General features: G+C 43.9%; 1 protein-coding gene across 1 annotated transcript; it reads right to left on the minus strand.

Annotated features, from left to right (window-relative positions):
- Positions 1-71944: 71944 nt before the first annotated feature.
- On the minus strand, positions 71945-115649 carry LOC141100750 (uncharacterized). Its single transcript, XM_073589437.1, has 3 exons — positions 115420-115649; positions 111995-112666; positions 71945-71982 (listed from the first exon to the last, which is right to left on the minus strand). The coding sequence occupies exons 2-3, from the start codon at positions 112647-112649 to the stop codon at positions 71945-71947; spliced, it is 693 nt and encodes a 230-aa protein (XP_073445538.1). The 5' UTR covers positions 112650-112666; positions 115420-115649.
- Positions 115650-144179: the final 28530 nt, after the last annotated feature.

A 144179-nucleotide genomic window follows, 5' to 3' on the forward strand; every position in this document is an offset into this window, starting at 1 on the left:
GCATTTGGTCTTAAAGCACAGGTATAACATTTATTATTTTTTAATAGTATTGTATCTCCCTAGGTAGTTCTAGGTTTACTTGCAGCTGACCCTATGTGTTTACATTAGCGCTGCTACACATCCATTTTACATTCTTTTAGTAACAAAGGTAGTTGACTGATCAATTCACCACAGTAGGTGGAGAAGCTGTTTTTGGAGGAGGAGAGTTGAGTATTTATGAGGAGCGGCTGTGGGTACTTTTAGACAAAAGCTTTGCCTTATGTTGTCAATCTTCTGCTTGAAAAATTAGGTATTCTCCAGCTGAGATGAGTGGAGAAGGGAGGGAGAGCTGGGGGAAGAAGGATAAAATTGAAAGTACTGAATAGCTGTTTATGCTTGTGAGACAGGGATGATATGAGAGATGAAAAGTAGGTTTGTATTGTTGCAGTGAGTAATTGCGCAGCATTTTGACAACTTCTGGATGGGTTACTCAAATTCCTTTCTTTGGTAGACAAATAGCAGTATGCCTTGTAGATGAGGACCAGAAGGAGCATGTGCTCCAGTGGATGACAAGCTCTGCTTCAAGTGATCTCTCCTCCTCTTCCTTCATCCTAACATTAAGCTGGAGTCACACATAGCGATTCACCAGCAATCCCGACAATGATATCAACGTGTCAGGATCGCTGGTGAGTCACTACATGATCGCTGGTGAGCTGTCAAACAGACAGCTTCACCAGCGATCAGCACAGAGACGCTGAGCGCGCGGCGTCGCTGTGTACGTTAGTTACCAGCGCGCTGATGCAGGGAGCTGGTAACTAAAGTACACATCAGGTATCCAAGGGACGTGCATGCCTTAGATACCTGATGTGTACGTTAGTTACCAGCTCCCTGCATCAGCGCGCTGGTAACTAACGTACACATCTAGTATCCAAGGGACGCACGTCCCTTGGATACCTGATGTGTACGTTAGTTACCAGCTGATCGCTGGTCTCCCACCTGTCACATGCAGCGATGCGTGCTGGCCAGCGGGAGACCAGCGATGGAAGAAATGTCCAGCGGTTTCCAAGAGCGATCAGTGATACCGGCAGGGGGGCCGGTCGCTGATCGCTGTTACACACAGCGATCTCGCTGGTTAGATCGCTGTTGTGTCACAAAACTTGTGACTCAGCAGCGATCTCGCTAGCGAGATTGCTATGTGTGACAGGGCCCTTACATACAGGACAGTCTTCATATCTTTGGGTTTTTCTCAGAAGTGGCACTCAAATTACCCATCTTTACCACCACGTCACAACTCTCCAATCACCCAACCGACTGTGAGGAACCACATATGGGCAAGTCTGCAATGTTGTTTGCACATTCTATTCCATGGTTTAGAGGTATGCTCCAAAGATTCACCGACTCAAGAGGAGGAAAGCATCTGCACCGACGGTCAACATATTTTTCATTTGGATTTGGGGCCAGACGAAGTGGAGTCAAGCAGAATCCAGACCCTCATCACTAAACATTAACCATCAGGGGTGGAGGTGATCCTGATGAGACTCAGATACCTGAGGTGCACGTGGACTGTACTGTGCTGTCAGGGCAAGAAGAGGAGGAGGGTGATTCTCAGGGCGAGGAGTGGTAGAACAGAGAAAATGATGATGACGTTGTAGATCCCACTTGGTGAGAACCTATAGGCACCCAGCTGAGTAGCTCATCAGAGGAGGTGGAGGAGGAGGAAGACAAGTAGGTTACATTGTGGCTTCCCACACAGATACTGAGTGATTCAAATACGACAAGCACTGCATCCACAGCCACAACTCTGTCTGTGGCAAGCATCGGTTGCAAGTCTACAGTTCGCATGGGTGGCAAGAGTTGCCTAGCTTGGGCCGTTTTTGAGTCTGCAAAGGATGTCCTAAATCACGTTATCTGCCAAATTTGCAAGAAGAAAACTCACTAGAGGCAAAAATTGCAATAATTTGGCTACTACATGCATGAATCAGTACATGCGCAATCAACATACCTTAGTGTTGGAATCTCACTGCGCAAAAATGTGGACTAGCGGGCCTCGCCAACCACCGACCATCCCATCAGCTACCTTTGATGATTTATTCTCCAACTTTACATTGCAAAGTCTTCTCACACTGGTCTCCAGCCACAGAATCACTTGTTTACCCCGTAAAGTTGGGGTGAGTGAAAGCCCATCAGCTGTTAAGGAAGTGGATATGGCTGCTGTTTTTTTGTCACCTAGCACAACACATCTTTCTAAATCCACCATAACATCTCTTCCTGCACCTGCTAACAGTCCAGCAGTTTATCCTGTTCTCCTTACTCCACCCTCTCTCAGCACAGCAGTCAGCCCTCGGTCCCGCAATTGTGGTCACATAAAATAATGTTTTCTCCCATACATGCCAAAGCTTAAAGCTTGAACTGCACCATCTTCAATCTGTTAACCACAGAAATGCTGCCTTTCTGCCTGATGGATACAGACAGTTTTAGAAAGTTGATGGCCGTCTCAAACCCCCAGTACCAGTTGTCCAGTCACCATACTTCTTTAAGAAAGCTGTGCCTGCGTTACAACAGAATGTCACATACATTACCCGCACAATGAAAAAAAATCTATGTCTGCCAGGGTGCATTTCACCACTGACACCTGGATGAGCAAACATGGGCATGGGGCATTACATCTCACTGACTGAGTTATGGGTGACTCTGGTGGAAGGCGATCAAGGGGCTGCTCCACAAGTCTGTGAATCCCCAAGGCTTGAAGGACAGTTCCTTCACTGCTTCTGGCTCCTCCACCTCCTCTAGGGCTTCCACCTATGCCCTCAACCTCTCCTTTAATCAGACACGTACTGCACAGCCATGAGTCACTTCAATCAGGCAGTGTTCAAATTAATATGCCTTTGAGATAAGTCAAACAGCTCAAGAGTTGTGGACAGCTATCCAGGTTGAGCTAGAGCAATGGCTGTCTCTATTAAACCTGGAGCCATGGAAGGCCATGTGCAATAATAGTGCAAACCTGGTGGCAACCCTACGCCGAGGCAACCTGACACACATGCTTTGCATGGCTCATGTTCTCAACCTGGTGGTACAGCAATTTCTCTGCTAATATCCCGTCCTGGATGTACTACTGCACAAATCATGGTCGCTGTGTGCTCACTTAAGCTGATCGCACCGTGCGGGTTACCAACTTGCATTGCTACAGAGGTCTTTCAGCCTATCAGTTAACCATTTGATCTGAAATGTTCAGACATAGTGGAATTCCCTCTGCACATGTTGCAGCGACTGTGGCAGCAGCAACAAGGTTTTACCTCACCACCAACACACCATGGACTTGGACCTCTTGGAAGCGCCTGACACATGAGCGCCTTCTTGCACTATCTTGAACATGATACCCGTATTCTTAGGGTTAGAAATAGTGCAGACTACTGGGTTGCCACTCTGTTATATCCACCGCACAAGAGTAAATTTAGCCAGATTCTTTCTCCCCTGGAAAGAGACATGCTCATTCTGGAGTATCAAAACACACTTGAGAACAGTCTTAGGAGTGGTTTTCCCCTAGACAGCAGTGAGGCCCACAGTGTGCATCCCAGTTCTAGATGTCCAACCCGGAAATGTCATGGCGTCATCGCAAAAAAATTAGCAGCAGCAGCAGTGTAAGCGTCATAAGCAATTTCTGTGAATCGTTTCACACATTTTTTAGACCAACCCGTGCATCAGCAGAACACAGTACAAGTCTGAAACTTTGTGAACGACTGGAGAAGAAGGTGCAAGAGTATCTGAAGCTCAATATTAATGCCATCAGTGGGGTTTTGGACCCTTTTGCATTTTGGTCTTCCAAAATGAACAAGTGGCCTGAGCTCGACTGTCAGAAAAATTTACAAATTTTGCAGCGCTATGAGCTAAACAGAGGAAAAGATGTTGGAAAATGTTTAACTGCTTCTCATGCCACAGGTTTCTGAAGAAAGCCTGACACTGATAAAGTATTGGGCCAAATTAATGCTGGCTGTTGATCCATGCCCGGTTTGTCATGCCCGGCAGCCAGCATTCCCTCAGAACAGGTCTTCAGAGGCTGCTGGTGGTGTCCTGATGGATAAGCGCATGCAGCTGTCCTCTGAAAGTGTTGACTGACTAACGTTCAAAAAAATGAACAAGTCATGGAGCTATAATAATGATTTTTGCACCCCAGTTGCAGACTTGTCAGACTAAGCGATAGTGCAGTTTTTTGTGTCATGCACTGATCTTGCATTATTGCAGTCTGTACCACCTGTGTGGTGTCTTCTGTGCCTGCTATTGCTACTGCTGCTGATGTTACAAAGAATTTTTTTGAAATGTGGAGACTCCAAGCTTGGTCTCCATCTGGTTCATTGCCTGTGGTGGAAGGTGTGTCAGAGGTATATTTCCAGACCGGAAAATTTTACATACAGGATGAAGAATAAAAGAGGCAAATAGATCAGTATCAGGCAATATAATGATCAAGTATACAATATAGCAGCTAAATAAAGATTAAAAAATGGGTATAGATACGGAAGTCCTGCTAAAGCAATGTCTATATGTCTAAGGTTGCACCAATATTCAATAGGGCATGTAGTCAACAACAATATTAGTGCCCCAGGTTTAGAAGATAAATGGTAGGGACTAGAGTTGAGCGAAACGGGTCGAAAAATTTCAAAACTTTTGGCAAAGTCGGGTTTCATGAAACGAAACCCGACCCTAGGATGAGGTCGGCCACGAGGTTGGCGACTTACGCGCCAAAGTCGCGTTTCAAAAGTTTGTTTTGCGCTCTTTTTCAGCCAATCAGGATCCACGGACACTGTGGGCAACGTGATGACATAGGCAGGGGTCACCACCATCTTTCAGAAGGACATGCAAGTGATTGGCTTGCTTTGGTGGGCGTCACAGGGGGTATAAAAGGGCGTGCACGCCGACCGCCATCTTACTTCTGCCGATCTTAGTATAGGGAGAGGTTGCTGCTGATTCTGTAGGGAGAGCGTTAGGCAGGGAAGAAGACAAAAAAATTGCTTCTGCTGCTAGCGATTTGGCCTGCACAACACACCAGTCACTGTGTGTGCAGTGCAAGGGGAGGCTATATAGTGGTGTATCAGTGGTGTTGGTTGTTGGGCTGCCTTCTAAGGCTTCCTGACATTCCTGCATTGCTGTTTACCCACTGCTCCGCAAACTGCTTTTTTAAAAGCAATCCCAATTTTTTTTTTTGTCCTGCTGAGAAGACAAAAAAACTGCTTCTGCTGCTAGCAATTTGGCCTGCACAACACACCAGTCACTGTGTGTGCAGTGCAAGGGGAGGCTATATAGTGGTGTATCAGTGGTGTTGGTTGTTGGGCTGCTTTCTAAGGCTTCCTGACATTCCTGCATTGCTGTTTACCCACTGCTCCGCAAACTGCTTTTTTAAAAGCAATCCAATCTCCCTTATCCTCTAGTCACTTTTGTCACAGCTGTGCCATCGAGCCTGTCACATAGCGCTCAGATATTCATTGGGCCTCACACAATCCAGAAGTGTCCAGTGTCCAAAAGTGTGTGCAGAGATTCAAAATCTCCCTTATCCTCTAGTCACTTTGGTCACAGCTGTGCCATCGAGCCTGTCACATAGCGCTCAGATATCAGTGGGCCTCACACAATCCAAAAGTGTCCATCCAGTGTCCAAAAGTGTGTGCAGAGATTCAAAATCTCCCTTATCCTCTAGTCACTTTTGTCACAGCTGTGCCATCGAGCCTGTCACATAGCGCTCAGATATCAGTGGGCCTCACAAAATCCAAAAGTGTCCATCCAGTGTCCAAAAGTGTGTGCAGAGATTCAAAATCTCCCTTATCCTCTAGTCACTTTTGTCACAGCTGTGCCATCGAGCCTGTCACATAGCGCTCAGATATTCATTGGGCCTCACACAATCCAAAAGTGTCCAGTGTCCAAAAGTGTGTGCAGAGATTCAAAATCTCCCTTATCCTCTAGTCACTTTGGTCACAGCTGTGCCATCGAGCCTGTCACATAGCGCTCAGATATCAGTGGACCTCACACAATCCAAAAGTGTCCAGTGTCCAAAAGTGTGTGCAGAGATTCAAAATCTCCCTTATCCTCTAGTCACTTTTGTCACAGCTGTGCCATCGAGCCTGTCACATAGCGCTCAGATATTCATTGGGCCTCACACAATCCAAAAGTGTCCAGTGTCCAAAAGTGTGTGCAGAGATTCAAAATCTCCCTTATCCTCTAGTCACTTTGGTCACAGTTGTGCCATCGAGCCTGTCACATAGCGCTCAGATATCAGTGGGCCTCACACAATCCAAAAGTGTCCAGTGTCCAAAAGTGTGTGCAGAGATTCAAAATCTCCCTTATCCTCTAGTCACTTTTGTCACAGCTGTGCCATCGAGCCTGTCACATAGCGCTCAGATATTCATTGGGCCTCACACAATCCAAAAGTGTCCAGTGTCCAAAAGTGTGTGCAGAGATTCAAAATCTCCCTTATCCTCTAGTCACTTTGGTCACAGCTGTGCCATCGAGCCTGTCACATAGCGCTCAGATATCAGTGGGCCTCACACAATCCAAAAGTGTCCAGTGTCCACAAGTGTCTGCAGAAATTCAAAATCTCCCCTGTCCTATAGACACCTTGTACCTTGTCTTACATTACTATATAGTTTGTTGGATTTTGTCTACATTTCTACCAAAAATGAGGAAGGCTGGTGGAAGAGGCCGTGGAATTGGGCGGGGGTTGGCAGCTGGTAATGATGGTGTTGGTGGTGGATCTGATGGTAGTGGCAAGAGCAAAATAGGACCGAATGCAGGAGGTGCTGACCCTGCGTCATCGTCTGGCTACATAAGGCCTCGAACGCTTAGTTTTCTAGGAGTTGGCAAACCGCTTTTAAAGCCAGAGCATCAGGAAAAAGTTTTGTCTTACATTGCTGACTCAGCCTCCAGCTCTATCGCCTCCTCTTCTTCAGTTGTAAAAAGTAAAAGCACTGAGTCGTCATTGGAGGCTCATGTTCATGAACCACACCTATCCTTGTGTCCTTCACCCCAACCAAGATTGAAGGATGACGCAGGCCATACTACTGATTACTCCATGGAGCTGTTTTCACATACCATGCCTGGATTATCAAGTGAAATGGTGAATTACCCAGGCCAAGATGAATCTGACATGGAGTGCACTGATGCACAGCCGCTGATGGATGATTCTGCTGGTACATTCACTCAGAGCACTACATTGTCCTCGCAGTGTACAGAGCCAGATTCTGACCCTGATGAGACTCAGGTGCCCCTTCCCGCACACTATACCACCATACACGGTGACACAGAGGAAGGTGCACATGACATAGAAGAGGAGGTGATGGATGACCCAGTTGTTGACCCAGATTGGCATCCATTGGGGGAAGAGGGTGCTGCTTCCAATAGCTCAGATGAGGAGCATCCACAGCAGACATCGACATCACAACAGCTGTTATCTGGCAGGCCCGGAGCACTCCAAAGACAGGTTCCAAACATCAAAAGAGTTGCTGGACAGCTTGTCCAGAGGGTCAAAAGATCACAGCGTGCTAGGCCGCAAAATGTCTGCCAAAGTAGGAAGAGTGCAGTGTGGCACTTTTTTGAACAAAATCCTCATGATCAGGCCAAGGTTATCTGTAAGAAGTGCGCAAAGACCTTTAACCGAGGGAAAAATCTGAAAAATTTGAATACCAGTTGCATGCTTAGACATTTAACCAGCATGCACTTGCAAGCGTGGACACAACACCAAACCTCAAGTGCCACATGTGCAACTGATCAAAACGAAGGTAGTCAGCAACGCTACATTGTTTCCCCCACTGTAAGCCCACCGGTTAGCACAGCAGCAAATGTTGAGGTGTCGTTGCAAGACCACAGCAGTCAGGGAATCCCACTGTTATATCAACGAAAGACTGATTCTAGGCCATCAGAAAGAACACCAACTCCATCACCATCATCAACCCTCTCTCAGTCCGCCCTGTCCACCGCTACTTCCACCATATGCAGCTCTCAAGTCCAGTTCACCCTCCCAGACACTATGAGTAGGTCAAGAAAGTACTCAGTCTCTCATCCGCGTACACTGGGTTTGAACGCCCACATTGCCAAACTAATCTCGTTTGAGATGATGCCCTTTCGGTTGGTGGAAAGCACAGCTTTCCGCGAACTCATGGCCTATGCAGTACCACGCTATGACCTACCCAGTCGCCACTTCTTCTCTCGCAAAGCCATCCCAGCCCTCCACCATCATGTGAAAGACCGCATTGTCCATGCACTCAAGCAGTCAGTGAGCGGAAAGGTGCACCTCACAACTGATGCATGGTCCAGTCGGCATGGCCAGGGCCGTTACGTGTCCATCACTGCGCACTGGGTTAATGTGGTGGATGCAGGGTCCACAGGGGACAGTGGTGGTGGGACAGTGCTGCCTAGCCCACGGTATAGGAAACAGTTGGCTGTAGGCGTTCGACCCTCCTCCTCCTCCTCCAGAAGCAAAAGCTCGTCCACAGAGCGCAGTCGTACGAGCACTCCATCTGCAGCTGCCACTGTTGCACACGATGTGTCCCCCTATCGAGCAGCTAGTGGAAAGCGTCAGCAGGCTGTGTTGCAGATGATGTGTTTGGGCGACAGACACACCGCCGAGGTGCTGGCCGAGTACTTGAAGCGACAAACTGAGTCATGGCTGGGCAGTGTACATCTTGAGGCAGGCAAGGTAGTTAGTGATAACGGCCGTAATTTTGTGGCAGCCATAGCCCTTTCAAAACTCAGCCACATACCTTGCTTGGCTCACACCTTGAACCTGGTGGTGCAGTGCTTCCTCAAAAATTATCCGGAGTTAACAGCCCTGCTCCAGAAGGTGCGAAGACTGTGCGCGCACATCCGCCGGTCGCCTGTACACTCCGTTCGTATGCAGAAGCTGCAGCGATTGCTCCACCTTCCCAACCACCGCCTCATTATCGACATTGCAACAAGGTGGAACTCCACCCTGCACATGGTGGAGCGGCTGTGCGAGCAGAGGCAGGCCATAATGCATTTGTGGGAGGATACACGGCCAGGCACTTTGAGAGCAGACATGGAGTTGACAGTTGTGCAGTGGTCGAAGCTGAAAGACCTTTGTAAAGTCCTTCAGTGTTTTGAGGAATGCACACAGCTGGTAAGCGCAGACGACGCCATCCTAAGCATGAGCATCCCACTTATGCGTCTGCTCATGCAAACTTTGACGCACCTTAAGGAGCAGGTGTCTGCAGCCAATGTTGATGAGGAGGAAGAGGAGGAGGGAATCCTTGAAGACATTCAGCCATTGTCTGCTCAGGGACCTCTCCTGGACGAGGTGGAGGAAGAAGAGGAGGAGGAGGATGATGATGGGGATGATTACTTAGGGGAGGAGGATGCATCTCGTGGGGCAAGTGAAAATGTTGGCGTGGCAAGGTCTGGTACAGGGTTTGTGCGTGACTGGAGGGATGTGGATTTGCCAGAAAGTGCTCCTCCAACCAGCACTCGCAGTGCATCATTGACACCGGGAACATTGGCCCACATGTCAGATTATGCCTTGCGGATCCTAAAAAAGGGACCCCCGCATTGCCAAAATGATGAACGATGACAACTACTGGTTGGCCAGCATCCTGGATTCACGCTATAAAGGCAAATTACAAAACATCATGCCACAGGAGAACCTTGACCTAATATTGGCTAATAAACAAGCAAGTCTGGTAAATCGGTTGCTTGAGGCATTCCCAGCACACAGCAGCGGTGATGGTTCTCACACGAGCCGTACGGGCCGGGGGCAGCTTGGCAGAGGTGTTCGTGGTGCACACAGCAGAAGTGGCGTTGGAGACAGGGGTTTCATGACAATGTTGTGGACTGATTTTTCAAATACCGCTCACACAACTGGTAATACTGCATCGATGGAAAGTGACAGGAGACAGCAGTTGTCAACTATGGTTACAAACTACTTTTCCTCCGATATCGATGTTCTCCCACACAGGTCATTCCCCTTTGACTATTGGGCCGCTAAACTGGACACCTGGCCTGAATTGGCACAATATGCCTTACAGGAGCTCGCTTGCCCAGCTGCAAGTGTGCAAACGGAAAGAGTCTTCAGTGCAGCTGGATCAATCCTGACAGAAAAAAGGACCGTCTGTCAACCCAAAATGTGGATGATCTAACCTTCATTAAAATGAACCACGCATGGGTTTCCAAGGATTTTGTCCCACCTTCCCCTGATGACACATAGGGTGACAGAAAAATGGCTTGCTTTGGTCCACCTCTTCCTGGTACTTCACCTATTTCGCCTTTTGCATCAGCTGAATGTCCAACATCAACATATGCCACTTTCTAAAACTCCCTAACTGTGCTGCCTCCCCCCCCATGGCCGGGGTCACCACCTAGCGCACAACACCGTGCGAGTGCCGTTGCCCTGGACAGGTGGGTAGGCCGACTCTTGGGCGCGGGCACTGGCACAGGGTCCCTCATAGTGCAATCAAGTGTCTCTGATGGTGGTGGTGCACACCCGCTGTCAGACACACCGCTGTACTATGAGGGGCCCAGTGCCAGTACCGACGCCCACGAGTGGGCCCCCCTTGCTTGGGCAGGGCCCCAGCAATTGCAATCTTTACCTCTCCCTGCTCCTCCGCTGTGTAATCTGGGCCATCAAATCCATACTGTGCCTGACACCGTCTGAGCCTGCCTCCTGATGTATAGACATATATTTTGAATGTGTACGCTATCCATACATGTTATCCGGGGATACGGTACCCTTTCTAACCTTTGTGCAATCACGTGCAATCCATACTGGGCCTAACACCGTCTGAGCCTGCCTCCTGAGACATATATTTTGAATGTGTACGCTATCCATACATGTTATCTGGGGATACGGTACCCTTTCTAACCTTTGTGCAATCACGTGCAATCCATACTGAGCCTAACACCGTCTGAGCCTGCCTCCTGAGACATATATTTTGGATGTGTACGCTATCCATACATGTTATCTGGGGATACGGTACCCTTTCTAACCTTTGTGCAATCACGTGCAATCCATACTGGGCCTAACACCGTCTGAGCCTGCCTCCTGAGACATATATTTTGAATGTGTACGCTATCCATACATGTTATCTGGGGATACGGTACCCTTTCTAACCTTTGTGCAATCACGTGCAATCCATACTGGGCCTAACACCATCTGAGCCTGCCTCCTGAGACATATATTTTGAATGTGTACGCTATCCATACATGTTATCCGGGGATACGGTACCCTTTCTAACCTTTGTGCAATCACGTGCAATCCATACTGGGCCTAACACCATCTGAGCCTGCATCCTGAGACATATATTTTGAATGTGTACGCTATCCATACATGTTATCTGGGGATACGGTACCCTTTGTAACCTTTGTGCAATCACGTGCAATCCATACTGGGCCTAACACCGTCTGAGCCTGCCTCCTGAGACATATATTTTGAATGTGTATGCTATCCATACATGTTATCCGGGGATACGGTACCCTTTCTAACCTTTGTGCAATCACGTGCAATCCATACTGGGCCTAACACCGTTTGAGCCTGCCTCCTGAGACATATATTTTGAATGTGTACGCTATCCATACATGTTATCTGGGGATACGGTACCCTTTCTAACCTTTGTGCAATCACGTGCAATCCATACTGGGCCTAACACCGTCTGAGAATGATAGATGGGGCCCACCATACACTGGAACATTCCAAAGGTGGACATCAGACACTGGAGCAGCATTTACAGGGCCCATTATACACTAGAGCATTAGAAATGGGGCCCATTATGTTTGGAGCATTATTTGGGCCCATAAGACAGTAGAGCTTCATCCATGGGGACCAACATATACTGTAGCATTATGTGGAGCTCATCATATACTGTTTCAAACATTATATGGGACCAATGATTCTGTATGGAGAAATAGATGGGCCTCGTCATGAGATGTAAAAAGTGAGGTATTTTTCATTGTACTATACCGCTATTTCTCTGCCGTATCGGAGCATGATGAGTTGTGGTATGTGTTAAAGGGGCGCTCTTTCGCCCAGGGCACATGAAAACCTGCAGCCAGCCCTCCCCCCCACAGTCTGTAGCCAAATAACCCCCATTTTTCAGTGCGTAACTTGTATTATGAAGTTAATTAAGGTTGACAAGCTTAAGTAAGAAGAATTGTGCTTTTGGCATTCAAATGGGCACTGTTGGTGTGTTTCCTGTCCTCCTCTCACTGCCGACTTTTATTCCCCATTGACTTACATTGGGTTTCGTGTTTCGGGACGACCCCGACTTTTCCCTATAATCGGACGATCTTGCTCGACCCGACTTTTGGAAAAGTCGGGTTTCACGAAACGAAACGCGACCCTAAAAAACCAAAAGTCACTTAACTCTAGTAGGGACTGCTACCACAATAGGAAAAGACAGCCCAGTCTGAATACATGCAGACTGAACGGGAAACATAGCTGACCGTGGCCAAAATATATATTATACCTGTTCTGTCCAGCCATATAATTGCTGTCTAGAAGGTCTAGTCATTTTTTATGTCTTCGATTATTACAGACATTGTATTTTTGTGTGTATTAATCCTTCATATACTTCATACTGTAAGGTATCAGCACCACCTGCTGGCAATTTAATGCATAGATTCTAGTTTAATTTGCAATGTATTGTGGGATTGTTCCTGTTACTTCATAGTCTTGTTTATGACACTGTGAGGGGAACATCAGCCATTATTCCTCCATGTGTCTTAGGAGAAACTACATTATTCGTGTTCTTCATGCTTCTTAAACAGCCTGCTCTAAGCGTAGTTGGTAAGCACTATCTAGGTGTTATAATCCTGTGTTTATAACGTTTGTTGTATTAAATAGGTAATCATCAGCTATGTATTACCTTATGGTACCTATGTATTACCTCATGTTACCTATGTATTACCTCATGGTACCTATGTATTACCTCATGATACCTGTATTACCTCATATTACTGTGTATTGCAGACTATCTGTATTTTATGCTCTGTGCAGTTATATATTCTGAAATGCTCCTGTTATTGCATCCTATAGTTTCACCCTTCCCTGTCACATCTGCAATCAATAAAAGAAGGTTACAATTTTACAGCCTCTTTTCTTAAAGAAGACAGGGGGCTTAGCTACATGTCTCATTGCACACCCTGCTAACGTGTATGAGCACAGTATAGTGAAACAACTGCTGAGAACAAGCTCAGAAGATCTGACGTTACAGAGCCCGCCATTATCCAAGCATACGGTTATTGCATACGTATATTGCAACAACCTCCTAACAGTCGGACCGAATAATCGGACCATATGGAGTCCGCCATTATCCACGCAGAGCAGACAAAGGGATATCACAGCGGTCGCCTAACTGTTGAATCATGTCTCAAGGATGGGCATCCTCTTTCAAGACGAGGACACGAGTTGGTTCCTCCAAGACATCATCCGTCAGCAATGCCACCGCTATTGCCCACGCAAAAGCTGAAGCGGCAAAAGCAAGAAGCACCTTTGCTGAGCAAGAGATAGAATTGAAACTACAACAAGCATGCCTGGATGCAGAGAAAGCGCGCCAACAAGCATGCCTGGATGAAGAGAAAGCGTGCCTTGAAGCAACATTACAGAAACTTGCTATTGAAAAAGAAACAGCAGCTGCCATAGCAGAAGCAGAAGCCTTATTAGCTGCTGTATATTCTGACGACGAACGCAGCAGTGTGCTAGGCCTACAGCAAGTTACTCACGATCCATTGCAGCGTACTGCAGAGTACGTCCATCAGCATTCCAAATCAAATGACGATCCAGACCCACAGGCGAAGACAGAGCATTTTGTCAACAAGTCAAGCCAACCAGATAATTCAGACCCCTAGAAAGCCAACTATCAGTCTCCCTTTCAAAAGCAAGGAAATACACATTGGGATGATACTGACTACAATAATCTTTCTCCAGGACAGAAGATCCGGAATCTGTCCCAGCTTAAAGAGAATCCCATCGCTTCAGAAAGGTACTATAGCAGTTGGACCAAACCAGAGACATCTAACAGGTATGATCGCACAGCACACATGTACTCTGACAACACTCCATCAGCTGGCATCAGTGCCAATCAAGCCACGATGGACTTTGCCAAGTTCCTTGCTTGACATGAGTTGGTCACTAAGGGACTTGTAAAGTTCAGTGATCGCGCTGAAAACTACAGGGCTTGGTGAGCCTCCTTCAAAAATACCATAAGAGACATAGGTCTATCATGTAGTGAAGAAGTGGATCGCTTGGTAAAATTGCTAGGAAGTGAGTCTGCCGAACATGCAAAGAGAATCAGAGACATTAATGTAAATTATCCAGATGTCGGCCTCAAAAGAATTTGGAATAGACTTGATGAATGCTATGGCTCAGTAGAGGTTATAGAAAGTGCCTTGTTTAAAAGAATAGAGGACTTTCCTAGAATAGCGAACAAGGATTATTCAAAGCTCAGAGAATTAACTGACTTGTTAATGGAGTTGTGTGTAGCAAAAGCAGAAGGAGATCTTGTGGGGTTGACATATCTCAACACTGCTAGAGGTGTGAACCCCATAGTTCAAAAACTCCCATACAACCTGCAAGATAAATGGGTTACATATGGTTCTAGGTATAAACAGACTTACAATGTACCATTTCCTCCATTCAATGTGTTTGTAGATTTTGTCTCAGAACAAGCAAAAATTAGAAATGATCCTAGCTTTGATTTCATGCTGTCATGTGCCAATAACTCTGTTAGTAAACCTCGTAGAACAACTGGAGAGGTCCACAAAACTAACATTTCTTCCACAGGTTCAGTTCGCAAAGAGTTCAGCTCCGGTCAAGGAGAAGACAAATCCAAGGACCCAAACAGGCAGTGTCCCCTACACAAGAAGCCACATTCCTTACTTAAGTGCCGAGCTTTCAGAGAAAAGTCATTGGAAGAAAGGAAGGCCTTCCTTAAAGAGAACCGCATCTGCTGCAAATGCTGCTCTTTAACATCCCATTTCACCAGGGACTGTGAGGTTAGTGCAAGGTGTACCGAATGTGACAGCACCGAACATAACTCAATTCTACACCCTGGACCACCATTGGATGCTTTGCCCCAAGAGCATAGCGGGGAGCTGAATGACTCAAATACTGACACTCCAGCCATTATTTCTAAGTGTACAGAAGTTTGTGGAAATCTCATAGGAGGCAAGTCCTGCTCTAAAATTTCCCTAGTGAGAGTCTACCCGGCAAATGAAAGGGACAAAGCCATCAAAGTGTACTCGATTTTAGATGATCAGAGTAACAGGTCATTAGCCAGGTCTGCCTTTGATAGCTTTAACGTCAGAGGACCCAGTGCCCCCTACTCTTTGAAAACTTGTGCTGGTATAGTAGAGACAGCTGGTAGGAGAGCAACAGGCTATGTAGTCGAGTCTATAGATGGCCAAATGCGTCTGCCCTTACCAACCATATTGGAATGTAACCAGATTACTGACAACAGGTCAGAGATACCTATGCCTGAAGTGGTATCGTATCATCCTCATCTGAAGCGTATAGAATACCTGATTCCTAACCTTGACCCAGAGGCTCAAATAATCTTGCTCCTAGGGCAAGATATTCTACAAGTTCACAAGGTTAGACAACAGATCAATGGCTCGCACAATGCTCCATATGCTCAGAGACTTGACCTTGGGTGGGTCATTGTAGGAGAGGTCTGTTTAGGAGGTGCACACAAACCGACAGAGGTTAACAACATGTTTACCAGGACTCTCGAGAATGGACGTCCATCTCTCCTTCAACCATGTGAAAATCACTACTTCATAAAGGAGTTGCTACACAGCACTTCAGCACCAAGTATCTTAGCGAGTCGTGCCAATGATGATTGCATTCAGAATTGCGACCAAGATCACCTTGGGTGTACGGTCTTCCACAAGACCAAAGAAGATAATCGTATAGCAATGTCATTTGAAGATAGACTGTTCCTAGAGATGATGGAGCAAGGAATGGTGCAGGACAAAACGAAGAGCTGGATTGCACCTCTACCCTTCAAGCCTCAAAGACAACGCTTGCCTAACAACAGAGAACAAATTTACAAACGATTTGTCTCCCTCAGGCACAGCTTCCATAATAAGCCAGAGATGAAAGAGCATTTCTTTACCTTCATGGAGAAAATATTTAAAACCGGTCATGCAGCGTTAGCACCTACACTTCAAGACTCTGGAGAACGCTGGTACCTGCCTCTGTTTGGAGTGTATCACCCGAAAAAGCCAGGTCAAATCAGAGTAGTATTTGATGCGAGTGCTAAGTATGAAGGTGTTTCATTGAATGATGTCTTGTTATCAGGCCCGGATCTGAACAACAAACTTTTAGGAGTGCTTATCCGTTTTCGTAGAGACTCTATTGCATTCACAGCAGACATCCAACAGATGTTCCATTGCTTCTTTGTTAAAGAGGAACACAGAAACTTCTTGAGATTCTTGTGGTTCAAAGATAACGATCTTTCCAAAGAGACTACGGAGTATCGTATGAAGGTACATATTTTTGGTAATAGTCCTTCTCCTGCAGTAGCCATCTACGGGCTGAGATGCACGGCTCAAGAGGTTGAAGCAGAGTACAGAACAGATGCCAGACTGTTTATAGAGAAAGATTTCTATGTATATGACTGTTTGAAATTGATGCTAACAAATGAGACCGCGATTAGTTTTCTGAAAAGAGCCAAAGACATGCTCGCTGTATCTAACCTGAGGTTGCACAAGATCGCTTCTAACTGCAAGGAAGTGATGGAAGCCTTCCCTCCTGAGGATCATTCAAATGACTTGAAGAATTTAGATCTAGGCATAGACTCCCTACCGATGCAGCGGAGCCTCGGCCTACTATGGGACATAAAAGCTGATACCTTCACCTTCCAGGTTAACAGAGAAGATAAACCCTTTACTCACAGAGGAGTACTGTCTACCATAAGCAGTTTGTATGACCCACTGGGGTTTGTAGCTTCTGTAGTCATCGAGGGCAAGGCTATGTTAAGAGAGTTCACCAGAGAGGTGACGAACTGGGATACTCCTCTTCCCACAAATGAGAAAACCAAGTGGATGGCCTGGAGAAATTCCCTCACAGCCTTATCAAGTCTTCATATAACACGCTCGTATGTGTCTGTACCTAGTACCGAGATAGAGACACAAACCCTTTGTGTGTTCTCCGATGCTTCAATCAAAGCGATTGCTGCAGTAGCTTATTTGAAGACGATAGACACTAGTCAACAATGCCATGTAGGGTTTGTCATGAGCAGAGCAAAACTAACACCGCTCTGTGAACACACCGTAACACGCCTGGAAACTTTGTGCCGCTGTGTTAGCAGTCGAGTTGGCAGAACTCGTTGCTATGTAAATGAATCTAGAAATTAAAGACTTTGAGTTCTACACTGACAGCAGGATAGTACTTGGGTACATCCATAATGAAGTGAGACGCTTCTACGTCTATGTTAGCAACAGAGTGCTCAGAATTTGAAGGTCTACCTCACCTGAACAATGGAAATATGTGCCTACACATCTCAACCCTGTGGACCAGGCTACCAGATTTGTTGCTGCCAATTGCCTCAAAGACACGATTTGGTTTACAAGCCCTGAGTTTTTGAATAGACCATTGCCCGACATGACAGAAACGGCCTTGTTGGAACTAGTAAATCCACATGCTGACGTTGAAATTCGCCCTCAAGTGTCTGCGTTACATACGGAAACTTTGAAACGCCACCTGGGATCCCAGCGATTTTGCGCCATTGCCTGCCTGACCCACATAGCTCAGTCGTACAAGACAACCTCACCAACAAAAAAGGAGAGCTGCACAGGTTGACATCATTGTAAACATGTCCACACAGCTCTCGATCTACAGCAGTCAAAGAATATAATTATCCGAGCTGTACATCCGGAAAACTACGCCAAAGAAATCCACTGTGTAACCAATCAAAGACCAATACCAAAAGATAGTGTTCTGAGGAAATTCGACCCAGTCATGGATTGAGACGGTCTCTTAATAATAGGAGGACGCCTTAAAGAGGCAAAAATAGGTTCTGCAGAGAAACATCCCGTGATAGTTCCTGGACAACATCTCATAGCTACTCTGCTTGTTCAACATTATCACGAGCGGACAAAACACCAAGGTAGTCTGTTCACAGAGGGAGCCTTAAGAACATCTGGTCTGTGGATAGTTGGAGCTAAGAGATGTGTGTGCTAGAGTTGAGCGAAACGGGTCGAAAAATTTCAAAAGTCGCCGACTTTTGGCAAAGTCGGGTTTCATGAAACGAAACCCAACCCTAGGATGAGGTCGGCCACAAGGTCAGCGACTTACGCGCCAAAGTCGCGTTTCAAAAGTTTGTTTTGCGCTCTTTTTCAGCCAATCAGGATCCATGGACACTGTGGGCAACGTGATGACATAGACAGGGGTCACCACCATCTTTCAGAAGGGCATGCAAGTGATTGGCTTGCTTTGGTGGGCGTCACAGGGGTTATAAAAGGGCGTGCACGCCGACCGCCATCTTACTTCTGCCGATCTTAGCATAGGGAGAGGTTGCTGATTCTGTAGGGAGAGCGTTAGGCAGGGAAGAAGAAAAAAAACTGCTTCTGCTGCTAGCGATTTTGCCTGTACAACACACCATTCACTGTGTGTGCAGTGCAAGGGGAGGCTATATTGTGGTGGATCAGTGGTGTTGGTTGTTAGGCTGCCTTCTAAGGCTTCCTGACAGCTGCATTGCTGTTTACCCACTGCTCTGCAAACTGCTTTTTTAAAAGCAATCCCAATTTTTTTTTTTGTCCTGCTGAGGTACTGAGCATGCATTTTTTCACACCATACAGCGTCAGTGGGCCTCACACAATCCAAAAGTGTCCAGTGTCCACTAGTGTCTGCAGAAATTCAAAATCTCCCTTATCCTGAATTCACTTTTTTCACACCTGTGCCATCAAGTCTGTGACGTAGCGCTCTGATATTCAGTGGGCCTCACACAATCCAAAAGTGTCCAGTGTCCACTAGTGTCTGCAGAAATTCAAAATCTCCCTTATCCTGTAGTCACTTTTTTCACACCTGTGCCATCGAGCCTGTGACATAGCGCTCTGATATTCAGTGGGCCTCACACAATCCAAAAGTGTCCAGTGTCCACTAGTGTCTGCAGAAATTCAAAATCTCCCTTATCCTGTAGTCTCTTTTTTCACACCTGTGCCATCGAGCCTGTGACATAGCGCTCTGATATTCAGTGGTCCTCACACAATCCAAAAGTGTCCAGTGTCCACTAGTGTCTGCAGAACTTCAAAATCTCCCTTATCCTGTAGTCACTTTTTTCACACCTGTGCCATCGAGCCTGTGACATAGCGCTCTGATATTCAGTGGGCCTCACACAATCCAAAAGTGTCCAGTGTCCACTAGTGTCTGCAGAAATTCAAAATCTCCCTTATCCTGTAGTCACTTTTTTCACACCTGTGCCATCGAGCCTGTGACATAGCGCTCTGATATTCAGTGGGCCTCACACAATCCAAAAGTGTCCAGTGTCCACTAGTGTCTGCAGAAATTCAAAATCTCCCTTATCCTGTAGTCTCTTTTTTCACACCTGTGCCATCGAGCCTGTGACATAGCGCTCTGATATTCAGTGGTCCTCACACAATCCAAAAGTGTCCAGTGTCCACTAGTGTCTGCAGAAATTCAAAATCTCCCTTATCCTGTAGTCACTTTTTTCACACCTGTGCCATCGAGCCTGTGACATAGCGCTCTGACATTCAGTGGGCCTCACACAATCCAAAAGTGTCCAGTGTCCACTAGTGTCTGCAGAAATTCAAAATCTCCCTTATCCTGTAGTCACTTTTTTCATACCTGTGCAATCGAGCCTGTGACATAGCGCTCTGATATTCAGTGGGCCTCACACAATCCAAAAGTGTCCAGTGTCCACTAGTGTCTGCAGAAATTCAAAATCTCCCTTATCCTGTAGTCACTTTTTTCACACCTGTGCCATTGAGCCTGTGACATAGCGCTCTGAAATTAAGTGGGCCTCACACAATCCAAAAGTGTCCAGTGTCCACTAGTGTCTGCAGAAATTCAAAATCTCCCCTGTCCTATAGACACCTTGTATCTTGTTTTACATTACTATATAGTTTGTTGGATTTTGTCTACATTTCTACCAAAAATGAGGAAGGCTGGTGGAAGAGGCCGTGGAATTGGGCAGGGGTTGGCAGCTGGTAATGATGGTGTTGGTGGTGGATCTGATGGTAGTGGCAAAAGCAAAATAGGACCGAATGCAGGAGGTGTTGAGCCTGCGTCATCGTCTGGCTCCACAAGGCCTCGAAGGCTTAGTTTTCTAGGAGTTGGCAAACCGCTTTTAAAGCCAGAGCTTCAGGAAAAAGTTTTGTCTTACATTGCTGACTCAGCCTCCAGCTCTATCGCCTCCTCTTCTGAAGTTGTAAAAAATAAAAGCACTGAGTCGTCATTGGAGGCTCATGTTCATGAACCACACCTTTCCTTGTGTCCTTCACCCCAACCAAGATTGAAGGATGACGCAGGCCATACTAATGATTACTCCATGGAGCTGTTTTCACATACCATGCCTGGATTATCAAGTGAAATGGTGAATTACCCAGGCCAAGATGAATCTGACATGGAGTGCACTGATGCACAGCCGCTGATAGATGATTCTGCTGGTACATTCACTCAGAGCACTACATTGTCCTCGCAGTGTACAGAGCCAGATTCTGACCCTGATGAGACTCAGGTGCCCCTTCCCGCACACTATACCACCATACACGGTGACACAGAGGAAGGTGCACATGACATTGAAGAGGAGGTGATGGATGACCCAGTTGTTGACCCAGATTGGCATCCATTGGGGGAAGAGGGTGCTGCTTCCAATAGCTCAGATGAGGAGGAGCATCCACAGCATACATCGACATTGCAACAGCTGTTATCTGGCAGGCCCGGAGCACTCCAAAGACAGGTTCCAAAAATCAAAAGAGTTGCTGGACAGCTTGTCCAGACGGTCAAAAGATCACAACGTGCTAGGCCGCAAAATGTCTGCCAAAGTAGGAAGAGTGCAGTGTGGCACTTTGTTGAACAAAATCCTCATGATCAGGCCAAGGTTATCTGTAAGAAGTGCGCAAAGACCTTTAGCCGAGGGAAAAATCTGAAAAATTTGAATACCAGTTGCATGCTTAGACATTTAACCAGCATGCACTTGCAAGCGTGGACACAACACCAAACCTCAAGTGCCACATGTGCAACTGATCACAAAGAAGGTAGTCAACAACGCTACATTGTTTCCCCCACTGTAAGCCCACCGGTTAGCACAGCAGCAAATGTTGAGGTGTCGTTGCAAGGCCACAGCAGTCAGGGAATCCCACTGTTATATCAATGAAATACTGAATCTAGGCCATCAGAAAGAACACCAACTCCATCACCATCATCAACCCTCTCTCAGTCCACCCTGTCCACCGCTACTTCCACCAAATGCAGCTCTCAAGTCCAGCTCACCCTCCCAGACACGATGAGTAGGTCAAGAAAGTACTCAGTCTCTCATCCGCGTACACTGGGTTTGAATGCCCACATTGCCAAACTAATCTCGTTTGAGATGATGCCTTATCGGTTGGTGGAAAGCGCAGCTTTCCGCGAACTCATGGCCTATGCAGTACCACGCTATGACCTACCCAGTCGCCACTTCTTCTCTCGCAAAGCCATCCCAGCCCTCCACCATCATGTAAAAGACCGCATTGTCCATGCACTCAAGCAGTCAGTGAGTGGAAAGGTGCACCTCACAACTGATGCATGGTCCAGTCGGCATGGCCAGGGCCGTTACGTGTCCATCACTGCGCACTGGGTTAATGTGGTGGATGCAGGGTCCACAGGGGACAGCGGTGGTGGGACAGTGCTGCCTATCCCATGGTATAGGAAACAGTTGGCTGTAGGTGTTTGACCCTCCTCCTCCTCCAGAAGCGAAAGCTCGTCCACAGAGCGCAGTCGTACGAGCACTCCATCTGCAGCTGCCACTGTTGCACACGAGGTGTCCCCTATCGAGCAGCTAGTGGAAAGCGTCAGCAGGCTGTGTTGCAGATGATGTGTTTGGGCGACAGACACACCGCTGAGGTGCTGGCCGAGTACATGAAGCGACAAACTGAGTCATGGCTGGGCAGTGTACATCTTGAGGCAGGCAAGGTAGTTAGTGATAACGGCCGTAATTTTGTGGCAGCCATAGCCCTTTCAAAACTCAGCCACATACCTTGCTTGGCTCACACCTTGAACCTGGTGGTGCAGTGCTTCCTCAAAAATTATCCGGAGCTAACAGCCCTGCTCCATAAGGTGCGAAGACTGTGCGCGCACATCCGCTGGTCGCCTGTACACTCCGTTCGTATGCAGAAGCTGCAGCGATTGCTCCACCTTCCCAACCACCGCCTCATTATCGACATTGCAACAAGGTGGAACTCCACCCTGCACATGGTGGAGCGGCTGTGCGAGCAGAGGCAGGCCATAATGCATTTGTGGGAGGATACACGGCCAGGCACTTTGAGAGCAGACATGGAGTTGACAGGTGTGCAGTGGTCGAAGCTGAAAGACCTCTGTAAAGTCCTTCAGTGTTTTGAGGAATGCACACGGCTGGTAAGCGCAGACGACGCCATCCTAAGCATGAGCATCCCACTTATGCGTCTGCTCATGCAAACTTTGAGGCACCTTAAGGAGCAGGCATCTGCAGCCAATGTTGATGAAGAGGAAGAGGAGGAGGGAATCCTTGATGACATTCAGCCATTGTCTGCTCAGGGACCTCTCCTGGACGAGGTAGAGGAAGAAGAGGAGGAGGAGGATGATGATGGGGATGATTACTTAGGGGAGGAGGATGCATCTCGTGGGGCAAGTGAAAATGTTGGCGTGGCAAGGTCTGGTACAGGGTTTGTGCATGACTGGAGGGATGTGGATTTGCCAGAAAGTGCTCCTCCAACCAGCACTCGCAGTGCATCATTGACACCGGGAACATTGGCCCACATGTCAGATTATGCCTTGCAGATCCTAAAAAGGGACCCCTGCATTGCCAAAATGATGAACGATGACGACTACCGGTTGGCCAGCATCCTGGATCCACGCTATAAAGGCAAATTACATAGCATCATGCCACAGGAGAACCTTGACCTAATATTGGCTAATAAACAAGCAATTCTGGTAAATCGGTTGCTTGAGGCATTCCCAGCACACAGCAGCAGTGATGGTTCTCACACGAGCCGTATGGGCCGGGGGCAGCTTGGCAGAGGTGTTCATGGTGCACACAGAAAAAGTGGCGTTGGAGACAGGGGTTTCATGACAATGTTGTGGACTGATTTTTCACGGACCGCTCACACAACTGGTAATACTGCATCGATGGAAAGTGACAGGAGACAGCAGTTGTCAACTATGGTTACAAACTACTTTTCCTCCCATATCGATGTTCTCCCACACAGGTCATTCCCCTTTGACTATTGGGCCCCTAAACTGGACACCTGGCCTGAATTGGCACAATATGCCTTACAGGAGCTCGCTTGCCCAGCTGCAAGTGTGCTATCGGAAAGAGTCTTCAGTGCAGCTGGATCAATCCTGACAGAAAAAAGGACCCGTCTGTCAACCCAAAATGTGGATGATCTAACCTTCATTAAAATGAACCATGCATGGGTTTCCAAGGATTTTGTCCCACCTTCCCCTGATGACACATAGGGTGACAGAACAATGGCTTGCTTTGGTCCACCTCTTCCTGGGACTTGACCTATTTCGCCTTTTGCATCAGCTGAATGTCCAAAATCAACATATGCCACTTTCTAAAACTCCCTAACTGTGCTGCCCCCCCCCATGGCCGGGGTCACCACCTAGCGCACGACACCGTGCGAGTGCCGTTGCCCTGGACAGGTGGGTAGGCCGACTCTTGGGCTCGGGCACTGGCACAGGGTCCCTCATAGTGCAATCAAGTGTCTCTGACGGTGGTGGTGCACACCCGCCGTCAGACACACCGCCGTACTATGAGGAGCCCAGTGCCAGTACCGACGCCCACGAGTGGGCCCCCCTTGCTTGGGCAGGGCCCCAGCATTTGCAATCTTTACCTCTCCCTGCTCCTCCGCTGTGTAGTCTGGGCCGTCAAATCCATACTGTGCCTGCCTCCTGTGCCTACCGTCTGAGCCTGCCTCCTGATGTATAGACATATATTTTGAATGTGTACGCTATCCATACATGTTATCTGGGGATACGGTACCCTTTCTCACCTTTGTGCAATCACGTGCAAGCCATACTGGGCCTAACACCGTCTGAGCCTGCCTCCTGATGTATAGACATATATTTTGAATGTGTACGCTGTCCATACATGTTATCCGGGGATACCGTACCCTTTCTCACCTTTGTGCAATCACGTGCAAGCCATACTGGGCCTAACACCGTCTGAGCCTGCCTCCTGATGTATAGACATTTATTTTGAATGTGTACGCTATCCATACATGTTATCCGGGGATACGGTACCCTTTCTCACCTTTGTGCAATCACGTGCAAGCCATACTGGGCCTAACACCGTCTGAGCCTGCCTCCTGATGTATAGACATATATTTTGAATTTGTACGCTATCCATACATGTTATCCGGGGATACGGTACCCTTTCTCACCTTTGTGCAATCACGTGCAAGCCATACTGGGCCTAACACCGTCTGAGCCTGCCTCCTGATGTATAGACATATATAGTGGGGAATAAAAGTATTTAGTCAGTCAGCAATAGTGCAAGTTCCACCACTTAAAAAGATGAGAGGCGTCTGTAATTTACATCATAGGTAGACCTCAACTATGGGAGACAAACTGAGAAAAAAAAATCCAGAAAATCACATTGTCTTTTTTTTTTCATTTTATTTGCATATTATGGTGGAAAATAAGTATTTGGTCAGAAACAAAATTTCATCTCAATACTTTGTGATATATCCTTTGTTGGCAATGACAGAGGTCAAACGTTTTCTGTAAGTCTTCACAAGGTTGCCACACACTGTTGTTGGTATGTTGGCCCATTCCTCCATGCAGATCTCCTCTAAAGCAGTGATGTTTTTGGCTTTTCGCTTGGCAACACGGACTTTCAACTCCCTCCAAAGGTTTTCTATAGGGTTGAGATCTGGAGACTGGCTAGGCCACTCCAGGACCTTGAAATGCTTCTTACGAAGCCACTCCTTCGTTGCCCTGGTGGTGTGCTTTGGTTCATTGTCATGTTGAAAGACCCAGCCACGTTTCATCTTCAATGCCCTTGCTGATGGAAGGAGGTTTGCACTCAAAATCTCACGATACATGGCCCCATTCATTCTTTCATGTACCCGGATCAGTCGTCCTGGCCCCTTTGCAGAGAAACAGCCACAAAGCATGATGTTTCCACCACCATGCTTTACAGTAGGTATGGTGTTTGATGGATGCAACTCAGTATTCTTTTTCCTCCAAACACGACAAGTTGTGTTTCTACCAAACAGTTCCAGTTTGGTTTCATCAGACCATAGGACATTCTCCCAAAACTCCTCTGGATCATCCAAATGCTCTCTAGCAAACTTCAGATGGGCCCAGACATGTACAGGCTTAAGCAGTGGGACACGTCTGGCACTGCAGGATCTGAGTCCATGGTGGCGTAGTGTGTTACTTATGGTAGGCCTTGTTACATTGCTCCCAGCTCTCTGCAGTTCATTCACTAGGTCCCCCCGTGTGGTTTTGGGATTTTTGCTCACCGTTCTTGTGATCATTCTGACCCCACGGGGTGGGATTTTGTGTGGAGCACCAGATCGAGGGAGATTATCAGTGGTCTTGTATGTCTTCCATTTTCTAATTATTGCTCCCACAGTTGATTTCTTCACTCCAAGCTGGTTGGCTATTGCAGATTCAGCCTTCCCAGCCTGGTGCAGGGCTACAATTTTGTTTCTGGTGTCCTTTGACAGCTCTTTGGTCTTCACCATAGTGGAGTTTGGAGTCAGACTGTTTGAGGGTGTGCACAGGTGTCTTTTTATACTGATAACAAGTTTAAACAGGTGCCATTACTACAGGTAATGAGTGGAGGAAAGAGGAGACTCTTAAAGAAGAAGTTACAGGTCTGTGAGAGCCAGAAATCTTGATTGCTTGTTTCTGACCAAATACTTATTTTCCACCATAATATGCAAATAAAATGAAAAAAAAACAGACAATGTGATTTTCTGGATTTTTTTTTCTCAGTTTGTCTCCCATAGTTGAGGTCTACCTATGATGTAAATTACAGACGCCTCTCATCTTTTTAAGTGGTGGAGCTTGCACTATTGCTGGCTGACTAAATACTTTTTTTCCCCACTGTATTTTGAAAGTGTACGCTATCCATACATGTTATCCGGGGATACGGTACCCTTTCTCACCTTTGTGCAATCACGTGCAAGCCATACTGGGCCTAACACCGTCTGAGCCTGCCTCCTGATGTATAGACATATATTTTGAATGTGTACGCTATCCATACATGTTATCTGGGGATACGGTACCCTTTCTCACCTTTGTGCAATCACGTGCAAGCCATACTGGGCCTAACACCGTCTGAGCCTGCCTCCTGATGTATAGACATATATTTTGAATGTGTACGCCAACCATACATGTTATCCGGGGATACCGTACCCTTTCTCACCTTTGTGCAATCACGTGCAAGCCATACTGGGCCTAACACCATCTGAGCCTGCCTCCTGATGTATAGACATATATTTTGAATGTGTACGCTATCCATACATGTTATCCGGGGATACGGTACCCTTTCTCACCTTTGTGCAATCACGTGCAAGCCATACTGGGCCTAACACCGTCTGAGCCTGCCTCCTGATGTATAGACATATATTTTGAATGTGTACGCTATCCATACATGTTATCCTGGGATACGGTACCCTTTCTCACCTTTGTGCAATCACGTGTAATCCATACTGGGCGTGAGAACGGCTGGCGAGCTGTTAAGCAAGCTACAGCACCTGTGGTTTGCACACATAAGTTTTTCATTTTTTCAGGAATGACGTTTAGGCCTAATTCCGGAACTGCGGTTGACCTGCACTTACTGGGAAATCATCGTTCGCGGGTAATAATTGTAATCAGTGATCCCCATCACTAACGTTGTTCAGCGGGTTATCTGCACCTGTAAGCGACAAACGCTGGCCTTTTCAGTGTAGCGCACATGCAGCCACGGACATGTAAGGGCATGACACACCAGTTATTGGCCAATCTCATGTGCCAGAGCCTCACGTGTCCCTCTAGTAAGCCGGACTCGGACCGCGGGGCATGACGGAGTCTCGTTCGTTAACGGAATTAAGCTTGCAATGTGTGCATCTGTTCTGTAGCTGGCATGGTTGAGGTTTCCCAGGTGGAGTCGAATTTAACCGTAGGCTCCACTCCTGGTGGTGCCCTTCTGGACATTCCTTTAAGGTTCAGCTTTGCAACCATACTGCCCACGTAAAACAAACACTTTGCCTTCATGAACGCTGTTTGGATGGTCATGACTCGTGGGAATAACGCCGCCCAATCAGTTAACCTGCTAGAGAGATCCTTCGTTGCTCCCAAGCATGACATCACACTCCCTAGGAGGAAGGTAATGCCACTGTGGCGACCGTACTCCTGGGGCGACACAAGTGCACTGATGCCCAGCCACTGCTCGATGAATCTGCTGGTACATTGACCCAGACCACTACATTCCCCTCGCACGCTACACGACCTTAATCTGACCCTGATGAAACTCAGGTTACCCTTCCCATATACAGTTCCATCTTACACGGTGACAAAGAGGAAGCTGCAGATGAAAGTGCAGGTTCGGCCCACCCGCCATCAGACACACCACCGTACTATCAGGGGCCCTGTGCCAGTGCCGTCACCAACGAGTGGGCCCCCCCTGCTTGCTCAGGATCACAGCACTTGCAAAGTTGAAATACTGTGCAGTGAGATGGAAGATGGGAACGACGAGGAGACCAGACATGTACAGGGATTCCTTAGCGAGGAGACTTATTTGATTGTTTTCAATGTTGGGACAGCAATTTTTGGGGAGCACTATACTCTGGAGAATGATAGATGGGGCTCACCATACACTGGAACATTCCAAAGGTGGACATCAGACACTGGAGCAGCATTTACAGGGCCCATTATACACTAGAGCATTAGAAATGGGGCCCATTATGTTTGGAGCATTATTTGGGCTCATAAGACAGTGGAGCTTCATCCATGGGGACCAACATATACTGTAGCATTATGTGGAGCTCATCATATACTGTTTCAAACATTATATGGGACCAATGATTCTGTATGGAGAAATAGATGGGCCTCGTCATGAAATGTAAAAAGTGAAGTATTTTTCATTGTACTATACCGCTATTTCTCTGCCGTATCGGAGCATGATGAGTTGTGGTATGTGTTAAAGGGGCGCTCTTTTGTCCAGGGCACATGAAAACCTGGAGCCAGCCCTACCCCCCCACAACTTTAGCCAAATAACCCCCATTTTTCAGTGCGTAACTTGTATTATGAAGTTAATTAAGGTTGACAAGCTTAAGTAAGAAGAATTGATGCTTTTGGCATTCAAATGGGCACTGTTGGTGTGTTTCCTGTCCTCCTCTCACTGCCGACTTTTATTCCCCATTGATTTACATTGGGTTTCGTGTTTCGGGACGACCCCGACTTTTCCCTATAATCGGCCGATCTTGCTCGACCCGACTTTTGGAAAAGTCGGGTTTCACGAAACGAAACTCGACCCTAAAAAACCAAAAGTCGCTCAACTCTAGTGTGTGCAGATTCATCTTTAACTGTGTTACTTGCAAGAAACTTCGTGGTATGTCACAGATTCCGAAGATGGCAGATCTTCCATATGACCGATTTAGCACAGATCCACCTTTCACCATCATCGGTCTAGATGTGTTTGGTCCTTGGTCTGTGGTTGTCCAGCAAACCAGAGGAAGCCACGCAAACGGGAAACGATGGGCGATTATATTCACTTGTCTATCCATTAGAGCATTCCACATAGAGGTAATTGAATCTATGGACACTTCGTGCTTCATAAATGCTCTCCGGCGTTTCATTGCCATCAGAGGACCCGTCAAACACATTCGTTCAGACCGAGGCACGAACTTTGTCAGAGCAGCAAGAGAACTGCATCTCTCTTTCAACTTGGATATGAAGGACGTAGAAAAATACCTAAGTGTACATGGGTGTACTTGGACTTTTAACCCACCACATTCTTCACATATGGGAGGTGTATGGGAGAGAATGATAGGTGTCACAAGGAGAATCCTCGATTCAATCTTCTTACAGGAAGGATCTGCAAGACTGACACACAAAAGCTTGACAACATTCATGGCCGAAGTGTCAGCCATCATAAATGTCAGACCGTTGACTCCAATTTCCAGTGATCCTGATGACCCAACTGTTCTCACCCCAGCCCTGCTGCTTACGCAGAAGACCAACCCAAATTGCTCTCCACCTGGAGAATTTAATGTTAAAAACCGTTACAGGAGTCGATAGTGACAAGTACAGAGTCTCTCCAATGACTTTTGGGACAAGTGGAAAAAACAGTACCTGCCTACTCTGCAACAGAGGAGAAAGTGGCAAACCAGCAAGCCTAACCTCCAGCCTGGCGATATAGTACTAATGAAAGACTGTCAGTCTCGAAGAAATGAATGGCCATTACGTCTCATTACCCAGACATTCCCAAGTAAGGATGGAATCGTACGTAAGGTGGAAGTAAAAATAGGAAAACAAGGCGAGACCAAATTGTTCCTCAGGCCAGTAGGGGAACTCGTTCTGCTGTTCTCGTCCAATAAACACAATAGTGACATCGGCTGACGTCAAGCGGGGAGTGTTCTGTCCAGCCATATAATTGCTGTCTAGAAGGTCTAGTCATTTTTTATGTTTTTGATTATTACAGACATTGTATTTTTGCGTGTAGTAAATCTTCATATATTTCATACTGTAAGGTAACAGCACCACCTGCTGGACGTTTAACGCATAGATTCTAGTTTAATTTGCAATGTTTTGTGGGATTGTTCCTGTTACATCATAGTCTTGTTTATGACACTGTGAGGGGAACAGCAGCCATTATTCCTCCATGTGTCTTAGGAGAAACTACATCATTCGTGTTCTTCATGCTTCTTAAACAGCCTGCTCTAAGCATAGTTGGTAAGTACTATCTAGGATAGAGATGAGCGACTTTGCCTTTTTTCGGGTCGAGTCGGGTTTCATGAAGTCGGGTCGAACGAAATCGGCCGATTATCGTGAAATGTTGAAGGCCGACTGAAACACGAAACCCAATGCAAGTCAATAGGGAGAAAAAGTCGGCAGTGAGTGGAGGACAGGAACCCACCTACAGTGCCCATTTTAATGCCAAAAACATCAATTCTTATTACTTAGCTTGTCAATCTTAATTTACTTTATAATAATAGTTAGGCATTGAAAACTGGGGGTTATTTGGCTAAAGTTTTGGAGGGGTAGGGCTGGCTCCAAATTTTCGTGGGCCCAGGGCCAAAGAGTGTCAATGGGCTCCTTTAACACATGCCACAATTCGTGATCCTCTGATACGGCAGAGAAATAGCAGTATAGTACAATGAAAAATACTTCACTTGTTAAATCTCATGACTGATATCCATTTTAAATTCTCCAATAGCTCAAAAAACGAACAGTATCTTACTCCATACAGTATTATGGCCACCGCATAGTGCACTATACAGAGTAATGAGGCCCATATATTTCTCCATACAGAATCATTGGTCCCATATAATGTTTGAAACAGTATATGATGAGCTCCACATAATGCTACAGTATATGTTGGTCCCCATGGATGAAGCTCCACTGTGTTATGGGCCCAAGTAATGCTCCATATATAATGGGCCCCATTTCTAATGCTCCAGTGCATAATGGGCCCTGTAAATGCTGCTCCAGTGTCTGATGTCCACCTTTGGAATGCTCCAGTGTATGGTAGGCCCCATCTATCATTCTCCAGAGTATAGTGCTCCCCAAAAATAGCTGTCCCAACATTGAAAACAATTAAATAAGTCTCCTCGCTAGGGAATCCCTGTACTAGTCTGGACTCCTCGTCGTCCCCATCTTCCATCTCAATGCACTTGGACTGTTTACGCAGAGAGCGTACAGACGTGATGCCATCGCACTCTCTGACCAGAATGTCACTGTCAGGAAACGCGGAAGACGTCACGGCACACTGTTTGGCAACGGCACTGGCACAGGGCCCATCATAGTACGCCGAGTTGCCTGACGGTCGTCAGAGATACTTGATTCTACTATGAGGGGCCTTGTGCCAGTGCCGTTGCCAAACAGTGTGCCCACCCACCTGTCCAGGGCAACGGCACTCGCACGGGTGCATGCGCAAGGTGGTGACCCCGGCCCTGTGGGGGGAGGCAGCCCAGTTAGGGAGGTGGAACAATTGGCATATGTTGATATTGGACATTCAACAGCTGCAAATGGAGTAATTGGAGAAGTCCGTGGAAGAGGACAAAAGCAAGGCATTTTTCTGGCAACCTACGTGTCAGCAGGGGAGGGTGGGACAAAATCCTTTGAAACCCATGCATGGTTCATTTTAATGAAGGTTAGATCATCAACATTTTGGGTAGACAGATGGGTCCTTTTTTCTGTCAGAATTGATCCAGCAGCACTGAAGACTTGTTCAGATAACACACTAGCAGCAGGGCAAGCGAGCTCCTGTAAGGCATATTGTGCAAATTCAGGCCAGGTGTCAAGTTTAGTGGCCCAATAGTCAAAGGGGAATGACCGGTGAGGGAGAACATTGATATGGGAGGAGAAGTAGTTTGTTACCATAGTTGACAACTGTTGTCTCCTGTCACTTTCAATCGATGCAGTATTACCAGTCGTGTGAGTGGTACTTGAAAAATCAGTCCACAACATGGTCATGAAACCCCTGTGTCCAACACCACTTCGGCTGAGTGCACCATTAACACCTCTTTCATGTTGCCACCTACGGCTTGTTGGAAAAACATCACTGCCGCTGTGTGCTGGGAATGCCTCAAACAAACGGTTTACCAGAGTTGATTGTTTGTTAGCCAATATTAGCTCTAGGTTCTCCTGTGGCATAATGTTTTGGAATTAGCCTTTATAGCGTGGATCCAGGATGCTGGCCAACCAGTAGTCGTCATCGTTCATCATTTTGGCAATGCGGGGGTCCCTTTTTAGGATCTGCAAGGCATAATCAGACATGTGGGCCAATGTTCCAGGTGTCAATGATGCACTGCGAATGCTGGGTGGAGGAACGCTTTCTGGCAAATCCACATCCCTACAGTCACGCACAAACCCTGTACCTGACCTTGCCACGCCAACATTTTTTCTTGCCCCCTGAGAAGCATCCTTCTCCCCAAAATAATCATCCCCATCATCATCCTCCTCCTCCTCTTCCTCTTCTTCCTCCACCTCGTCCACAAGACTTCCCTGACCAGAAAATGGCTGACTGTCATCAAGGCTTCCCTCCTCCTCTTCCTCCTTGGCTGCAGATGCCTGCTCCTTAAAGTTTGCATGAGCAGACACATAAGTGGGATCCTCATGCTTATGATGGCGTCGTCTGCGCTTACCAGCCATGTGCATTCCTCAAAACACTGAAGGACTTTACAGAGGTCTTTCAGCTTCAACCACTGCACACCAGACAACTCCATGTCTGCATGCAAACTGTGTTATGAATGAATCACCGGAGGAGGAGAAAGCAAAAATACAAGCTAAGTCCAGAAAACCGGAGAGGTTGGTAGCTATCGGATTGCAGACCCCTGATCCTATACACCACAACTAACAGTAGCCGTGGGGGGTTCCTATGGTGCCCTAGACCCCTCGTCACAGCCGGAGAACTATATAAGCCTAAAGAAGGAAAGGGGAAATCTAAACTGCCCCAGAGCAGACCCCAAAGCAATAGACAGCCCCCAACATGTATTTTCGGTGAAATACAGATGAAAACACAAACACAGACAGAAAGACAGGCTGAGCAAACGATGGGGCCCAACTAACTAGATAGGACAGGACAGAAAAGATGCTGGCTGCAATCCGCAAAAAACCCTACCAAAAAAGTCCCAACCGTCTGATAGGGAAAAAGGCCCTGAAGTCGCTAGACTTCAAAATCACTATATCAGCACTCAGGTATATTCTGAAAACAGAGCAAAGAGATCGACTGATCAGAAGCAAAAATGGAATTCAGCCAGTCCCAACCAGGACTGGCTGAATACAGACACTAAGGAAACCAGACAAAATCTCATGGAATAATAGCTGGGCAAAAACTTAGCTTTTAGTAGACAGGAACTAAACTGGATGCAAGAGCTCAGAGCAGAAAGGATCACCAGCAGCCCTGCAGGGCGTCAGCTGCCTTATATCCACTCAGAAATTCCAGATGTCCAATCACACTCCGCCTGTTCAGATGACAGGTTCTTCCCATCCCAATCAATTTCACTACCTCTCTTCACCAGCAGAGGGAGTTCATCAGACATTAAAGCTGATGGGGAGAATGAACTCACAACAGTACCTCCCCCTTGAGGAGGTGTCACCGAACCCTCATCCACGCCACCAGGGCGATCAGGATGGGCCCGATGAAAAGCACGAACCAATCTTTTGGCATGAATATCGGATGCAGGGACCCAAGAATTATCCTCCTGGCCATAACCCTTCCATTTAACCAAATACTGGAGTCTCCGTCTAGCCAGACGAGAATCCAGTATCTTCTCAACCTCATATTCCACATTACATTCAACCAATACAGGGACAGGAGGTGCCACCACAGGAACTACTGGCTCAACAAACCTCTTTAACAGAGACTTCTGAAACACGTTATGGATCTTGAATGTAACAGGAAGAGCCAATCGAAAAGAGACCGGATTAAGAATCTCCAAAATCTTGTAAGGTCCAATAAATCTAGGTTTAAACTTTGGAGAAGCCACCTTCATAGAGATATTCTTTGATGACAACCAAACCATATCACCCATCTTAAACCGGGGGCCTATGGTCCTATGCCGGTTGGAAAACCGCTGGGCCTTTTCCTGGGAGAGAGACAACTTATCCACCACTTGGTCCCAGATCTGGTGCATTCTCTCCACCACAGTGTCAACACCTGAGCAGGCAGAAGACTCCACCTGCCCTGAAGAGAATCGAGGATGAAACCCAAGGTTACAAAAAAAGGTGACATCAAAGTGGCAGAACTAGCTCTATTATTTAAAGCAAATTCGGCCAAGGCCAAAAATGAAACCCAATCATCCTGATCAGCAGAAATAAAACATCTCAAATACGACTCCAAAGTCTGGTTTGTTCTCTCCATCTGCCCATTGGTCTGAGGGTGAAACACAGAGGAGAAGGACAACTGAATTCCCAGCTTGAAACAGAAAGTCCTCCAAAATCTAGAAACAAACTGAACTCCTCTGTCAGATACAATGTTCTCAGGAATCCCGTGCAAGGGCACCAACTCTGAGGAAGATGGCAACTTAGGGAGTGGTACAAGATGGACCATCTTAGAGAATCTATCACAAATCACCCAAATAACAGTCATTCTCTGAGAGACAGGCATGTCAGAGATAAAATCCATTGAAATATGGGTCCATGGCCTCCGGGGCACCGGCAAAGGCATCAACAACCCACTAGAGCAAGAACAAGGTTTAGACCGGGAGCAAGTCCCACAGGACTGCACAAAATTCCTGACATCACGAGACAAGGCGGGCCACCAAAAAGGCCGACTCACCAAATCTCTAGTACCAAAAATACCTGGATGACCAGCCAATGCAGAGCAATGAACCTCAGACATCACTCGCTTCCTCCACTGGTCAGGAACATACAATTTTCCAATGGGACAACGCTGAGGTTTGTCCTCCTGAAACTCTTCCAGAACACGTCTCAAATCGGGCGAGATGGCAGAAAGAACTACCCCCTCATCTAAGATGGTAGCAGGCTTGGTCACAATAGGAGAATCAGCAAAGAATCTCCTAGAGAGGGCGTCTGCCTTGACATTCTTAGTGCCCGGAAGAAAAGAGACCACAAAATGAAAACCTGTCTAGGATTCAAGCGTTTGGTCGACTCCAGGTAAATCAAATTCTTGTGGTCAGTAAGGACCACGACTTGATGTCTAGCTCCCTGCAACCAATGTCTCCACTCCTCAAATGCCCATTTCATAGCTAACAGTTCCTGATTCCCCACATCATAGTTACGTTCGGATGGGGAGAACTTTCGGGAAAAGAAAGCACAGGGATTCATTTTAGATGTTACAGGATCTTTTTGGGACAAAACAGCTCCTGCTCCAATCTCAGAAGCGTCCACATCTACCTGAAACGGGAGTGAGACATCAGGTTGCCGCAAAACCGGAGCAGAAGAGAACCTCCGCTTCAGCTCCTGAAAGGAAGAAACAGCCTCCGGAGACCAATTCAGCACATCAGTCCCCTTCTTAGTCAAATCAGTCAATGGTTTGGCAACGCCATAAAAATTAGCTATAAATTTACGATAAAAATTAGCAAAACCCAAAAACTTCTGGAGGGCTTCCAAAGAAGTGGGCTGAACCCAATCATAAATGGCCTGTACCTTGGCCGTGTCCATTTCAATAGTTGACGGAGACAAAATAAATCCCAAAAATTAAATCCTCTGTACACCAAAAAGGCATTTCGATCCCTTGACATACAGGGAATTCTCCCTCAAAATCCGTAACACAGTCCGAACATGTTCCACATGAGAGTCCCAATCCTTGGAAAAGATCAAAATATCATCCAGATAGATGATCAAAAATTTATCCACAAAGTCTCTAAAAATATCATTCATGAAGCACTGGAAGACAGAAGGGGCATTAGTGAGCCCAAAAGGCATCACCAGATACTCAAAATGTCCCTCCGGAGTATTAAATGCCATCTTCCATTCATCCCCCTGCTTAATGCAAATAAGATTATACGCCCCCCTGAGGTCAAGCTTGGTTAACCAGCAAGCACCTTTAACTCTGGAGAATAGATCAGAAATCAGGGGTAGCGGATACTGATATTTAACAGTAATTTTGTTGAAGGAACGATACTCAATACAAGGCCTTAATGAACCATCTTTCTTGGCCACAAAAAAAACCCAGCACCTAAGGGTGAAGAGGATGGTCTAATATAACCCTTCTCCAACGACTCCTTAATATAGGATCGCATAGCCTTGTGCTCGGGTACAGATAAATTGAAAAGTCGACCTTTGGGAAATTTACACCCAGGGCTCAGCTCAATTGCACAGTCATAACTCCTATGAGGAGGCAAAGACGCAGACTTATTCTCACTAAATACATCATAAAAATCAGCCAAATAGTCAGGAACATCATGCGACTGGGGAGAGGTGGAGAAAATAGGAGCGTCACTAAGGGCACACCGACAACCCCAACTCACCACAGACACAGATTTCCAATCCAAAACTGGATTATGGATTTGCAACCAGGGAAACCCCAGAACGATGGTATCATGCAAATTATGCAAAACCAAAAATCTGCAATTTTCTTGATGGTCTACTTATTCTTCGCCAAAGGAGTAGCATCAATACCCCTCAAAGGGATAGGCGTCCACAGAGGAGTCATAGGAAACCCACAACGTTTAGCAAAATCCAAGTCCATCAGGTTCAGAGCTGCTCCCGAATCCACAAAAGCCTTATCGGAAAATGTGGACAGGGAGCAGATCAGAGTAATTGCCAGAAGAAACTTAGGTTGAACACCACCCACAGCAAATGTGTGTGCAAAATGTTTCTCTCGTTTAGGGCAGACAGAAATAATATGAGAGGCATCTCCACAGAAAAAACACAGCTTATTACGCCTTCTGAACTCCTGACATTGCGCCCTAGACAAAACTCTATCACATTGCATAGGTTCAGACATTTGTTCAACAGGTGGCAACACCTCTCGTGCAGTTTTGCATTCACGCAAACGCCGATCAACCTGAATGGCTAATGACATAGAATTGTCAAGACCAGAGGGAACAGGAAATCCCACCATAGTATCTTTTACGGTTTCTGACAAACCCTTCCGAAAGAGAGCTGCCAAGGCACCATCATTCCAGGTAGTAAGGACCACCCACTTTCGGAATTTTTGACAGTACAACTCTGCAGAATCCTGACCCTGGCTCAATGCCAACAGGGCCTTTTCAGCCTGATCAATAGCATTAGGTTCATCATACAACAACCCAAAGGCCTGAAAAAATGTGTTCACATCAGTCAGAATAGGATCATCAGGTTTCAAAGAAAACGCCCAATCCTGGGGATCGCCGCTCAGCAAAGAGATGACAATTTTAACCTGCTGCGCGGAGCTCCCCGATGAGTTAGGCTTCAAGGCAAAAAATAATTTACAATTATTCTTAAAATTCAGAAATTTAGACCGATCCCCAAAAAACACATCAGGAGTAGGGATCTTTGGTTCAGCAGCATGTGAATGAGCAAGATAGGCGGAAATTCCCTGCACTTCAGCAATAAGCTGCTCCACACGATCAGACAATTGCTTAGTCTCCATTGAGAAAAAATTCCCCCTACGGCCTCAGCGAAATAGCTGAAAAAATATACACAAAAAAAAATTCTGACACTTTTTTTTTTTTTACAATTCTTTCCTGCTATTGAGTACCCTAGAATCTGCGGTATGGCTGGTGATTCTGTTATGAATGAGTCACCGGAGGAGGAGAAAGCAAAAATACAAGCTAAGTCCAGAAAACCGGAGAGGTTGGTAGCTATCGGATTGCAGACCCCTGATCCTATACACCACAACTAACAATAGCCGTGGGGGGTTCCTACAGTGCCCTAGACCCCTCGTCACAGCCAGAGAACTACATAAGCCTAAAGAAGGAAAGGGGAAATCTAAACTGCCCCAGAGCAGACCCCAAAGCAATAGACAGCCCCCAACATGTATTGTCGGTGAAATACAGATGAAAACACAAACACAGACAGAAAGACAGGCTGAGCAAACGATGGGGCCCAACTAACTAGATAGGACAGTACAGAAAAGATGCTGGCTGCAAAAAAAATATTTAGATCGCCAGTTGGCATCATTTATGGTCGGAACTACGACGGTATCTGATCGTCTTCGAAATCACTATATCAGCACTCAGGTATATTCTGAAAACAGAGCAAAGAGATCAACTGATCAGAGACAAAAATGGAATTCAGCCAGTCCCAACCAGGACTGGCTGAATACAAACACTAAGGAAACCAGACAAAATCTCATGGAATAATAGCAGGGCCAAAACTTAGCTTTTAGTAGACAGGAACTAAACTGGATGCAAGAGCTCAGAGCAGAAAGGATCACCAGCAGCCCTGCAGGCAGTCGGCTGCCTTATATCCACTCAGAAATTCCTGATGTCCAATCACACTCTGCCTGTTCAGCTGACAGGTTCTTCCCATCCCAATCAATTTCACTACCTCTCTTCACCAGCAGAGGGAGTTCATCAGACATTAAAGGTGAAGGGGAGAATGAACTCACAACAAAACTGCCTGCCTGTGTATCCTCCCACAAATGAATTACAGCCTGCCTCTGTTCGCACAGCCTCTGAACCATGTGCAGGGTGGAGTTCCACCTTATTGCAGCATCGATAATTAGGCGGTGCTTGGGAAGGTGGAGCAATCGCTGCAGCTTCTGCATACGACTGGAGTGTACGGGCGACCGGCGGATGTGCGAGCACAGTCTTCGCACCTTATGGAGCTGGGGTGATAACTCCGGATAATTATTGAGGAAGCACTGCACCACCAGGTTCAAGGTGTGAGCCAGGCAAGGTATGTGTCTGAATTTTGTAAGGGCTATGGCTGCCACAAAATTCCGGCCGTTATCACTAACTACCTTGCCTGCCTCAAGATGTAGACTGCCCAGCCATGACTCAGTTTGTCGCTGAAAGTATTCGGCCAGTACCTCTGCGGTTTGTCTGTTGTCACCCAAACACATCATCTTCAACACAGCCTGCTGACGCTTACCACTAGCTGTTCGATAGTGGGACACCTTGTGTGCAACACTGGCAGCTGCGGATGGAGTGCTCGTGCGACTGCGCTCTGTGGACGAGCTTTCGCTTCTGAAGGAGGAGGGTCGAACGCCTATAGCCCATTGTTTCCTATAACGTGGTCTAGGCAGCACTGTCCCACCGCCGCTATCCCCTGTGGACCCTGCATCCACCACATAAACCCAGTGCACAGTTATGGACACGTAACAGCCCTGGCCATGCTTACTGGACCATGCATCTTTTGTGAGGTGCACCTTTCCACTCACTGATTGCTTGAGTGCATGGACAATGCGGTCTTTCACATGCACGTGGAGGGCTGGGATGGCTTTTCGCAAAAAGAAGTGCCAACTGGGTAGGTCATAGCGTGGTACTGCGTAGGCCATGAGCTTGCGGAAAGCTTTGCTTTCAACCAACCGGTAGGGCATCATCCCTAACGAGATTAGTTAGGCAATGTGGGCATTCAGAGCCAGTGTACACGGATGAGAGGATGAGTACTTTCTTGTCCTACTCAGAGTCTCTGGTAGGGTGAGCTGGACTTGAGAGCTGCATATGGTGGAACTAGCGGTGGACATGGCGGACTGAGAGAGGATTGTGTCTGACAGGATATCAGGACTCTTCAGACCTACAGATGACTACCCATTCCTGCTAATACATGTGGGGACAAATGAAACCGCAAGAAACGACCTGGAAACCATCTGCAGAGACTCTGAAGACTTAGGCAAGAAAGAGAAAGAACTGGGAGCGCAGGTGGTCTTCTCTTCCATCCTCCCAGTGGATGGCCATGGAACAAGGAGGTGGAATAAGATTCTGCAGGTGAACAACTGGCTACGTAGATGGTGCCGTCAGCAACGATTTGGATTTATGGATCACGGAGTGAATTACCTTTACGATGGACTACTTGCTTACGAAGACTGGAAAACATGTATTTGGAAGTCGTCTTGCTACACTTGTAAGGAGAGATTTAAACTAGAACAACATGGGAAGGGAAGCAAGAGACCAGAAAAAGCTGTACACCTGACAAATGCTATTGAGAACTCTGCTATTAGAAGTGGAAAGGAAGAACAAAGACAAAAGAATCTAATTAATAAAAATATTGGAGAAAGAGAAACCAATCACAAACTAAAATGTTTCTATACTAATGCACAAAGCATGGGCAACAAACAAGGAGAATTGGAACTACTAACGCAAGAAAAGAAATATGATGTCATTGGAAGCACTGAAACTTGGTGGGACAATACACATGATTGGAATACAAGACTAGAAGGGTACAACTTATTTGCAAGAAACAGACTTGATAGACGAGGAGGAGGTGTCGCATTGTATGTTAGAAACGCGTATATCTGCACAGAGATTGAAGCTTCAGAGACTGGGAGTTCTGTGGAAACTGTTTGGGTAAGAATACAAGGACAGAACAATGGAAAGGACACCATTGTAGGCATTTACTACAGGCCGCCTGTGCAAGCTGAAGATATGGATTAACTCATTATGCATCAAATGGCCAAGTTCTCCAAAAAATATGGCATAGTTGTCATGGGAGATTTCAACTATCCAGACATTTGTTGGGAATCTCTCTCAGGCAAAACTAACAGATCAAGGAAATTCTTATCCTCTCTTGCTGACAACTTTATCTTCCAAAAGGTAGGGGAGAAAACAAGGAGAACTGCTACCTTGGATCTAATCCTTATAAACAGGGAGGAAATGGTTGAGGAGGTAAGAGTGGCTGGGACGCTAGGAGGTAGCGACCATGCTATTTTAGAATTTTGGATAACTAGAGGAGGAAGACCTGTGAAGACTCAGACGTCAAGGTTAGATTTCAGAAAGGCAGATTTTAAGGGATTCAGAAAGAGAATTGGAGGGATCCAATGGCTGGATATCCTTAAAGACAAAAATGTCCAGGAAGGATGGGAGATCTTGAAAAATGAAATTCTCAAAGCACAATTGTTAACAATTCCGAAAAGGGGGAAGAATAGGAAGCATTTAAGGAAACCAGGATGGATGAACACAGAACTTAAGCACATGCTAAAAAGGAAGAAAAAAATGTTTATAAAATGGAAAGAGGGAGGCATTTCTAAAGAAGAATATAATGCTGTTTGCAGAACCTGCAGGGCACAAATCAGATTATTAAAGCTGACAATGAATTGAGGCTTGCAAGAGATGTCAAAAGCAATAATAAAGGATTTTGGGGATATGTCAAAAATAAAAGAAAAGTCAAAGATGCTATAGGATTTTTACAGGATGAAAATGATGAAATGGTAAGACAGGATGTTGAGAAGGCTGAACTTTTAAATTCCTGTTTTGCATCTGTTTTCTCTCAGAAAGGAAATGTAACATCAACTGTTCTTCACTGTCCTATTAAGGGAATAGAAGAATCCAGGATATCTATAAACAGAAAGATAGTGAGGAAACACTTAGCTAACCTAAATGAATTCAAGTCTCCAGGTCCAGATGAATTACACCCCAGAGTACTGAAGGAGATAGCAGAAGAAATTTTTGATCCCCTCTCCATAATCTTTGAAAATTCTTGGAGAACAGAAGAAGTCCCAGAAGACTGGAGAAGAGCAAATGTTGTTCCTATCTTCAAAAAGGGGAAGAAGGTGGACCCAGGCAACTATAGGCCGGTGAGTCTGACTTCTATACCAGGAAAGATCTTTGAACAAATTATTAAACAACATGTATGTCAGTACCTGGATAAGAATGAAGTGATTAAACAGAGTCAGCATGGGTTTGTAACGAATAAGTCATGTCAGACTAACTTAATTTCCTTCTATGATGGAATCACTGATTGGGTGGATCAAGGAAATGCTGTAGATATACTATATCTTGACTTCAGCAAAGCATTTGACAAAGTATCTCATACAATCCTTATTGAAAAAATGACTAAGTATGGAATGGACAAGGCAACTGTTAGGTGGATTCATAACTGACTTAGTGATCGGACCCAAAGAGTGGTCGTAAATGGCTGCACATCCAGTTGGAAAATTGTCTCAAGTGGGGTACCGCAGGGCTCTGTCCTGGGCCCTGTATTGTTCAACATCTTTATCAATGATTTAGATGAAGGAATTGAGGGTAAACTGATTAAATTTGCTGATGACACAAAGCTAGGAGGGATAACTAATACTAGAGAAGAGAGAGAGGATTCAAAAAGATATAAATAAACTGGAGAAGTGGGCAGCAACTAACAGAATGGTTTTTAACAGGGAAAAATGCAAAGTACTACATCTGGGCAATAAAAATGAAAAAAGCATATACAGAATGGGAGGAATAGGGCTAAGCAACAGCACATGTGAAAAAGACTTGGGTATACTAATAGATCACAGACTGAATATGAGTCAACAGTGTGATGCAGCAGCAAAAAAGGCAAATGCAATTCTAGGATGTATTAACAGAAGCATACAGTCTAGATCATGTGAAGTCAATATTTCCCTCTACTCCTCTTTGGTCAGACCTTATCTGGAATATTGTGTCCAGTTTTGGGCACCACATTTTAAAAAAGACATCAACAAACTGGAGCAAGTTCAGAAAAGAGCGACCAGAATGTTGACCGGTCTGCAAACCCTGTCTTATGAGGAAAGGTTGCAGGATTTGGGAATGTTTAGTTTGCAAAAAAGAAGGCTGAGAGGAGACTTAATAGCTGTCTACAAATATCTAAAGGGCTGTCACATTGTAGAAGGATCAACTTTATTCTCATTTGCACAAGGAAAGACTAGAAGCAATGGGATAAAACTGAATGGGAGGAGACACAGATTAGATATTAGAAAAAACTTTTTGACAGAGTGATCAATGAGTGGAACAAACTGCCACGAGAAGTGGTGAGTTCTCCTTCAATGGAAGTCTTCAAACAGAGGCTGGACAGACATCTGACTGGGATGATTTAGCGAATACTGCTTTGAGCAGGGGGTTGGACCAGATGGCCCAGGAGGTCCCTTCCAACTCTACGATTCTATGATTCTATGATTCTATGATGGTGTTGGTGGTGTTGCTGATGGCCTAGATTCAGTCTTTCGTAGCAATAACATTGTCATTCCATGACTGCTTTACCCTTGCAACGACACCTCGACATTTGCTGCTGGTGGTGTGCAAACCTGTGGGCTTACAGTGGGGGAAGCGATGTAGCATTGCTGACTACCTTCATTCAGAGCAGGTGCACATGTGGTACGTGAGGTTTGGTAGTCCGTCCACGCTTGCAAGTGCATGGTGATTAAATGTCTAAGCATGCAACTGGTATTCAAATTTCTCAGATTTTTCCCTCGGCTAAAGGTCTTTGCACACTTCTTACAGATAACTTTTGCCTGATCATTAGGATTTTGTTCTAAAAAGTTCCACACTGCACTCTTCCTACTATGGAAGACATTTTGAGACCTTGCACGCTGTGCTAATTTGACCGTCCGGCCAAGCTGTCCTGCAACTCTTTTGGTTTTTGTAACCTGTTTTTGGACTGCTACGGTCATGCCAGATAACAGCTGTTGCGATGTCTTTGCCTGATGCGGATCCTCCTCTTCTGAGCTATTGGCAGCGGCACCCTCTTCCCCCAATGGATGCCAATCTGGGTCAACAACTGGGTCATCCATCACCTCCTCTTCAATTTCATGTGCACCATCCTCTGTGTCACCGTGTAAGGTGGTATAGTATGCGGGAAGGGGCACCTGAGTTTCATCAGGGTCAGATTCTGGCTCAGTACACTGCGAGGACAATGTAGTGCTCTGAGTGAATGTACCAGCAGAAAAATCTAGTAGTGGCTGTGCATCAGTGCACTCCATGTCAGATTCATCTTGGACTGGGGAATTCACGATTTGACTTGCTAACCCAGGCATGGTATGTGAAATGAGCTCCATGGAGTAATCGGTAGTGTGGCCTGCCACATCCTTCACTTTTGGTAGGGGTGAAGGACACAAGGAAAAGTGTTGTTTCTGACCAGGAGCCTCCAATGACGACTTAGTGCTTTTATTTTTTGAAACTTCAGAAGAGGAGGCGAGAGAGCTGGAGGCTGTGTCAGCAATGTAAGCCAAAACTTGTTCCTGAAGCTCAGGCTTTAAAAGTGGTTTACCTACTCCCAGAAAAGAGAGCATTCGAGGCCTTGTGGAGCCAGACGATGACACAGGCTCAACACCTCCTGCGTTAGGTGCTATTGTGCTCTTGCCACTACCAACAGATGCAACACCACCACCATTGGGACCAGCTGGCAACCCCCGCCCACTTCCATGGCATCTTCCACCATACTTGCTCATTTTTGTGAAAATGTAACCAAAATACCACCAGCTATATGGTACTGTAAAACAAGGTAGAAGGTGTATCTACTATTGGTGAGATTTTGAATCTCACTATAGATTTGAGGACACAGAATTATTGTCTCTGGCCCAGTAGAGATTACACCTCAATGTAACAGGCTGAAATTGGATGGTGAATGACAAGGTCGAGGATGTCTATAGGATTGGTGAGATTTTGAATCTCACTATAGATTTGAGGACGCAGAACTATTGTCTGTGGCCCAGTAGAGATTACACCTCAATGTAACAGGCTGAAATTGGATGATGAATGACAAGGTGGAGGGTGTCTATAGGATTGGTGAGATTTTGAATCTCATTATAGATTTGAGGACCCAGAACTATTGTCTCTGGCCCAGTAGAGATTACACCTCAATGTAACAGACTGAAATTGGATGGTGTATGACAAGGTGTAGGGTGTCTATAGGATTGGTGAGAATTTGGATCTCACTATAGATTTGAGGACACAGAACTATTGTCTCTGGCCCAGTAGAGATTACACCTCAATGTAACAGGCTGAAATTGGATGGTGTATGACAAGGTGGTGGGTGTCTATAGGATTGGTGAGATTTTGGATCTGACTAGAGATTTGAGGATGCTGTCAATGATGCTCTCAGTCCTAGTATGGACACAGGCAGCCTAATAAGCAGGACTGCTGCACAGTGCACACACAAAAGGGTGGAAAAATGAACCCTTGGTAACTGTGCAGAAAAGAGGAAGAAAAGTATTTTTGCTTTTAAAAAAGCAGTTTGCACAGCAGTGTGCAAACAGCAATGCAGCTATCAGGGAGCCTTATAAGGCAGCCTAATAACCAATAGAGCTGATGCACAAAAATAGAGCCTCCCCTGTCACTGCACACAAAGTGTTGTGTTGTAAGTGGAAATTGCTAACAGCAGAAGCAGTTTTTTGGTTCTTCTTCCCTGCCTAACGCTCTCCCTACAGAATCAGCAGCAGCAGCAGCTCTCCCTATGCTAAGATCGCCATAAGTAAGATGGCAGTCGGCGTTTATGCCCTTTTATAGCCCCTGTGACGCCACACAAAGCCAGCCAATCACTTGCATGCCCTTCTCAAAGATGGTGGTGACCGATGCCTATGTCATTGCGTTGCCCACAGTGTGCGTCCTCCATCATTGGCTGAAAAAGGGCGCTGGAAGTATCTTTTGAAACGTGACTTTGGCGCTCTGGTCGCTGACCTCGTGGCTGACCTCACGCAATGGTCGGGTTTCGTTTCATGAAACCCGACTTCAGCGAAAGTCGGCGACTTTTGAATATGACCGACCTGTTTCGCTCAACTCTAATCTAGGTGTTATAATCCTGTGTTTATAACGTTTGTTGTATTAAATAGGTAATCATCAGCTATGTATTACCTCATGGTACCTATGTATTACCTCTTGGTACCTATGCATTACCTCATGATACCTGTATTACCTCATGTTACTGTGTATTGCAGACTATCTATATTTTATGCTCTGTGCAGTTATATATTCTGAAATGCTCCTGTTATTGCATCCTATAGTTTCACCCTTTCCTGTCACATCTGCAATCAATAAAAGAAGGTTACAATTTTACAGCCTCTTTTCTTAAAGAATACAGGGGGTTTAGCTACATGTCTCATTGCACACCCTGCTAACGTGAATGAGGACAGTATAGTGAAACAACTGCTGAGAACAAGCTCAGAAGATCTGACGTTACAGAGCCCGCCATTATCCAAGCATACGGTTATTGCATACGTATATTGCAGCAACCTTCTAACGGTCGGACCGAATAATCGGACACACCCTGCTAACGTGTATGAGGACAGTATAATACCTGTAAGTAAGGAAAGGTATATGTTGCCTAAAAAGATGCTCCTAAGAACCACGAAGATGCAGGCATGAAATTGCAAGCACCATCCCACCGGTCTAGGAACCCACCCCTGAAGCAGCCACGGGTGACGCAGAGATGCGCGTTGGGTGGGGTCCTAGCATTCCTAGCATTGCTGTTGACTACATGCCCTATTGAATATTGGTGCAGCCTTAGGGCTCCGTCACACATAGTGATCTCGCTAGCGAGATCGCTGCTGAGTCACAAGTTTTGTGACACAACAGAGATCTCACCAGCGAGATCGCTGTGTGTGACAACGATCAGCGACCGGCCCCCCTGCCGGTATCGCTGATCGCTGTAGGAAACCGCTGGACATTTCTTTTGTCGCTGGTCTCCCGCTGGCCAGCACGCATCGCTGCGTGTGACAGGCGGGAGACCAGCGATCTGCTGGTAACTAACGTACACATCGGGTATCCAAGGGACGTGCGTCCCTTAGATACCCGATGTGTACGTTAGTTAGCAGCTCCCTGCATCAGCGCGCTGGTAACTAACGAACACAGCGACGACGCGCACTCGGCGTCGCTGTGCTGATCGCTGGTGAAGCTGTCTGTGTGACAGCTCACCAGCGATCACATAGCGACTCACCAGCAATCCTGACACGTTGATATCGTTGTCGGGATCGCTGGTGAGTCGCTATGTGTGACTCCAGCTTTAGACACATAGACATTGTATTAGCAGGACTTCAGTATCTATGCCTAATTTTGAATCTTTGTTAAGGTACTGTATTGTATACTTAATCATTATACTGCCTGATACTGATCTATATGCCTCTTTTGTACTTCATCCTGTATGTAAAATTTTCCCATCTGGGACCCTATTGTTTATGCTATTTTAAATGTTTTTATACTCATTTGTGTGCTGTGTCAGAATTAATAAAAATTGTTACATAATTTTAAAATTGGAGTGTGCACATCTATTGGGTAGTTCTTTTTCTTTTTTGCCTTGCTCCTAGCAACAAGGAAAAAAAATGTTGTAGGAAGGATGGAATAAGGAGTGCAGCAAATGCCTGACAGGCAATGGTGGTAGGGTAGAATTAAGGGGACAGACTGGGTGATCTGTCACCGAGACTGGGAATGCTGAACAGTATGTTGTCTGCCAGGTGCCCGGGTTCAACATATTGTGGATCAGATAGACAAATTACTGGGTGGAACCCAGCAGTCAAGGCACATACACATCGGTGCCAATGGCAATGTCAGAGGGAGGTGTAAGGTCCTTTAGAATGATTACAGGGATTTAGAAGAGAAGCTGAATGCCAGAACCTCCAAGGTGGTTTTTCAGAAATACTGTCAGTGCCACGAGCACCAGTAGGAAGACAGCGGGAGTTTAAGGAGAAAAATAAATGGCTTAGAAAATGGTTCCAGAATTAAGGATTTGGGTTCCTGGAGAACTGTACCAACTTCTTTGTCTGCTACAGGCTTTAAGGTAGGGACAGGCTACACCACAATGGGCCACTTACACATAGAATAGACAGGACAGATGCACCTCAGACAATTTACCTCTTCTCCACAGTCACTCCACACAAGCAATCAGGATCTGGGAACACCATTAAAATCCAAAAGGGATAATAGTTTATTGTAGAATAGAGATCAAATATTAAAAGTAGAAAACGTGGAAAAAGGTAGTTACAATTATTCAGGTAAACTTCCTGCTCTTTTCCTAGTTTTTTCACTACCGTAGCAGCGGTATCAGCAATGGCGGCAGCAACGGCAGCCGCAGTAACAGTCACAGTCCTCAAGTCGATTCCTTGACGCTTACAGTCCTCGGCAGAGCACTATTCAGTCCTGGAGTCCGACTGTCCTGGCAGCCAATATTTTCCCCAGCTGGGGGTCCCTTCAGTACCAGACAGGGATCAACTTATACCCCAAAAGGGGATCCTCATTGTTCCAGACGAAACACACTTATGTCCCAGACAGGGGTCTCTTCTGTCCCAGACGGTGACACACAAATGCCCCAGACTGTGGCTCCTTCTGTCCTGGATAGGGATGCACCTGTGCCCCAGACGGGGACGCACACCCTGCCTCAGGCCTTCATGCTTGGGCACTGACCAGGAAGCTGGAGCTTCCTCTTCCCTAGAGGCTGCCGACTCAGCCCCCTAAATTAAACCTTTCTGTCCCTGCCTCTAGCATGTGCATAACAAGCACAGCACTACATTAATACAATACAAGTTAAGACAGTACAGAATAAAAGGAGCATCACACATTGCATTAACACATATATGAAACATTGCAAACACAGCCTGTTAGTATGTAAACATACAGATACACCATTCGGGTGCCGCATTAAGTGCACAGGCCGAGTACATGGGAGAGAGGGGAGGCAATCAGGTTCTCTGCCACCTCCTTACACAGCTGTGCTTGGGGAAAAAATGGTAGGACAGAAATGGAAGAGTTTTTAAACTAGGATCTGAGGGAAGGGAGGGTAGTTGTACTAATAAGGGGATAGATATAGTAGACAAAGGGAGTGGAACACTAGGGGTTAATGAGGAATTAGGGGGCTGGGGTATGCAAGGAAGTCAGAGAGCTCTGTAGTAGTAACAAATGTGTTAATATGAAATGTCTGCTGGCAAATGCAAGAAGTCTCGCAAACAATATAATGAACTGGAGACTCTTACGTCGGTCACAGAATACGATGTGGTGGGCATTACGGAAACCTGGCTTGACAAAAGCCATGATTGGGTAACATACATAGAGAGTTACACTACATTTAGCAAGGACAGGGAAGAGAAAAAAGGGGGAGGGATGTGCATCTTCATAAAATCTAACGTAAAAGTGTGCTCAGTAAAGACATTGAGGGGAGTTACAGCAATGGAGAGTCACTATAGGTAAATGTACATGGCGATGGCAATAATGAAAAGCTGCTAATTGAAGTTTGCTACAGGTCTCCTAATATAGCTGAACAGGTAGAGGATGAAATGCTGCAACAAATTAAAAAGGCAGGAAACAGTAATAGGATTTCCCCCCCCTTACCTTTTTTGTGTTTTGCTAACTCACAACCTTGAACTTTACAGGTTTTGCATTAGTTCATGTAAAGAACATGCCTACAACTGTGAACATTTGGAGTTCTTTTTATTATGAAGCAAACAGCAAATAAAACAAAATAACTGTAAACTTATTTTACAGCCTCATTTTGCAGCAATTACAGGTGAACCTCCACCCCAGTATCAAATTACTGGCAGACTGACACAGATTTTGCTCTAGAATATTCCTGTATTTCTCACCATTCATCTTCCCTTTAACTTTAAAATATTCACTCACATATAACAGTGGAATGCACCGTGGTGTGAAGGTAGGGGGATAAACCCAAATAGAGAAAGATAAGGAATTAACCCCTTAATGACCAGGGGTATTTTTGGTTTTACATTTTCATTTTTCCCTCCCCTTCTTTCCAGAGCCATAACTTTTTTATTTTTCCGTTTATATGGCCATGTGAGGGCTTATTTTTTGCGGGACGAGTTGTACTTTTAAATGACATCATTGGTTTTACCATATCGTGTACTCGAAAACGGGAAAAAAATTCCAAGTGCGGTGAAATTGCAAAAAAAGTGCAATCCCACACTTGTTTTTTGCTTGGCTTTTTTGTTAGGTTCACTAGATGCTAAATCTCACCTGCCATTATGATTCTCCAGGTCATTACGAGTTCATAGACACCAAACATGTCTATGTCCTTTTTTATCTAAGTGGTGAAAAAAAATTCCAAAATTTGCTAAAAAAAAAAAAAAATTTGCGCAATTTTCCGAGACCCGTAGCATCTCCACTTTTCATGATCTGGGGTCGGGTGAGGGCTTATTTTTTCCGTGCCGGACTGACATTTTTAATGATACCACTTTTGTGCAGATACGTTCTTTTGATCGCCCGTTATTGCATTTTAATGCAATGTCTTGGTGACCAAAAAAACGTAATTCTGGCATTTTTAATTTTTTTCTCGCTACGCTGTTTAGCGATTGGGTTAATGCTTTTTTTTTATTGATAGATTGGGCGATTCTAAACGCGGCAATACCTAATATGTGTATGTGGGATTTTTTTTTTACTGTTTTATTTTGATTGGGGTGAAAGGGGGGTGATTTGAACTTTTAGGTTTTTTTAATTTTTTTTTATTTTTAAACATTTTTTTTTTTTACTTTTGGCATGCTTCAATAGCCTCCATAGGAGGCTAGAAGCTTGCGGAACCCGATCGGCTCTGCTACATATGGGCGATGAGCAGATCGCCCATATGTGGCAGATTTACTGCTGTGTTTTCAGCGCCGACCACCGGGTGGCGCTGAAAGCCAAATGCCTGGAACAACCATAGAGGTCTCATAGAGACCTCTGGTTGTCCAGGCAACATGACGCCGACCCCCGATCACGTGACGGGGCGGCGGTGACGTCATTTCCGGCCCGGCGGCCGGAAATGCTATTTAAATGCACGCTGTCAGCTTTGACAGCGGCATTTAACTAGTTAATAGGCGCGGGCGGACGGCGATTCCACTCGCGCCTATTGCGGGCACATGTCAGCTGTTCATAACAGCTGACATGTCCCGGCTTTGATGCGGGCTCAGCGCCGGAGCCCTCATCAAAGCAGGGGAAATGTCTGATGACGGACTGTGTCCGTCATTGGACATTAAGGGGTTAAAGCGCATACAAGCCAAGCAACATTCAACTCTCCTCATAAGAACTCCTCTCCCTCCATTAGCCACGCAGCAATAAAGCTAGATCTGACAAGGATTTGTATCAGAGTCCAGATTATAAAGGGAAAAGAAGTGGCTAACCGAGCTCAGCTGTGGACACAGGGATTTAGTCCCTGTTCTTCCAGAAGAAATAAACACATTTAAAATGAAGGAGAAGTGCTTCTTCTCAGCGCTGGAGTAGGGGCAATCAGACGCTGCATTCCTCTGGCTCCACACTGTCACGGTATCCCCGTGACAATCGGCCATATGTGCCAAGCTCGATACAGCCAACACTTCCCTGTCTCCATCATGATGACGACTTTCCATATCCTCATGCTCCCTCACTTACTCCTCATTCCGATCCTCAGCCCATCCACGTAGGACAGACGAGACGAAGGTTTTGTGGCTACTAGCCTCTATTGCACTAGCAACTAGCTCCTGTTCCTCCTTTTCCTTCTCCTCAGCGTCCACCTCCTCATTGATACCCAATCCTCGCTGAGCAGGTGAGATAAGGCTTGGCTGACCACAATCGCTCTGTTTTATGTCTTCCTCTGTCCGCAGGCAAAGCTTCATATGTAATTGTGAACTGAGACTGTTTTAGCAGGCACAAAAGTGAGATTGTTGGCTGACTATGATGTCATTAGCGCTTACTATATTTATGGAGTCCTCAAAGTCTTTGAGAACTGCACAAATGTCAGACATACATTCCCACTTTTCAGTTGTTATGTACGGAGGCTGACCAGAATACTGATGGTTGTATTGGAGCTGACACTCAACCACTAACCTCTTCTGCTCACAAAACCTTGCCAGCATCAAAGATAGAGGATGAGGAGGAGCCAGAGAGGGATCGGGAATTGCTGTCAGAGGTCAAGGAAACCCAGATAAAAGAAGGGCCAGCAATCTTCGGTGTCGGGATCACATGCGCTGTGCCAGGATTTGACTCAGACCCAGCCTCCACAATGTTTACCCAGTGTGCATCAATGAAATGTAGCATCCCTGGCCACAAGCACTTATCCATGTGTCGGTCAATAAGTGGATAATGCCAGTAAGTGCATTGGTAAGGGCATGGGTAATGGGTAAGTCAACGGAAATACTCAGTGTCTTTCAGCCTATAAGGCAACATTTCCACTGCAAGCAGCCTGAAATTGTGCCTGTTTGGCATTTAGACCTCTGGGTTGGTGGCTGGAAACTTTTTTCCAGTGCCTTGGGTAAGGACAGATGAACACTGGGCTGGGATTTGGAAGTGACTGATGATGGCAAGTCAGTATATGCAAGGATAGGTGCAGGGCAGGAGGCATCTGCAACAGTGTTTTGGACAGGGAATGGTGAAGCATCTACCCCATTAGAAGAGGCACTGGTGTCACCCAATGACACCAATCGTTGCTCACCAAGTTGGATGCTTAGATGACATGTGTCTGATCATGCTGGTGGTTGTTACGTTTTTAGTGGACAGGTCCCTGCTGATCTTGGCATGGCACGGGTTGTAAATGATCATTTTGTTGTCCCCGAACTCTCTTTAAAAAAGTCACAGACTGAGGACTTCCACCACCACACCCTAGTCCTTCTGAATTTGTGACTTAACAACAACAAGACTTAGTGGCAACTGTGTCTCATTATCATTTTACTCCTTATCCCAAATTTGCCATTCCCCACCATCATGTTCTTGTGGCTGTGGTGGCTCCAGGTTTTCTGCATCACTAAACAGCATGTCCTCCTGCCCCTTTTGGAGCATGCGGATTGAGAGGCCACAATCAAGAAATGTTGAGGTAAAAAGCTCCTTGGAGTGTCCTAGTGTGAGATCAATAGTCTCCTGGGACTCAACATGGTGGTAGGAAGAAGGATCAGGGTGAGAATTACAAGATCCAGACTTTAGACTTGTGAGACTGGACCATGTGGAAGAGTGTGTGGTGCTGGAAAGCCTGTTGGAAGTATTATCTGCTATCCAACTGGCCAACTGGTCACACTGCTCTGGCTTCAGAAGTGGTGTACTGTGCCTCCCTGAAAAGTGGGACAGGATTCTGTATGTTGTGGCTATTTCTTGTGCTCCAGCAACAGCCGTAGTTGCATCTGCTTCACGTCCTTGGCATCTGCTTGCATCATCATCAGCACTTCCACTTCCCCTTCCCTTAATGCACACCTTTCTCATTTTGTAACTAATAGGTCTCTTGAAACAAAATAAGAAAAAAATAGGTCACCTGTAGCAATCAAAGCGGTTTTTGGAAGTTTACTCCACTGTAATGTTATAGAAAGGATGCAAAAGTGTATGGATGACAATCAAATGCAATCAAGAAAAATGTTTCAATTTTTTTTCAGTTTTAGAGATCACTTAAATGATAACAAACCATGTAACACTGTAAATGTGGCGCCCCTGAGGGTTCAGTCACCACAGAGGTACTGCATCTCCTCTTGAGGTGTAGTATCCCAATTCTCAGGTAAGATGGAACACCTAACCAGACTCCACCACTCACATCCAGCACAAATACAGTAGTGTAGCAGAGCACCCTTCATGGCTCCCTGCTTGGAACACGAAGAGTGCTGGGAGGTGGGTGGAGCTTAGACTGCACATGAGAGCGGGAGAATGTTAGGAAGTGGTCAGTCTCTGAGAGAAGATCCCCAGAGAAGGATGGAATGAAGGGAGGTGCTGCAGCAGACTTCAGTGACCTGGAGCTGCTGGCACGGGAAAGAGCAATAGAAAGCCTGATTCTTCAGAAGGAAGAAAGATTAGTACGGAACGTAAGGAGAAGAGAACTAAGGACTATGGTTAGAGCATAGCCCTTCCTCAAGTTTGAAGCGCATGGCCGGAGTCCAGTCTCCGAGGCTGTTTGTGAAACTAATGCTCCTGCAGCAGAAACCAGAGGAATAGGAGCTGTGACCACTCTATTCCCACAAAAGACTTGAAGACTCGGTGGCAACCTAAGTGTGAGCCGTGACATGACGGATGGAGTCCCCGAAGCAGGCTACAGTCACTTGTCATGTGAGTGGAGTTTGAGTAACAACAAGAAGGAGGAACTTGAGTGTAACTCAGTACTGCAAGTACCTCAGATAAGCGCTAGAAAGGAGACGTTCAGAACAGGCACATGAAAGGGAGTGCTGGAAAGGTTAATTCCATCTGCCTGGGAGTTGGCTGAGCCCCTGATCTGGAGACCGCAGCATTGAAACGGGCACCTGTCTGTGCCAAGAGCGTGAGTAAAAGAACTGGAACTGCACTCAGCTGTCTCATTGCCTTCTTCCCGTGCCAACCCACTCAGCACTGCTATATCCCTATGCCTAACACTGCACCCTTTCCCTCCACGTCTATTACTACTGCCCTGGGACTACAACTCCACCTGTGGGGAGCTTCAACATCATTGCTGCACCACAACATCTGTCCCAGAGAAGCAACCCTGCAGCGCTGGTCAAACTGACCAGAAACCACAGATGGCATCACGAATCATCACAATAACTTTATCCCCATCACTCTACCCCTTTTCCATTGACCGCCTGAGGCCATGGACCGGGTCACCGCCACTGTGACATCTCCCATTGAAATCAACGAGCCCGGCACCGAGTACCCCCTGGTCTCTGGGGGCGAGTCATATGACTGAGATATGGAAGCCTATAACATTTCTGAAAGCTTTTTATCATTTCTAGAGGTCACCAAAATGTACACAGACCATGTAACACTGTAGGGCTGAGAATTGGAAACCTGCAACATTTTTAAAAGCTTTTTTTTTTCAGTTTCAGAGATCACAGAAATGTTCACAGACCATATAACACTGTATGGCTAAGAAATTGAAACTTCCAAATTTTTTAAAAGCTTTTAAACAGTTTTAGAAATCACAGAAATGTTCAAGTACCACACAACACTATACAAGTCTACAACATTTTTAAAGGCTTTTTATAAGTTTTAGAGATGATCAAAATATTCAGAGACCACATGAAACTGTATGGCTGAGAAATAGAATACAAAATTTTCAACAGCTTTTTCTTAGTTTTAGAGATCACAGAAATGTACACCACACTATGAAAAAGTGTATGGCTGAGAAATGTATCCCAGGAAAATGTTTCAATGATTTTTAGATGTGTTATATTACAAAAAAGAACCTCAACGCTCATAATACTGTCATGATTTCCACTCTGTTTCTGTATTTTTGTTACTTTGTGTCAGGGCTATCAGTCTGTGCTGGGTCTGTGCTGCAATCACCTGTGTTCATTTTCCTTAATCTGGTTTCTACTTAAGCATGCTAGTTCCTCCCCCAGTGTCAATCGTACACTTGCTGTTGCCTGTGGAACATTGATCCCTTTGCGCTCTGTGCTTGACCCTGTTTGACTTGATTCTCTTTCCAGACTCAGACCCTTTGCTTGTGACCTGACTTTGCTTGTGCCTGCTCCCTGTAAACTGCTTTGTCTCTCTGGCTTTCCTGACTTCAGCTCGTGTATTGGACTTCGTCTCTGACTTCCCTTTGTCGTACTGACCATTTCCTGGACCTGACCTTGGATTGTTTGACCTCCCTTTACTTACAGTAAGTAGTATATATTTACTGCCGTGACTTGAGTCACAAATACTTTATGACTGAAAATAGATTCAATTTCTTCAGCTCCCACAAAAAAGCTGCAGTTATATATTTGCTAACAGACAACACAGGTCTAATCCCTGTCTACAGACTGGTTCTGTCACTCTGTCTGCTCCTGTGACTCTCTTTCCCTCTCTAGTCTAAATGCAGATTATATTCGATACAAACAGCAGTGCAAACGATTATCCCTTAGAAGGGTTGCTAATATGATTTCTCAGCTTCAGCACCAGTATCAACACAACAAGCCTCTGACTTGTTATACTGTGGAAACAGGCCTAAACAAGCACTCTCTCCCTCCAATACGAAGTGTCACAGAGTTCTCTCCCTCCAATACGAAGTGTCACAGAGTTTTGCAATAGCATCAGTGTGCAGAGCTTGGAGGCTCCTGTCCTTTTATAATTCCTGATGATGTCAGACCACCAGCCAATCACATTGATGTTACAATCAAGATGGCTACAGCATTACAGTGACTGACAGGCAATCCCTGCATGCTTATTGACTGCTTAACAGGCACCAAACATGCAGGAGCAGGTATTCAAGTTTTACATCAACCACATCTGACAAGTAATAAGCACATCTGAGCACTGTGATACTTGAGTGAAAATCAAGTATCACCGAGCACATTCACTCATCCCTAGATTTTACGCAAGTATGCAAAAAGTCACAATGTTTGCTATGAGATTACATGTGTGTGCTCAAAACAATCCCAGGCCTCTCTAGAGGTTATTTCTACTCATATGGTGACAATAAGGAGATGCAATGAGGATCAGAAGGGTAACGGTGAGGAATAAAGGGCACGGAAATGGGGGAGGTATAGTAAGCATTTTTATTTTTTATTTTTCAATCCTTTGATTTTGTCAGAAAGCCAGGAAGGTGGTGGCTATCTTACTTAGAAGTTTCTGGCACCTTGGACACCAGTAAGCACCGGGCGGACAGGGGGCTCTCTTGTGTCTCTGCATGCAAATGTACCCCTTGTGTTTCCAGGCATACTATGGCTCAAAAAGGGGTTGCTTCTCACCGCTCTCTGGTTGTGAGGGGTGGGGTATCACCTCCGGGGTGGCAGATCTGGCACATGGCCGCCCCTTGACCGTGTACTTGGTTCCAGGTGATGTGCCTCAGGGCAGGGTGTGGTTGAGAGGCAGGACAGCGCTGATGCTATTCAAAGATCCCAGGATGCCAAGTTCCCAAGCAACAGCTGTTGCCAAAAACATGGAATGCTATTTCTCTTGATTCAGGTATGTGGTGGAAAGTTCCTTTTTCACCGCCCTCCTTGCCTCTTTCTCTGTCTTCTTGGTCAAAGGATGGAGATTTGGCATTACCTCAGCAGTGTGAGTTGATTCATGAGAGGGATGTTTAAACCTGTTATATTCTCTTGTTCACCTTATTCAATTGTGCTTAAGTGGTACAGTTGGTAGTTCTTTGGTGAGTGTGTAAGAAGATGAGCCAAGACAGAGTCAGCGGTTTCCGGTGCCCTTTGAGGCCGGAATTATTGGGACTGTCACTACTGTTGCCAGGGGAGGGTTCTTCTGGGAGGGGAGGACCTTCATACTGGACAGCAGGGGATGTGGGGAATATAAAGAGGACTGTGCGCGGGAACGGGTCTGACTTGGCAGGAGAATGATAGGAGAAGGTTGACTCCCTATCCTCTGCTCTGACTGATAACTCTGCGCCATTCTTCCCTTAGCGTACTGACTCTAAGATTGACTGTTACACTACTGAGTTATCTATGGACCTTGTCTTTTTGGACAGCTCTTTCCTGTCTGCAGTTACAGATAAACTGTTCCGGTCCAGCGTCATCCCTGAGGAATCTACATAAAGGACTGTTTCCACATTCCAGCACACTCAAGCCAACCCAGACCGGATACATCAGCACCATCGGAAAACAGTGCTTCACGTTCCTCCATAACAGAGCCAGAGACTTTGTTCACAATCTGCGACGCTGTCGGGAGTCGGGAGATTTTCCAGCCTTTTCACTGCAAGAACTGCAAACGATAAGTTACCCTGGTTTTTGTATATTTTTCTGTAGTGTACTGTGTTTGTGTGCAATTCTCATCTTTGCCACTACTAGTCTTGCCTCCCTGTGTGGAGTATTACTTGTTTAGTTACCTGTTCAGCAAATCCTGTTAACCCCTTCATTGTCTCCGGCTCTTCACTGCATCCAGCGAACCTCTCTTCTTTACACGTGTTTCTTAGGTTTGTCTCTGGCTCTGGTTTGTGATGCCCTCTGGTTCCTATGTCCCTGTTTTATACTCCCTGACTTTCCAAGTTTGCTGCAGTTGCTGGCCTTCAGTCTGAAGTAAAAGAAATCTTGTGGATATTACCCACGCTGCTGAATAAGACTTCAATCCAGATGTAATAGATGAAGGATGGTGGTTTATTCTATACGTTTCTTCAGGAACGCAGAGAACAAAGGAGAGTCACTGTTTAAATAGAACAGAGTTTTGAACCACATGACAAACAGTGTCAAAGTTGAGATGGCTACCACATGGTGCAGAACATAACATGCATGAGAGATGGAAAGAAAAAACAAATTAATATATACGATGCTAAATAAACATCACTAATAATATTTTATTATTTTGCAGCTTTGGTATAAGTAAAAGGAAAGAAAAAATGAAGAAAAAATGGTAGTCCTGGATAAGAACTCGCACAGAAACAAACAATCACACTGTCTTGCTCAGGTCAAGGAGAGGTGTCGGGCCAGTCCGTGCAGTGTGATTCGATTCTCTCATGAGTTATACTGGCGTCTGACTCTGCCTTTACTTTGGTTCTGAAAGTCACTTGCTGACCCGTGGATCTGATGCAGCTGATATTCTCGCTTTACCAAAGGATTCATCAGGTAAGTAGAATCTGAGCATATATTGCTAATATCTGTGACGAACGTCAGCTTACGCTGAGTCGTTTTCCTTTTTTGAGTGGACCCTCTGGGCTGTGGTGCCCACCCACCTAGGGCAAGCGGACCTAGTGAGAACCCACTCCCTGTACAGGGAGTGTCAGGGGCAAGACCAAGGGGGTGAGCCACCACGGCAGCTGGACCAGACGGCCAGCTCAGGGAGACACTATTGAGTGTCTGGCAACATGCCAGGGACAGGTACGAGGATGGAAGCCTGCGCGTGCAGAGAGGCACGCCAGGGACAGGTACAAGGACGGAGGCCTGAGCGTGCAGTGGACACACCAGGGACAGGTACAAGGATGGAGGCCTGCGCATGCAGAGAGGCACCCCAGGGAGAGGCACAAGGACGGTGTCCTGCGCATGCGAGGACACGTCAGGGACAGAGTACGAGAACAGAGATAGGGCCTGTGCATGCCAGAGGGCACGACAGGATACATGGCAAAACCTGTGCGTACTTTTATAGAGGCATGGGGAGGTATGCCAAGAGCAGGCCAGGACCTGCTCGTGCTATAGAGAGCACATAGAGCACAGTGCAGAAACAGGGTGAAGTGCAAGGAAGCACAGAGAGCACGGCTGGGGCACTGGCTAGCTGATCGGGCTGCGGCACTGACAGACGGGCAAGACTCCAGCAAACCCGACTGAGGCATGGTAGGCGACACAGCTGTCACTGACCGACGAGCACGGCTGAGGCGCAAGCAGGCGGGCACTGCTAGGACGGGCACGGCTGAGGCACAAACAGGAGGCTAGGAAGACCAGGCGCATGCAAAGGGCACACGAAGCAACAGAGCAAGGCAAGACAAGAAACCAGGCAGAGCATAGGCAGAGTACGGAACCAGGAACAGAAGCATAGGCAGAAACACGGAGTCAGATCAGAGTGATAATGGAGCTAGCAGCGGAGCGTAGGCCGAAGCCCAGAGCCAGGCCAAGGGAGAGCCTTGGGACTAGCCTAGAAACGTGCAAGAGAGCACAATAGGAAAAAGCGAGGCAGAGCAAGCAAAGACTGAGACCATAGGGAGGAACAAGGCAGAGCAAGGCAAGGTACGGAGCAAGGCATAGCGAAAACAGGCAAGGCAGGGAACATAGAAAGTACTAAAAGGCAAAGCAAGGCACAGACAAACATGGCACGAAGGACAAACACTAGACAAGACACGAGACAAGAGACGGAGTATGAGCACGGAGCGTGTGCAGAGACGCACGACAGAGCAGAGTGCAAGGGCACAGAATAGAGGGAGCGACCCAGCAGACCAAGCAGCCATGCAGGGAAGCAGCACAATACTCAGGCCCTGAGCAAAGGAAGGGGCGGTCTGATATAGGGCATAGCACCTCCACTTCCGGGTCACGACAAGCGGAGAACTTCCAGTTCAGATCCTCCAGGATCACAGAGAGCAGTCACATGATCAGGATTCCAGACATGCAGAGATGAATGCAGAACTAATGCTGAAACCAGGCAGGTCACATGATCAGAGTTCCAGACATGCAGAGATGATTGCAGAACCAGTGCTGAAACCTAGGCAGGTCACATGATCAGAGTTCCAGACATGCAGAGATGATTGCAGAACCAGTGCTGAAACCTAGGCAGGTCACATGATCAGAGTTCCAGACATGCAGAGATAAATGCAGAACCAGTGCTGAAACCTAGGCAGGTCACATCATCAGAGTTCCAGACATGCAGAGATGAATGCAGAACCAGCCTCTGCTGGAACATAGGAAGGACACATGATCAGGGGTTCTAGACATGACGATACGATCACAGAAGGCAGAGCAGAAACGCAGGCATCCCGCAGCTCAACAGTCATGAGGTGAGTGTGCACACTGCTCTAGGGAACATGCAGGATAGCAGAAATGAGATGCGCGTGCACACCGCTCCAGGGGTCACGAGGCAAAACAGACAAGGCAGACATGACAGACATGGCGGCTATGACAATATCCATCGGATAAGACCCTATTTGCGCTGCTTTTCCCTACAGTTCTATCATTGCCCTTCAGTCTGGTCATGTCATTACTACTCAAGTGTCATGTTTACATTTCAGAAAAATGACCAACATCTTAGTGAATCTTTGTAAAAGTGAATTACACAAAATCGGCATTTTCATGACTAAGGGCTCATACTCACTCGTGCGAGTCTCTCACATGAAAAGCTGGCAATGCCGCCGGCACTGAAACAGGAGCATGCGGCTATATTTATTTCTGTGCAGCTGCACGCTCCGGTCCGAGTGTCGGCGGCAGTGCCAGATTTTCATGCGAGAATGGTGCGAGTCTCTCACAAGTGAGTATGAGCCCTAAATGTATATATTGCAGTTTTTAAAATTGTACAAGTGACAGAGACAAAATAATGAAACCGCAATACTGACCAGTGTAATGCATTTTTTAACTGCCCAGAATGTGAAAACACAGTAAATTGTAGAATGTATACAACCATAAGATGACAATATGTGATGCAGCTAGTATTTATCAGTTAACCATAGTAGAAATCATACAGAGTAGCTGTTCCGAAAGGGTTCAGGTACTGTGGAGGCTGATTTTTCAGTAAAAAAAACACAGAGGAACAATTCTAGTGAGGCCAAAGACAATATTTTTCTCTCTTGAAGCATAACCAAAGAAGCATAAAAGACCAATCAAGATGCAAACAAATACAGCATTTTCAGCCAGGATTAATTATTTGCAAAAAAAAGAGTTTTCCAATGGTATCTGTAATGTAAACACACTGTGTTTATCAAGTTGAGTAGAAAATCAAATCTCTGCACAATACCTCTATAATTATAATAATACATCTGTTGGCGCACCATGCCAGTCAATGACTTCTGACACTTTGATTTCAGTTGCAATCTGAATGTGATTATCAGCCATGGTGCCAATGTTTATAGAGTGGGCAGCATAAATATAATAAGCCTCCATTTGCCATTCTGAAAATACCCAGACGTCCAAATTGAAGCCATTGTCACATTAAAAGGTCATCTCTTCTTCGCTCCTCTAACAGACTGTGGAATGTCATGTTTCACACCAGGATCCAATGCTGAACACAATATCTGCTGTAATTAGGAAGCCACACTTGACTTCTAAGAAGTAGCATGTGTTAGATGACAGCATGAACAGTTTTTGGCAAACAATTTCTTTCACAAATAATATCATTACAGATGAATCATCATTTAAATGAATGCTCACAGCTGCACAAAAAGATGCCACTGAATGAAGACTGATTACATTAGATCAGATTTCTGCCTCTCAACAACTGTCTGGTTGACTTTACAAATGTCATCTGTGTGATATCTCGGTAACCAGAGTAAAGGATTTTAATGAAGACAATAAGCAATTTATCATAGTGTCAGGGTCAGAGTAGCTAAAAATCACTTGCCTCTACTAGCTTTTTCACTGCACAAGACAGATAAATCTATCATACTCCATTTTTATAATGACACATGTAAATGAAGGAGAAAACAGTACTCAAGTTCAACAAGACTAAGTCAACTATTATACCACTCAGCGCTAACCTGTGGAAATAAAGGAGACGCACTTCATTGGGTAAGACGTCTGAGATTAAATCGAAATTGGCACCAATTAGTGTGCTCACTTGGGGAAGTTATGTTCAGGACAAAACACATGAATATTTGCAGTATTGTACTCCTCCGGGCTTAGTCATTAGACGCGCACAGATGTTGCACAAAATTGAGCTCTTCAAGGTGCTGCTATCTAAAGAAAAGCTTCACTCAGATGTTCACTTCTCACATACATGTTCTATCCATGTCTTTCACTAATAGAACATGTACCAATTAGTCTTTGATGCTACATGTCCATGATTTTTTTTTTTTTGAGGATGAGGACTGTGTGTCCGCCCAAAAAAAATTCACAAAGACAATTCCTTTTTATGTCTGAATCATATATAAAAATCAACCCTTCAAGTGTTTGAGTCCTGAAAATCATAGATGACACAAAGATAGCACCCAGGTGCAATTTGTATGCTCTCTATTTTTAACATTTTAAAGCTAAGCTCACATGAGCATATAAAAAAAACTAGTTCAATTTTCAACCCCCAAAAAAGATGATTTTGCTTCTGTATCGTCATTTGTATTGCATCTATTTTTATATGTCAGCAGTTAATAAAATTGACTAGGCCATATACAGATTCTACTATTAAGAATTGCAATGAATCCATTAAAATCAAAACTATACAGTTGATTCATGTGAGATTCCAATTTTTTTTATTTTCCACACCCATAGATTTGAAAATACAAGTATCATCCAAAATAAGGAAAAGACTAGACCATTGTGTGATTTATTTTTTAGTCCATAAAAAAATAGAAGCGGTGATGCTGTTTTACATTTTCCAATTATTGGATCAACTGCCAGTTGATAGTTTATTGATTTCATTATTTTATTTGTTCTTTATTTTTCTGTATTATTTCTAATATCTGGCCATTTGTAATACTTGACAGCACTAATTGACCACCTGACATTGTTACTATTCTGCTTCTACATTTACCCTGTTGAATATAACTAGTAATTTCCCGCCTTTTAACCATTGGGTTTCTTTCAGCGCGAATCTACCTCTATTACGTAAAATAAAATAGGCAAAAAAGTTTAAAACCCACACAAAGAAAGTGCACACAAATCACGAAAATCTGTGTCACCACTCAAAATACAATGTTTCTCAAAAATCAAAAATAAACAAAAAAAAGTACACATAATTGGAATTGTGTCTGGAATGACCTGCTCTACAAAACTGGCATGTTATTTATTCAGTAAAAAAATAATAATAATAAAACACCCCAATAATGTCACTTTTTCATCATACTTACACATAAGAAGGTGAATAAAAAGTGATCAAAAAGTCATATGTAAAAAAAAATGGTACAGATGAAAACGTCAAACTGTCACGCAAAAAAAAAGCCTATGGCTCATTCAGCATAAAAATTAAAAAGTTACAGATCGTAGAATATGATGATGCAAAAACAAATTCATTTTGCTAAAATATTGTTTTTAGTATGTTAAAATAGCAAAGCATAAAAAAATATAAATTTGGTATCACTGTAATCATGCGGAGCAGACAAACAAATCAGTGTTATCACTTTTACCGCATGGTGAAAGGCGCAAAAAATAAATAAAATAAAAACAATAACTGAATTGCTTGGTTTTATTCATTCTGTGCCTGAAAAACCTGAATAAAAAGCGATCAAAAAATATTACCGTATATACTCAAGTGTAAGTCGACCGAAGTATAAGCCGAGGCACCTAATTTTACAACGAAAAACTGGGAAACCGTATTGACTCGAGCATAAGCCCAGTATGCATGGCCCCCTCATCCCCGTCCTGGTATACATGGCCTCCTCATCTCGGTCCTGGTATGCATTGTCCCTTCATCCCTATCCTGGTATGCATGGCCCCTTCATCCCTATCCTGGTATGCATGGCCCCCTCATCCCTATCCTGGTATGCATGTCCCCTTCTTCCCTATCCTGGTTTGCATGGCCCCCTCATCCCTATCCTGGTATGCACGGCCTCCTCATTCCTATTGGTATGCTTTATCCCCTCATTCCTATTCTGGTATGCATGGCCTCTTTATCCCTATCCTGGTATGCATGGTCATTTCATTCATATCCTGGTATGCATGGCCCCCTCATCCCTATCCTGGTATGCATGGAACCTTCATTCCTATCCTGGTATGCTTGGCCCCCTCATCCCTATTCTGGTATGCAAGGCCCCCTTGTAGCTATCCTGGTCTGCATGGCTCTTCATCACTATCCTGGTCTGCATGGCTCCTCATCACTATCCTGGTATGCATGGCTCCTCATCCCTATTTTGGTAAGCATTGCCCCCAGCAGAAAAACATTAAAAAAAATTCTACTTACCATTCATGCACTCCTTTGTAGCATCTTGTTCTGATGCCAGCAGCTGCAGTGGCAGCACAATCATGTGTGCCCGCTGCTAACGAGAAATGAATATTAAGTGCGTTTCCAGTGAATATTCATTTCTCTTCAATAGCGGGCACAGTAGTTGCAGACGCCGGCTTCCAGTGGCGGCCGGGTGATCACGTGTGACAGCTACGTAAGTGAATGAATATTCACTGCACATCATGCCAATGGGCATGGAGGGCAGTGCATATTCAGTCCCTCAAGTAGCGGGCACACGTGATCCCTCGGCAGCTGCAAGAAGCTAGCAGCTGCGACTACTGTGCCCACTATTGAAGAGAAATGAATATTCAGTGCGAGAGCAGTGAACATTCATTTCTCTTTAGCAGCAGGCACAGGCTTTAGCCATAGCAGATGGCTCCTACCTCTTGTGACCTGCTGCTCTAACACTGCCTCACCCCTCCATCTTCTGGGACTCTCAATCGAGTTTAACCCAAGGGGGGCTTTTTAGCAGAAAAATGTGCTACTCAAGCATATAAGGTATGTGCCCCAAAATGGTACCAAAAAAATCTGCAACCTGTCCCACAAAAAATAATCCCTTTGTTCGCTAAAAAAAATTAAAAAAAGCTACAGCTCTCAGAGTGTGGTGACAAAAAAAAACACTTTTTATATAAAAAAAAGCATTTTTACTGTTTGGCAGCAGCAAACCTAAACAATAAAGCAGTATAAATCTGGTATTGCTGTAATTGCCCAGATCCAAAGAATAGATCTGCCCTTTGTCTTATACCACATGATGAACCGAGCAAAAATAAAAACAAGGACTACTCTTGTACTGCTGTCTATTTGTTCATTCTACCTCCCAAAAATCATAATAAGGCACGGCTCACATTTATCCTGTGCTCTCCACTGAGGGTTACTTGTTGGGGGCTTCATCTAAATTGCATTTTTGTGGGATTTACGCAAAACTCCGATGTAAGTGCTAAGCGTAGAACACAAAAATGTGATCCAGCATTATTTTGGAAACAACTGAAAAATATTATATACCACAAATTGTTACCAATATAAACATTAATTTATCCTGCATAAAATATGTCTCCACTCAGGTCCATCATCTGTCACTGAAAGTATAGGGGGTTCCTACGTTCCTGGTAGAGCAAAGATTATGGAAAAGTGACATGACTCCTGCCCCCTCAAATAAAATCTATTGAATTCTAAGCTCCCAAATCCAAATGTCCCCCTCCTTCTGAACCCCACTGTGCCTAATCCACAGTAAGCAGCCACATGCTTGGCATTATTGTCATATAGAGGAGGCACTTAATTTACAGGTGCATATGGCCAGAAGCAAAAGCTGGGCACAATGTATGAGGGTGCTGAATTATGTTGGGGCTCTTCACTGTATAGGGACACAATGTACGGGTGTTAGACTGGCAGATTTGCAATTCTCCAGAAAAAAAGCATTGCTTGGATGTTACAAAATAGTCAGTGCAGCTGTTGATGATTTCTACAATGGGGTCACTGTCACTTTTGTTTTTTCTGTTGTTCTGGCACCTTTGGGACTCCGCAAATGTTACCCACAAACTATTCTAGCAAAATCTGTGCTCCAAAAGCCAAATAGTGCGCCCTCCTTCTCAGCCCTAACGTTGTGGCCTAACAGTAATTTCTGACAACAAATGGGACTGCACTGAGTTCGACAGAAATGGCGCAATAATTTTTGGGGTCTAGTTTCACCTATTAATCCTTGTGTGCCAGAAAAATTTGCAGAAAATATAAAAATTAAATTTTTGCCACTAAAATTTCGTATTTTCATGTCTCAATGTTATAAAATTATGTGAGGTACCTCTGGGTTCAAAATGCTCACTACTCCCCTAAATTAATTCCTTGAAGGGTCTAGTTAGCAAAATGTGGTTGCTTGTGGAGGTTTTCTGCTGTTTTCATGTGTCAGGAGCTCTTCAAATGGAACATGGCATTCACAATCTATCCCAGGCAAATACAGTAGCGCACTTTTGTTTCTTATCCCTGACATATGCCCATGCCCAAGCAAATTTTTTTGACCACATAAGGGGTTTAGTCGTGTTCAGGACAAATTGCAAAACAAATTATGGGGTCCATTTTATTTTATTATCCATCATGGAAATTACAAATTTGGAGCTAAAACAACATTTTTGTGAAAAAAATGAACATTTTCAATATGATGACCTAATGTTATCATATAAATAAGGTTTCTTCAAATATTTTGTTATATCAGCCTGATGAAGGGACGTAAGCAGTCCCAAAAGCTTGCCTTGTAACATCATGTACTATTATTTGTTAGCCATTAAAAGGTATCATACCCACAAGATTACTATTTTGTTTCTCTCACTGAGAGCACTTTATATATTTTTTTCTACTGGCTAACACGGTACCAAAGCACTTTTTTCGATTTACCATATTGGTTCTTGGCATACTCAGTAGAAATGAAAAAAAAATGGGATTAATTTTCTCCTGTTACCCTTAAGTACATTTTTGTGGGTAAAATGTGATTTTATAATTTTTTTTAATTTCACAGTTTTGCATTATAACCTTCTGTGAAGCACCTGGGGACTCAAGGTCCTCACTAAATATCTAGAATAATTCCTTAAGGGATCTAGTATCCAAAATGGGGTCATTTGTGAGGGTTCCACCGTTTAGGCACATCAAAGGCTTTCCAAACGTGACATTACATCCGCTCTCGATCCCAGCCATTTTTGCACTCAAAAAATCAAACAGTACTACTTCCCATCCAAGCTGTTCTGTATGCCCAAACAGTGGTTTTCCCCCACATATGGGGTATCGGCATACTCAGAAGAAATTACACAACAAATTGTATGGTGCAATTTCTTGTTACCCTTATGAAAACACCAAATTTGGGGCTAACATATCATTTTTGTGGGGAAAATGTGATTTTATTATTTTCATGGCTCAATGTTATAAACTTCTGTGAAGCACCTGGAGCTTAAAGGTGTTCACCACACACCTAAATATATTCTTGGGAATTTCTTGAAAATAACAAATTTAGAGCTAAAGTAAACATTTTTGGATGAAAACTTAAGCGTTCATTTTTTTATTCTATATTGCTTTAGTTCCTGTGATGCACCATAAGGGTTAATAAACTTCTCAAATGTGGTTTTGAGTACTTTGAGCAGTGCAGTTTTTACAATGGTGTCACTTTTGAGTGTTTTCTGTCATATAGGCCCACCCAAAGTCACTTCAAATCTGGTCCCTGAAAATATGATTTTGTAAATTTTCTTGGAAAAATGAGAAATTGCTAATCAAATTTTAACCCTTAGAACTTCCTAAAAAATATATGTTTAAAAAATTATGTAGATGACAAGTAGACATGCGGGAAATGTTATTTACTAATTATTTTGTGTAACATAACTTTCTGATTTAAGGGCATAAGAATTAAAAGTTTGAGAATTGCAACATTTTCAAAATTTTCTTCAAATTTCCAATATTTTTACAAATAAACGTGAGTTATATAAACAAATGTTACCCCTATTATGAAGTCCAATATGTCAAAAAACAAATTTCAGAATCAGTGGCATCTGTTGAAGCATTCCAAAGTTATTACCATATAAAGTGACACTCATCAGATTTCAAACACTTGGCCTGGTTATTAAGATCAAAATTGGCTTGGTCACTAAGGGGCTATAGATGTTCAAGCAAAAGCTGGCTAATTCCTCCATTGCCTTCAATTATTGGCTCTCAAAGGTGGACACCTGGCATGATCTGTCCCTCTAAGCCTTGAAGGTGTTGTGCTGTCCTTCCGCTCAGGTCTTGTTTGATTTTTAGTGCCGCCGGGAGGTCATAATTGACAGGCACTTTTGCCTGTCAACAGAGAATGCAGACAGGCTCACTTTCATAAAAATGAACACAGCCTGGATTAGCTCACACTTTCCACAACACCAGATGATAGCAGCTCATAAAGTGCATTATACTTTGCTCACAATATTTGAATGAGGTACTGAAGTTTGTGCCTTCAAGGTTGTATAAATGATCCTGCTTCTAATTTTTGGCAGGCTCTGCACTGTATGCATATCTTTTATCAGTGTAGGAGTACCACAACTACAGTTTTTTCACAATATTTGAATGAAGTACTCTAGTTGGTGTCTTCAGTGGTGTATGAATGACCCTGCTTGTAATTTTTGGCACACTTTGCATTTCATTGAAAAACCACAAAAAAAAGACTGAAAATCCTCCAAAAAAATAAAAAATGAATACCATATAAAGGGACTGCAATGCTTACCTGTCCAGGCATCTGAACTAGTGCACTCCCAGGTTGCAGCAAGTCCGTTTGATAAAAAATGGCTACAACACAGGTGCAAAATACTGATGAGACAACCACTCACAGGGTGCTTAGTATATTATTGCACAATAGAGGCTTGTATAGGGCACTGGTTACACACAGGTAATGCACAGCATCTAGCTTACAGCCTATTAGTGATGCCCATACTATTGAAACAGATGGGCTGCCCAGCACTTTACAATATACTGTACATGCATCCCATGAGGTCAGACACCCTAGTTTACCAGGCCAAAGATAATGGGATTGGCTGCACCCTGAAAAATTAAGTTCAAAAAATATATATAAATAATATATGAGGTATTGGTTGATATTTTGGCCAGATATGTAAGCTTGCAACTCAACATCAAGGGTCCTCACATTTGCGAGTCCTAGTGCTAAACTTCATAGAAAAACAAAAAAATGACTGAAAATCAAAAATTAATATCATATAAAGGGACTGCAATGCCTACCTGTCCAGGTATCTGAATTAGTGCAATCCCTGGATGCAGCAAGCCCATATGATAAAAAATGGCTTTATATGGTATTCATTTTTGATTTTTTTTGGAGGATTTTCAGTCTTCTTTTTTGTGGTTTGTCGATCTTCTCTTACTAGGGATGAGCGAGCACTACATTTCTCAGATGCTCTTTACTTGAACCCAGCAATTCCTAATGCTCGGGTGCTTATTTAGAGTAGTGAGTATAATGGTAGCTGATGGGAAATCTGAGCATTTGTCCAACAGACCCCACAAGGAGGTCTGGGGGCAATGAAAATGTTGAAATGGATGGAAAAAGTGCTGAATGGAAAGAGATCAGGATGGGGGAAGACCCCTGGAAGCATCTCTGACTCCCAGACAGTTGTTGAAAACAATGGTATCACACTTCAATATCGACAAGAAATTGGAGTTTACAGGAAAAAAATGTTAAGAAACAGTTAAAAGTTATGAGGATGGTCATCCTGTCATCCATAGACCCTTAAAGGCAACAATTAGCGGGCCTCATTCAAATATTTTGAAGTGTAGTTGATGTACTCTTACACTCATAAAGGCCCCGACATGTACTGTAGAAATGGGTGACAGCACCCTGTGTCACGTGCACCATCACCTACTCCCGCATAACAGGTGTCCTATTTAAAGAACAGTTTAATGTCTCGGGTTGGTAGTCCTGCCCCAAGCTGCCTCAAGGAGCCTCTCCTAGGTTCGTTCATTTCACAAGAAGGGTTCATGATGCTCCCTTCCTTTTGGGTTCCCACCCACCATATACAAGAGATGTTGCCCCTCTATTTTGATAAATGTGACCATGGTTACAACTGTCAGCTCTTACAGCCTTTGAGGCAAGTGTTCCGTTTCTACTGCCCACTGGTTTTATCCTGGCAAGATACCAAGTCTTGCCGGGATGGCAAGTCTTGGTATCTTGCAGCTAGTGGGCTCAACTCCTTCTGTCTTTTGACTGGCCTATGCCCCACAGTCCTCAAACGAATTGCTGGATCCTGACTCTCCCATCCGTAGTGCACAAAAACCCCAGCAGTGAAGGCTGTAGCCTGAGTTCGATCCTTGATTGTTCCAGGAAAGCAGCCAGTTCCAGACCACAGGCTCCAGCCACCTCTACTTTTGCGCCAGCTTGCTCTGTCACTGAAATTGCTCTAGTCGCTCCCTCGGGAGTCTCATTGGAGTCTGCCATCCTTGTCACCTTCTAAGCACATTATACTGTATGGACCATTAGGTCAATCCAGCATAAGAATTTTAACATTTTTTGAAGTGTTAAATACCACTGAAATGTAACACAAACCATGTAATACTCTATTGCTGACAATATAGTCAATTTTTTCACCCTTCAAAAAATGAATGTGGTTACGTGCAGCAGCTATATATTTAGCAATGTACTGCAAAGCCCTATGCCCTGCCTAGAGGTTGTATTCTGCCACCCTCCCTGTTACTGCAACTGTCCCTAGACTAAATTCTGTATGTATCTGATACAAACAGCAAAACACAAGATTAACCCTTAGAAGAACTGTAGGTATGGTGGTTCAGCATAAGCACCAGTATCAACACTAGAGGACCCTGATTAGTTAAACTGTGCACACACTGGCCTGGATAACTGCTACCTCCAATCAGAACTGTCCCTGAGCTTTGCAATGACATCAGTGAGCTGAGCATGGCAGCGCCTGTCCTTTTATAACCTCAGGGGTAATTCGGCTAGCTAATCATAGTAATGCCACTACTAAGGTAGCTACAGCATTAGTGACTGGCAGGCAGTACCGGCATCCCCACATGCTTATTGGCTGTGTAACAGGCAGAAAACATGTGGAGTGGGGATTTGAGCATCAAATCCGAGCACCAGCCAGTGCTCCTCGAGTGTCGAGCACATAGATACTCGAGTATCAATGAGCACATTCACTCATCCCTATCTCTTAGCAAACAATCATGACAACTGGATGGCAATAGGGTAGGTTGCAAGAAGATAACATCATAGTTCTGTCTGAGTATTTCTTGCACCCACAGCCCAATATTGGGGACTTTGACATGTGACATGAATGAAAACTGAAAAGTCTTCATTTTTAGGGGGTGAGGATTGGAGGAAACAGTCCACAAAAAATGAACTTGAACAGCAAAACAGTCCCACAGACTACAATGAGTATGTAATCTATTAGCGAAAATCACAGCTACAGTAGATCTCATGTGTGAACTGCAGACATGTGAATTAGGCCTATTAATTATCTCTTTAACTTGTTTCAGTTGTAAAATTTACATATTTTTGCCCTTTTTTAGAACAAGAATAAAATAGTAAACATGTGCTGCGTCTTAATAAAACCAAGGTTAACAGGTAATATGAAAGAAAGATAGGTGTGAAGATCTGAGAGTTGTAGTAATCACTCAGGCAAGTTAACAAGACAACTATTTTTTATTCCTTACATCCATGGTTTTACAACAACTCTGGGTATATGGTCAAAATACATTGCCCCAGTCCACAAGATCCTCTCCCTGGGGCCGATAGTCCCACTGCCCTGTACCAGGCAATACTCACTGTCCCCCATCTTTTGGTTGGCCCATAGATTTTGTATCTCCCCAGTATAGTCTGCAGTCACAGTCCACGCTGATCCAAATGACAGGTAACACAACCAAAGCCCATGTGTGCAGTAGCAACAGTCCTTAAGAAAGTTCCTGAAATCCAAACGACAGATTCCTGAACAGTAGCACGTGTGTCCAGCCCAGCCGCAACTGAACTCCAAAATCCATAGGCCATCCATCCATGTTCTTCAGGACCCTCCTAGATCCTCTCCCTTTGACGACACTCTCCCCAATACCCTGGGATCAGCCCCCTGAATGGGCAGAAGTGTTCACACTCCCCCCTTAAACATTTGCTTTTAGCTGAAAGAATGAAGAATATTCCAGAAGTCTATCACCTGAGATTGCATGTGAAACCCCATGCGGTGCCAGCTGAACTTGGTCTACTGGCGGGGAGAACAATGGCTTGAGGCCCCAGAGATACTGATGAGATTATTAGAATTGCTTTACATTTACCTTTAGCAATCTCCTGTCTGGCCTTATGTATACATAAGATCCAACCAGCACATCTTCCTCTGCTTGCTATTACTGAATGGAAACATTGATTCCTGAGACGGAACTGATGAGCAAGCAAATCTCTGATAAAACACAGCAAACAATTCACTAATAAAACACAACAATAAGATTGGCGCAACTGAAGCTCCATGCTGGAAAAAGTCTGCATCCCTTAAATGCTCTATGTGCATTGGTCCAATAGTCTTTAGAAAATGGCCAGCTCCTCACAGTAGGCAAATTCATCTGACATAAAACATGAAAAGAAAAGAAGTTAAAATATAAATGTAAATGCAACAGACACAGCCAAATGTGTATTTCTGGGAGTTGAGTGAAATAAAATGAATTGGAAGGGTTATTTAAGTCAATAATCTACATTTCCATTTAAAGATGGTACACATGTGAGATAAAGGACATGATTTCACAGGTATTTTTCAAAAAGAATTACAATAGTATGTTTTTTTCTTCCTTGTGTTTCATTGGTTTCCTTTTTATTATATTGCATTTGCAATAATAATCTCTTTAGCATTGCTGCAGGATCCACTGTGTGGTAATCTGGGAGTCTGTTAATTAGAACCCACCTCATGGCACTTTTTGATATAAAATGCTTAAATTCATCCATGTCACATGTGTAATGATATATTAAAATGAGGCATACAGCACCAGGGGATAAGCTTACCTTTTTTAGTGGTTAAGCGCATTGTAGCCCTTGTTTATATAGTCAGCAAATGCATAATTTACCATCGTTGCAACATATATTCAGTTACATAATTTCACGTTTATTTGAATGTGTGGTCTATTATATGACAAAAATCTATTGCTACCAGAAATATTTTAGCATGAATTACCTGCTGATGAATGATCCTTTTTTAAATAATTTTTAATAATTTTGCCGTATTTTACAACTTTGAATGTGTTTTTGTATCTAGCTAACTACCACTTTAAGTTGCCCTGAAGTCTGACTCAATTAGCTTTCACCCCCCACCCTGTTTTCACATTCCTGACCATGCCAATTTTTTCAATTTTGACCAGTGTCACTTTCTGAGGTTATAACTACACTGATTCTGAGAATGATTTCTCGTGACATGATGTACTTCCTATTAGTGGTAAATTTAAGTCAATATGATTTGCGTTTATTTCTGAAAATATCAGAAATTTGATAAAAAAAAATAATTTAGCAATTTTCACACTTTTAATTCTTACAACCTTAAACCAGATAGTTATACCACGCAAAATTGATAATGAACAACATTTACCACATGTCTACTTCACATCAGCATAATTTTTGAAACATTTTTTGTTTGGTACTAAGTTAGAATGGTTAAAACTGAGTCAGCAATTTCTGATTTTTCAAAAAAAATTACAAAACCAATTATTTTAGAGACCACATCCCTTTTGAAATATTTATAAGGTCCCTATGTTAAAGCAAATACCAAAAAGTGACACCATTTTAAAAACTACAACCTTCAAAGTGCACAAAACCATGTGCCCATGTATGCAGAACATTTCTGCTTCAAAACCGGACTCCTTCCCAGAAAACGCGCGTTTCATTTCCGGAAAAACCACGCGTTTTTGATGCGGTTTTTTCCATGCGTCTTCTGACTCATAGAAAATAGCTAAAAACGCGGACTTTTCCTCAAAATTAATGAGCATGCTGCGTTTTTTACCGCAAAGTTTTTTTGCGGAAAAAAATGCATCAATGTGCACAAAAAGTGTGGAATTCATTTGAAATGAATGGGATGCTTCTTGTATGCGTTTTTGAAGCATTTTGACCATGACAAACGCTTCAAAAATGTGAAAAAACGCTTACTTGGCCACACAGCCTTAAGAGGTTTATTAACCCTTTAGGGGCATCATAAGAATAAAAAGAAATGTGGAAGGCAAAAATGTTTTACTTTTTCCCACCAAAATATTTATTTAACCCCAAATTTTGCATTTTCAAAAACATAACACGAGAAAATGGACAATAAAATTTGTTATGCAGTTGCTCCTTAGTATGCCGATATTCTATATGTGTTGAAAAACTAATGTTTGAGCTCACTGGAGGGCTCGGAAGGGAAGAAGCAACATTTAACTTTTGGAGAGCAAAATTGGCTAGAATCAAAAGCGGACGCCATGTCACATTTGCAGTTCCCTTGATGTGCCTAAACAGTGGAAACTCCCCAGTGACCTCACTTTGGAAACTACACCCCTCAAGAAACTTATCTAGAAATGTGGTGAGCACTTACCCACAAGTGTTTCCTAGAAATTTAAGACGTTGAGCCGTGAAAATGAAAAAAATATATCTTTCCCTCCAAAATATTGCTTCAGCCCCAAATTTTTAATTTTCACAAGGGTAACAGAAGAAAATGGACAATACAATTTGCTGTGCATTTTCTCCTTAGTATGCTGATACCCCACATGTAGAGCAAAACTACTGTTTGGGCGATTGGCAGTGGACAGAAGGGAAGGAGCGTCATTTGACTTTTTGAATGCAAAATTTGCTGGAATCATTAGCAGATGCCGTGTCAGATTTGGAGAGTTCCTGATGTGCCTTAACAGTGGAAAAACCCCACAAGTGACCCCATTTTGGAAACTAGAGCCCTTCAGGAATGTATTTAGATATGTGGTGATGGGAAGCACTAGTGATGAGCGAATATGCTTGGATAAGGTGTTATCTGAGCATGCTTGAGTGCTATCCGAGTGTCTTGGGCATGCTTGAATAATATGTTCGAGTACCCACAGCTGCATGTCTCGCAGCTGTTACACAGCCGCAACACATGCAGGGATTGCCTACCAAGCAAGTAGTGTTTGCCAAGCTGTCATGCACACGACAGAGTGGAAAACACTAGATGTTCGGGTCCCTTTTTCAAGTGAATGGGGTCCAGGTTTCTATATTGTTCTGGTACCCAAACCCAAACTCATTTAACTGTTCAGCCGGACCTGAACATCCATCTGATGTGATGAGCAAATGTGCTTGCACAACATGTTATCCGAGCATGCTCAGTTGTTGTATGAGTATCTGGGGCATGCTCGAATAATATGTCCCCATGGCTGGACAATTCGTGCCTGTTTGTTAGGCAATCCCTGAATGTGCCGTGGCTGTCTAACAGCCACGAATCATGCAGCCGCAGGGGCTCGAACATACTGTATAATTCAAGCATGCAAAAGATATTCATAAAACATCCGAGCATGTTCAGGTAACACGTTTTTCAAGCACATTCGATCATCACTAGTAATTATGTGTATATTATTAGCATAATATTATTTTCATGTTTTTATTCATTCTTAAAAAAAGATAACATTCTTTTAAAAAAGTTTATTTTATTTTCTTACTTAGTCCTTCTATGGGACTTTTATTTTTACTACTCTGATTGCTGTTATAATACATTGTAATGCCCCAGCATTGCAATGCATTATACCTGTCAGTGCTGCACTGACAGAAGCCACTTAGACCATGCTCCTGGCATGGTGTTTACAGGATTGTCATAGCTGACTGACCCGGAGGTCTTCATGACAACCTTGGATTGCCGCAGCAATGAAATGGTTTCATGGTGGCGTCAATCGGAAGAGAGGGATCCCACTCCTTCTCCCAGTCTTCTAAATGCTGTGATCAATATCGATCATGGCATTTAAAAGTTAAGAGGCCTGGGTCAGTATGGGCAACACTCTTAGCAGTGACATGCGGGTCTCAGCTTTAATGATTGCCATGACGAACACTTAAGTCAAAGGTCAGGAACTCCTATCCAACAATGACGTATAGGTACCTCAAAGGTTCTGAAAGGGATAATAATTTGAATGGCCATTGTTTAACATATGGATATCTAGTATCTTCATTAGTTGAGCTTGCAGGACACATATGGTAGTTTTAAACTAAACATATGTCTCTGTATTCTCCTATGCACATCATACAAGCTCAGAAGTGTGTATAAGCCTCTGCCAGAAACCTCTGAGTGTAATCCAGCTAAATCAACAGTCCTTCTAAGGACTAATTACAGGATATATAGGTAGGCTAGGTTGGCAGGGAGTGTATGTGGGTATATACATATCAGTGCAAGGCATGCAGGGAGTGTATGTGGGTATATAGATTTCACTGCTAGTCAGGCAGGCATTGTATGTGGCATACTTCATTGCATACATCAAGAGGGTCCATACTGTCTGCTGCTGCTTATTACATATATTGACCTTATATACATAGCCCCAGGTATCAGTGGCCAGTAATATTTTTTTTGCATCTTAATCCTGATTAGTTTATTCATAAGCAATCGAGAGCACACATTTTTTCCTCCATTTGCTTGTTGACACTGCAGACTACTGCCAGATCTTTTTCATAGTATAGTGTGAAAATCCAGCTATTTTAAACATGTTTGCCCATTCCAGCGATCACATCGAAGTGCGCAGAAAATGCTGCCATTTTTGTGGTACTGTAAAAAAATTTTTGAGTGTCTTATACAATTTCTTGACACCATTTTGCTGCCAAAAAAATATTTAGCTGCCAAAAAAATATTTAGCTGCAGAGCAGATATTTGCCATGGGGTTTTGTCCGCCACACAGATCGTATATCATTGCAGTCAAATTGGTGCCATTTCAGACCTCATAGAATTGTTTTTGTTTTGTCTTAGCCTACTTATTGACACAATTTTACTGGCCCAAAAAAATAAATACAGGCCAGATATTTGAAAGTGTGGAATCTTCGTCACACGCCCATGTAAGGGGGTGGCATTGCTATGGACAGTACAAACAAGATGCCCCTTTAAGAGACAGCACCCCCTTGGTTAGAGCAGTGGGACATTCTGCGCTTCCCTGCTGTAAAGGCTGTTTGGTTTCATCTGCCAGACTACAGAGGGGGGGGCTGCTTTTCAGTGTGGAGGAGAGAGCCGAGATTTCTGCAGGAAGCAGACGTGCCTGCCTTGAGCTGTGAGGAAAAGAATGTTTAGTCTGCGACTGTGACTTTGTAAACTATTCTGGGGATTAAAAGGTGGCTTTCCTGTCTTGCCATGAGAAGCCACGCAGAAAATACAAGAAAGGAACCCACAGGAGGAATCCACCATTTCTAGGAGCATCATTGAACTTGCACACAAGGAAACGATCACATTGCACAGGGCTTCCAGGAACAACTGCACACCATCTTGCAAAGCTTCAGGGGCCCCTGGGAAAGGACTGAGATACCAACTACTGTGAGTGTTAACCCCATGAGCGCACATGTTTAGGGCTTAGGATAGGCTGCAATAGACAGAGCACGATAGCCATGCGGCTGGAGTAGCAGCGGCCAGTCAGGCTATAGTTAGAGTAGCAGCATACTGTAATTTATTGTATTGTTTTGCCTTTTGCAAAATACACTGATCTGTAATATGCACCTTGCCATTTGTATGGCCCAGCTAGAGAATATCACTTTTGAAAATTGTTTTATGTCATTGCATACCACTGTTTACACTTTCCTAACACTGCATTCCTTGCCTGTAAATAAATTAACTCTTTGTTACTTTTACCTCATCTTGTGTACCATAGTCTCCCTGCATTGTGGTGGTCCCCTGGCCATCTCTTCACCTCATCTACCTATGGGCTAAAAATTGTAGCCTTTCAGGCCAACATTCAACTGTTTTGCTGTGTGCTGCCCTAGTTCTTGACACCAGTTTGCTGAAAAAAAATTGTTACCTCTAGGCCAGATATTTTAAACTGTGGTTTTCCCACACACGGATCACATATAATTTCGTCCTAATTCAGCTATTTATAGTGAATGTGGAAAATATTGTAGTCCATTTAAAATGAGCAAGGCACATGGAAATGGATGGGGAAGTGGATGTGATGGTGATGGTGCATGCAGAGGCCGAGGTCATGGGCAAGCTGAAATTGTGCCACAACAAACACCCCCATGTTCTCCCCCGACCTTCCTGTCTGAATTACTAGGGTGTTGCAGAACACCACTAGTGAACCCTGAGCAGTGTCAAAAGGTTGTTGGTTGGATAGCGGATAATACTTCCAGTCGCTTTGCCACCACCCTGTCTTCCACACGGTCAAGTCTGAGTAGCCGTGAGTCTGGACCGCATATTCCTCACCCTGATCCTCCTTCCTCCACCATGCCGAGTGCCCAGAGACAACTGATCCTACACTTGGACACTCCGAAGAACTGTTCACTTTTCCATTTATAGATTCGGGCCTCTCGCCCAGTCCACTTGAAGCGGGGCAAGAGGAGACGCATGTAGCGATGCCCAAATATTTGAGCAGCCACGGTCACAGAAAGGCGAAGGTGGGAACATGTCACAAGAGGTGAACGATGATGAGACAGACGTCCACTTGAAGAGGGTCAAGAGGAGATCACATATAGCGGTGCCCAAATATTTGAGCAACCGCGATCACACGCACGAAGGCAACGGTGGGAACATGTCACAAGAGGTGGACAATGATGAGACACAATTGCCAGAAAGTCAGGAGGAGGAGCATGGTGCTGAAGTGGAAGACGAGGTGGTGGATGATATAGTAATTGGCCCAACCTGGCAGGAGGACATGCAGAGCGAGGACAGCCGCACACAGGGGGAGGGAGGTGTAGCACCCCAAGAGGCAGGAAGAAGCAGTGTGGTGGCCGCAGGCAGAAGGTGGGCAACCATTCCTTGTAACACCAACACTTTGGAAGTTGGCAGTACAACTGTTAGGTCTTCCCAAGTCTAGTTGTTTTTTAAAGACTCTGCTGATAACCTCAAACAAGCCATTTGCACCACCTGCCATGCCCGCATCAGCAGGGGTAGCAAAACTATCAGCCTGACCACCACCAGCATGCTCAGGCACATGGCTGCAAAGCACTAGACTTTGTGGCTTGAACCCCAGGCTCTAGGAACAGGGTCTGCATATGACATGGTGCATGCGAAGATGCCTCCTGCCCTGCACCAGTCGTTGCTCACACTAAACTAGCACCATCATCAAGCACATCCACATCCTTGTCCCAGCGCAGCCTTCAGTTGTCCACACCCAAGTCATTGGAACGCAAGCGAAAATATGCAGTTAACACCCCACAGGCCACAGTACTAAATTCACACATTTCTCATTTGCTTGCACTCGAAATGTTACCTGTTAGGTTCGTGGAGATGGAAGCTTCCGCCACCTGATGGTGGAGGCAGTCCCAGGGCACTCTGTCCCCATCTGCCACTATTTCTCCTGATGTGCAGTCCCGGCATTACACAAGCACATGTCCCACAACATTACCGTGCCTTCAATAATGCTGTTTCTGGGAAAGTCCACCCAACCACGGACTTGGGACTTTCCCAGTCCTCCCGACTCTGAGGATTGTGGGCCCTACGTCAATCAGGGTTGCCCCCACAGTCTACAGCTCCTGCACCTCATCCTCCTCCTCTTCAGCCTCCATCTATGAAATGACCACATCAGTCACAAGCTGGAAGCACTGCAGTACTGCCTCAGCCAAGCGGCAACAGGCTGTGCTGAAGCTAATATGCTTAGGTGACAAACTGCACAATGCTGAAGAGTTGTGGACAGCTCTGAAAGAGCAGGTAGATCTGTGGCTAACACCAGTGAACTTACAGCCAGGCATGGCCCTGCGTAACAATGGCAGGAACCTGGTGGCGGCTCTGAGGTGAAGTTAGGTCACACATGTACCATGCCTGGCCCATGTGCTTAACCTCATTGTTCAATGGTTTCTCAATAGCTACCTGGAGCTGCTGGATCTGCTTGTGAAAGTATGCCACCTGTGTGCCCATTTTAGAAAGTTAGCTACAGCTTCCGCCACCCTTGCCGTGGCTCAGCAGCATTTGCAGCTTCTGGCTCACCGACTGGTGTGTGATGTCCCCACACGTTGGGACTCTACACTGCATATGTTGCAAAGGATTTGTGAGCAGAAGAGCGCATTTGTTCACTACTAGCATCAACAAGGCCATCGGTATTCAGTTCATACTCCACACATTAGACCTCAGTAGTGGACATGGATGTCAGACATATGTACCATCCTACAATACTTTGAGGAATCCACCAAGATGGTGAGTGACAATGATGCCATAATTAGCGTCACCATCCTGCTTCTCTGTATTCAGGAAAGCTCTCTGCTCACAATGAAAGAGGATGCATTGCAGGCGGAGCACGATGAGATGGAGCAAGGAACCATACAGGGTGATTACACACAGCCCAGCCTCATGTCATCCCAACGTGGATTGGTTGACAATGAGGAAAAGGAGGAGGAAGAACATGAGCGAGTTTCAAGCGCTATAGATTGTACTACAAGCACAACTGTCATACTGTCTGTTCAGCGTGGATGGCCTAAGGACAGGGAGGAGGAGGAGAGCATGGTCAGTTGACCTCTTGGTGAGGACACAGAAGTCTTGCCTGTTAGCAGTCTGGCACACATTGCTGACTTTATGTTGCGCTGCCTTTCCCGTAACCCTCACATTCTCAAATTTTTGGGTGATGCTCATTACTGGTCAGTAACACTTCTAGACCCATGCTACAAGGAGAACTTTCAATCTCTTATTCCAGAGGCAGACAGGTTTGCTAAAATGAGGGCCCTTGTTGCGGAATTATTTAAAAAATTCCCTACTGAAAACACTGGCGGCAGAGGTCACAGTTCGTTAGACAACCAAGGAGTACAGGCAAGAGAGACACAACTCCAATCCAGCAGAGGCAGGGGAAGACTGGCAAAATTCTGGGAGAGTTTTCTCAGACCCTCCCATTGCACTGGCCCTGAGGCGTGGGATACTCTCTCAAGGAGTGCAAAGTTTTGGAAGATGCTGAGGGAGTACCTTGTTGACCATACCAATGTGCTCCATGGTTCCTCTGTGCCTTTTTAATTATTGGGTATCCAAGCTGAACACGTGGCATGAACTGGCTGTCTATGCCTGGGAGGTCCTGGCCTTCCATGCCGCTAGCGTTTTGTCAGAGCGGGTTTTTAGTGCCACTGGTGGAGTTATGACTGATAACCGCATCCGCCTGTCAACAGAAAATGCTGACAGGATGACTCATAAAAATGAACAAGGGTTGGATTGGACTTATATGCCACCGAATAATAACAGCGACACTTAACCTCAAATCTAGTGTCATTTTTTGGGAGGTATATTCCCATGCACCTCTTCACACCCACACAAGGGTATATGCTTCCTGATTTTGCCTATTTTTCTCATTGTCATCAGCCACCATCACTAGATCATCATGGTGACCGTGGTCCATGATGCAACAGCCACGATATTGTGTTGAAGGGTGTTTTTGATGCTTGTAAAAAAAAATTTTACGCATGATATTAATGTGTACCCCCAGGGGGAAATGTTTGTCAGCCCATACACTTTAAACTGGGAAAAGATTTTTAGTAGGCCCCCTCCACGTCTCTTTGAAGAGATATTGGGGTGCATCCAAATTTGGAGCAGCCCTTGCATTCACTTCATGGGCAAACATTATGGGAGTAGCAAATTAAGAAAAATTTAAACTTTGGTTTCATGTGGTCATCCAGTACCTCGGTTGAAAGGCTTATTTTTGGTGTGTGTTAACTTTTTGCAAGGCAGTGCTTGCATTCAATGCATAAGCAAACAGTATGGGAGTACCAAATAGATAATGTGAACTTTGGTTTCATGTTGACATCCAAGACGTCGGTTCAAAGGCTTATTGGGGTGCGTGAAACTTTGGTGCAGGGTAGGACTTGCATTCAATGCATAAGCAAACAGTATGGGAGTACCAAATGAAAAATGGGAACTTTGTTTTCATGTGACCATTTAGGACATCTGTTCAATGGGTTATTGGATTGCATCCAAATTTGGAGCAGGCCTTGCATTCGCTTCATGAGCAAACGGAGTACCAAATGACTAATAATGGGAACTTTGGTTTCATGTGGCCATCCAAGACGTCTGTTCAATGAGTTATTGGGGTGCATCCAAATTTTGGGCAACCCTGCCACTCACTGCAATAACAGTATATGAGACATTGTTTAATAATGGGAACAACAAATCATAGCCAGCTGATAGCTCTTTAAGAATAGTGAGGGCCAACTGCTGGCCCTATAAAAATAGGCTTTGTGACTTTCAGAGTCCCTCTTTCATAAATGAAACAGGATGTTTCTGATGTATCACACACCACATGGCCAGATAAGGTTGTAAAATGTTCAAATGACATTCCCCAGTGAATGCATTTGTCTATGTGTGAGCATAGCCCAAGTGGTGGGGGAACATTTTTGTTTCGGGTTATTTATTTTGCCTTACAATCAATTCATTACCCTGGAAAGGATGCTCCTTAATATATTTCCCAGGAAAATCCATTTTAGTTTCATTTTCGCATGTTTTATTGTGTGCCTGTAAAAGTGACTTAAGACTGACAACATTGTTCACAACTGTGACCTGGGAGTCAGAAATGCTTCCAGGGCTCTTCCCCATGATGTTCCCATATCATTTGAGCACTGTTCCCATCGATTTCTGATGTTTTTAGACCCTTAAAAGACCCCCCCCCGGGGAGGTCACGGCAAAAATGCTCGGGTTTCCCACATACTTACATTGGGCTCGTTGCTCAGTTCGAGCACCCGAGCATTCCAATTTGCTCGACCTGAGCAATGAGCACTCGAGCATTTTAGTGCTCACCCATCACTAGTAGTTACAGATAGAGAAGCAGGTTTTCTCAATATACTACTAATGTGCATGCCAGCTTTAGATTACATACATTGATATACTCTTGTGGCACATCAAAAAAATTACTTATGCAGTAAATACACCCTCAGGGCTCTTTCACAAAGCAGTATTTAGGTCAGTATTTTGTATTAGTTGTATGCCAAACTTATGAAGAAAACAATCAGCAAAATAAGTACAATGTAGAAATTTAATGCTTCTCTTCTTTTTATTAACTATTACTAGCTTTGGTTTACAAATTCTGATGCAAAATATTGACTAAAATATTGCCATGTGATTTTGCCTATTGCTGGAATTAGTGATGAGGAAGTATTTGGAGATTTAAATTCGCCAACTTTGCTGAATGGTCCTCCAAAATTTAATTTATGGTGAATATATTTTTTGTGAATCTCAATGCCGGCAAGGTTCTAATTGGCTAGAAAAGACCTGTATAATGCTCTCAGATCTCCTATAGTAATGTGTTTAACCCTTTATGAGCTCTTTAAAGTGAGCAAAGAATTAGCACTAAACTAAGTATTATAGCCTTCCTTTTCAGTGTGTGAAGAAAAAAAAGGCTATTATTATAGTGCTGTACTTCAGAATATCGCAAATCAATCAATTCACAATCACACTTACAATGCAGGTATAGCATCTCCCTATCACTTGAATATTTCTATTATTATTCACAGACTGCGACTACCAATTCCTTTTTAAATGTTTTTTTCAGCACTGCGGTACTATACCACAATCAGATGTAGGCTTTTATATTCTTAATCTATAATGATGAATTGTGTGCTCCTTTCACTTATCTATAATCCTAAACTCCTAAAATTACTTTCCCTGTCCTCATCTTTTATAGTCCCTGAAATCGGCCATTCTGATCGGCTGTGCTAGACCATGAAAGGTGTTAGCTGCAAGGTATTATGAGGAAGCTCCCACGGCCTCACGCATCATCATGAGCCCACTTTTTGGCCATGCCAATCTTTAGCAGTGTGTGAAATATGCCAGTCATCTTTTTTCTGTGATCCTTGCAAATCTAATTGTAAATTGTTTGAATTCACCAGGACCTACAAAATTCAAAAAAACTCAACAGAAAAAAATAATACACAGTAGATTGATCTGACCACCTTTGTTAGAATATTGCATGCAGTTTTTGTATATTTTTTTGATGCAGTTTTCTTTTTAACTAAAACCAGGAGGGGATACAAAGACTAAAAGACTAATATTTCTCTACGTTTTTTGGACATTACCATAATTTGTTTAAAAATTGCATCAAACCTACCATAAAAATTGAGTATGTGATTAAAGCCAATGGCTTGATTCAGACACAGGATTTTAATATTTCTTTTGTGGCATTTTCCGTTAAACATAAGGTAAACCCAAGACTTGAAATGCATGGTGTTTTTGCATGCCTTTTTAATACAGAAAAACTAATTGAACTAATACAATACATGACTCAAATGAATTATATACCGTATGTACTCGTATATAAGCCAAGATTTTCAGCACATTTTTTTTGTACTGAAAATGCCCCCCCTCAGCTTATACACGAGTCATTGTCCAGAAAGCCGGCAGGGGAGGGGAAGCAGTGGAGCAACAGCAGGAGCCCGGGGCTGTGGCTCAGTGACAGCTGCATCTGCAGCCGCCGGTTTCCAGAAGACATCATACGCACCCTCCTTTAGCCGTCGCTACATGTCTGTCCCTGCCTTTCCGTCCCGGCGACGGCAGCTCTTCCTATGGTGAGCGGTCACATGGTACCACTCATTAAGGTAATGAATATGCACATGTCTCCACTCCCATAGGCTTGGAGTGCATCTTCATTACCTTAATGAGTGGTACCACGTGATAGCTCAGCACAGGAGAGCTGCCACATTGGAACAATGGAGATGCAGTGATGGCGCAAGGAGGGTGGGCCATGCATGCAACGATGGGATGGGGATGAGCCATGCATACAACAGGGGCAGCCACACATGCCAGGACAGGATTGAGGCGTCACATACCAGGACAGGACAGGGGGAGCCACAACCCAGGACAGGACTGTTATGAATGAGTCACCGTAGGAGGCAAAAGCAGAAATACAAGCTATGTCCAGAAAACCAGAGAAGTTGGCAACTATCAGATTGCAGACCCCTGAACCTATCAACACAACTAGCAGTAGCTGTGGGGGGTTCCTACGATGCCCTAGACCCCTCGATCACAGCCAGAGAAATACATAGGCCTAAAGAAAGAAAGGGGAAATCTAAACTGCCCCAGAGCAGACCCCAAAGCAATAGGCAGCCCCCAACACATAATGACAGTGAAGCAAGATGAAAATACTAACACAGACAGAAAGATAGACTGAGCAAAGACGGGGCCCCAAAACTACCTAGATAGGAAAGGACAGGAAGGCTGCTGTCTGCAATCTGCCAAAACCCTATCAAAGACATAAGCCAACCAGCTGATATGATAGAAGCAGCTAGGCTTCAAAAACTGAATCAGCACTCAGGTATTTTCAGAAGACAGAGCTAAATGAATTCAGCACACCCCAGCAGGGAATGACAGAAATCCAGAAAAACAAAGCAAAAACAAAGTCAAAGCACAAAAGCAAAAGACCGAGCAGCAAACTTAGCTTTGGAGGAGCAGGAATTCAGACTGGTCTCCAAGGATCCCACAGAGAAATCACCCGGAGGGCAGAAGGGCGTCGGCAGCATTATATCCAGTCCGTAACTCCACTCAGCCAGTCACAATCATCAGCCTCAGGTGTTTGACAATCAGGCTCACTACCTTTCTTTACCAGAAGAGGGAGTTCCTCGGGCCTCAGTAATGAAGGGGAAAATGAACTCACAACACAGGACGGGGGGAGCCACATATCAGGACAGGATGGGGGGAGCCACATACCAGGACAGGATGGGGGAACCACATACCAGGACAGGACAGGGGGAGCCAAATACCTGGACATGACAGAGGGAGCCACATACCAGGAGAGGACGGGGGGAGCCACATACCAGGACAAGGATGAGGGGACAATACATACCCAGCTTATACTTGAGTCAATAAGCTTGCCAAGTTTTCTGTGGCAACATTAGGTGCCTCGGCTTATACGCTGGTCGGCTTATACTCGAGTATATACAGTAATTATCTTTTATACAATATAATGATGATAAAAAGGTACTCATACTTGATCACACATCCAAGAATAAAAGTCTCCATTTTAATTTGATTGTTGTACAGTAAGATACTACAGGGTGGGCCATTTATATTGATACACTTGGGTGGGCCATGTATATGGATACACCTAAATAAAATGAGAATAGTTGGTGATATCAATTTCCTGTTTGTGGCACATTAGTATATGGGAGGGGGAAAACTTTTCAAGATGGGTGGTGACCATGGTGGCCATTTTGAATCAGCTATTTTGGATCCAACTTTATAAATGGCCCACCCATGTCTATCCATATAAATGGCCCACCCTGTAGATATTTTCCATTATAAACTTGATCCAGGAGAGATCATGATATGATTATTCCTGAGCCAAATGATTACAGAGATCAATTTTAGCATTTGTGATTTTCATTCTGCACTGACAAAAAAGTGGTAGAGTACTGAAGGTGTTAAATACAAATTTTCAGAATCTTTTAAAGGAATATCATGTCAAGTATAATCACTTATTCAATGACTGGAAATGTTTTTAGGTATTGGAGGCATTATTTTTTTCGTATCCTATAGCTATTTTGGTATGTAAGTGAGTCATCAATGGCTGTCAAGATACTAGTAAACATTTTGGAATAAATGATAAAAATCTTGCTTTACTCATCTAAAACATCTCCATTAGCAGAATCTAAAATGCAACATCAACAGCAAGTGAGTGCTCCAATATAATTGAGAATCCTAAAATGAGGGATTCAAATCATTAAAACATAATTATCTAAAGAATGTGTAGCCTAGATGAAAAAGTCAACTATGTGAATGAAGATTTTCATGCCAAAGAATATACCAAATAGTCGAAATGAAATGTCAACAAAATTACCCCAAAATGATAGATGATGAAAAGAAATGACAGCACAAGTATCCCAATAATTCCTTTCCTGAAATGCTTGCCAGCGAAAAATCTCAAACTCTCCAATCTTGTAGTTTTTTTTATGCAAAATAGTCTATGCAAAATATGTTCATTGATTGCATTTCAGGGTAATGTTCAGCAGCGAACCTGAAGTTGCAGTAATTAACAAGATAAATGTCTTCCTAATGATTGCCTTACTGCTGTAATGCTGCTGATTTTCATCACTGTGTCAATCATAATACATATACCACAATTTTCAATGATTAAAATACTAAACAGATGGAATTATTTATTTGGTTGTCATTGGCTTTTAAATTTGTGTTCATGAATTAAAAACTGTTGTATAATGCGCTTTGCCTAATTTCCCAATTTCTCTATTCTCCTATTTTAGAAATGGTCTATAAACTCTTTATTCTACTATGGTTTTGGCCTTTTATTAATACTAAAGCTTTAAAACTCCCTTTAAAAAGGATAAAAAAAATGTTACTATGTGTCCAATGGTGGTATTTTAAAGATAATCATCTGAAGAGAGCACCACTAATATTACAGTCTTTGAAAATTTATCCTTGAACTGTTTAAAGAGAACCTGTTGCCATGAAAGTGCCGTCCAATCTGCAAGCACCATGTTATAGAGTAGGGGAAGCTGAGCAGAATAATATATGGACACTTGTATTCTGGTCCCAACTAATACAAGTGACCTCTAACCTTAGTCATCTTGCATACCCACTGATCACAATGTATATTGAACATAATGACTGGCATCACATATGTTTAAATGGCAAATAATAATTAAATTGACTGTTAAGTTCACAGGTGTTAAAGAGAACCTGTCACCATGAAACTTATATGCAATCTGTAGGATCCATGTTATAGAGCAGAGGGGTTCAGTAGTATTAAATCCTTTGCTCTTTCTGGGTGTTTTTGTCTACAGGGTGGTCCTATCTGTGACTGACAGCTTTGTTAGTAAAAGTATGTGTACAGAGGTGGCTGTCAGTCACTGATAGGACCACCCACTGGACCAAAAACCTCCAGAAGAGCAGATGTTGGCACTAGCATCTGCCTTCTATTTTAGCCTTCATTTTTAACATTCAGCCTATCTGCATTAACATGATAGCAGACATACTTGACCTCTTCTTTCAGCCATTCCCTTTTTACATTTAGTTTATCTGCATTATCATGGTAGTTGACACACATCTCTAATTATATACAACTTCAATGGACCTTCACACAGTTCCATTTCTCTTCCATCAGCTATATATCCCCTATATGTCTATCTTCCAGACTGACAGGTTACAGGCCAGTGTTTTCACCTATGTTAGCAAACTTGTTTATTGTGAGTTAAGATAATCTTTGCTACCTTTGCACAAAAAAAGATCATAACTTTCTCTATACCCACCTGGATTTGCTGTAAAGCCAAGGATGTTATTTTCCACAATGTTGCTATTACCACAAAGGATAAAGAGGTGATGAGGCCTGGGGAAATCAAAAACAGCAATGCAGCATCTACACAATGCAGCACATCATCTTATGTTGCGGTATCAAAGTACAAGGTAGTACAAAGGTGTTTAAACTTACAGAGTTTGCATGCACTATACCTAACACATGGGACAGGATCATTCCAGCATAAAGGTGAAAAAGAGTGGTCTCCTATGTCATGATTTACAGAAAGTGTCAGTTATTCTGCAAGGTGGTATTCGGGATGAGAAATATTAATTATAAAGCATCATCAGAGAGACGTTCATAAATAAGAATGAGCTATGAAAGTTCTACAACCTGAAGCTTATGATCTTGCAAAGGGACTGTGTACAAAAAATGTTTGGTTAATGTGATTACTAAAAAAAACAGAGTGATCCCAAATGTTATAAAAAATGTTCCTAATAAAAGCTTCAACTCAATTGACAAAAAAAGCAAGACCCCACTTTGGTTCATCATCTGTTAATGGAAATATAAGAGGTTTCCACATTACAAAGGCTCTGGAAAGGCAAAATGGCTCATTGCCCCCAAAAGGAAGTTCAGATAATTATGTGCTCGAAAATCTAAATGCCCCCTCCCTTCTGAAAGTGTGCATAAACCAACTTTAGCGTTCTCATTTGGCACGTGTATAATTTCCAAAATGGGGTGACTCGGGGGGAATCTGCTCTTTAGCACTTAGGGGTTTTTTTAATGGAGTCCGCAATCTATTCTAGTAAAATCTGTGCTCCAGGAGGCAAATAGCGATCCATCCCTACCAAGACTCTCTGTATGGCTAAGCAGTACTGTACAGCCCCATGTGGGTTTCTATATTCAGCAGAAATTGTGGTACAAATTATGGTGCCAATTTTACCCAATTCTTTTGTGAAAATATTAAACCTAGGGCTAAAACACAATTTTTGTGTTAAAAATTTATTTTTTCTTCACTGCCCAATGGTATAAAATTCTGTGACCCAATGATGGTATCAAAATGATCACTGCACCCCTAGATTAATTCATCAAGAGGTGTATTTTGTCAAATGGGGTAAATTATGAGGAGTCCTGCTGTTCTGGCACCTCAGGGCCTCTCCTAGTGGGTCATGGCACCCTGAAACGACAATAGTAAAATCTGCACTATAATATGGCGCTCCTTCCCTTTTAGGGTGTGTGCACATGCTGCGGATTCGCAGCAGTTTTGTCCCTGCGGATCCGCAGCAGTTTTTGCTGCAGTGTATATTACCTTTATATTCTATGGAAAACAAAAACCGCAGTGCACACGGTGCGGATTTTTCCGCGCGTATTTGCTGCGGTTTCAAAACTGCAGCATGTCACTTCTTTGTGTGGAATCCGCAGCGGTTTTACACCTGCTCCATTGTAGAGGTGTCAAACCACAGGGCAAAACCGCAGCTTAATCCGCAGATAAACTGCAGGTCATTTGACCTGCGGCTTTTGCAAAATCCATGCGGAAATATCAGCAGCAGAATCTGCAGCGTGTGCACACACACTTAAGATTTGCAGTGTGCCTCAAAAGTAGTTTTCACTCACAGATGAGACATTGGCACACTCAGGAGACATAGCACAACAAATTTTGAGGTCCATTTTTTCCTGTTACCGTTGAGAAAATAAAAAACTTGAGGCTAAAAGAAAAATTTTGTGGAAAAATGTGATTTTTTTTTATTTATTTTCTTAGCTCTGTTATAAACTTCTGTAAAGCACCTGGTAGTTCAAGATGCTCACCACACATCTAGATAAGTTCCTTGAGGGGTCTAGTTTCCAAAATGGTATCACTTGTGTGGAATTTCTTTGTTTAGGCACATCAGGGGCCCTCCAAAAGTGACAAGGCGTCCGCTCTCGATTCCAGGTAATTTTGTATTCAAAAAGACAAACCTTGCTCCTTCCCTTCCGGGTCCTACTGTGCACCCAAACAGTGGTCTTCCTTCACACATGGGATACTGGCATACTCAGGAGAAATTGCACAAGAATCTTTGAGGTCCATTTCTCAGGCTACCTTTTTTAAAATAAAAAATTTGGTGCTAAAAGATGATTTTTGGGTAAAATATGTGATTTTTAATTTTTGCTGCTCTACATTATAAACTTATGTGAAGCACTTGGGGGTTCAGGGTACTCCACAAACATCTAGATAAGTCATGTGAGGAGTCTAGCTTCCAAAATGGGGTCACTTGTGGGGGGGTTTCCACTGTTTAGGCACATCAAGGGCTCTTCAAATGTGATATGGCGTCCGCTCTCGATTCCAGAAAATTTTACGATCAAAACCTCAAATGGTGCTCCTTTCCTTTTGAGCCCTGCCGTGCCCCTAAAAAGTGGTCTTCCTCTACACATGAGGTATCAGTGTACTCAGGAGAAATTGCACAACAATATTGTGGTTCATTTTCTCCTGATAACCTTGAGAAAATAAAAAAATTGTGTCCTAAGTAAGATTTTTGTGAAAAAAGTTAAATGTTCATTTTTGGAGTCACTTTTGGGTACCGTGTTGCATTGTGGTGGGCTTGGTGCAGAGCCAAAAGGGCGCATGCACTGGCAAAAGCATACCAGCACATGGCCTGTGTACCCAACGCTAAATATAGGGGACGCAGGTTGCATGCAGCGTCATGCGCCCATAGGAGGAGCTGACCGGAGGTTGCGCGGCAGGGGGCGGTGCTGCACGGCAGCCATGCACTGCACCTCCTAACTCTAGTGTAAAACAAGCCTTATTAACTATTTTATGTGACAAAATGCTCTGATTTAAGGCCATAAAAATTAAAAGTTTGAAAATTGTGAAATTTTCACATTTTTTGCCAAATTTTTCCATTTTTTTCACAAATAGAAGAAATTTTTAAGACATTTTACCAGTATCATAAAGTACAATATGTCACTAAAAAAAACAATCTGAGAATCAGTGGGATCCGTTGATGCGTTTCTAGAGTTATAACCATATAAAGTGACAGTGGTCAGATTTCAAAATTAAGGCCAGGTCATTAACCTACAAAGTCTTTTTGGTCCTTAAGAGGTTAAAGTCTTAACACCATTGCATACAATGGAAAGTGTAAAAAAGAGACAGATCACTATAGATCTGATGGCAAACTCATCTAGAGAGAATCTGGCAGAACAAGTTCTTAGTGCTGAATTTTAATTCACTTGTTCCCATTATATGTTGCTCAGTTTCATAGAGGACTGTTTCCCATACTAGTTCATACTGGGACAAGTATTGATGGTTATAGTTAGGCTGTGTTCACGTGTAGCGTTTTTTTGCATTTTCGATGCGATTTTAAACGCGCGATTTTGCCATGAAAACACAAAATAAAGGATCCCATGCAATCCTATGTGATTCCGCACATGCTGTGCTAATGCTGCGAATTTTTCCAAGGAGGAATTGCATCGTGGAAAAATATGAAGCATGTTCAGTCTTTGTGCGGAATCGCGGGGAAATCCGCACACATAGGAAAGCATTGTTCTGCTTACTTTCCTCATGTGGCTATGCCCACCATGTGAAAAGTAAGCAGAACATTTGCAGATGGTACCCATGGTCTGGAGGAGAGGAGACTGTCCTCCAGGTCCTGGGTACCATATCACTGTAAAAATAGAATGAAAATAAAAAAATAGCCATATTCTCACCTTCCGACGTCCCTTGCAGCGTCAGCAGGCCTCAGCAATGCTCCTGACAACTCCTTCTCCCAGCGATGCCTTGCGACAATGACCTTTGATGATGTCACGGTCCCGCTACGTCATTAAATGGTCATTGTCACAAGGCATCGCTGGGAACGGGACTTGCCGGGAGCATCACGATGATCGGGAACGCTGCGTGGGACGTCAGAAGGTGAGAAAAACACGATTTTTTATTTTTTTATTATTTTTAACATTAGATCTTTTTACTACTGATGCCGCATAGGCAGCCTCAATAGTAAAACGTTGTCAACTTGTCAATCAGTTTTCCAAGCGATGCTACAGATCACTTGGAAAACGCTAGCATTCTGCAAGCTAATTAAGCTTGCAAATTGCTAGTTTTTCCACAGGAAATATGCAGGAATTTAAAATGCGGTTTTCTCACATATTTCCCGTGGAATAGAATTCCGGATTTCCCGTGGAAATTTCTGTGGGAATTCCACACGTGTGCACTTAGCCTTATAGTTACTTTTGTATGGATAAGTGTTGATCTGTTTTAGAGATTATGAGGCATTCTATTGCACATACAGTATATACTTGTGATTTACTGCAATATATTTCTGTGGAAAAGTATCTTCTGCTGTTACAACCAGAATGGAGAATAGTTTCCTGCTTAATGACACCAAGTTTTATAAAAATGACTATGAATTATAATGCCATCTTTGTTTCCTGACATATAGAGGCATAGGAGTTCCTACTAAGCACAAGGATATGTGTGAAATTAATATCCCCTACATTTCTACCATATTGGTTCTTCCAAATTTATATTTCTTCCATAATACAACAAGGCTTCTGAAAAGGTGTGGGCAGGTGATGAATACCACTCTATACAAAGGGTCGATTCCAGAGGGAGGCATCAGCCTGTTGATACACCATTATAGTATTGCTCTAATATAGACATATAGATTGATGCTACCTTGGTGGCACATATTTCTTTACTGCATTGTTTACTTGATGTACCACATCTTTATTACTACAGACATCTTGTCGCCATTCCACCATTGCATTTTGACCTTGTGCATAAAGAAATGGTGTATGTGAGGAACATACTTGAGAGGTTGCAAAATATCGTTAATCAGTGGGAAAAAGTAAAGCACTGAACAAATAGGTTCTAAAGCTATATTTACACATTCATGTGACACGTTCGAGTTCTATTGTACAGAACTCAAACCCATACAGTACAATGGATGTATGTACTTAGTGCCCCCTTAAAGGGGTAATGCAGCTTCAATCACTAAAGGATGTTGAAGCAGGCAGAGCTGGTGATGTTACATTTCCAAACATCTGCCAGGTTGTGAATATGAGCAATACGTATCCAGAACATGATCTATGCTAATGAACTTGACTCAAAACCAGCCACTCATCGTTTTGAACTAGATGGTACATTAGCCCAACTAGTGCAGGTTAGAATGGTTTGGGGTACTGCAGATCTTCTGCTGTACCTTTTAAATAGTGTGTAAAACAAACATGAACTCAGAAAGGGGTTGGGAATTGTAATCCTAATGGGTGCTATGTTACATAGTTACATATAGTTCCATAGGTTGAAAAAACACCTAGGTCCGTCAATTTCAACCTTTCTCCACCAATTGTTCTGAGACAATATTCAAGTAAAAACCGGAATGACAAGAAATGGAATAGGGTCTTATCTGATATACAAGCAAATAGAAAAAACAGAGAATTGCTCACCTGATGGGGTTCTGACAGTCACAACCCCTGCAATAGCTTGTAGGAATAGGCTGCTGCAGATCCACTGATGTGATGAGATGCAAACTTGGAAGAAGAGTGGATATCTATCTAAACTGCCAGAGGTCTAAAGTACGATGAGAGTCAAAAATGGTGTAGATGCAGTTTTTATTTGTTGATGCATTTTGATATGTTCATACCTCTTCATAAGGACAAACCACAATGATCATTGATCATACACTTTGTCATTACATAGTACTGTGAGAAAAACTGTAACTTAGAAGCCTGCTATGGACAGAGAGAAAGTCTATGGCCTGCAATGAGAGTTCTGCAGAGAAAATGGCGCAGAGGAAAACAAGAAATCTAGTGGAATGACCAACTACCTCATATGAGAGCAAAAATATCTTGAAACCAAAATGGTCATAAATTCTGTTCTAATTAATTTCTTGATTTATCTTTATAAATATATTCACTTTATAAGTGTGTCTACTATGCACTGCTGTAAGTTTTGTGTTGCACAGAGCTCAAATCCAAAAGTCTCTCTTCTGACAGTAATAATTTTTGGCTAATTTAGAATTTATCCCCAGATACTACTAGTAATTGTTCACTGAGGACTGATTTAGATTTAACTCTGTGATAATTCTGTCTTTATAAGTTCACACTATTGTTCATTACAGACAGTTTTTATTTTATCATGCAACCTTATACTGAAAAATGTCAAGGAAACAGGAAGCAGAAAAATGATATCAAGAAAATGAACAATGCATAATATAATTTACAAAGCAAATCAAAGACAGCTCTTTAATTGTATTGTTCCATTTAGTTTTCTATCTTCTACACTGTGTGCACAATTATTAGGAAATTGAGTATTTTGACTATCATTTTTGTGCATATTTTCAAACTCCAAGCTGTCAAACCAGAATACTTATTGGTATAAAGCATATCACATTATGTAAATTCGCCTAATTCAGCAAATTTTCCCCCAAAATTTGATTTGCAGAGAAAAAATTTGCTCATATCTCAATACTGGAAAGTTTATAATTGGTTATAAATTATACGTGGGGGATAGGAGAGACAGAAGCTAGTTTAGCATAAGAGTTTGAACACAAGAGTAGAGAGAAAGAGGACCATGCTGTCTGTAAGAGCTTACATGCTACAGTAGAAAGAGAAGACCACGTTAACCATAAGAGCTTACACTCTTCAGGAAAGAGGGATGTATCCAGTGACTCTGGAGTTCAAAACTGCTCTACCTTACAAACTGTGCTCCATTTTAACCAGTGATCACAGAAGGTCCAGGTACTGTCCAGGAATATAATCCATAAGATTTTAAAGTTTAAGGACCTTATGGGTAGGCCCCCACAGCAACAGAAAATGATGTCAGCCTTCTCTTTGATGTTTAGGCAGTGTGGGAAATGGAGCTGGGCAAGGTTTTTTTTTCAAAAATTTTCAAATTCTGTATTGAGGGAGGGTGTGGTCTAAGTATATCAACACCTTTTATCGAGGTGTGCAGTATTATGAGGAATTGTTCCTCAGCCAATATGGGCCAAAAATAGATTTACGTAACTCTAAAAAGTAAAAATGTGTTATGATTCTTACAGAGGGATGCAGCATTCTTAAAATTGCTAAGATATTGGGACGTGATTACAGAACCATAAATTGTATTGTTGCAAATAGTCAACAGGGTCGCAAGAACATATTGACAAAAAAATATGCACATTAACTGAAGGCAGATTTTTCAAACATCTAATGGACTGTTAGATGACAGTGACTCTTAATGGACCAGATGTATGGGCCCATGGCTGGATCAGCAATGGGCACCGACCTCCTCTTCAACTCGGAAGCCAGCACGGAGGATTTGATGTACTGCTATGGCCTGGTATTATTAAAGATGAGCTAGTCGAACCTATTTAGGTTGTAAATGAACTCAAAATCAACTCCCAAAACTACTGCCAGTATTTAGAAGCCACTTTCCTCAAGTAGTGACACAGGAAAAAATTTGCATCTTTGAGAAAAAACACGATTTTTATTGGGGCAATGCTCCATTGCATGCATCAAAGTACTCCATTGCTTCACTAAACAGTTAAAGCCTTAAAGGGGATTTACCAATAATAAAGTTAATTTCAATCAATAGATCTGTGAATAAAAATTAGTTCTACAATTTAGTTATTTAAAAATCATACAATGTGATTTTCTGTTGTTTTTTTTGTTTTTAGATTCTGTTTCTCACAGTTGAAGTGTACCTTACAGACCTCTCCATTCATTGTAGGTGGGAAGCCTTGCAAAATCAGCAGTGTATCAAATGCTTAATTTCCCCACTGTAACTGTGCCACATGCTTGATAAGCATCATCTTTTCATTATATGCATTATGCTGAAGGGGCTCTCTTAATTTAAATATTTTGTTTGGGAAAGTTCTTTCAAACATAGAGGGTCATAAAATCGGTCCTCACTTGTTATAGGCATATTCAAGGTGCATACAAGAATGGAAGGAAGGGCATTTGCTCTGTATGGAAATTGACACATTGCATGTTCTTCTCTCATGCAAGGATTTCATACATTTGGCTCACTTATAAATACATTTTGTGATGACTAATCAGTGTTTAGATAATCTAGTTGTGCCCATCTTAATGGCCTATGAGCTGTGAGACCTGCTATGTTGAATATTGCTTTCTTGTCTTCACAATAATCTTTTAATATTGGTGCATTGCATATATAGGGTGTTTCAGAGTTTTTGAGGGTAAGGCGACGATGAGCAGGTTTTGCCATTTCATAATCTTATGGTGCCAACTTCTACAGCAAGGTTGGTAAGTTAGCATGTTCTCACACGCTTTATGCATTTAATAGTCCACTGTGTCGGTACTTTTACATATTCTGGCTGATAACTGGTTCATGCAGCATGACATGAACACCTGATTTCTTACACTATGGCTGGTCAGAACAACAAAAGCAATTATTACCTTCCACCTTTCGTGTTTCCCCTATTTCCTCATACATTGTAAGCTTGCGAGCAGGGCCCTCACTCCTCTTGGTATCTGTTGATTTATGTGATTATTGTTATGCTGTAATGTCTTTTATTGTCTGTACAAGTCCCCTCTAAAATGTAAAGTGCTGCGGAATATGTTGGTGCTATACAAATTTTTTTATTAGTAGTACCATTATTATTATTATTATTATTATTATGCCATCATTTGAGAACAGTGATTGGCTGCAGCAGTGATGTGATTTAAATAGCAGCATTAAACCAGTGGGAAATTTCAAAGGTGTGTTTTGGTTATTTTTTTGGTCAATCACATCGCTTGCTATTTATATAAAATCCCAGAAAATCCTTCTAAATAAACACATCAGAAGACATCATAATCTTCAAAACTAATCAGAAACCCTTCTTTTGCTACAAAATATGTATACTGTGATAGACATCACTACCTTGGCTAATTATCATTTGTGCCTTCACAGCATCAGTTAAAATAGGACCTTGTTATATCCTTTGCTGTTTCTTTTACATTGCCTCATGAGGTGTATTGTATTCAGACTCTAGAGTTAATGACAGAATAAGAGAATTAGATCTTAACATGCACCTTTTATTTCATTTCTGTTGTATCATATTACCAATAAGTAAGAAACAGAATTACAGAATAATATTTTATTGTAGGTAACTTGTCAAAAGAAACATTGAAAATGAGAAAAGCAAGGTTAGGAGACTCAAGATTAGAAAATGGATATACAAATATATACTTATTTGTTTATTTTTGTAAAAATGGAATGCATTTGTCGGCTACTTACAAGCAAGCTTTGAAAAATAATGAGCTTTAAAAGGAAAAAATAGTGATTTGTTGTTGTCATTACTGACAAAAGCTGATTGTTGTGCATGCTTTAATGGTATCTGGCATGCCACCTACTGCTCCTGCTTCCTGAGGTTTGGTAGGTAATTCCCAGACGATGTAAAAGTCTAGAATAAAATACATAATTTAAACATATTAGAATCTCATCAGATCAGCACACAAGCTTCTCAAAAGATAAGTTACATAAAGGAGTTTATTTTATTATTGTTGTCGACAAAAGAACAATATTAATCTAAGAGAAAGCAACACAGATCAAGAGTGACATCTAATGGCCCTAGGAAACCTAATTATAATCTTCATTTTCTTTGAAAATGTAATATTAAATAAAAAAAATGAAATATATTAAGATGTTTTATACTCAAAGTCATTGAGATAATTAGACATTTATTACATAGATAGCCTTTTTAATGAAAAACTGCTGTAAACCTTAAAACTTGGACTTATTTAGTAGCGGCTGCTTTAACTAAGCATTCACCAAAAGATAGCACCAATGGAAAGACCTACAATGGGATGCTCAGACAGTTGAACTGATTTTCACAGGACCAAATCCTACTTCGAGCAAAGCTGCATTGGAAGCCCCCAAACCCTTTTCAACCACAATGTTCAACTGTGAGACCAGAGTGTGTTTAAATGTCACTTAACCCAGTATTGCATCCAGGGGCAGGCTGGGGCAGGGATAAAGGGGGCAGATGACCCCCTGGGCTGCTCCCCCAATGGCTGCAAAGGGACAGATAGCTGCCAGCTGCATCATGTGAGTATAACAGACATTGTTGTGCACAGTGAACTGCGCAATGTCTACTGACTTGACATCTATGACACCGCTATGCTGTGGGGCTCATGTGTCGGAATAGCCCTGTGCCAGCATGGGCACCCTTCAAATACTCCTCTCTCCTCGTTCCTTGAATCCCCATCGCTCCAATGTCTTCAACGAATGGAACAGGCTGCCACGAGAGGTTGTGAGTTCTCCTTCAATAGAAGTCTTCAAACAGAGGCTGGACAGACATCTGTCTGGGATGATTTAGTAAATCTTACTTTGAGCAGGGGGTTGGACCAGATGGTCCAGGAAGTCACTTCCAACTCTACCATTCTATGATTATGTATAAAAATACTGCATCAGTAATTGCTATAAGGGATTATACATATGATAATTCAAAGCATTTGATGAAACATCTATTAAGAAATCCCAGTGTGTATAAATCACTTCTACTAATCATGATAGCCAACATGTTGCGTTCCCGTGCGGTCGGCGGGCGCGTCAAAACGATGCACGGGTTTGCATCCGCATACAACGCATGTTCCTGCGTACCCAATGTTAAAGATAGGTAGGCAGGACGCATGCGCATCTATGCGGATCTGAAGGGAAGAAGTACGCAGCCCTACGCAGAACACCCAAATGCAAGTGTGAACCTAGCCTTAGAGAGCAACTGCTGTCAATAAGTCAGAATGACAATGGCAATCTTGCCCGTTCAAGAGAGTAGGGAGGAAAAGAAGAACCCACTGGGGGAAAGTCAGGGTCGTCTGAAATATCCCGTGGAACATTTGAGACAGCCCAGCTCCAACATTCCACTCTGACCTCAGCACAGGAAATGGTGATAGAGGTAAATGGGATGGCTCAGCAACCATTTTTTCCGCGCATGGCAGTTAACCAGGATTTACTATATATGGTTGACAAAATCCAGGATGAAGTAATGGAACAACTGGCAGTATCTCAATTCTGCCATCAGTCGATGCTTGAGATCACTCACCCACACATGTTGGGTGGGCACCTAGAGGTTTTTAACTGGCAGTGTCTCAATCCTGCCATCAGTCAGTGCTTGAGATGTTAAAAAGATACAAGAACATATTTTGCAATGGTTCTCTTTCCCTGGGATTTACGCCAATGTACAGGAGCTTTGTCCAGAGTGTCAATTTACCACACCCACCACAAGAAGCCCATTATTGAGGTACCTGTTGAATGGATTACTATGTATCTGGTGGGGCCAATAGTAAAATCCACCCGTGGCCACCAACACATTTAGGTGAAACTAGATTATGCCACCCATTACCCGGAGGCAATTCCGCTTCGCCACATCGCGGCCAAACTTATCACCCAGGACCTCTTTGCCATGTTCTGCCACCTTGGGCTACCTAAGGAGATCCTCATGGATCTACTTAAAAGAACATAGAGTGAGCTAAAATTAAACTAACAAGCTACAACTAGGGGATGGAGGTCCAACTGGAGTAGGAGGTGGAGGAGATGGCATTGGCGGTGTAGGAGTTGGAAGAGACAGAGGAAGATGTAGCCAACACAGTTTTTTTGTCATTTAATTTGGGAACGCACCTAAATGAAATGAATGGCAAATTGAGTTGAAAACTGGCTCAATGTGGCTGGTATAGTTGTCTAGTCAGCTAAAGACATAGACATGTCCTGTGGGATCCACATCTGATTCATTTAGCTTCCTCACGTTGGCTTTGGACATGTGGATGTTCTGCATGCTATTTGTTACCATCTTTTAATTAGCCAATAAAAGGTCTCAACCACTGAGGTCTCTCAAATTTATATATATTTTTCCTGTATCAGCTATATTGAGCTTTTCTCCTTCCAGCAAATATTGTCAGGGAAAGATTTATCATGTTTGATGAATTTTAACATACCAAGTTTGTTCTCATATGGAAAAGCCAATGCCAGGGTTATATGACAGCAGTTTACTCTGCTCCTCCCATTGAGATCACATACACGTTCAACCTAACCACATGGCATGTACTGTATATGTGGTGGTAAGGTAGAATAGCTACTGCCCAGTAAACAGCTATTGAAAGTAAACTATTATAAATAACATGCCTATTAGTCTGTTTGTACATTTCCTACTCTGTATAATGTCTAATTCTTATATCTTAGCAATGAAAATAATTATGCCTAGAAGAATGGAGATAACCCAGCTTACTGACCAGAATCTTCAGACCTTCAACTGGTTTATAAGAGATAGCCACATAATTGTCATAGTAATACCCTTTATAACGGAAGAATATTATTTGCAACTTGGACAATAAAGGTAGAGGTCAGTTAAGGTCGTCATGACTAATGATACATTTCTCTTAAATCACACACGAGTAATTACATTATCTCTATCTCTATACATTATATAAAAATCAATGTGTGTGTCACCAACCAATCATGAAGCATCTTTCATTTCACCAGAGCTGTTCAAAAGAAGCAAAACTGTGATTGGTTGCTATGACCAATAGTTTTCCTTGCAACCAATCACTAAGCATCTCTCATTTCACCAGAGCTGGTTAAAAGTAGCTGAGCTGTGATTGTTTGCTATGCGCAAGTTTTCCCACTTGACAACACCTCAGCAGACACTGACATGGTGGGAGAAATCTAACATCCCCAGGATCATAAGCTCCAGCCATTGTCTGCCCCCAAGGAAAGGAGCACAGAGCACATGACAGAAATGAATCCTCCCCTCCCGTGTGGTATCATTAAGTGACACACATGAATGTAGGAAAGTGCACATATTAAATGTCATGTGGATTTAATATTTTCTCACAGACACTTTTATGCATTATTGATGTGCTACTGTGCTCTGATGCTGTGAGTTTTTTTAAAGTGCTACTTTCCCCATAATTCACCTGAATATACTCATATAACACATAATGCTTTTCCCATAACAACCCATTAAATATGATACTATACTGCATACAGATGCTGTACATCCATGAGCAACTCAGCCGGACAAATTACAAGTTGACGGTGCATGAAAATGTGTGTGAAGGTTTCTCTACTGTACTAATGTATAAGGTTTGTGCCTGTCCATTGGTGAAAAGCATGACTGTGATATTTATGGTGACAGACAAGTGAGAATATCAGCCTGATCAGTAGAAAACCTGGGATCTTAGTGAACCATGTTTCTGTGCAATTTCGCTATTCTATTTTTACCGGCTCTGACGGGATGATGTGGGATATTAGGGGTAATAGTCCAGTAGCTCTGGCTGACGGGATGATGTGGGATATTAGGGGTAGTAGTCCGGTGGCTTTGAAGGGATGGTGTGGGATATTAGTAGTCTGGTGGCTTTGGCTGATGGGATGATGTGGGATATTAGGGGTAGTAGTCCGGTGGCTCTGGCTGACGGGATGATGTGGGATATTATAGTGAATGTGGCTATGCGGAGTGGGCGGGGCTATACACTCATATATATATATAGATATAGATATAATCATTATAATTTGTTATAACTAATTGTAGTTAGTTACTATGCCCGGGCAACGCCGGGCTCTTCAGCTAGTTGTTTATAAATCAACAATTAATATATTTTTCATTCACAAAGACATTCATATGAGTTATATCAATCTATGATTCTATTGTGCTCAGAATAATCCTTCCACGAACACCTGACAGCTGCTGCTCAGAAGTGGGTGGAGAATACATCTGGGTGTAAATTTCGATAATAGGCATCAATTGTTTTCTAGGAGAGAAATACAAATTTATAAACTGTTCTTAAATGATTATCAAGATTGTATGTTATTCAGCAATGCATGAAATAACTATAGGATGTGCTGTGAGGCTTTACAGTAATTGTAATGACATCTGAATTATACTCTATATTCATAGTGTATTTACTAACAACAAATTAACTATAGTATTTCCTAAATTGTCTTATCCTACCGTAAATAATCTAAATATTACCATGTTTATTTCTGTTTAATTGTATATCAATGATATTGGCAGATAGACTCTGCTATTTTTACCTACAGAGAGGGGTTTGGGGGTTAGATGTGCTGAAACTCATTACACTAGAACATTGATTTTGTTACTAATTTGTGAGTCATAAATTGTTTATAACTGTTTGTACTGTCAAAGTCTGATTGGCTTCTCTGCCAAATGACAAATTAAATGGCGGAATGTTGAAGCCACTTGTGGGTAAATTCCATTTTGCAGCAACATGATTTTATGGTAACATGGTTTCATTCATTTTAATTTTGGGAGTATGTGAAAGAAAACCTTCTTGCTATACTATGTGTCAAAGGCAGGCCCGGACAGGCCATCTGCCCAAGTGGGCAAATGCCCCCTGGACTGCAGCACTGAGCTGTAAAGAGAGCCACCAGCCCTGGTTTTTAGCCACTGGCCCTTTAAGTGCAAGCAAGTGCACACACTTATGACACCATCACCGTGGTGCATGAAGGAGCTTCACCATGTCTGCTGGCAAGGAAGTTTCCCTGTATATACCCCAGTATTGGCCTCATGTCCTGCACACACCCCATTGTCGGCCTCCTCTCCTGCATGTACCCCAGTGTCGGCCTCCTCTCCTGCGTGTACCCCAGTATCGGCCAGTGTTGGCCTCCTCTCCTGCATGTACCACAGTTTGGGCCTCCTCTCCTCTGTGTACCCCAGTGTCAGCCTCCTCTCCTGTGTGTACCCCAGTGTGGGCCTCCTCTCCTACATGTACCCCAGTGTCGGCCTCCTCTCTTGTGAGTACCCCAGTGTCGGCCTCCTCTCGTGTGTGTACCCCAGTGTCGGCCTCCTCTCCTGTGTACACCCCAGTGTCAGCCTCCTCTCCTATGTATGCCCCATGTCGGCCTCCTCTCCTGTGTATATCGCACTCCGCCTCCTATCATGTATATGTCGCAGTGTTGTTGTATCCTATGTGATGTATTCAGATTAATATAGTATATAATATTGTGTGTGCATATCTCTATATATAAATCTGAATGTGTGTGTGTATCACCAACCAATCACGAAGCAGCAGAGTGGGACAACAACGAAACAAGAAGCAGCAGAGTGGGACGCGGTTGGACAGCAGGGCTGAGCACAGATACAGCAGGACAGTGCATGGAGAGCGGGGCTGTGAGGAAGACAGTCTACAGGACAGGGGCCGAATAGTGCCGGCATACTCCCAGCCCTGTCCCGGCTCAGTCGTCACTCCCCGTCGCCAACTGCGTTATCCCCCCTCTCCCCTGCAGCTTCCCGGCCTAAAATAAGTCCCCGGCTTCTACTGCGGCCTACTACAGCGCTAGGCCACGCCCCTGCAGTCCACCCAATCACACGTGTTGCAGCTCTGCTCTAGCTCCGCCCATTCCGGCAAGTTCCGCCCACTCCGGCCGAACAAACAATCTGCGCACCTCTCTCTCCTGGTTCTGGCGACACCGGGTGTGGTGCATGGAGAGCGGGGCAGTGGAGGAAGGAAGACAGCGGGGCTGTAGAGGGAGAGAGCAGGAGAGCAGGACTGTGAAGGAAGAGAACGGGGCTGTGGACAGAGAGAGCGGGAGAGCAGGGCTGTGAAGGAAGAGAACGGGGATGTGGACGGGGCGAGCAGGACTGTGAAGGAAGAGAACGAGGCTGTGGATGGGGAGAGCAGGGCTGTGAAGGAAGAGAACGGGGCTGTGGAAGAAGAGAGCAGGGCTGTGGAGGGACACCGGGACATGGATGTAGAGCGCGGCTGCGGAGGGATAGAATGGGAAGACGGGTGGAGAGTGGGGATGTTAAGGAAAACAGCAGAACCCACAGTTAGGTACTATGCCTTGGCAACGCCGGGCTCTTCAGCTAATATAGTATATAGTGTAGAGATGTTTATATAGTATGGTGCTGTGTATATAGTGTCAAATCCACACTATATACTCTGGCACACCTCTACAGTATATGCTATATACATAGCTACACACTATATTCTTTAGCATAGTATATAGTGTGAAGCTTTCTATATAATTGTTTCTAGCATATATTATAGAGTTGTGTATGCTGTGTATACCTCTTCTGTCCTTTTTACACTGGTGTAATTTTAAGTATCTTTTTTATTCTGTACATATACACTGCATAATACAACTTTTCTTGCCCTGTATATCTGCACTGGATAGGTGATAAGTTTTCAATCGCTGGGGGTCCTACTGCTTGGACCACCATCATCCAAGAACTGGAGCTCTGAAGAGCACATGTAAATGGAGCTGTGGTCGATCATGCCCAATGGCGTGCCATTCACATGTGGCACTACAAATAACTCCTTAAAGAGAATGTTGAGGGGCAGAACAAAGTATAGCAAACATTCACTGTTCGGGGATGGGGAATGTTATAGTATGTGGCCTGGTGGGGGTTATGTGGCAGGGCTGCTTTTTTGTCCCAGTCCAGGCCAGCCCAGGTCAAAGGTGTCAGGACTTAGTTGCTGATTGTAATCCTTATGTAGCAGCATGGTGCCATTTCTTCTTGAAACCTAAATTTGACTTTACAACTTGTAGGAGAGCACTACACTGAAAACTATAGTTGCTAGTACAAGAACTAATCATCTTTCCTGGACATAATTTTCCCTGTTGCAAAAGATTGTTTAGATTGAGCTTTCTTTGTCCTAGTATTTTTGCCTAAAGGCTTTGTTTTTTTTCTGACATTTATCTATTGAAGGCTAATAGGTAGCCCCATAGGTACAGCAGTGGAGAACATGGGGCAGCACCGGGCACCTTCTCAGTGACATCAGCAGCATTGATAGTTTACTTTGCTGAAAGAATAAGCCAAATATTCACACTTTTCTGAACCTAATCACTCCACGCCACTGCAGTCTGCATGCCGTTAAGGTGAAGTGAAAAAATTTTGCTTTTTGATTTGTGGCACCTACACATGTGGTCAAAATTGTTGACACCCCTCGTTTAATGACAGAAAAACCGACAATGGTCACAGAAATAACTTGAATCTGAATAAATAACACCACCATGATGAAAATAAGATTGAATATTACGACGATTTGGTGACTAAATTATATAATTAGATCACATTCCAATAGCATCATAATACAATGAATGTGTACTACCACTATACAGTAGTTAACCCCTTTACCCCCGAAGGTGGTTTGCACATTAATGGCCAGGCCAATTTTTACAATTCTGACCACTGTCAGATTATGTGGTTATAACTCTGGAACGCTTCAACCGATCTAGGTGATTTTGAAATAGTTTTTTCATGACATATTCTACTTCATGATAGTGGTTAAATTTCTACTTTGACGTTTATTTGTGAAAAATATGGAAATTTGGTGAAAATTTCGCAATTTTTGAACTTTGAATATTCATGCTCTTAAATCACAGAAATATGTCACACAAAATAGTTAATAAATATCATCTTCCACATGTCTACTTCACATCAAAACATTTTTAGGAAAAAAGATAACCAGCAATTTTTCCTACAAAATTTACAAAACTTTTTTTAGGGACCACATCACATTTGAAATCACTTTGAGGGGTCTATATGGCACAAAATACCCAAAAGTGACACCATTCTAAAAACAGAACCCCTCAAGGTGCTCAAAACCACATTCAAGTAGTTGATTATCCCTTCAGGTGCTGCACAGAAATTTTTGGAATGTGGAAAAAAATGAACATTTAACTTTTTTTCACAAAAAATTATTTCAGATCCAAATTTCTTTTATTTTGACAAGGATAGCAGGAAAAAATGGACCTCAACATTTGTTGTGTGATTTCTCCTAAGCATGCCAATACACCATAAGAAGGCGTAAACCACTATTTGGGCGCACGGCAGAGCTCGGAAGGGAAGGAGCGCCATTTGACTTTTTGGATGTAAAATATCCGGGAATCATTAATGGACATCATATCCAGTTTGGAAACCCCTAATGTGCCTAAACAGTGGAAACCCCCCACAAGTGACCCCATTTTAGAAACTAGACCCCTCAAGGAATGTATTTAGATGTGTGGTGAGTACTTTGAGCCCACAGATGCTTCACAGAAGATTACAACGTTGAGCCGTGAAAATAATAAAATCATATTTTCCCCACAAAAATGTTATTTTAGCCCCAAATTTTGCATTTTCATAAGGGTAACAGTAAATTGCACAATACAACTTGTAGTGCAATTTCTCCTGAGTACGCCAATACCCCATATGAGGGAGAAAACTACTGTTTGGGTGTACGGCAGGACAAGACTCGCAAGGGAAGGAGCATCATTTGACTTTTTGAATGAAAAATTTCCTGTAATCATTAGTGGACATCATGTCTCATTTGGAGAGCCCCTGATATGCCTAAACAGTGTAAACCCCCACAAGTGACCCCATTTTGGAAACTAGACCCCTCAATGTATTTAGGTGTGTGGTGAGCACCTTAAACCTCCAGGTGTTTCACAGCAGTTTATAGCGTTTTCCCCACAAACATGTTATTTTAGCCCCGAATTTAGTGTTTTCTTAAGGGTAACAGCAGAAATTGCACCATACAATTTGTTTTGCAATTACTCCTGAGTACGCCAATACCCCCATTTGTGGGGGAATACTACTTTTGGGGCAAATTGCAAAGCTCAGAAGGGAAGAGGCCCCATATTGCAGATAAGATTTTGCTTGAATGGTTTGAGGGTGCCATGTCACATTGGCAGAGCCATTAAGGTGCCAGGACAATAGAAACCCCCTATATGTGAACTCATTTTACAAACTACACTCCTCAATGAATTTATCTAGGGTTGCAGTGATCATATTTACACCACATGTGCCTCACAGAATTTTATACCATTGAACTGTGAAGAAAGAATAATTGCATTTCTTCCACTAAAATGTTTAAGCACCAAGTTTTTAATTTTTCTAATGGCTAATAAGAATTTTGTTTACATAAAACGGAGGTCCATTTTTTTCCCCATACAGAGCCCCTAATTGCTAGAAGAGCAGAATCCTCCTCAAGTGACCCCATTTTGGAAATTATACCCCATTTGGGAATTTATCTACAGGTGTAGTGCCGATTTTGACTCCATGGGTATTTTCCAGAAACAAGTAGCAATGAATGTTGCCAAGTGAAAATTGTAAGCTGACATTGTAATGAACAGTGTGCTCTAGTGATCAATATGTTGCAGTCACCAGTACGTTATACCCAGTCCGTGCTTCTGGAGATATCCACATGTAAGTTAGGCGGGCTCTCATCACTTCAGAAATGCCAAACATGTGGACTCTATATGTGGTTTAGGTACACTGTGGGACTCAGAAAGGAGAAGCCGTTTGAATTTGGAGCAGAGAAATTGTTGAATTTATCTTGGCGGATTAGGAGCCATTTCTCTTTTCACCCCCTTTTTGCATTACACCCCCTATATTTCTGTTAACAGATGAAAGACTTGAGTGCAGACTTGCTTTTCTTGCGGATTGAGTTGAAGCTTTTATTGGGAACATTTTCAATAATGTTGGGGATAACATTTATCCGGCGCTCTATGCTGAGCACTTACTTTGGGGTTTCCATCTAAATCTCTGAGTGACATGATTCAGATGAAATCCCCGAGGGATCCATTCACTATAATGATGCAGCAGAGCTACTCTGGACTCCATCTGGCCTCTGTTCAGCGGTGTCCTTTTTTCAGAAGGGCACAAAACTGTGGCCTACGGCAATTTTATGCAATCCTAAAAATACGTACACCGCAAAATCACAGGTCAGATGTCAGATGAAAAGAGGTGTGTCATATGTGTTTATTAAGCCAAATTAGAATAATACAGGTATGCAAAATTTGGGTTTATGAAAGTTTTTTCAAATCCAAGTACTGATTCTTATGTTTTCCTATGTCCTGATTTAAAACAGCACTTCTATTCTTAACTGTCACATATAGATTTTTGCACAAACATGCGTGAAATCACATACAGGCAAGATGAACAAGAAAACTCTTTATCGTAGCCAAAAATGGACACATTATACAGTGGGGAAAAAAAGTATTTAGTCAGTCAGCAATAGTGCAAGTTCCACCACTTAAAAAGATGAGAGGCGTCTGTAATTTACATCATAGGTAGACCTCAACTATGGGAGACAAACTGAGAAAAAAAAATCCAGAAAATCACATTGTCTGTTTTTTTTTCATTTTATTTGCATATTATGGTGGAAAATAAGTATTTGGTCAGAAACAAGCAATCAAGATTTCTGGCTCTCACAGACCTGTAACTTCTTCTTTAAGAGTCTCCTCTTTCCTCCACTCATTACCTGTAGTAATGGCACCTGTTTAAACTTGTTATCAGTATAAAAAGACACCTGTGCACACCCTCAAACAGTCTGACTCCAAACTCCACTATGGTGAAGACCAAAGAGCTGTCAAAGGACACCAGAAACAAAATTGTAGCCCTGCACCAGGCTGGGAAGACTGAATCTGCAATAGCCAACCAGCTTGGAGTGAAGAAATCAACTGTGGGAGCAATAATTAGAAAATGGAAGACATACAAGACCACTGATAATCTCCCTCGATCTGGTGCTCCACGCAAAATCCCACCCCGTGGGGTCAGAATGATCACAAGAACGGTGAACAAAAATCCCAGAACCACGCGGGGGGACCTAGTGAATGAACTGCAGAGAGCTGGGACCAATGTAACAAGGCCTACCATAAGTAACACACTACGCCACCATGGACTCAGATCCTGCAGTGCCAGACGTGTCCCACTGCTTAAGCCTGTACATGTCCGGGCCCGTCTGAAGTTTGCTAGAGAGCATTTGGATGATCCAGAGGAGTTTTGGGAGAATGTCCTATGGTCTGATGAAACCAAACTGGAACTGTTTGGTAGAAACACAACTTGTCGTGTTTGGAGGAAAAAGAATACTGAGTTGCATCCATCAAACACCATACCTACTGTAAAGCATGGTGGTGGAAACATCATGCTTTGGGGCTGTTTCTCTGCAAAGGGGCCAGGACGACTGATCCGGGTACATGAAAGAATGAATGGGGCCATGTATCGTGATATTTTGAGTGCAAACCTCCTTCCATCAGCAAGGGCATTGAAGATGAAACGTGGCTGGGTCTTTCAACATGACAATGATCCAAAGCACACCGCCAGGGCAACGAAGGAGTGGCTTCGTAAGAAGCATTTCAAGGTCCTGGAGTGGCCTAGCCAGTCTCCAGATCTCAACCCTATAGAAAACCTTTGGAGGGTGTTGAAAGTCCGTGTTGCCAAGCGAAAAGCCAAAAACATCACTGCTCTAGAGGAGATCTGCATGGAGGAATGGGCCAACATACCAACAACAGTGTGTGGCAACCTTGTGAAGACTTACAGAAAACGTTTGACCTCTGTCATTGCCATCAAAGGATATATCACAAAGTATTGAGATGAAATTTTGTTTCTGACCAAATACTTATTTTCCACCATAATGTGCAAATAAAATGAAAAAAAAACAGACAATGTGATTTTCTGGATTTTTTTTTCTCAGTTTGTCTACCTATGATGAAAATTACAGACGCCTCTCATCTTTTTAAGTGGTGGAACTTGCACTATTGCTGACTGACTAAATACTTTTTTTTCCCACTGTATATGAAAATTTATTGAACATTGATTCTGTAACTAAATTGGAAACTAAGTCTTGTGCTTTTTCTTTCTCTCTTCAAAGCTTCTCTTGATATTTATTTATCTTTTTATTTTACTCATTTATATAGCGCTATTAATTCCACAGCACTTTACAGACATTATTGGCACTGTCCCCAATGGGGCTCACAATCTAAATTCCCTACCAGTAGGTCTTTGGAATGTGGGAGGAAACCGGAGTACCTAGAGGAAACCCACGCAAACACGGGGAGAACATACAAATTCTTTGCAGACGTTGGGATTTGAACCCAGGACCCCAGCGCTGCAAAGCTGCAGTGCTGCTAACTACTGAGTCACCATGCTGGCATGAGGAGAACCTCTTGATACCTTTTCTTTTATAGAAGGTCTGTGGATCTCCTCTTTGAAGCATCCAGCAGTAGCCCCCTATCATGTTCATGATCCATCTACTATGGTATTGTTGTTCCATCTCCTTGATATCCTGATGAAATTTTTCTCCTCGTTCTTCACTAACAGCATCAAGATTTTCAGGAAAGAAGTCCAAATGGGAATTTAAAAAATGTAAATTCAAGTTTATGAGACTTTGAAACATTTCAGCGTGTTCTCTACGTTGGACTTACATTTTGGATTTTCTTCCCTTTAGACCTGTATTGTAGTTCTTTCTATATAAGCAGAACACAATACATGTGGAGCCAACGACTTGTCCTGATAAAAAAAAATGAAGTGCGCATTTCATATATCTAAAAAGAGTAAATTTTATTAATCACAATCAATAATTAAACGGAAAATAAAAAAAAAATAAGAGGTGTACATAAAGAAGGTAACATAAAAAGGGGAGTTGGAAGTTTCGCCCCCAGCAGTTCGCCCCCAGCATTTCGCCCCCAGCAGTTCGCCCCCAGCAGTTCGCCCCCAGCAGTTCGCCCCCAGGTACACTTCGCCCCCGAACATTTCGCACCCAGCATTTTGCCCCCAGGTTGTTTCGCCCCCGCACATTTCGCCCCCGCACATTTCGCCCCCAGCAGTTCGCCCCTGCACATTTCGCCCCCGCACATTTCGCCCCCAGCAGTTCGCCCCGGATGTTTCGCCCCCGGATGTTTCGCCACCGGATGTTTCGCCCCCGGATGTTTCGCCCCCAGCAGATCGCCCACGGATGTTTCGCCCCCAGCAGTTCGCCCCCGGATGTTTCGCCCCCAGCAGTTCGCCCCCGGATGTTTCGCCCCCAGCAGTTCGCCCCCGGATGTTTCGCTCCCAGCAGTTCGCCCCCGGATGTTTCGCCCCCAGCAGTTTGCCCCCAGCAGTTCGCCCCCAGATGTTTCGCCCCCGGATGTTTCGCCCCCAGCAGTTCGCCCCCGGATGTTTCGCCCCCAGCAGTTCGCCCCCGGATGTTTCGCCCCCGGATGTTTTGCCCCCAGCAGTTCGCCCCCAGCAGTTCATCCCCGGATGTTTCGCCCCCAGCAGTTCGCCCCCGGATGTTTCGCTCCTGGATGTTTTGCCCCCAGCAGTTCACCCCCGGATGTTCACCCCCGGATGTTTCGCCCCCAGCAGTTCGCCCCCGGATGTTTCGCCCCTGGATGTTTCGCCCCCAGCAGTTCACCCCCGGATGTTCACCCCCGGATGTTTCGCCCCCAGCAGTTCGCCCCCGGATGTTTTGCCCCCAGCAGTTCGCCCCCGGATGTTTCACCCCCGGATGTTTCGCCCCCTGTCAGTTCGCCCCCAGCAGTTCATCCCTGGATGTTTTGCCTCTAGCTATTTGCTCCTGGATCTTTCGCATCCGGGAAAAACCTGCCTGAACTGAACATTGGCAGGTTTGCTTATCACTAATAATACACCATATGAGTCTAAGATATACAATTCTGATCAAATTAGTTTTTTTTATTCTCAAACTTTGTTTTCTAGATGAGTAATTTTACAAACAGACAGGAAAATAGTAGGATTTCATTGGTTACTAAGGAGGTCGTGCCCCCTTGGGAGCAGAACGGATCCTCGCTCCCTATGATACATTCAGGGCTGCTAGTTCACAGCCCTCTGCAAAGCTCCCCTTCACCCTCCGCTCATGTGCTCTGTCCTGGACAAGAGGAGGGCTCCCCCCTGCCTGTGTAAAGCTGTTACAGGACGGAACACATAGGGGGGGCTTTGCAGAGGGCTGTAAACCAGCAGCCCTTTATACATCATAGGGAATATATTGTTAGCTGCATGCTCCTGTGCAGCCACGCCCTCTAGAATCCATCCACAAGTACTGCTACTAAGGAGAAACAACCTCCTTAGCAACCACTGAAATCCTGCAGCACATGGAGCTTTAACTTGGATGAGACTTTTCACACAGAAGTGAAGCTGCTGGAAGGTCTCCTTTGGAAATGAATATCATGGGCACAGGTACTATAACATAACATGTTTTTTGCAGAGTTATGCTTTAACTGTATATATCAAAACTGTTTTAACAAGAAATATAAAAAGGTATAGAGGGGAAGGATTAGAGAAAAAGAGAAAATACAAATTGCAGGTTATAATGCTTGAATTATTTTACAGCTAAAAACACTGCTCTCAAAACATACAATATGTGACCATGAACTAAAAATCAAAGCTGTAGGCAATGCCTCTCAGATAATCCATCAAGCTTCTATTATCGAAATCTTGCACGATACGTTTAACCCTTGCTGAAATTGCAGCATACTTTTTGTTTCTTGCAGCGATGGGATTTCCTGCTATTATCTGAATAATTTCAAAACTATGGAGCTCTTGCTGATGTTTCAGACAGTTAATGAACCGGTATATATTTTGGAAAAGAGTACCACATGTTTCTCGAAAGCTACGGTGCCATCCTTCGACATCATTATTTGTTCGCTGTTGATCATTCAATGTTCGTTCATACACATTCCAGAATTGAACTGGAAACAAAGGTGCTTGACGTCCTCTGCGATTCATTCGACCGATATAGCTGTCTTCAAAATAGTTGGCAATAGGTATTGCTTCTTGTGGAAAGTCAGGATCTTCCACCAATTCTTCAAATGATTGCACAACATTCTGTGGTGGTAGAAAGGCCAGGGCAGGTATCATGCGTATCCAACGGGCAAATTCATGGTCACCTTGGTATTGCATCTTGAGTCCTTCATTTTGAACTTTACGCCAAACCGACTGTGAAAGGTGGAAAAAGCAACCAGTCTTCACAAGGTTGGGGAATTCACTTTCAAATGCCTGTATTGCAGCTAGTTCAAAATCCAACATCAGGTTGTCTGGCTGCAGTCCAGGCTGCAAGTTCTTCAGCTCTTGCAGCAACCTCTGGTATGTAGAACGGCTCTTGTCTGTCAGCAAGGTGTACACTACAGGAACAACAAGGCCGCTGTGGACTACATGGATTGTGTAAAGTTGCTTAAACAAGGCTGGTGTAGTGAAAAACATGCCATCAGCAAACCACTCTTTACTTTGTGCCAGTAGATGGAGATTGTCTCTTGTTCCAAATATCAACATACGGCTGTGTCCATTTCCTAATTTAAAATGAAAGTATTAGTAGAGGAAATAACAGAAAAAGTGTAACAAGCAGCAGACAGAGTTTTGGGATAAATTCACAAAAAAAATATCCTAATCAGAAGCCTCTGTTCATATCTCACATTAAATACTCACATTTTGCTCCAGATTTTCTGATTTCATAATAAAAAAACTGAAGCAAAATCTAGTGTGAAGGGGCCAACCAATAGTTTTTTACAACATATATTGTCCCAGTGGAAAATTATATATTTTTGTTTAAAATTAAAATTACTTCCAAACTTGAAATAGGTCACATTTTTAGGGTACCTTTAGACCCTTCAACTAGACGGCCGTTCAGCACGGCCGATCGCCACTATGCTGAACGGGCCGTCTAGTTGACAGCCGCATCCAGACGCGGCGTGCGGCTGGACGTCTGAATGAACGACTGGGCGGTCCGCCCGCCTGAATGGGGCATTCCATTCAGGCGGATGGGCACGCTAGCCATCGGGTGGGCAGCGCGGACGTTCGTGATGTCCGCGCTGCCTATGCTGTCTCATTGAGAGGATTGTGCAGGACGCAAAAAACGCCAGTAAAATCACCAGTGTGCTTTTGGCCTAAGGCATAACTGAATGGTCCATTAGGCTGGGGTCATATGCAGCATTAATGTGTAAATCCCATCTACATGCTGATGAAAAAATTTTGTTTACAAAAAAAAAACATGCAGTGCAGCATGTCAATGTATGCTGCCATTATACAAACAAAATTCCAGCCATTCAGACAAGGGGCTGAAATCCTGCACTAAAACCTGCACCTAAATCCATAGAGTTAAGTGAAGATTTTGATACAGAATTAGGGTACCACAATAGTGGCCACAATTACAGGCACAAATAGATTCCTGTGGGATCTCCAATTGCTACCGCAATTACAGCCGCTGCGGAGATGCCGCTCCACAATCCCCTTCCGTCAGTGGGCACGAGGCCTCAGGCTTTATCCAGACAAGCTGGATTTACAGGCGTACTCCGTGCTGTGTTTCCTGCCTGAATCCCGCCCTTTCATGTCTATGGTGCGGGTTACGGGCGGATTCTGGCCGGGGCCGGAAAACGCCCCACCGGAAAATAGCTTCAAAGCTATTTTCCGGCGGATCCCGGAAGGAATGGGAATGGGCAAGAGGGAAACCTCCCGAAAAATGCCTGCAAACCACGCCAAATACGCTCGGTTTAGGCCATAGCAGGGCATGGCCACGCCCATAGCAGAGCTTGGCCATGTCCCCTATTTGCAGAAGCGTTTTGCCAAAGCGCTTGCAAAGTGCTTAAAAAGTGCTTGGAAGCAGCAGGCAAAATGCATCTGCAAATCATGGCGTATCTCACCTGAGCTCCGGAGTTCAGCCCGACCTGTCTACGGATCTGCAGGACTGAACTACGAGAGCCGAGGAATCAGCCGGCGATGGCAGTTCAGTCCGTGCATGCCGCAGACAGGCGAGGCTGAACTCCGGGGCAGCATCCAGGACAGGTATGGCCAGTACAATGCTGCATATTTGGAATTAGTGTTGGCCGGTCCGATCACTGAAGATCGTAATTTATTACGATTTTCAGGCTGATCGTTATTTTAAATTACAATCCGATTTGTAGCCAGATCATGATGATGATCTGAATTAGAAATCGGAATCCTCCGTAATCTGAAAACACTGTCCGGGCATACACTCCCGAACAGTGTGCGCATATATATACTGTATATATATATATATATATATATATATATACACACACACACACACACACACACACACACTATACAGGTGTACTGCGTGTGTGCATATTTAGCTTTAGTAAATGGCTCCAGGCTGCGCTGTTAAAAAATAAACAAACCCAGTTACTCACCTCTTTCTCCAGTGTCCAGTACTGGCTCCGGCTCCTAGCCCAGCAGTGCAGGGAATCCCGAAATCCAGGCGGCGCATTGCCGCCTCTGTGCCTGCCGTACTATAACTACAGTGGAGAGTGATCCCAGGACCGCTCACTAGACGGTCCTGGGAAAGCACCACATCACGTCACAGAACAGCCCGGCACATGTGCAGAGGTGGTGATGCACAACCCAGAATGCATAGCATTGGGATTTCGGAATTCCCTGCACCGCCGGAGACAGCGCTGGACACCGGAGAGAGAGTTGAATAACTGGGTTTGTTTATTTTTTAACAGCGCAGCTTGGGGCCATTATATATATGCAAGAAAGCTGGAAGAAGAGTGGCTCAACTGAGATTGTTGCTGAGGACTCAGTGTGCTGCTAGAGCAGGGGTTGGCTTCCGCCAGTACTTAACATGCATCCATGAAGAAAGACCTCCGCGCTCCTGAAGTCCTATACAAATCCTTTATTGCATTTCAAAGTTCCAAAAGTGCCAGACCACCATCACCCACCCACATATATGCATATATATACACACACACACTGTTCGGGCGTACAGTGTGTATATATATATATATATATATATATATATATCTACATCTAGCTCTGGAGATTGGATCTGAATTAATTCCAATCTTTCGGTATGATCAGCCCGATCTGATCCTATCTTTCCAGTGATCGGCCAACACTAGTTGGAATCAGTAGGCCTCACTACATTATATTACCCTCAAAGTTTCCCTTGAAGGCAAAAATCACATAGTATTTTATATCAGCACCTTATAGTGTAGCATTTTTCACATTTGTGCAAAATAAACTTTGCAATAATTATGCATAATGGATTTGTTTTAATACAATGTTAAATGGTTAAGTAGCTTACCAGAGTCATGCAGAAGGAACTGCTGCTGGACACCATCAATACTGATCTCCTGGAACTCCAGGGGGATAACAAGTTGATCAAGGGTTTGAGGTAACCTTGGGATATTGCCAAGTTGCCTTGCTAATCGTATTGTCCTCTTCAGTGATGCTTTCCTTGGGAGAAGTGCTGCAACATTAGAATGGGCTCCTGAAACGACGTCTGTGAGAATCTGTTGTGGTGTCTCCTGTGTTGTCCTTGCCCTGGTCACAGCCTCATTAACAAGTCGGATTGCTTCCAATCACGCAGCTTGTGCTGCGTGATTGTGAAGATTGACTACTTTCACAACTTCGCCAGATTCTTCATTGGTCCAAACACGTCCCTTGCAAGTCGACCGTTTTTCACATACCCAGATGGAATGAACATCGTCAGCGGTTCGTTTGGAAAATAAGTAAATGTGATTCTCATGGACCAACTTGCTCCTTCCACGTTTGGACAGAACTGAATTCATAGTTGTAGAAAGTGAATTGCTGTGGAAGCTGACTGATTTTTTGTGGCAGTACACCTCTCTTTGTGGAGATTTCAGACACTGCTATATTCTGATATACAGATGGAATAAAAGCTAGTCTAATGTAACTTGCAGGATATGTGACCATGCTACTTGTTACATCTGCAACAAAACTTGCAACAAAGCAGGTCAGTGCTTGGTCAGGTAAAAGTTCAAAATTGTTTAGATTTTAGGCCTCTTGCACACTGTAATTTTAGAGTGGTTTCACACTTGTGTTTGTGGCCGCCAGAGGTCGATCCGCTCTGGATCTGACATCCAGCTGACCCCAGGGCAATGCTGGCTGAATGCTGGCATTCCGCTTGCATTGCCCATAGAAGTGAACGGCAGGGTTCCGCGATCTGCAGACGCCCGTTCGCTTTCGTAATGCCGCATTCCGCTATCAGTGTCAGAACAAAAAGAAGAGCATTTTCTTCTTTTCGTTCCGCTGCAGGTTAGCGGAATGCGGCATTACAGAAGCGAACGGGCGGCCTGTAGTGCATATGTAGCGGAAGTTTGAAAGCACCCTTATGCTGCCACTGTTTTAGAACTCCAAAGCACGTGCTTTACTGGCATTTTTCAGAGCGCTTTTGTGAGCGCTCTCGGTAATGACCCATAAGATACAGGCTATTGATGAACGCTAAGTGCTCAAAAATAGCTCCTGTAATAAAATAAAAAGAGCTGGCCGAAACAACACCTCGCTTTTCTAGCCATTGACTTATCTACTATATAATTGTCTAAGTGTCACTTTCGTCTTTCTGTCTGTAACGTTTTATTCGTATATTCATTGGTCGCGGCGTCTGTCTGTCATGTAAATCCAAGTCGCTGATTGGTCGTGGCAAAACGCCCACGACCAATCAGCGACGGTCACAGTCTGCCATAAAAATGGCCGCTGCTTCACTGCCCTGTACTCACCGCTGACCGCTCACACAGGGTTAATGCCAGCGTTAACGGATCGCGGTGTACCGCACTCCGTTAACGCTGCTATTAACCCTGTGTGACCAACTTTTCGCTATTGATGGTGCCTATGCAGCATCAATAGTGAAAAGATGTAATGTTAAAAATAATAATGATAAAAAAAAAAAGTTATTCTCACCCCCTCCAACGTCGTGCTGTCCTCCGCGCCTCTCTCCAATGCACACCGTCCAGGACCTGCGATGATGTCACGGTCATGTGACCGCGACATCATCGCAGGTCCTACGCTCAGACCGGAAGCCACCGCCAGCACTGCAGAGAGGCGCGAGGACTTCAGCGCCCATGGCTGAGGTGAGTATATCTTTATTATTTTTTTTTAAAACACGAATATAGTGCCCACATTCCTAGACTACGTGGACAGTGCAATATACTACGTGACCAGTGCAATATACTACGTTGGCTGGCCAATATACTATGTGCGCTGTGTAATTTACTATGTGCGCTGTGCAATTTACTACGTGCGCTGTCCAAAATACTACGTCAGCTGTCCTATATACTACGTGGCCTGTACAATGTACTACGTGGACTGTCCAATATACTACATAACCTGTGCAACATACCACGTGGCTGTGCCTTCTAGAATACCCGATACATTAGAATCGGGCCACCATGTAGTATATTCAAAATTGGCAATCTTCTTAGCGATTTTCCAGTGCACTTGGGAAAGTGGCTACTGTGAAAGCGGTCTTAGGGCTAAAACACAAGGCCAAAATTCCCTGCCTAATTTGGGGCTGAAACATCTGGGGGCAAAAAGCAGGGGGCGAAACATCCGGGGGCGAAATGCTGTGGGCGAACTGCTGGGGACAAAACATCCGGGGGCGAACTGCTGGGGGCAAAACATCTGGGGGCGAACTGCTGGGGGCGAACTGCTGGGGGCGAAACATCCGGGGGCGAACTGCTGGGGGCGAACTGCTTTGGGCGAAACATCCGGGGGCGAACTGCTGGGGGCGAACTGCTGGGGGCGAAACATCCGGGGGCGAACTGCTGGGGGCGAACTGCTTTGGGCGAAACATCCGGGGGCGAACTGCTGGGGGCGAACTGCTGGGGGCGAAACATCCGGGGGCGAACTGCTGGGGGCGAAACATCCGGGGGCGAACTGCTGGGGGCGAAACATCCGGGGGCGAACTGCTGGGGGTGAATCATCCGGGGGCGAAACATCCGGGGGCGAACTGCTGGGGGCGAAAAATCTGGGGGCGAACTGCTGGGGGCGAAACATCCGGGTATGAACTGCTGGGGGCGAACTGCTGGGGGCGAAACATCCGGGGGTGAACTGCTGGAGGCGAACTGCTGGGGGCGAAACATCCGGGGGCGAACTGCTGGGGGCGAAACATCCGGGTACGAACTGCTGGGGGCGAACTGCTGGGGGCGAAACATCCGGGGGTGAACTGCTGGAGGCGAACTGCTGGGGGCAAAACATCCGGGGGCGAACTGCTGGGGGCGAAACATCCGGGGGTGAACTGTGGGGGGCGAAACATCTGGGGGCGAACTGCTGGGGGCGAAACATCTGGGGGCGAACTGCTGGGGGCGAAACATCCGGGGGCGAACTGCTGGGGGCGAAACATCCGGGGGTGAACTGCTGGGGGCGAAACATCCGGGGGCGAAACATCCGGGGGCGAACTGCTGGGGGCGAAACATCCGGGGGCGAACTGCTGGGGGCGAAACATCTGGGGGCGAAACATCCGGGGGCGAACTGCTGGGGGCGAAATGTACCGGGGCAAAATGTGCGGGGGCGAAATGCTGGGGACGAAATATTCGGGGGCGAAGTGTACCTGGGGGCGAACTGCTGGGGGCGAAATGCTGGGGGCGAACTGCTGGGGGCGAAACTTCCTAAAACCCATAAAAAGTCACCCAGTGAATGATCAGAAAAATTGGGTTATCACAAATCAGAGAAATCGTTTGTAACAAATGCATACCCAGGTATGGTCTATAACCTGGGAGTGCCTATTGGCACTTGCTGTAATGCTACACCCATGGAGAAGTATCTCCTAGAAAATCAGACAAATATACAGTGGGGCAAAAAAGTATTTAGTCAGTCAGCAATAGTGCAAGTTCCACCACTTAAAAAGATGAGAGGCGTCTGTAATTTACATCATAGGTAGACCTCAACTATGGGAGACAAACTGAGAAAAAAAAATCCAGAAAATCACATTGTCTGTTTTTTTTTCATTTTATTTGCATATTATGATGGAAAATAAGTATTTGGTCAGAAACAAGCAAACAAGATTTCTGGCTCTCACAGACCTGTAACTTCTTCTTTAAGAGTCTCCTCTTTCCTCCACTCATTACCTGTAGTAATGGCACCTGTTTAAACTTGTTATCAGTATAAAAAGACACCTGTGCACACCCTCAAACAGTCTGACTCCAAACTCCACTATGGTGAAGACCAAAGAGCTGTCAAAGGACACCAGAAACAAAATTGTAGCCCTGCACCAGGCTGGGAAGACTGAATCTGCAATAGCCAACCAGCTTGGAGTGAAGAAATCAACTGTGGGAGCAATAATTAGAAAATGGAAGACATACAAGACCACTGATAATCTCCCTCGATCTGGTGCTCCACGCAAAATCCCACCCCGTGGGGTCAGAATGATCACAAGAACGGTGAGCAAAAATCCCAGAACCACGCGGGGGGACCTAGTGAATGAACTGCAGAGAGCTGGGACCAATGTAACAAGGCCTACCATAAGTAACACACTACGCCACCATGGACTCAGATCCTGCAGTGCCAGACGTGTCCCACTGCTTAAGCCTGTACATGTCCGGGCCCGTCTGAAGTTTGCTAGAGAGCATTTGGATGATCCAGAGGAGTTTTGGGAGAATGTCCTATGGTCTGATGAAACCAAACTGGAACTGTTTGGTAGAAACACAACTTGTCGTGTTTGGAGGAAAAAGAATACTGAGTTGCATCCATCAAACACCATACCTACTGTAAAGCATGGTGGTGGAAACATCATGCTTTGGGGCTGTTTCTCTGCAAAGGGGCCAGGACGACTGATCCGGGTACATGAAAGAATGAATGGGGCCATGTATCGTGAGATTTTGAGTGCAAACCTCCTTCCATCAGCAAAGGCATTGAAGATGAAACGTGGCTGGGTCTTTCAACATGACAATGATCCAAAGCACACCGCCAGGGCAACGAAGGAGTGGCTTTGTAAGAAGCATTTCAAGGTCCTGGAGTGGCCTAGCCAGTCTCCAGATCTCAACCCTATAGAAAACCTTTGGAGGGAGTTGAAAGTCCGTGTTGCCAAGCGAAAAGCCAAAAACATCACTGCTCTAGAGGAGATCTGCATGGAGGAATGGGCCAACATACCAACAACAGTGTGTGGCAACCTTGTGAAGACTTACAGAAAACGTTTGACCTCTGTCATTGCCAACAAAGGATATATCACAAAGTATTGAGATGAAATTTTGTTTCTGACCAAATACTTATTTTCCACCATAATATGCAAATAAAATGAAAAAAAACAGACAATGTGATTTTCTGGATTTTTTTTTCTCAGTTTGTCTCCCATAGTTGAGGTCTACCTGTGATGTAAATTACAGACGCCTCTCATCTTTTTAAGTGGTGGAACTTGCACTATTGCTGACTGACTAAATACTTTTTTGCCCCACTGTATGTATATATATACACTATATATACAGTATATATATATATATATATATATATATATATATATACTCGTATATACAGTGCATCCATAGCATGTCAGTCTTCCTATCCCTGCACAAGAAGTGTAGATTGGTGCCTCGTATACATGCAGCCCATATCAATACAGCCCATATTACTAATTAAATATCAGTTTCCCTGAGGAATACTTACCCATTTTAAAGTGCCAGTGCAGTTTAGTACTCTCTGGGGACCTCCCTGATGTGCATTTTGCATTTCCTTTCTCAAAGGGGTCTGTCACTAGTGTATCATGTCTGCTATTTTATGTGTAGGCTAATTGGTCTCCGGTGCGTCAGCGTGTGCGGTCAGTAGCCTGCACCAGAAGTACCCGTCACATAATCTGGATGTGCGCATGTCTGGCAGAAATCTCCCAATGACGTCGTTGACAGGCACATTACCAAGAAGGAGGCCAAATGGGATGGACCAGTGTTCAGGTCACAGAGCGCACGTACAACTGGCGGTCATCTTTAGGAAGTCCTATGGGATCTACCATCATCTGTGAGGTGAAACTAGCTACTCTAATCGTGAAGCAACTAATCTGATATAAAGGTGCTGGAAGGAAATAACAAGTAGCAATCTCCTTAATGGTAAGATCATAAAGTGGATCATGTCATAGATACAGTATATAGAAAAATAAAGTGCAAGAAGCGCATAGTCTAAACAATTACATACAGTGAGTATATAATAACCACTAAGTCTCAGTACTATTACAAATACATAGAAAATAATAACATAGTAACATAATTATGAAGGTTGAAGGAAGACTTTATCTAGTTCAACCCATATCCTATCCTAACTTGCCCTAACATGTTGATCCAGAGGAAGGCAAAAAAAACCAATGTGGCAAACAGTAAGCTTCACATTGGGGAAAAAAAATTCCTTCCCGACTCCACATACGGCAATCAGACTAGCTCCTGGAAACTAGTGTATATACCCTGTAATATATACTTTTCAAGAAAGGCATCCAGTCCCTTCTTAAAATTTAGTAGGGAATCACTCATTACAACATCATATGGCAGAGAGTTCCATAGTCTCACTGTTCTTACAGTAAAGAATCCGTGTCTGTGATTATGCTTAAACCTTCTTTCCTCCAGATGTAGAGGATGCCCCCTTGTCCCCGGCTCAAGTCTAAGAGTAAAAAGATCATTAGAAAGGTCTTTGTACTGTCCCCGCATATATTTATACATTGTAATAACATCACCCCTAAGCCTTCGATATTCCAAACTAAATAACCCCAAGAGAAATAACCTATCTTGGTTTTGCAGACCCCCCAGTTCCCTAATAACATTGGTCGCTCTTCTCTGCACCCGCTCAAGTTCAGCTATGTCTTTCTTATACACCTGAGTCTAGAACTGTACGCAGTATTCTAAGTGTGGTCGCACTAGTGACTTATATAGAGGTAAAATTATGTTCTCCTCATGAGAATGTACACTCACTGGCCACTTTATTAGGTACACCATGCTAGTAAGGGGTTGGACCCCCTTTTGCCTTCAGAACTGCCTCAATTCTTCGTGGCAGAGATTCAACAAGGTGCTGGAAGCATTCCTCAGAGATTTTGGACCATATTGACATGATGGCATCACACAGTTGGCGCAGATTTGTCGGCTGCACATCCCTGATGCGAATCTCCCGTTCCACCACATCCCAAAGATGCTCTATTGGATTGAGATCTGGTGACTGAGGAGGCCATTTGAGTACAGTAAACTCATTGTCATGTTCAAGAAACCAATCTGAGATGATTCGAGCTTTATGACATGGCGCATTATCCTGCTGAAAGTAGCCATCAGATGTTGGGTACATTGTGGTCATAAAGGGATGGACATGGTCAGCAACAATACTCAGGTAGGCTGTGGCGTTGCAACGATGCTCAATTGGTACCAAGGGGCCCAAAGAGTGCCCAGAAAAAATTCCCCACACCATGACACCACCACCACCAGCCTGAACCGTTGATACAAGGCAGGATGGATCCATGCTTTCATGTTGTTTTCGCCAAATTCTGACCCTACCATCCCAATGTCGCAGCAGAAATCGAGACTCATCAGACCAGGCAACGTTTTTCCAATCTTCTACTGTCCAATTTCGATGAGCTTGTGCAAATTGTAGCCTCAGTTTCCTGTTCTTAGCTGAGAGGAGTGGTACCCAGTGTGGTCTTCTGCTGCTGTAGCCCATCTGCCTCAAAGTTCGACGCACTGTGCGTTCAGAGATGCTCTTCTGCCTACCTTGGTTGTAACGGGTGGCAATTTGAGTCACTGTTGCCTTTCTATCAGCTCGAACCAGTCTGCCCATTCTCCTCTGACCTCTGGCATCAACATGGCATTTCCGGCCACAGAACTGCCGCTCACTGGATTTTCTTTCTTTTTCGGACCATTCTCTGTAAACCCTAGAGATGGTTGTGCGTGAAAATCACCGTAGATCAGCAGTTTCTGAAATTCTCAGACCAGCCCTTCTGGCACCAACAATCATGCCACGTTCAAAGGCACTCAAATCACCTTTCTTCCCCATACTGATGCTCGGTTTGAACTGCAGGAGATTGTCTTGACCATGTCTACATGCCTAAATGCACTGAGTTGCCGCCATGTGATTGGCTGATTAGAAATTAAGTCTTAACACACAGTTGGACAGGTGTACCTAATAAAGTGGCCAGTGAGTGTATATGCCTCTTTTAATGCATCCCATTATTTTATTTGCCTTTGCAGCAGCTGCCTGACACTGGCCACTAAATGTGAATTTGTCGTCCACCCATACACCCAGGTCTTTTCAGTGACAGTTTTTGCCCAGTGTTTTACAGTTAAGGTCATAATTATACATCTTGTTTGTTCTACCCAAGTGCATGACCTTACATTTATCTCCATTAAAGCTCATTTGCCATTTATCATCCCAAGCTTCTAGTTTACATAAATCCTCCTGTAATATAAAATTGTCCTCCTCTGTATTGATTACCCTGCAGAGTTTAGTGTCATCTGCAAATATTGAAATTCTACTCTCTATGCCCCCTACAAGGTCATTAATAAATATATTAAAAAGAAGCGGGCCCAAAACTGACCCCTGTGGTACGCCACTGCTAACCGTGACCCAGTCCGAGTGTGCTCCATTAATAACCACCCTTTGTTTCCTATCCCTGAGCCAGCTCTTAACCCACTTACCCATATTTTCCCCTATCCCCATTGTTCTCATTTTATGAATCAACCTTATGTGTGGCACCGTATCAAAAGCTTTTGAAAAGTCCATATACACTATGTCCACTGCGCTCCCTTGGTCCAGTCCGGAACTTATCTCTTCATAAAAGCTTATCAGATTACTCTGTCAGGAACAGTCCCTATTAAACCCATGTTGATATTGGGTCATGAGGTTATTCTTCTTCAGATACTCCAATATAGCATCTCTTAGAAAAACCCTCCATGATTTTACCCACAGTTGAAGTTCAACTTAATGGCCTATAATTTCCAAGTTCAGTTTTTGTCCCCTTTTTGAATATTGGCACCACATTTGCCATGCACCAGTCCTGTGGTACAGACCCTGTTATTATGGAATCTTTAAAGATTAAAAATAATGGTCTATCAATGACTGTACTTAATTCCTGCAGTACTCGGGGGTGTATTCCATCCGGGCCCAGGGATTTGTCAATTTTAGTGATTTTTAGACACCGCCGTACTTCCTGCTGGGTTAAGCAGGTGACATTCAATGGAAAATTTTTATCACTGATCATGTTATCCGTCATGGGATTCTCTTGTGTAAATACTGTTGAAAAAAGTCATTTAGCATATTGGCTTTTTCCTCATCCTCATCCACCCAAACTATTTTTAAAGGGGCCAACACTATGATTTTTTAGTTTCTTACTCTTTATGTAGTTAAAGAATATTTCGGGATTATTTTTACTTTCTCTGGCAATGAGTTTCTCTGTCTCAATCTTTGCTGTCGTGATTTGCATTTTACAGAATTTATTTAATTATCTTCATTTATTTAGTGCCTCATCACTACCTACTTGCTTTAATTCTCTAAATGCTTTATTTTTATCTCTTATTGCACCCCTTACAGCTCTATTTAGCCATAGTGGTCTCCTCCTATTTCTAGCATGTTTATTCCCATACGGTATATATTGTGCACAGGTCCTATTCAGGATGCTAATAAACGTCTCCCATTTTCTTTGTGTATTTTTATGTCTCTGGATATCGTCCCAGTTAATTGCACCAAGATCATCTCTCATACGTTGGAAATATGCTTTCCTGAAGTTTAGCGCCCTTGTAACCCCTCTACTACACATCTTATTAAAGGATACATGAAAACGTATTATTTTGTGATCACTATTACCCGAAATACCCTCAACCCTTATATCTCATATGCGGTCTAGCCTGTTGGTTATTATTAGGTCTAGCAGTGCCCCCACTCTTGTTGTGTCCTGAACCAGTTAATTGTCTTTCATAATTGTCAAAAACCTATTACCGTATATACTCGTGTATAAGCTAAGATTTTCAGCCCATTTTGGGGGGCTGAAAGTCCGCCTCTCGGCTTATACACGAGTCATATATCAGGGGTGGGCAGGGGAGGGGGAGCAGGGGGTCAGAGACCATATTCACCCCTCCTGCCACATCTTCAGCCCCTGCTTCTCCCTCTGCCATCTGCTTCCTGCTTTCAGCGGTCACGTGGTACCGCTCATTAAACAAATGAATATGCGCATATTTATGAGTTTAATGAGTGGTACCACGTGACCAGCTGAATGCAGGAAGCAGATGGCAGAGGGAGAAGCAGGGGATGCCACTGCAGAGAAAACCGTGCACCAGGAGGATTGAGTATGAAGGGGGCAGAGTAATATTCACCTGTCCTGGTTCCATCGCCATGCACCGCTCTGTCTCCGGGTCCTCCTGCTGTGACGGCAGAGGGCGCGATGACATAGTCAGTGTGCGCCCTCTGCTGTCACTGCAGAGACCCAGGAGACACAGCGGTGGATGGCAATGGAACATAGACCGGTAAATATCGCCGGTGCCGGGGCTCAGGACACCGGCACCTGGCCCCCAGCAACAGAGAGGTGAGTATGTCTTTTTTTATCATTATTGCATCAGCAGCGGCAGCAGCAGCAAATAAGGGGTATTTTTGGAGCATCTTATGGTGCAGCAATAACCGTAGTGTAGCGACATATGGGGGGTATTTATGGAGCATCTTATGGGGCAACATTAACCCTTGTGCAGCAGCATATGGGGGTATTTATGGAGCATCTTACGGGGCAGCATTAACCCTTGTGCAGCAGCATATGGGGGATATTTATGGAGCATCTTACGCGGCAGCATTAACCCTTGTGCAGCAGCATATGGGGGTATTTATGGAGCATCTTACGGGGCAGCATTAACCCTTGTGCAGCAGCATATTATGGGGGGTATTTATTGAGCATCTTACGGGGCAGCATTAACCCTTGTGCAGCAGCATATTATGGGGGGTATTTATGGAGCATCTTATGTGGCAGCAGTAACCCTTGTGCAGCAGCATATGGGGGTGTTTATGGAGCATCTTATGGGGCAGCATTAACCCTTGTGCAGCAGCATATGGGGGGTATTTATGGAGCATCTTCTTGGGCCAGCATTAACCCTTGTGCAGCAGCATATGGGGGGGTTATCTATGGAGCATCTTCTTGGACCACTATTAACCCTAGGCTTATATGTGAGTCAATACTGTAAGTTTTCCCAGTTTTTATGGCAAAATTAGGGGGGTTGGCTTATACACGGGTCAGCTTATACACGAGTATGTACAGTACCTTTGCTGGAACTGCAGGTTTCGGTTCCCCAATGTATTTCAGGGTAGTTGAAGTCCCCCATAATAATGACTTCTCCTTGAGTCACAGCTTCATCTATTTGCTTTATAAGGGTATTCTCCGTTGCTTCCATTATTTTTAGAGACTTATAGCAAACCCCTATCAGTAATTTATTATTTTTCCCCCTCCCCTTATCTCCAACAACAGGGACTCTACATTTTCATTAGATTCATATATATTATCACGCAGGATGGGTTTTAAGGATGATTTTACATATAAACATATGCCTCTCCCTCGCTTATTTGTATGGTCATTTCTGAACAGACTATAGCTCTGTAAATTAACCGCCCAGTCATAGCTCTCGTCCAGCCATGTCTCACATATCCCCACCATGTCATAATTATGTTCCAACAAAATTAATTCTAATTCCTCAATTTTGTTGGTGAGGCTTCTGGCATTAGTAGACATGCACTTTATGTATCTCTCTGTACCTCTATTCTTTCTTAAATTATTAACTGTTCTAACCCCACCCCCCATGCCACCTCCACCCCCAATTTCATTATTTGTGCCCAGGTTTCTATCTGCACTGTCTTCCCCTCCTATAAAAGGAATACCCTCCCCCCAGTCCCTAGTTTAAACACTCCTCCAACCTTCTAGCCATTTTCTCCCCCAGCACAGCTTCACCCTCCCCATTGAGGTGCAGCCCATCCCTAGTGTAGAACCTGTAGTCAACTGAGAAGTCTACCCAGTTCTCCAGGAACCCAAACCCCTCCTTCCTACACCAATTCTTGAGCCACTTATTAAGCTCCCTAATCTCACGTTGCCTCTCTGGCGTGGCACTGGGTACAGGAAGTATTTCTGAAAATACCACCTTTGAGGTCCTTGATTTAAGCTTGCAGCCTAATTCCCTGAAATCATCTTTAAGGACCTTCCACCTACCTTTAACTTTGTCATTTGTGCCAATGTGCACCATGACAGCTGGATCCTCACCAGCCCCTCCCAGTAATCTGTCAACTCGATCAGCGGTGTGTCGGACTCGAGTGCCAGGTAGGCAGCACACCGTTCGACGATCCCTGTCTTTGTGAAAGATTGCCCTATCTGTTCCCCTAATAATTGAGTCCCCACGACCAGCACCTGTCTGGCCTGCCCTGCTCTCCTATTTCCCCCCTTACTGGAGCAGACACTCCTCCGGCTTTCAGAGGACATGCCTTGCTGCAGCAGTGCTACTCCTGCACTGACACTCCCCTTATCTGCCAACTTAGCAAACTTATTGGGGTTTGCCAGATCAGGACTAGCCTCCCTGGCACTCTTCCCTCTACCCCGCCTTCTAACTGTCACCCAGCTAGCTGCTTCACTGTCCTGCAGCTCCAACCTAGCATCCCCCCTCATCTATCCCATTGAGCATCTGCTCAGTGAGCAGAAGACTCCTTTCCATATTGTCTATGGATCTCAGTGTTGCCAGCTGCACATTTAGATCCAGTATCTGGGCTTCCAAATGCACAACATGCTCACATCTCACACAGCAGTATGCACCCTCGACCGGCTATTCAAGGATTTCATACATGCGGCAAGACGTACACTGGATGGCATTGCCAATAGTGGAGCACATCCTAATGGGGATTGCACCAGACAGAAAAGATAAGTAAAATAAATAAAAGGTATTAATAAAATATAACAGTAATTCAGTAATACCTCCCTTGGAAACTCCCTGAATCCAAAGTCACTGAATCACAAGTCACACACTTACCACAGTTCGCACTTACACTCAGGTCACATTCAGCTCATTCACACTCGCTCAGGCAAAAGATTTAAAGAGATTTTTTTCCCTTAAACCAGCCAACCACCCTGCTGCTCAATGAACTTCCAAAACGAGTTGAGCCCCAACCAGCTGCACCTTATAAACCCTTAATTATGAACCCCTACCCTTAATTAACCCCTTGTGAATATAGTTACACCTCAAGATTTAAATGCAATATTGTTAACCCTTAAAAACACAGATAGTAAAATAAGAGATTAACCCTGTAGAGAGAAAAAATAGGTTAAACAAGCCCTCCAAAAATTGAACAGGTAGAAAAGCACTCAACAATCCACAATTCAGCAAGTCACACCAATTCACACAGGTATTTGTTAAAGGTTTTCCAAATACCTCTTCACTGAATCACAAGTCACACACTTACCATAGTTCACACTTACACTAAGGTCACACTCAGCTCATTCACACTTTCTCAGGCAGAAGATTCAAAGAAATTTTTTTTCCCTTTTACCCACCAACCACCCTGCTGCTTAAAGTACTTCCAAAAGTGGCCTGGGCAGGTAAGTATCTTTGCCTACCTGCTAATGGTTTTTACCTTAGTCTTTTTTGGTGTTTTTCTTGATAGAGTAGGGACTCGCAAAAGTGGGGACCTTTGACGGAGGTTGCGAGCTTACGTATTGTGGCTATAAAATTAACTAATACCTCACATATATTGCTATGTGTTTTTTGCACTGTATATTTTTTTAGGGTGCAGCTGGGCTCATATGGCTTTGTAAACTGTGGCCTCTGTTCACACAGTATGCATTTTTTAGCACTGGCTGGCCTGCCTGATCTAATAGTATGGGCGTCACTAATAGTTTCAGCCGGATGCTTTGCATTTTCTGTGTGAACACTGCCACATACAGATTACATTTTTTTGTGCATTATCATACCAAGCGGCCAAGTCCTGATTGGAGGCTGGCTGCCTCATCAGGTAATTTTGCACCTGTGCTATCTTAATGAGTCCTTGTTAGTGCATTTGCTCTGTGTCCTGGGCAGGTAAATATCTTTGCCTGTCTGCTAATGGTTTCTATCTAACTTGGTCTTTTTTGGTATCCAAATAAATGGCCCACCCTGTATAACAAAAACCTATAAATCAAGTATTAATTTCTTACAGGTAACTTCAGCTAATGCTTTAAAGCTGAGTCCCAACTTAGCCCACAAACAATTGGAATATATCTGTTATTATAACTTTTGTCTTTCACAAAGATCAGATATATACCACTAAATCCCAAAATAATTATGTAGCCAAGGGATAAATAACAAAATTTCACTCTGCCCTTAAATAGTTAATTCTAAGTGTAACCCCAATTTCACAAACGGAGGAGAGGGTTGCATAACACGCTATATTCTATTCATCCCTCCTCTTAGCCTGACTTGGTGTTGCTAATTTTAGACTGCTAATTACTAACTGCAAAAGGAAAAAACTAAGGGAGAAAATAAAGAGGGAGGGGCGTTTTTATTCATTTCAACCTCCCATTCAATTTACTCATTCTCCCCTAGCTTAGCAAGCACATTTAACCCCTTGCCGTGGTCTAAACCCAATCAACCTGAGTCAAAAGTGCTGGGCTATAATACTCAGGCCCTTAACATATGCACTATCGCGCTATTTATCCCCTTTCAAGGGATTAGATCATTACAAGATGAATTATAAGCACTGGGCTATGATGCTAAAGCCCCTCACATCTGAGCTCTTGTCTCAACATGTTTCACCCTTTACAATATTTAGAGGCTCATCAGGAGGCTATTTAATGTTTTTTGAGATAAATGTGCATAGTACAGCCGCACTGGAACATACAACTCCCGGCCACGATAGGAGCCGCGCGCGTCAGCAGCACAGACGCCTGGTATTTAAAAACATCACCCCTCCTTCCCCTTCTGACATGCACACATATCGGCCATTGAAGCGCTCCCTACCATGGAGCCAATCTGAATCTGACATGTATGATGCATGTGCCTCTGCGTCAGCAGGAAGCCGGCTGTTGCTTGGATACAGATGCACAGAATCAAGTCGTGGTCGTGGAGGAAGTTAACTCTATAACTTGCATTCAGCGCAGTTTACAACATAAAGAATGCTGTGCCCCAATATAATGTCAAGCTAGTATACCACAGCTAAAGGTAAGGGCTCTAAAACTGCACTCAGATTTAAATATACGTAAACCAGGCACTAACGATATTTAGGAACCCCTCACCATATATATTTCTCACAGACCCATAAGTATCAATATAAATACCAATAATGGCTGAGATCCCAACAGGAATACAGCCATCATCCCACAGCATAAAACAAAGCCAGGGATAAATCAGGAGACCTAGATAAAAGGAGTGAAGGAGATACACTCGTTAAGACCCAGCGAGATGACAGTCTTCAATTGTGCCTCCTTCCTTAACCCCTTTACTCCCAAGGGTGGTTTGCACGTTAATGACCGGGCCAATTTTTATAATTCTGACCACTGTCCATTTATGAGGTAATAACTCTGGAATGCTTCCATGGATCCTGGTGATTCTGACATTGTTTTCTCGTGACATATTGTACTTCATGTTAGTGGTAAAATTTCATTCATATAACTTGCGTTTACTTGTGAAAAAAACAAAAATTTGTCAAAAATTTAGAAAATTTCGCAATTTTCCAACTTTGAATTTTTATGCTCTTAAATCACAGAGATATGGCACACAAAAAACTTAATAAGTAGCATTTCCCACATGTTTACTTTACATCACCACAATTTGGGAACCAAAATTTTTTTGTTAGGAAGTTATAAGGGTTAAAAATTTACCAGCGATTTCTCATTTTTAAACCATTTTATTTTTAGGGACCACATCACATTTGAAGTCACTTTGAGGGGTCTATATGATAGAAAATACCCAAAAGTGACACCATTCTAAAAACTGCACACCTCAAGGTGCTGAAAACCAGATTCAAGAAGTTTATTCACCCTTCAGGTGCTTCACAGGAATTTTTGAATGTTTTAAAAAAAATGAACATTTAACTTTTTTTCACAAAAAAATTGCTTCAGGTTCAATTTTTTTATTTTACCAAGAGTAACAGGTGAAATTAGACTGGAAAAGTTATTGTGCAGTTTGTCCTGATTATGCTGATACCTGATATGTAGGGGGGAACCACTGTTTGGCTGCATGGCAGAGCTTGGAAGGGAAGGAGCGCCATTTGACCTTTTCACTGCAAAATTGCCTGGAATTCAGATCGGATGCCATGTCAGGTTTGGAGAGCAGATGTGCCTAAACAGTGGAAACCCCCCCACAAGTGACCCCATTTTGGAAACTAGACCCCCCTAGGAACTTATCTAGATATGTGGTGAGCACTTTGAACCCCCAAGGGCTTCGCAGAAGTTTATAACGTACAGCCGCACAATTAAAAAATCATATTTTTTCCACAAAAATGATCTTTAAAACCTCCAATTTTTATTTTCCCAAGGGTAGCAGGACCCCAAAAGTTATTGTGCAATTTGTCCTGCGTACGCTGATACCACATATGTGGGGGTAAATCACTATTTAGGCGCATTGCAGAGCTCGGAAGGGAAGCAGCGCCATTTGACTTTTTTGGCTAGAATTGAGATCGGACGCCATGTCGCGTTTGGAAAGCCCCTGATGTACCAAAACAGTGGAAACTCCCAAATCCTAACTCCAACCCTAACCCCAACACACCCCTAGCCCTATTATTTTTCCCTAACTAAGGGGGTGATAACGGGGGGTTTGATTTACTATTTATAGCGGGTTTTTATATTTGGCAGCTGTCGCACGCTAAAAGACGCTATTTATTGTAAAAATATTTTTTGCATCACCCCATTTTGAGAGCTATAATTTTTCCATATTTTGATCCACTGAGTCATGTGAGGTCTTATTTTTTGCGGGATGAGTCGACATTTCTAATGGCATCATTTTCGGGCACATGACATTTTTTGATCGCTTTTTATTCCAATTTTTGGGACGCAGAATGAACAAAAACCAGCATTTCATGAATTTCTTTTGGGGGGTGCATTTACACCGTTCCGTGTGTGGTAAAATTGATAAGGCAGTTTTATTCTTCATGTCAGTATGGTTACAGCGATACTTCAATTGTCTTTTTTTATGTTTTGGCGCTTTTATGCAATGAAAACAATTTTATATAAAAATAATTATTTTTGCATCACTTTATTCTGCAAGCTATAACTTTTTTTTTTTTTGCTGATGACACAGTGTGTTGATGCACAAAACAACTTGTATGCGGCGCTGTTCACACTAAGGCCATGCACAGCATCCAGGCCAGCCTAGTACCAACACCCTTCTATTAGCTCAGGCGGGCTGCCCGGCGCTAACAAAATGCATGCCGTGTGAACAGACACCGCAGTTTACAAGACCAAATGGGCCCAGCTGCACCCCGAATAAAAAGTGCAAAAAACACATTTAAAAAAATGTGGAGTATTAGCTGATATTTTTTAAATGTGTTTTTTGCACTTTTTATTCGGGGTGCAGCTGGGCCCATTTGGTCTTGTACACTGCGGTGTCTGTTCACATGGCATGCATTTTGTTAGCGCCGGGCAGCCCGCCTGAGCTAATAGAAGGGTGTCACTACTAGGCTGGCCTGGATGCTGTGCATGGCCTTAGTGTGAACAGCGCCGCATACAAGTTGTTTTGTGCATCAACATACCAGGCAACCGCCCCCTCCATGTATTGGTAGGCTGCGAGCAGTTGCTTGATTGGTATTCTTGCACCTGTGTTGCCATCTTTATTATATGGGTCCACTGCATCCTGATAGTGCATTTGTTTGGAGGCCTGTACGGGTAAACCTTGTTGTTCTCTTGCTGTTTTCCATTATTGGAGGATTTTCAAGTCCTCTTTTTGTACTGTGCTGTATTAGATGACAATGTGGCAGCTCGTTTTTTGCAGGATAAGATGACGTTTTCAGCGGTACCATGCTTATTTATATCCGCCTTTTTGATCGCGCGTTATTGCACTTTTTGTTCAGCATTATGATGACAAATCATTATTTTTTGCTTCGTTTTTTATTTTTATTTTTTAAGTGGTTTAATAAAGGGTTTAACTTGTGGGACAGTTTTATAGGGCAGGTTGTTACGAACGAGGCGATACCAAATATATGTACTTTTATTGTTTTGTTTTTTTTATTTTCAATTTTTTTTTTATTTATTTAGCGATTTTTTATAAATTATTTTTACACTTTTTTTTACTTTATTACACTGTCCCAGGGGGGATATCACTGTCATGTGACAGATTGCTGATCTGACACATCACAGATCGCTGTGACAGATCAGCGATCTGACACAGGCGCTGCACAGGCTTCCTCATGCCTGCGCTCTGCAGGCAATGAGGAAGCCAGCTCCATGCAGGCCCCCGAAGGTCCCCGCCACCATATTGGATCTGGGGACCTGCAGGGAAGGAGGCCTCCAGAGCAGCGCAGCACATCACGTTGCATCGGGCTCTCAGGGAAGCACGGAGGGAGCCCCCTCCCTGCGCGCTTCTCTCCTATGCCCCTGTACACTGTGATCATGTTTGATCACAGTGTGCCAGGGGTTAATGTGCCAGGGGTTAATGTGCCAGGGGCGATCCATGACTGCCTCTGACACACAGTGTCCGGTGTCAGCTGTGATAAGAAGGGGGCAACCCTGATCGCTATGACGTACTATTCTGTCCTTGGGACTTAGGTCACATGGATGGAATAGTACGTCTAATGTAGGAAAGGGGTTAAAATCCTATTGTCCAGGTCTCCACCCCGAGGAGATATTATGATTTTCCCCACCCCTGTAATTTAATAGACCTAACTTCCTTAACATAATGGTATAATGGCTCCTCACCAACATGTCCTTCAGATTCCTACCCCTTCCATAAGGGGATTTTCAGGTAATTGTGCTGCCAGGATTGGGTCAGTTTTTAACACAGACCAATGTTTGTGGAGGATATCTTTCATCTCTCTCCACCAGCAGTTGTTGGAAGAGATAAACCTAATCTCATGATTTTCACTCTTTTTCCTTTTCATGGAATAGTAGCCCTTGGAGTCATTTTTTGCCCATACCCATTTTTAATACAGTGGTTACTATAACCTCTACTTTGAAATCTTAGTTTTAAATCAGTGGCATGATGTTCAAATCCCTCAGTGGATGAGCAGATCTGCTTCATCCTGAGGAATTGACCAACTGGGAGGCTTTGATAGTAGAGTAGGTATGAGCTGAGGAGGCATGAAGTAAAGCATTCACAGATGTGTCTTTACTAGTGATGAGCTAATACATTCGGCACTATTCGTTAATCGCATGAATATTACGGTACTTGGCTGTTCGTTACTCAGCAAGTAGTTAGGTATTCACCTCGGTATATTCAAGTGACCCACCCAGCATGTTTGGCACTTTATTTGCAGCCAATGAACATGCTGGGCTGGCTTGCCAATCACAGTAATGCTGGTGCCATCTTTGGTGTGGCTTTTCTGTGATTAGGTGGCCTTCCAGCATCATAGGGACTATTTAAAGGATGCCGGCACTATCTTGTGGAAATTGCAGGGAGAGCATAGTTTGAGTGTAGTGAGAGTGAAAGAAGCATACTGAGAGTGATAGGAGGTTATAGTGAGCATTATTCATTCCAAAAAGCTCTTTTAAGAGCTGAAGATTGTGAAGAGATTACTTGTTTGTTAGGTGGGGATTTAATTAGGGAGAGATTTAATAGGACGGTGAAAGGCAAGCACCTGGATGTTCTCATCATTGCAAGTACATGCTGCAAATCTCTACAATTTCCTCAGTGTTTTATATAGTTGTTAGCATTAGGAACAGACTGTCAGATCAGAGTGAAAATAGGGAGGGTTTCATCCCAAAATATAAAAATCACCTATTTGTAAAGGGAAATAATATTAGGTAGTAACAGCATATACAAAATCAATTTTTGGGGAGCTACATAATATTCCTGTGTAGCAGCCTATATTTTTTTATGGCAAAATAATACTCTTCAGTGCCAGCTTATAGTAACATCTATTTTAAAATCTAATTGCCAAATAGCATTCCTCATCTATTGCTGAAATACCTAATATTTGTATAGCAGTTGGGCGACTGACGCAAAACTCTTGAGCTACGGAAATGTTACTATTTACCATTAATTTCCCTGATTCTGCTGTTGTCATGTCTCATAAAGGTGATGTAAAAAAATCCACCAAAAAATATACAGTGGGGGAAATAAGTATTTGATCCATTGCTGATAATGTAAATTTTCCCGCTGACAAAGACATGAACAGTCTACACTCACTGGCCACTTTATTAGGTACACCTGTCCAACTGTGTGTTAAGACTTAATTTCTAATCAGCCAATCACATGGCGGCAACTCAGTGCATTTAGGCATGTAGACATGGTCAAGACAATCTCCTGCAGTTCAAACCGAGCATCAGTATGGGGAAGAAAGGTGATTTGAGTGCCTTTGAACGTGGCATGATTGTTGGTGCCAGAAGGGCTGGTCTGAGAATTTCAGAAACTGCTGATCTACTGGGATTTTCACGCACAACCATCTCTAGGGTTTACAGAGAATGGTCCGAAAAAGAAAAAAAATCCAGTGAGCGGCAGTTCTGTGGCCGGAAATGCCATGTTGATGCCAGAGGTCAGAGGAGAATGGGCAGACTGGTTCGAGCTGATAGAAAGGCAACAGTGACTCAAATTGCCACCCGTTACAACCAAGGTAGGCAGAAGAGCATCTCTGAACGCACAGTGCGTCGAACTTTGAGGCAGATGGGCTACAGCAGCAGAAGACCACACTGGGTACCACTCCTCTCAGCTAAGAACAGGAAACTGAGGCTACAATTTGCACAAGCTCATCGAAATTGGACAGTAGAAGATTGGAAAAACGTTGCCTGGTCTGATGAGTCTCGATTTCTGCTGCGACATTCGGATGGTAGGGTCAGAATTTGGCGTAAACAACATGAAAGCATGGATCCATCCTGCCTTGTATCAACGGTTCAGGCTGGTGGTGGTGGTGTCATGGTGTGGGGAATTTTTTCTGGGCACTCTTTGGGCCCCTTGGTACCAATTGAGCATCGTTGCAACGCCACAGCCTACCTGAGTATTGTTGCTGACCATGTCCATCCCTTTATGACCACAATGTACCCAACATCTGATGGCTACTTTCAGCAGGATAATGCGCCATGTCATAAAGCTCGAATCATCTCAGATTGGTTTCTTGAACATGACAATGAGTTTACTGTACTCAAATGGCCTCCTCAGTCACCAGATCTCAATCCAATAGAGCATCTTTGGGATGTGGTGGAACGGGAGATTCGCATCAGGGATGTGCAGCCGACAAATCTGCGCCAACTGTGTGATGCCATCATGTCAATATGGTCCAAAATCTCTGAGGAATGCTTCCAGCACCTTGTTGAATCTCTGCCACGAAGAATTGAGGCAGTTCTGAAGGCAAAAGGGGGTCCAACCCCTTACTAGCATGGTGTACCTAATAAAGTGGCCAGTGAGTGTATAAATTTAAGTGTAGGTTAATTTTAACATTGAGCAATAGAATATCAAACATAAAATACAAAAAATCACATTGTATAAATTATATAAATTTATTTGCATTTTGCAGTGAGAAATAAGTATTTCATCCCCTACCAACCATTAAGAGTTCTCAAGAAGGCACATGTGCAGGCCCATCTGAAGTTTGACAATCAACACCTGGATGATTCTGTGAGTGATTGGGAGAAGGTGTTGTGGTCAGATGAGACAAAAATTTACGTCTTTGGCACTAACTCAACTTGTTATGTTTGGAGCAAGAAAAATGCTGCCTATGACCCAAAGAACAGCATCCCCACAGTCAATCATGGAGGTGGAAACATTATATTTTGGGAGTGTTTCTCTGCTAAGGGCACAAGACTACTTTACCGAATTAATGAGAGAATGGATGGAGCCATGTACCGTAAAATCCAGAGTGACAACCTCCTTCCCTCCGGCAGAACATTAAAAAAGGGGTGTGGCTGGGACTTCCAGCAAGACAATGACCCAAAACATACAGCCAAGGCAACAAAGGAATGGCTCAAAATGAAGCACATTAAGGTCATGGAGTGGCCTAGCCAGTCTCCAGACCTTAATCCCATAGAAAACTTATGGAGGGAGTTGAAGCTCTGGTTTGTGAAGTGACAGCCTCGAAATCTTAATGACTTAGAGATGATCTGCAAAGTGGATTGGACTAAAATTCTTCCAGATATAGGCAAACCTCATCATCAGCTACAAAAAAAGTCTGACTGCTGTGCTTGCAAACAACAGTTTTGCCACCAAGTATTAAGTATTGTTTGCCAGATGGATCAAATACTTATTTCTCACTGAAAAATGCAAATAAATTTGTATAATTTGTACAATGTGGTTTTCTGGATTTTATTTTTGATATTCTATATTTCAATGTTAAAATTAACCTACCCTTAAAATTATAGACTGTTCATGTCTTTGTCAGTGGGCATACTTGCAAAATCTGCAAGGGATCAAATAATTATTTCCTTCACTGTATGTGCATACATGGAAGAACTTGCAAATATGTAATCAAGAAAATTCAGTATGCTATTGGTTAACATATGCATATTTTGTCATTTGCTATTTTGTATCACTTTAGTTTGTCATAGAATATTTAATTTGAAGTTCTGCAATATGCATTAGTGACTTTGAATGCAATTGTATGCAGAGTCTTTGTTGTCAGGTATAAATGGAATGAATGAAAGGAAGCTGAAGCAGAAACAGAATCTGGTATATGTGGAGTGCAACAAAAATGATTTTTGGCTTCTGGGTTTGATAGCAAATCAAGTGTAAAGTAAATGTCACATTTCTGTCATGAGTGTTCCAGAAGAACTAAAATAGTGAACTCAAAATGATTGGCCTCAGCGATTGCACATAGTTAGTAGAAAACAATTCATTTTATCAATATAAAAAAAATACATTTTTTCCTAAAACATAGAAAAGGTGAAGAAATGATAAAAATATATAAGCTCTTCGAATATCAAGTAAATGCTGTGAATCAATATGGTTCATCAGTTAGGGAGTTTTAAATTGAAAGCCACTAATTGTATAACGTGAATACATGTTACATACATAAGTTTCAGACTTTGTTCACAGAAGTTAAACATGATGGATGAGCAATTTATTATGATTTCTAACAAAGCACAATCATAGACTCAGTGTCCAGTTGGCTGCAAGGTGAAATGTCAAGCATTTTTCATTAAAATCATGAATTATATCATCCCTTCAGTGTCACCCCAGGGGACTGCCTACTCTAAAATGAGCATAATGTACAAGGTTCACCAGCTCCAGTAGATTGGCTGTGAAAATCCTCAGCACAGAAAGTAAAAGCCCCTGCTTGGCTTCAGATGCCTACAAAGCAAACAAAGGTATGCAGCCTCTTTTCATAAAAAATCACCAATTTATTACAACAGGTTAAAAGGTTCAAGTTATTAAAATTATGGCATCAAGGCAAAAACCAAAACATAGTCACACTAGAGAGAAATACGAATGAGTGCTATGCAAGAAAAAAAATCGCATAGCACTCGGACCAATGTTAATCTATGGGGCAGCTCCCATCATCCATTTTTTTCTCGCCTGTATTATGCGTGCGAGAGAAATCAGCATGCTGCGATTTGCGCCGTATTATACCCGAGACTCGCCAATGCAAGTCTATGGGTGAGAGAAAAAAGCAGATTACACATGGCCCATGCATGTGACTTGCGAGAAATACGCACCGGTGTCCTTTAGAAAAGCCGGCAATTCAGTGCGCTATACTTTAAAATCACACTGACAGGTTTATATTTCATAGAGATATAGATAGCAGAATAGGTGATAATTCAATTTTCGGCATCTGTAAAATGATTACAGAACCCAACAGCATATGAGACATGGTTTACATACAATAAGCCATTGCATATCCATTAGATTTATATATGTCCCTCACTAATAATGTTAGTAGTGTCTGTGTGTAAAATTTTGGAGCTGTAGGTGTTAAATTAAAGGATTAATTCACGGAAAGAACTGGCTTGGGCTCCCATGCAATTTTCTCTGCCAAAGAGGGAAAGCCAGTGACTGAGGGCAGATTGTAATAGCATAGAGTGGGACCATGGTTATTGGCCACCTCGGTTAAAAAAAAATCTGCCCCCCAGTCACCCCAGAAAAGGTGCATGTGTAAGATGCGCCAATTCTGGCACTTACCCTCTCTCTTCCCATTGCCCTGTAGTGGGTGGTATATGGGGTAATAAGGGGTTAATGTCACCTTGCTATTGTAAGGTGATATTAAGCCTGGTTAATTATGGAGAGGTGTCAAAAAGACACCTATCCATTATTAATCCACTAGTCTGAAAGGGTTAAATAAACACACACACATTAATAACAAAGACTTTTAATGAAATATATACATTTTTGCAATCTTTATTTAACTCCCAATCCAATCTAAGCCCTTGTTCTCCTATAAAAAATCCAAAATAAAAAAGCAGCAATATCCCATACCTATCCGCTGTACATTCAATTCCCACGCCGCAATCCATCTCAAGGGGATAAATAGTTTACAATCGGGAGCGGTGCTATTGCTATCTCCCCAGCTTAAACCATTGTGTAATGAATGAAAAGCTGCCTGCGCAGCCACCCCGTCTGACCAGACATGAACTCATTAGCATGGGAAAGTTTCTGAACATTTTCCCACACTGTCAGTTCACCGCGGGTCAGGCGGTTGTAAACTATTTAACCCCTTGAGATGGATTGCAACGTGGGACATGACTGTACAACGCCGAGCATTGATTGGTGATGCAGTTCCTTTCTTGTCCTCAGCCCCCTTTGTGCCAACTCCATATGCCCATCCCACAGCTGCCAAACTTTGATAAGTAAAAAAAGTCCGTGGAGCCTCATTTAAGAGTCTCAAACACGGGAATAGCCAGATCTTCCTCCAGGGAAGGACCCAGCCAAGGGGTGACTCCTTTCGGAAACCACCTTTACCACCAATTGAGCGCCTTTGCCTGCTGCTGCAGTGTTTTCTTTGACTGGTCTCCCTGAGGTCAGTGATTGTTTTGAAACTTTGATAAGTGACACAGTTCACTTATCAGAGCTTGTGCCTGCCGTTTTCCTTTTTTTTACCCTCTTTTGTGCCACCTGACTACAACCGTAAGTGTTGATCCCTGATCCCTGCCCGATCTCTCTTCATCCACCCCAATCCCCCCTTCCCCCTCTTTTCACCCTACTCCACCCCCCTTTGTGCAACTGGTGAACGTTGATGCTGATGCAGTTCACAGATCAACACTTGTGCTCTCTTTTTTCTCAGCCCCCTTTGCGCCAACTCCGTACACACATCCCACAGCTGCCAAACCTTGATAAGTGACGAAGTTCACTTATCAGAGCTTGTGCCTGTCGTTTTCCTTTTTTTCACCCCCTGCACCTACAGCTGCCGCCAAACTTTGATAAGTGAAACAGTTCACTTATCTAAGCTAGGGCCTGCTTTTTTAGACACTTTTATTTTTGCCATCTCCTTGTGCACATCCAGCAGCCACCGAATTTTGATAAGTGACAAAGTTTACTTATTAGAGCTAGGGCCTGCTGTTTTAGACTTTTCTTTTCACAGGCATTCTTTTCTCCCTATTTGCTTTTTTCTTTTAGCTTTTTCTTTTCAGAATAGTTTGCACCAATCACTATCCGCCCCATGCATGCACATAGTTATCAATAAAATACACCCAAGCACCATATTCACAAAAAAGTCCCTCTCGCCCGCTCATCACGTTCGTCCCAACAGCACTATTCCCTCTTTGACCGGTTACAATCTGGCTTCTGACAGCATCACTCAACTGAAACTGCCCTAACTAAACTCACTAACGACCTACTAACCACCAAGAGCAAGCGACACTATGTCCTCCTTCTCCTTGACCTGTCTTCTGCCTTTGACACCGTGGACCATTCCCTCCTGCTCCAGATTCTCTCATCTCTTGGCATCACAGATTTGGCCCTATCCTGGATCTCATCATACCTAACAGACTGAACATTTAGTGTCTCCCTCTCACAAACCACCTCCTAACCTCGCCCCCTGTCTGTCGGTGTTCCTCAAGGCTCTGTCCTAGGACCCCTACTTTTCTCCATCTACACCTTTGGCCTGGGACAGCTCATAGAATCCCACAGCTTGCAGTATCACCTCTATGCCGATGACACGCAGATCTACCTATCTGGACCTGACCTCACCTCCTTACTGACCAAAATTCCACAATGTCTGTCTGCTATTTGAGCCTTCTTTTCTGCTCGTTTTCTCAAACTGAACATGGACAAAACAGAATTCATCATCTTTCCCCCATCTCACTCTACCCCTCCACCAGACCTATCCATCAATGTCAATGGCTGCTCTCTTTCCCCAGTCTCATACGCTCGGTGCCTTTGGGTGATCCTCAACTCTGCCTTCTCTTTCAAACCACATATCCAAGACCTTGTCTCCTCCTGCCACCTCAAACTAAAAAATATTTCCCTGATCCGCGCATTTCTCAACCATGAAACCACAAAAACACTAGTGCATGCACTTATCATCTCCCGCTTCGACTACTGCAACCTCCTACTCTCTGGCCTCCCCTCCAGCACTCTGGCACCACTCCAGTCCATCCTACACTCTGTTGCCTGACTAATCCACCTGTCCCCCCCGCTATTCCCCAGCCTCCACCCTATGCCAGGCCCTTCACTGGCTTCCTATTGCCCAGAGGCTCCAATTCAAAACCCTAACCATGACATACAAAGCCATCCACAACCTGTCTCCTCCATACATCTGTGACATGGTCTCCGGGTTCCTACCCGCACGCAACCTTGGATCCTCTCAAGATCTCCTTCTCTACTCCCCCCTCATCTCTTGATCCCACAACCACATACAAGACTTCTCCCGTGCCTCCCCCATATTCTGGAACTCTCTGCCGCAACACATCAGACTCTCACCAACAACAGAAACCTTCAAGAAGAACCTGAAGACCCACCTGTTTCGACAAGCCTACAGCCTGCAATGATCCTCAGTCTACTGAACCACTGCACAATCAGCTCTACTCTCTCCTAGTGTATCCTCACCCATCCTTGTAGGCTGTGAGCCCTCGCGGGCAGGGTTCTCGCTCCTTCTGTACTTGTGTATTCCTTGTCTTACACGTGTTTATTGTACTTGTCTATATTTCCCCTTTTCACATGTAAAGCGCCATGGAATAAATGGCGCTATATAAATGTATAATAATAACAATAATAATAATAATATTCATTGGAGAAGGCATATGCTTTCCTTGCCTCTGTCACTGATAGCGAGGGAGAGGATCCCACACTTCTATACTTTTCCGATTCTTCATCCTCATCCTCTTTCTCCTCCTCATCTTCCTCCTCGGGTGCTGCGGAACCACCACGCAGATGCCCAAGGACAGAAGATGAGGTAGCACCCACCATTCCCGATGCTGAACCAGCGCACCCCATTGCGGACCCCGTATGGACCTCACCCCCTGAAAATTATGAGCCACTGATTCCAGATTTTGTGGCAGAATCAGGAATCAAGTTTAACACCACTGGCCTCACAGAAATAGACTGTTTCAAAGTCTTTTTCTCTGAGGATTTTGTTAACCTCATTGTGGAGCAATCTAATTTGTACGCTCGTCAATTTTTAGAACAAAACCCCCGTTTATCATTTTCCTACTGGTCTCCTATAGATGCAGTTGAAATGATGAAGTTTTGGGGCCTGGTCCTTCACATGGGGATCCTGAAGAAGCCAGAACTTCGGCAATATTGGAGTGTTGATATTTTATATAACACTCCAGTGTTCCGAATGGTCATGGCCGGGACGCGTTTTGAGGCCATCCACAAATTCCTGCATTATACTGATAATGCAGTGTCCTGCATGTGATGACCCCAACTTTGACCGTCTGCTCAAAAGTTTGCTGAAGGGGGTGTGGCTTGAGCTCTGCCCATGTGAGCAGCAAGAGCTCAGAGCTCCTGCATGGATCCACACAAAGCGACACTAAGCTTATCAGAGGAATTTTGTTCCTGTCCAAATTTTATTGGATCACCTTCCTGAAGCTGGTCTCAACATTTTGACACCAGGATTGCTTATTTTGGGTGAGGGAAACCCATTTTTTCAGCCTTTTACATGCTGTGACTGGGAAGGAGTGGAGAGGAGGCGGAGGGATCTCTCACTTTCTTTGTCCTCTCACTGCCCTGGCTTGAGAGCCTGATACAGGATTTTTACCTGGAAGACCACTTTGAAATACCTCTGGATTACCAAGAAGTGCCCCCCAGATTGATTTGGTGCCTGTGCTGCTGCTTAGAGGTGAGACACACTGAAGATTTGCTGGCAGGGGCTGATGGTGCAGAGAAGGTCATAGCTACACTTCAATCAGCTGTTTGGGAAAAGAAGTTCCAGCTGTCCACCCTGTTTTGCACTGTTATACTATTGCAGTGGTGGCCCTGGTCTCAGGAGTGTAACTGGGCGCAATGGAGACTCCAGCATTGCTCATATCCTGACTGCTTTGCCCCTGAGATGTGAGCCTGGAGGACAGTTGTTCTGAGACTGCTAGGTCCCGGCTTGAGGGAGTCCCCAAGGGAGTTGTGCAGGTCACTATACTGTACTTGATGTGGCCCACTTTATGAACAGTGACACTGTGCGTGGTCTAGCTCTGAGAGCAGGCTGAAGTGAAGTGTATGTTAGCTGACTGGCAAAAGTTGACCAGGCTGCTCTCGTAGCTCCTCACTAGCTTCCCTGCTACAGCTGATTGACACCTTAAGATTGCTGTGACCTGGTCTGGGAGGAACTCTCTGGGGAGCTACACCGGCTCCTGCATTGTTGAACCTGCGGTCTGCATGAGGAAGCGTGACATCCGTTGCTAACGTGGACTGAGAGTGGGCTGGAGAGACGTACATACCAGCTGATTGTTGAAAGTAGTCCCAGCCTATCTCTGCTTTCTATTGCCACCCAGCCTCAGCTGTGAAGTCAGTCTGAGGGAAATACCTGGTGCCGAGCCTGCTCCTACCTGCTCCTGTACTACTGAGGCTGCGCTCATCTTACAGAGCAGAATAGCGGGGGCTGACATATATCTGGAGAGTGACGGGGGGGGTTAGCCAGAACTGTCTGAGATTATACACCCCCAGC

The sequence above is a fragment of the Dendrobates tinctorius genome, unplaced genomic scaffold, assembly GCF_039654945.1.
Source record: "Dendrobates tinctorius isolate UK_male_01 unplaced genomic scaffold, ASM3965494v1 ptg000107l, whole genome shotgun sequence".
NCBI lineage: Eukaryota > Metazoa > Chordata > Amphibia > Anura > Dendrobatidae > Dendrobates > Dendrobates tinctorius.

Coding starts and splice junctions, on each gene's coding strand:
- LOC141100750 (XM_073589437.1), bottom strand. CDS start 112,649: ATGTTGATATTTGGAACAAGAGACAATCTCCATCTACTGGCACAAAGT. Junction 71,983..111,994: donor TGATGTCGAAGGATGGCACC/GTAGCTTTCGAG, acceptor GTTTTATGTCAG/ATGAATTTGCCTACTGTGAG.